This window comes from Helianthus annuus, chromosome 10 (genome assembly GCF_002127325.2).
Source record: "Helianthus annuus cultivar XRQ/B chromosome 10, HanXRQr2.0-SUNRISE, whole genome shotgun sequence".
NCBI lineage: Eukaryota > Viridiplantae > Streptophyta > Magnoliopsida > Asterales > Asteraceae > Helianthus > Helianthus annuus.
In genome coordinates this window covers 113,090,606-113,213,567 of record NC_035442.2, presented here as the reverse complement: position 1 = coordinate 113,213,567, position 122,962 = coordinate 113,090,606, and the positions used below count along the sequence as shown (strand labels likewise).

The 122,962-nt window shown below is 36.7% G+C and overlaps 1 protein-coding gene and 3 long non-coding RNA genes across 5 annotated transcripts; 2 read left to right on the top strand and 2 right to left on the bottom strand.

Annotated features, from left to right (window-relative positions):
• The first annotated feature begins 37,747 nt into the window (after positions 1-37,747).
• Positions 37,748-38,127, top strand: LOC118482861. Its single transcript, XR_004869037.1, has 2 exons — positions 37,748-37,810; positions 37,893-38,127. It is a non-coding gene; the product is annotated as an uncharacterized LOC118482861 (long non-coding RNA).
• Positions 38,128-44,219: 6,092 nt separating this feature from the next.
• LOC110884735 (G-type lectin S-receptor-like serine/threonine-protein kinase At4g03230) lies at positions 44,220-84,869 on the bottom strand. Its single transcript, XM_022132447.2, has 7 exons — positions 84,414-84,869; positions 45,922-47,031; positions 45,598-45,800; positions 45,311-45,521; positions 44,998-45,235; positions 44,722-44,872; positions 44,220-44,642 (listed from the first exon to the last, which is right to left on the bottom strand). The coding sequence occupies exons 1-7, from the start codon at positions 84,769-84,771 to the stop codon at positions 44,364-44,366; spliced, it is 2,550 nt and encodes an 849-aa protein (XP_021988139.1). The 5' UTR covers positions 84,772-84,869; the 3' UTR covers positions 44,220-44,363.
• Positions 84,870-86,357: 1,488 nt separating this feature from the next.
• LOC110881470 lies at positions 86,358-90,632 on the bottom strand. 2 transcript variants are annotated; one of them, XR_002559747.2, is made up of 3 exons: positions 90,428-90,632; positions 89,158-89,246; positions 86,358-86,570 (listed from the first exon to the last, which is right to left on the bottom strand). It is a non-coding gene; the product is annotated as an uncharacterized LOC110881470 (long non-coding RNA). The 2 variants fall into 2 exon arrangements; XR_002559748.2 differs by having other exon boundaries at positions 89,158-89,241; positions 90,428-90,631.
• LOC110881471 lies at positions 86,675-87,865 on the top strand. Its single transcript, XR_002559749.2, has 2 exons — positions 86,675-87,451; positions 87,647-87,865. It is a non-coding gene; the product is annotated as an uncharacterized LOC110881471 (long non-coding RNA).
• Positions 90,633-122,962: the final 32,330 nt, after the last annotated feature.

Sequence of the window (122,962 nt, the reverse complement as noted above, 5' to 3'; positions counted from 1 at the left end):
TGAGGATCATCACTGTTCTAGTAGCTTATAATAGTTTAAAACTACATTAGATGAACATTAAAACAATTTTCCCTAACAAATGGCTGACATATTTACATGTTCATAAAACAACCTGAAAGTTCCAAACTGAAGGTTAAAGAACACTTTGTTTCTAAGCCAATAAAATCTATGTATGGGTTAATGCAAACATCATAATGTGATGAAATCTTAACGTAATTATTTTCATCAACAACCAAGTGGATTAATGTACCTATCTCAAAATGAGTGGGAGTAACTAAATTAAACTTGTCTATATAGATTATATTCTTTTGACAAGTATTTGTTACATAAGTCAAAGCATTGTTAACACAAACTTTGATATAATAGATCTCAGTGATATCTCTTATGTAACAGATATCATAACATACCGAGATAGACCTAATGGGACAATAGTATCGTTCCATAAGTTTAACATTAAATGGGTCCTTACATATGTAACAAAAATACGCTCTCCTTTAGAGGATGATAGGATAAATGAGATTATTTCCTTACGCTTCATTAATTGGAAGCCTTATGTAAGTTCAAGTCTATACTCGTTTAGATATTACTCACATTGCAACACACTAGATATGTCTAGATTGAAGCATCTAATGGAGTATTACAATATCTTTAAAAGAAATGAGAGACTACAATTTCAAGAAGAAGTGAGAATTAAAACTGGTTGATTACTTTAACTTTGTGATATTCAAGGATGACAAAAATGTAATTTCGGGTATATCCTTATGTCAGCAGACAAAACCTGTCTCATGGAGGAGTCATAATGGATTGATATCAACAAGCTAAGTTATAAAGACATAATATACTCACTAAATGTTGTTGGAAATTTATCAGTGGACTCATAAGTTTATTAACTCCATATAATTAATGTTTTGAAGACTTAGTGTGATAAAGTCAACTACCATGACTCCTTGAACAGTAACAGTTCAAGAGGTGCTGCATTAAATTTCGATACACAATTAATTATTCGTTTATGAACGAATTGAGGAAACTAAGTTTTGTATTGAATACATTCATCATATGCTTAAGGATCCTATAACTGAAGGGCTATTACCCATAAGTCTTACTAAGAGAGTTCATAGACGGGTATTAATTAATGGACGTGCGCAATTGCATATCGTACTATGAATGACTAACTATTAGTTAATTGTCCTCATCAGTTTGATTTTGTATGTCTCTAAGAATATGTCAAGCCGGCATAATGGCATACAGACATATAAAGTTACAAATCAAACAAAGGGCTTATGCGTATTTTGATCATAACGATTAGGTTTTAAATTAAGGCTATAGTATGACTAATTGGGGTCCTGAGTCGCATAATGATTCAACAGATGTATTTCTCTGCTATAGTTCTTGTTTAAGGCTAAACTGAGTGTTAACTCCTGATTAGGCTTATCCAATACTCATAGTAAATGATTACTCGGCTAAGTGGGAGAATGTAAGATTAAATACATTTTTATATTATATTTAATCTAGTAGCCATTATAATCATTTACATTATATGGATCAAAATATATAACAACCTACTAAATAATTAGTTGGTAATTGTTGATGGGCCTAATTACCTTTATTAACTAATTAGGGTTTCCTCTTGGGTGCATATATAAGGAGACTTATGTAGAGGTTTTAGGGTTAGACACATAACCTAATTACTCTCATAACATCAATCGACCTCCTCTCCTCAACCGATTACCCTTTTCGGTTTCATCATCACCATCATTAGATTGCACCGTAAGGAGGAACCAGATCAAGCTGACAATCATGTCAAACACTGTTGCTGCGTCTCCATCTGGATTCTCTGTTGGCCTGTGCTGATGCAAGCGAAGGTATGTTTTCATGTTTTCCATTATGTCTAATCAGAACTGATCCAGAAATTTGTTTACAAATCTAGGTAGGTCACTTAACCAAACAGCGACCTTCTATCCCCCCCCCCCATCTGACATAATTCACAAAAAGCTGAAGTTCTTACAAGGTTGTTGTTTGTGTACGAAATCTTCATTCAAGGTCGCTGTTTCATTACAAATATCTAAGGCTAGGTCCCTGATTTAATCAGAAATGTATCAGAGCATCATTGTTTCATGTGGAAATGTATTAAAGGTCGCTGTTTGGGATTACAATTTATAAGAAGATCGCTGTTTTAATCAGAAATGTATCAGAACATCGCTGTTTCATGCAGAAATGTATTAAAGGTCGCTGTTTGGGATTGCAATTTATAAGAAGATCGTTGTTTGGGAGTGATATTTAAAAGAAGATCGTCGTTTCAAACAAAAGTATCCATAAAACAAAAGTATCCTTCATCGTTGTTTCATCCCTAAAACACACAAGTATCCATTCCTCCATGTGATTATCAAACTTAGTAAAATTGAAAAAAAAAGTTATTAAACTTTATAATGATTAAACATGTAAAAGTAGGCTTAAAATAATATGCATCAGGTACATTTTAAAAGCATAACATTAGTGAGAAAAATAAGAACTTCCAATATAAAACCCTGCAAATATCCAAGTTCACCTCTTCAGTTGATGATGCTCCAGGCTTTTGGTCAAGATAGATGAAGATCTTAGTGATTCTTTTAGCATGCTTAAGCCCTGCAAAGTAAAACATGGTAGAAACAAATACTAACAAAAATGAAAAAAAGGTTGAAAAATAGACTCAAATAAATTTGAACGTGGTACCTCTTTCAAACTAATGCTAACTTCGCATCTCTCTATATCTTCAAGGGCGACTTCCAAAATTTTCAGAATATCAATAGATGAAGATGTTGGAAATTTGTGAAAATAGCAATATTTCACAAATATAGGAAAATGATTTTTTCCTATTTTGTACTAGAAATAAATATAATAAAATGAGCGGGTTTTATACATTTATTTATGGGTTTGTTCCATGTCGGAAGAGCTTCGCAACGAACTAAACCACGTCCAAAATGGAGCTAAGATGAATGAGATATCGATGCTCAAAGTTTGGTGTTTGAAACTTGAATGCTGAAAAAGTAGGAAAGTGGCACCTTGTCCCACATAGGAGGAGAGATTAAACTTAAAGGGGTATTTAAGTGAGAACTCTCCATCCTTATTGTTTCATGAAAGCACTCACTAAGTGTACTCGCGAAGGGGCATGCAGGCGCATGACCCTGGTGGGTCCGCGCATAGTGGCGCATGATGTGGCAGTCATGCGCGTACGTGCGCGAGTACACATGGCATGATGGCGCGCACTGGGGCAAGGAGCATGGCACTAAGGTGACGTGCGCGGCGCACCAAAGTAAGCCAAAACGGCGCGACTGTGTGGCGTGCTCGTAGAGGCTCACAGGTGAGGTGGCGCACGCGCGTAGGTGCGCATGGGATTGAGCCAAGATAGCACACGCGTGCATGGTAGTGAGCCAAAATGGCGCACGCGCGCAAGAGCGTGCAGACTTGCGCGCGCGTGCGCGCAGAAGCTTCCAGCATTTATGACAGTGTTGTTACACTGGCCAGTTACACTTCAGCATTCGAAACTGACGAAGTTAATGCGTTTGACCGTGAATTAAATAACGAATTAAAGTGCATTGAAGACGTTCAATGCAACTTAATTCGCCCATTTAATTCATATTTCAGTTTCTTCAAAACCTGCAACTATAACTAGGAGTATCCTATTGCAGAACCAATATACCGAAAATCACCAGCTCTCTACAATTTTCTCACGCAAAATTCTTTCATCTTCTTCAAGCTTCAGGTACACCTTCGGGTTGGAGTCAAGACCGGCAGTGCAACTGCTTTAGCTATTGTATCCTGGAAACAAACGTGTTCTCCTGGGAGACACGGAATTTGTTTTAAGGGACCCGTGTTCAACATGATCCTCAGCTAGGAACAATTTTTCTGTTCTATTTTTCTGTTCTCATTTTTCTATTTTTCAATTGTAATTATTTCCAGTATCTTTCTGTAATTGTTTCTGTAATTCAAGTTAATAAAGTTTTATTTATTTTTACACGAACGGATTCCTACAATCTTAAAACATATTTTTTAAAACAACGTTCGTGTAAGACACTAACAATTCTACTATGATTCTAAATTTTTTTCTCACAGTAGGTTGTGTTTTAAAAAGGGTTTTTTCCTGTTTTGGTTCAAAGTAGCGACTTTGTCAAAACAGACTCTACTTCTACTCCTTTCTTTAGCTGAGTTCTAAAAACCTACTGTTGTAGTCTTCAAAGTTGGAATTAGAAGTTGCGCAGTGGTTTCAAAAACTCTTGCTTCTGTTTAGTTTGGGACAATAATAAATTAGCACATTTATTATTTCTAAACAGAATTATTAACTTGTTTCTTTGGAACCTTTTCAGAATGTCGACTGAAAATGTGAACACCAGCAACACCAACGTGGTTGTCGGTACCCCTGCCAACACTGTGAGAGCGTCCACAGTGGCGAATCATGCTGAAAGACCTGAGAAGTTCTCGGGTCTCCACTTCAAAAGGTGGAAACAGAAGATGTTCTTCTATTTGACCACCATAAACCTTACGAGGTTCTTGACTGAAACCGCTCCCCAACCTGCGAAAGGGGAGACCAACGCTCAGGCTCTGAGCGCGGTAGAGGCTTGGAAGCACTCGGATTTCTTATGTCGAGGCTATGTACTCAACGGTCTCTCGGATGCCTTGTATAATGTGTACTACAATATCAAGACTTCAAAAGAATTATGGGAGTCTTTGGATAAGAAGTACAAAACGTAGGATGCGGGAACAAAGAAATTTGTTGTCGCCCGTTTCTTGGACTACAAAATGGTTGATAACAAGACTGTTATGAACCAAGTCCAAGAGTTGCAGATTATACTTCATGACATCCATGCTGAGGGAATGGTATTTAGCGAGGTTTTTCAAGTGGCAGCCATGATCGAAAAATTACCTCCTGCTTGGTTGTATTTTAAGAATTATCTTAAACACAAGCGAACGGAAATGACGATTGAGGAACTTGTCATCCGTCTTCGTATAGAAAAGGACAACAGGGTGGCCCAAAAAGGCACCATTTTGCAAGCTTCGGCTAAAGCAAACATGGTGGAAATTGGGGAGTCCTCAAAGGGTAATAAAGGCAAGGGTAAAAACATCAACAAGGGGAAAGCAAAGGTTAACAACCTTGGACCAAAACAGGGGGCTGTGAAAAAGAAGTCTGCGCCTTTACAAGGTACTTGTTACAACTGTAACGAGAGGGGGCACCGTGCTAACCAATGAAAGAAACCTAAGGGTGAGCGGGCGCATATGGTTGATGAGGATGGTATGCCTCTAATTGCAATGATAACCGAGGAAGCGGCTATGATTGAAGAAGTCAACGCAATGGGTGAAAACCCAAAAGGATGGTTTGTTGACACGGGTGCAACCCGCCATGTTTGTGGAGACAAGGCTCTTTTCTCTACATTCAAGGAAGCTTCGGGTGAATAAAAGCTTTATATGGGAAATAAATCTACCGCAGGCATCAAAGGGGAAGGCACATTCATCCTGAAGATGACTTCTTGCAAGGAGTTGACCTTGACCAAAGTGCTTTATGTTCCAGAGATACGAAATAATCTCGTATCGGGATGGATGCTCAACAAGTTTGGATTTCGTCTAGTGTTTGAATTAGACAATTTTGTCTTGTCTAGACGTGGTACTTTTATCGGAAAGGGCTATGCCCTTAATGGAATGTTTAAAATGAATGTTTCGATTGTAAACGAAAACAAAAATATGAATGAAACTTCTTCTTCTACTTACACGATTGAGTCTTCTAATGTCTGGCATGGTAGACTAGGACATGTAAATTTTAATTCTTTACACCGTTTAATTAAATTAAATTTGATACCAACATTCCATATCGAATCCGATCACAAATGCGAGACATGTTTCGAATCCAAACTTACAAGATCATCGTTTAAGTCGGTTGAACGAATAACCGAACCCCTTGATTTAATTCATACCGATGTTTGTGATTTAAAAGCGGTTCCCACGCGTGGAGGAAATAAGTATTTCATCACGTTTATTGATGATTGTACGAAATATTGCTACATGTATTTATTTAAGAGTAAAGACGAAGCAATAGAGAAGTTTAAATTGTACAAAACTGAAGTTGAGAATCAACTTAAAAAGAAGATAAAAGCTTTGAGAAGCGATCGAGGAGGTGAATATGTTGCACCTTTTGCGGATTTATGCTCAAAAATTGGCATTGTACATGAGTGTACACCTCCTTATTCTCCACGATCAAATGGCGTGGCGGAATGAAAGAACCGCACATTGAAAGAGATGATGAATGCCATGTTGATCAGTTCGGGAGTGAATCGAGAAATGTGGGGGGACGCCATTCTCTCAGCAAACTATCTTTTGAACAAGATACCCTTGAAAAATAGGGACGAAACTCCATATGAGTTATGGAGAAAAAGGAAGCCTTCGTACAAATACTTGAAAGTGTGAGGGTGCCTAGCTAAGGTGATTGTACCACCTCCTAAGGCTCTTAGGATAGGACCCAAAACTGTTGATTGCATTTTCATTGGATATGCACATCAAAGTAGTGTGCATCGTTTTCTGGTACATGAGTCCAAGAATCCCGATGTACACAAACACACTATCATGGAGGCTAATCCTAACATTGTCTCATATTTCGAGAATGTGTTTCCTATGTTAGGACAAACACATGCGATTTCATCAAGAGCGGTTGATGAAGCAGGTCCAAGTTCGTCTACATGGTTAGATGAAGTAGGACCAAGTTCATCTATGAGGATAGATGAAAGACATGAACGACCTGAGGTCGAGGAGGGTGAGCTTAGACGAAGTAAACGACAAAGGGTTGAAAAATCCTTTGGTCCAGACTTCATGAGCTACATGGTTGAGGGTGAGCCCAATACCTACCACGAGGCGGTTACCTCCGCAAAAGGACCTCAATGGCAAGAAGCAATTAAGAATGAAATTGATTCTATATTGCAAAATCATACTTGGGAGTTAGTAGATCTTCCACCTGGTTGTAAACCACTTGGATATCGTTGGATATTCAAAAGGAAGATGAAAGCTGACGGAAGTATTGATAAATACAAGGCAAGGTTAGTGATCAAAGGATTTAGACAAAAGGAGGGTCTAGACTACTTTGATACTTACTCGACTGTGATGCGAATAACCTCTATACGTTTGGTTGTTGCAATTGCGGCTCTAAGAAATTTGGAATTTCACCAAATGGGTGTAAAGACCGCATTTCTAAACGGCGATTTAGAAGAAGAAATTTACATGGAACAACCTGAGGGTTTTTCCACCCTAGGAAACGAGGGCAAAGTATGTAAATTGGTCAAGTCTTTGTATGGCTTGAAGCAAGCTCCAAAACAATGGCACAAAAAGTTTGATCATGTCATGATTGACAATGGTTTCAAAATAAATGAGTGCGACAAATGTGTTTATTTTAAAGACACACCAAGAGGTTATGCGATTTTATGTCTTTATGTAAATGATATGCTTATCATTGGGAGTGATGATAACATGATCAACTCAACGAAAGACATGTTGAAAGCGAGGTTTAACATGAAAGACATGGGTCTCGCGGATGTGATTCTTGGAGTGAAAATCACTAGAACCCAAAATTGTCTTGTTTTGAGTCAATCTCACTACGTGGATAAGATCCTTGGAAAATTCAATTCTAGCGACACGAGTGTAGCTCGAACTCCAGTTGATAATACCCAATGCCTAAGGAAGAATAGAGGCGAGAGTGTTTCTCAGTTAGAGTACTCAAAGATCATTGGTAGTCTCATGTATCTAATGACATCTACTAGACCCGACTTAGCATATGCTGTGAGCAGGCTAAGTAGATACACCAGTAATCCGAGCGAGGATCATTGGAAAGCTATCACGAGGGTGCTTAGATACATAAGATACACAAGAGACTATGGATTACATTATACCCGTAATCCAGCAGTGATCGAAGGATACACTGATGCGAAATGGATATCAGATATAAAAGATCATAGATCGACAAGTGGATATGTGTTTACACTTGCGGGAGCAGCTATAGCTTAGAAGTCTTCCAAGCAAACACTTATAGCTAGATCCACCATGGAATCCGAATTCGTCGCTTTAGATAAAAGCGGGGAAAAGGCGGAGTGGCTACGTCAATTTGTGGAAGATATTCCAAGATGGCCAAAGCCATTGACGACGATTTGCATACATTGTGACAATCAATCAGCGCTTGTTAGAGCACAAAGCGCGATGTACAATGGCAGATCAAGGCACATTCGACGTAGACACAACACGGTACGACAACTTATCTCAACGGGTGTTATCTCAGTTGACTATGTTAGGTCAAAGGAGAACATTGCTGACCCGTTAACAAAAGGCTTAAGCAAAGATAAGGTGTATAAGTCGTCAAGAGGAATGGGACTAAAGCCCATAGAAGAAGGGAATATGAGGGAAACCTAACCTAGTTGACTGGAGATCCCACGATCTAGGTTCTATAGGCAAACTTAATCATAAACCCAAAGGGAGTCACTGTGGGGGGTGCCCCAAAATCAATAAAGGGAGTTGTATACTTCCTAGTCCATTCCAATCAGTAACATGAAGGAAAGGTTAAGCATGTTGAGGTTAAGGATTTTGAGTAAATCCAAATTAACCACGATGCTTTTAATGATTCAGAGGAATCACCTATGTTAGAGAGAAGTGGGGTCGCTTCAAATGGATTTGTGGGGAGGCGCAAATCCTAGAGCTCTCGCAGAACCAGGAACATGTTCCATGACCATAAACGGACACAACCATGAGGACTTGACTCAACTAGGGAGAGTATTGTGTGAATGTATATTGCCGCCTACATAAATGGGGGATTGTTCAAAGACACTGAGTCTACAAGACCCTAGGAGGCTAAGTATGCTTCACAAAAGGAGGTTCAAAGGTTAAACCTACCTATCTTGCAATACTCAACTGTTGAAAGTGTATCATTGAAACTTGATAGATCGATTTCTATTCATGTGGGGGATTGTTGGAAATTTGTGAAAATAGCATTTTTCATAAATATAGGAAAATGATTTTTTCCTATTTTGGACTAGAAATAAATATAATAAAATGAGCGGATTTTATACATTTATTTGTGGGTTTGTTCTATGTCGGAAGAGCTTCGCAACGAACTAAACCACGTCCAAAACGGAGCTAAGATGAATGAGATATCGATGTTCAAAGTTTGGTGTTTGAAACTTGAATGGTGAAAAAGTGGGAAAGTGGCACCTTGTCCCACATAGGAGGAGAGATGAAACTTAAAGGGGTATTTAAGTGGGAACTCTCCATCCTTATTCTTTCATGGAAGCACTCACTAAGTGTACTCGCGAAGGGTGCGTAGCACCCTAACTCGCACTCGCAATCGTACATGCGCGCGCGCTTGGCGTGGGCGATGAGGCGCAATGTGGCGCTTTGATGGCGCAATGTGGCGGTTTGATGGCGCACTTTGCACTTCGCTCGCAACGCCGCGAGCCGCTTGAGAGCCGCCTTTGTACTTTTGACCGCGTGCGCGTGGTGGATCACAAGGGTTGCAAGGACCAGGTGGTTGGTGACGTGGCATGCAGGCGCATGACCCTGGTGAGTCCGCGCGCAGGTGCGCATGGGATTGAGCCAAAATGGCACACGCGCGCATGAGCGTGCAGACTTACGCGCGCGCGCAGAAGCTCCCAGCATTTATGAGAGTGCTGTTACACTGGGCAGTTACACTCCAGCATTCGAAACTGACGAAGTTAATGCGTTTGACTGTGAATTAAATAACGAATTAAAGTGCATTGAAGACGTTCAATGTAACTTAATTCGCCCATTTAATTCATTTTTCAGTTTCTTCAAGAACTGCAACTATAAATAGGAGTATCCTATTACAGAACCAATATACCGAAAATCAAGAGCTCTCTACAATCCTCTCACGCAGAAATCTTTCATCTTCTTCAAGCTTCAGGTGCACCTTCGGGTTGGAGTCAAGACTGGCAGTGCAACTGCCTTAGCTGTTGTATCCTGGAAACAAATGTGTTCTCCTGGGAGACACGAAATTTGTTTTAAGGGACCCGTGTTCAACACGATCCTCAGCTAGGAACAGTTTTTCTGTTCTATTTTTCTGTTCTTGTTTTTCTATTTTCAGTTGTAATTGTAATTATTTCCGGTATCTTTCTGTAATTGTTTCTGTAATTCAAGTTAATAAAGTTTATTTATTTTTATACGAACGGATTCCTACAGAAGACAAAGATGATGGAGTTACCGTCAAGTCATCTGTTACCAAAAACATCCCAGATTGTTTTAGAAATCCTTCATCTATACTTATATCATTATTTTCAACTTCACTCGAACGTAATGGAACGCCATTCAAGGGAAAAATTTGATTCTTGGAAAAATATTTCTATCCAAAATGAGGCTTAAGTAACATATCTTTGATATATTGTGATTTAAGGTGTCTTCCTACACTCATATTTGAAATACTTGTTAAAATATTATCCATACATCTACTAGTAGAAGCTCCTTTCGTCAATGTCCCGATTATCGATCCTAATGGTAACCATAAAAAACCAAAAAGGAATTCAACAAAATCTTCTTTTGCTTCGGCAAATAAAAGCTTTCCGGTAGATTTTTGCAAAGATAGTTCGAGAACCATCTTTGAACTTGCTGATGCCTGATACTTCTTTTTTAATGAAATCATAATAATCAGAAGGACTATCATACCAAGATATATATATATATATATATCTTGCTCAGGATAGATCATAGAGAAAACAAAATACGTGAATGGGCGATGAGTTGAAAGAGCCAACTTTAAAAAATAAAGCACCTGCAAATACAAAAAACTAATCAACTTACTTTGAAACGGCGATCTTCTTTTAAATATCACTCCCAAACAGCGATCTTCTTATAAATTGCAATCCCAAACAGCGACCTTTAATACATTTCTGCATGAAACAGCGATGTTCTGATACATTTCTGATTAAAACAACGACCTTGCCTTAGATATTTGTATGAAACAGCGACCATGTATGAAGATTTCTAACCCAAACAACAACCTTGTAAGAACTCCAACTTTTTCTGAATTCTGTCAGAGGGGGGTAGAAGGTCGTTATTTCGTTAAGCGATCTACCTAGATTTGAAAACAAATTTCTGGACCACCTAAAAACACTCTTTTGATGGTGAAACCACCTAATTATGCAAAAAATTCCACATGCTACACACTTCATTTTAAATTATGGTGTGAAAATGGAGAATTAACAATTATTGCTAATAACTATATGGCTTTTGTTGTTGTGTCACACACATATGGCAGTAGAATTATATTCTCTGTGGCTTTTTGTTATGTGGCGACAAAATAAAAATTGTATTTATTTTATTATTAATTATTGATTATTTATTTTATTATTAATTGTATTTATTTTATTATTAATTAGTTAGGTAAAACAATATTTACCTAACTAAATAGTTAACTACGTATTAATTATTAACTTAGGTTTATTCAAACTTTAATATTCAATTTTGAGAACAACGGGTAGATGCGAATAGGTAAATGTCAAGCGACATTCATTATCTATTATTTTGTCTCTTTGATATATATTCACAAGCTCTATATATAACCTTTTATTATATGTAATACATTTTACTTTTCTTTTCTTAGAGTATTTGCATGAACACAAAGTAATCCTTATTGTTTACCGCGTATTTTAATAAATCCTACAATTTATAAATTTATTATTATTATTGTTGTTGTTGTTGTTGTTGTTATTGTTCTTTTTTCCTTGGGTTTTGATACCATTTCGACTTAATTACTCTTTTCTATTGATGTTAATGTTTTACGTTTCGGTCTAAAATTAGCAAGGTAATTGGCCACAACATGTGTGCCTAGTTCAACGTTTTTACTTCTATTTTTAGTTCAGTCTAATGGTGTCCCATCGCAATGCGTAGATCTTAAGAACTAGTATATATTAAATATCAACTTCGGTATGTGAGGTAAAACTACTATTGAGGTTGTACAAGTTATTTAGCTTTGTGTACAAATCATTTAAAGAGTGTTTTTTATACCATCTAACACATGGAAAGCTCACCCATGCTACCTCCAAAATCATAATTTTAAAAATAAGTGTTAAACAAAAAATTTAATGTTTGGACACCCTTACCCCCTATTTTCAAAATAGTGTTGTCCTACCCCCGTTGTTTCTTGATTGCATCAATGTACCCCTCCTCCATCAACTCTTTGTTACTTTAGTCGTTAGTATGTGTGAGAAATGCCTTTTATGCCCCTATCCTTTCTTTAACCCTATTTATTTCCCCAATCCCTACTAAAATGATTTAGTTTCTGCTACAATGAAAAGGAAGGCATATTCGTTACCCATGATTCTTTATTCCCTAGTTGAGTTGGGTTCTTGACTCTTCATCTTACAAACACCACAAAAGTCTCCACCTTCGGCTTGAACCATCACAAAGCTTACCGAAATCCTCACGAATGATCCAACTAACAAATCTCATTAAATCAAGGTTTGTTTTTGAACCGATCTAACGAAAATCATAACATGCAGAACATATGTCAAGTCACTACATCGGATTCGGAACCAAAAATTTATTAAACGGGTTTTCCAGCGGCGGCAACGGTGAGTCGCCGGAGGATTTTTTTTGTTAGGCATGGTACAGGGTAGCAATTCTCCAAGGAAGACCAAAGTTTTTATGTTAGGCATGGTACACAACACCTATGAAAACTGAGCTTGAATTGTAGTTGTTGTTGGCAAAGGCTACGATTTGGTGCCTTTACTATGTTGCTGATGAATTCTAGGTCTATAAATCAAAGTTTTTGATTATCAGAGGTTGGATGATATTGGAATATGGACAATAAATCAAGGTTGGATGGTAATTTTGCAGAACTTTTTTGATCATTACTATTAGGTGTATGTGATTGATTTTAACTTGAGAAAATGTTGATTACATTTTAGTGATTTAAAATGTTAATTTTCTGATTTAAAGTATGATGAAGTTTTATTTGATTATGATTATTTGATCAAGAAGTTGAATTTCATAATTTCAGTTGGTTTCCCTTCATAAATTGCAATCGTTGTCTCGAATCAATCTTTGTGACAGAATGTATCTGGAATTTGATTACCTTTAAAGAAGAAGTTTGATTGAAGTTATATCAGGTAAGATTACGAAAATACCCATGCCTCTAACAGTCAAGCAAGCGTTGACTTGACGAAAGGAGGTACATTGATGCAACCAGGAAACGTCGAGCGGGGGGGGGGGTAGGGCAGCAAAAAAATTGAAAATAGGGATAAGGGTGTCTGCACCCCAAACTCAAGGGGGTAAAATTCCAGTTTACTCAATATTTTTACTATTAATCATAACATTTATCTCTATTTTACTTCTATTTTTTCTGTTTAACAAACTTTCAGATTATTAAAATTCCGTTTTCTATAGTTCTATATTTTGCGACTTGCCACGATTCAACGTGTGAGTGTTGTTCAATGCGTTTACGTCTGTTTTTTGTTTGGCATAACAATTCTGCCGCAATGTGCGGGTGGTATTAACTCGTTATAATTAACTTTAAACATATTTTTTCTTTTAACTTTTATTATATGTTTTTTTTTTTTTTTGTAAACTTTTGAGTATAGGCTTAAGTGTGCTTAATTTTATCTAACTCTCGGTATTATAGAAATGAGTACATGTATTCGTTTTTAGGATGTTTGATTGATGTAAAACATGTGTCGATATTCTTTTGGGCATTTCACAACTTAGTTTTTTGGGTTTTATCTTTTGATTGCTATATTGTGTCGAAAGGCTCCATAAAATCAATGATTATTTCTGTGGCATAAATATCGCCAAAATATAAATTTAAAATGCTTAATATTAGTTTATATTAGTACAATATGATTACTGTGAGATCTTAGAGGTTCATTCATTAATCTTTCATACTGACCATGCATGAAAGCAATCTATGATACACACTAAGATACTAGCAATCACCATATGGTGCTTTTATTATATAAATTTCAACATAAATATCGTAAAAATCCTTTGGAATCATTAAAATCAATTTAAGCTCCGGATGACCAGGTGGAGGGTATTTCTGGTTTTTAGTGATCAGAAAAAAGGGGAAAACAAGGTAACTTGAATGATAGCCTCCAGGCATATGTCATGAGTTATTATTAGAATATTACTGGCATACTCTGCCGGGTTTATATAATATAATTTAATATACCCGGATAGGTTTGGATAGTTAGATATCGAGTCTTCAAAGCTCATGATCATAGGGCTCTTAGTAAGAGTCGGGCTAAATGGTTCCTTCTTCTTCTTATCCTCCAGGATGGGTAGGAGAATGTTGCATCAAGGAACGAAATCTCACGCCAGAGCGCACCGACATCCTTGCGGTAATGCGGCTTTTTGTGCTGCTCAATCATAATCATCTAGTGGGGTTTCATCGGAGCGTCTGTTAGATGCGGGAGACTTTAGATTGGTGGTCTGGAGAACTTGGAAAGACAAACTGGCTAATAATATTGGTTCTACTAGTTGGGTATGTGGCTATGTCAAGGGGAAACAATAAAAATGAGTAGTATACGGTGTCGGAGTTTAGCATCCTCGGGACAGAGTCATCGCCAGAGCAACGTAGTTCGCCATATGGAACTCCGAGCTACTCAAGAGAAGAGGTTATTGTGGTCTGCGGCCAGTCATGGATCCTTTGTCTCGTCCGCAACATCACGGCGTTATTTTGTAAAATATTTATACAATTAAAATCGATAACTATATAGAGAAGAGTAGTCATAGGTTAAGTCTAGACTCGGAGTTTCCTAAGGAATATGCGATTGTTATATTTGAGTTTAGACACAAAAGGCTAGTGTCTAAATCCCTTAAATTTTAGCTCTGATACCAATCTGTCATACCCCGATTTCCGGTGGGCCCAAACTTAGGTTCACCTGACGGTAAGATAACAACTATCACAATTTGCAGTGGAAGTATAGAGATATCCAAAAGGCGGGATCCAATAAAATTATTTTGCACAACTATCACAACCTGTCACTACTACAAAACAGAGCATTAGCGGGGTGATATCGGTTTTTAGACCCACGTATTAAAATCGAGTCCTATTAGACTGTATTCAATTCAATTTGAGCACCGTCTTAAACTTGATGAACACCATCTTTTAATATAAAAACATTTTCAAATATTTATTAAAACAAATATTTTTTTACACCGTCTTATAAACATTTGCTGAAAAAAAAATATTTACAAAACAGGTTTTCTAGAAATACACATCAAGCTTATAACATTTTCTGATTTTTTACATTAAAGGTTTTCTAAACATTATCCAACCTCCATAACTAAAAGCATATAAGTTGGTGGTTTTCGTATCATCATTTACAAAAATAAACTTCTTTATTGATCCGAGACGTGCCATCCGAGTTTCACTAGGAAGAGGCCTTATCTAATAAGATTACACAATATAAGTGTTAGTATGATCATGTAACACTTAATAGTCTAAACCAAAGTTAAAACATATAGTAAAATGGAAGATGAAACAACCCGACATAGCTTACACCTGGTTCGTCATAGCCTATGGCGATGGCGTAAATACCAGCGTAACAAAAAATAGCATGGCGTAGTACTCCACATCGACATAAGCATAAGCCATGCTGACGATGGTGTAGCTTAAGTGGACACCAACACATTTTTTGACATCTCATTTAGCTATCTTTCGACCCATTACCTCATATCATCTAATCATTGGCTTATAATAACCCACTCTAAGCCTACACGGGAGTGTAGAACATACCGAACCATTAAATCTCCACTTCCTCTCTATCTTGATGTAGAATTTTGCATCTAAATCACATCTTCTCAATGTGCACAAACCTTCCGGTAACAAGTACTATTCTTAGAAATACCAACCTACAAAATACTATTTCTGCAGACACATGCATAATATACTGATAAGTAGATACTTACAAAATGCCAAACCAAACCAAACCTGTTAGAACAAATACATCAGGTTAGACATTCCTTAAAAACATATACTCCTTAATGACTCACACTATTTGTGAAACTCTTAGAATGACTTTTTCCATTATTTCCATCGGTATTCAAAGCAGCATAATATCATGTATAACATATCATACCTGTACAAGAGATCAAATAACATTCTTAACCGTAAAAGTTGAGAGAAGGGAATACTTACATTTGTTTCATGACGAATCAACTTGTAAATCTTCTACCTTATAACTTGATTCTACAAGTTTACTCTTGTGGTTAATTTTCAATTACATTATACAACACAAGCTCAATATTATCAACTTGATTTTTTGTGTCAAGTCTCATTTTTTCCCATGGTTGCTGGTAAAACCGAAATAATCCATAAGAAGATTCATTATATGTAAACAATATGGTTTCAACTTAGCTATCACATTTTGACCCATTTAGAAAACATCTAATATTCCAAAAGCATCTGTTTCATGAATTTAAATCCATTTTTACTCATCTCAATGTAGAACATAATTTTATTTCTTAGAGTTGTAATAACTGAACTAGTTATAGCGTTGAAAACAAGAAAATTCGTTGTATGTTCATAACCCCCAATTTCATCCAGAACCCTAAAATGTTGATCCATTCAAGATTTAAATAAACACTTAAATTAGTGGTATCTAATCACATGCAAACATACTACTAAGGATCTCCATGAGAAATAAGTCAATAACATCATATTTCACTCAAGGTTATCAAAACCCATTTAAATGATTGTAGGTTTATGAATGAAGATTTAAATGGAGAAAATAATACTTACAACTAAAACACATGGATGAGATAACAAGATTTGAAGCTATTTATTGAAGGTTAACTCATTTTTTTTTTGGTTTGAAGCATTTATTGACGATTTTGAAGCATATCAATGAGGTAACAAGATTTTGAAGCTATTTATTAAAGGTTAACTCATTTTTTTCTTGGTTTCCTTGTTCTCCCCTTCCTCTTTCTCCTCTCGTCGCACACACAAACCGAAAGTTTTTCTTCTTCATTTGACAAATTTAGTCAAATAAATGAGCCATTTTCTCATTACCCCCTCCATTTTGACTTAATTTACTTAATGACCCTCCAACTTGATTTGTTTCCTTTTTTTTTTTTACAAATATAGGCAACCCATCCCATTATATATAAAATACTATTTTTTATGAAATTTATTATAATGGCAAAAATAGGGATGTTACAATTGTCTATATGGAAAGACGATGTGCTACAATTAGCAAGTGATTCCCCATGCTTTGACCAACAAGTATATCTAGACATAAAACCATATCTAAACAAATGAAAGTTTATTTCTTTTATATCATATTTTTGAAAATTTGTACACGATGCACAGGAACAAAATATCTACCGATCACCCATATTCACCTGATGAGCTTCGACGTCCTTAAGAAAAATTTGAATACCCATTATATATATTGCATCCGTACGATTCTGGTAGTACATCCAATCGTGATCCATCTGAAAATTCAAATAAACAAAAAATGATACGAGTGTATACGTATGATGTAAACCGGTGCACTAAAGCGGTGAATCCTAACCCACTTTTTGAATATTCTATCTCAGAAATACACATTTTAATGAGACGACATTTAAGAAAAAAAATTGGCAACATTTCCCCTTAACTCCCCAAGTATGCGAAAAAACCCGCAAAATCGTGAGAGTAGAGGAAATACCAACGGATCTTTTCTTAAATGTCATTTCGTTAAAATGTATACATATCCTAAATGAGATAGAATATTCAAAAAGCAGTCCCGAACGGGACAATCCAAAATTTATCTTTATTAGATAAATTTTGGAAGGGCAATTTTAAAGGGTTACCTAAATGTATATTTATATTCCTATATGTGAATGTAAATACATAACATCTATATGTAAATTAAAATATAAAATTTTTATATTTCACTAAAAATAAATTATAACAAGGGTAAACGTACTTTATTACTATATATAAAACTAAGTTTTATATACAATAAACTAATGCCTTAGAAAAACAAAAGGCAATTTGAATTTCTAACAAAAAACATATAATTAAACACATTTAAAGTTATATAAGTACTATTTATAAAACTAATAAACACTTTTTTTTTAAAATTAACTTTCATTAAACACAACAAACACGGCCCTCAAAGCAAGGACTGGCCGCAACAACCAAAATTACAACATATACAATGGGGAACGACACCAATCCTTCCAAACTAAACTAACAACATTGCTTATATTCTTAAACCATAAGAAGGACATAGACTTAACTCTCGCTAAGATGTCCGAAATATTAGCTTTGTTGCCATTGAAAACCAAGTCGTTCCGTGCGTTCCAAAGCATCCACTATACCGTGCACAATCCTCTTCCTTATCTTGCTACCTTGAATCTTCTTGTAAACTTCCAACAAGTCTTGGATATCGAAAGCAAAGATAGGAGCAATGCCGATCCATCTACTTATAGCGTCCCACACATTGGTAGCTATGATACAATCTGCAAACGCATGTAAGACTGTTTCCTCTTCCGAGTCGCACCACGGACAAAACGCATCCGATAAAGCCACATGCCTCTTAATCAATTCCTTCTTAGTCGGAAGCCTATTCAAAGCCGCTCTCCAAACCATAATATGACACTTTATCGGCACCCATGGCGTCCACTTTAACACGAAGTTCACCTCCACGTCGCTCCGTTTTTGAATAAATTCTCTAACCGATTTAGTAGAGAAGCTCCCATCTTTACTACCACCCCAAAGCCAGTCATCACTAGACTCGGAAAAAGTCAACCTGTCAATACAAGAAACAAGCTGGATCCACTGTATGAAAGCGTCGACTGAGAAAATCTGTCTGCTCCAATCTGCCACGAAGACCCATCTGGAGCCCCTCTTCTTTACACGGTCCGTAATGGTGCCGTTTTTATCCATTTCAAGATTAAATAGAATCGGCCATCGCTGCTTTAAGCCCTCACCCCCCTGCCAAGCATCTAACCAGAATCTAATCGAGTCTCCCTTTCCAAGCGAAGGTTTGATCAAAGTATGCAGGAAAACATTCCCTACTTTAAACTCTCCCACAGCTTTAACAATGCTCTTCCAATTCCCAGCCGCGTGATTATTGACCGGCAAAGAGACCCATTCTTTTTTTATTTTTGTGACAAACATCAATTATCCTTCTCCATAAAAGACCCGGGTACCGTCGATATCTCCAAGCCCATTTAAACAAGAGCGCCTTATTAACCTCTTTCAACTTTTTAATTCCCAAACCTCCTTGATTTATCGGTGTAGTAACCTTGTCCCAACTAACCCAATGAATTTTATTTATGTCACTAGAACCGGACCATAAAACCTTTTCATGATTTTCTCAAGGTTGTCAATTACCTTCCCTGGAGCTTTGTATAATGAGAAGTAATAAATAGGAAGGCTCGCAAGGACCGATTTAATAAGCGTGACCCGCCCCCCAATTGAAAGAAGTTTTGCCTTCCACAACGCAAGTCTAGCTTCAAAAACCTCTATCACTTTCTTCCAATTTCCACTCTTGTTCATATTTGCTCCCACTCGAATACCCAAATAATCAAGCGGGAAATCACCCCGTTTACACCCCAAAAAAGCCGCCATCTCATCTACCGCCTCTTGACCAATCCCAATCCCAGTAAGATTTGACTTATTGATATTAATTTTCAGCCCCGAGACAACAAAGAAACATCTCAATATACGAGCCATGTTGAGAAAATTACCCTTCGACCATTCACCAAGGATTAGAGCATCATCAGCGTACAAAAGATGGGATAAACTAACCTCTTCTTTTTTTAATTGGACCCCTTTAAATTCACCAATCCGAATCGCTTTGTAAATAACACAAGAGAGCGCTTCCATAACTACCAAAAAAAAGAAAGGGGACAACGGGTCTCCTTGTCTAAGCCCTTTATGGCACGAGAAATCAAACGTAGGAGACCCATTAACTAGGATCGATGACCTAGCCGATTTCAAAATTCCAAAAACCCACATACACCATCTCCCCGGGAAGTGCATTTGCTCCATAATTGAGATCAAAAACTTCCAAGTAATGTTATCGTAAGCCTTCTCGAAGTCTATCTTTAGAACAAAAGCCTTTCTTTTCCTTCTTTTCAACCACTCAATCACCTCATTTAGAACTAGAGGCCCGTCCAAAATGTATCTATCTTTTAAGAAAGCGGATTGTGACTCGGAAATGACTTCCCCCATAACCTCCTTTATCCTGTTAGCCAAAATCTTCGAGATCACTTTACTAACCATACCTATTAAATTAATAGGACGATAATCTTTCATATTGATCGGATTCTTGCATTTCGGGACCAAAGTAATAAACGACGAACTACATTCCGGGCTAATGACCCCCGAATTATAGAACTCGTTCATGATATTAAAGAAGTCTTCTTCCAACTCCCCCCAGAATTTTTGAACAAAATTAAAATTAAAGCCATCTGGGCCCGGGGCTTTATCTTTCCCGCACTCAAAAACCGCACACTTGATTTCTTCTTTGGAAAAAACCCGAACCAAACCATCTTGCTTATTTTGTGGAACCGTCTTCAAACCATCACAAATCAAGAAGGGGCGATCATCGTACATCTCTTTAAAGTGGTCCCGAAAGAATATTAGGACTTCTCGTTTAACAATCGTAGGTTCCGTCTTCCAATCTCCACCCACTTCAATACCCGGGATAGCATTCGAAGCCCTCCTGCCGTTTATAATTCTATGGAAAAAACCAGAGTTATCGTCACCTTCCGTTGCCCAATTCACACGAGCTCGCTGATGAAGGTCTTTAATTCTAGCTTGCGCCACCTCTGCTAGTTTCAGTCTACATTCTTCCAAGGTCCACAACTCTTCTTCCAAGGTCCACAACTCTTCTTCAGTCAAATCTCTTTGTTCCATGTAGACTTCCAAGGCTTCCATTTCTTTTTTACAAAGTTCCTCCTCTGTTTGTTTTTTGCGGTAGTTGTCTTTCCAAATGCGCAACCTACCACGAAGAGTTTTCAGTTTATTCCATAATTTTAAATCTGCTTTAGCACCTTCGAAGTTCCCAGCGAGCACCTCGTGAACCAACGAAACACAATCCTCATTACAACCCCAAGTATTGAACCACCGGAAGGGCTTCGGACCAAAATTTTTACTCGTCATAGACAAAAGTAATGGACTATGATCCGAAAGACCTTTCGATAGAGCTCGTAAACAAGCATCCGGCCATTTATTTAACACACTCGAACATACCAACACACGATCAATTTTACTTTGTTTATTACCGCCACCTTTACCCGCTAGAAACGTGTACTTCCTACCCTTCATATCATATTCAAATAAACCCACGTCTTCGATAAAGTCGTTAAAATCTTTAGCACTAGTCGCATTGAATCTAGTGTTCTTTCTTTCATCCGCACCCTAACCGTATTGAAATCACCGATAAGAATCCACATGCCATCCTTATGTTCCATCAAATTTCTCAACCGATGCCATAAGTCCCTCTTTTGAACGTCATTTTGCGGACCATAAATATTGACCATATTAATCTTAACTTGAAAATCTTTCAACAATCCACTCACTAGAAGATAATTCCTATCCTTAATAACCGTCTCCTTATCAAAGAAACTAGGATTCCACATACTAGCCAAACCACCCGATAACCCTGTAGGATCCACCAACTCGAAATCAAAGTTGCCATGGCCCCAAAACCGACCCAGCATATCCTTAGTAACACCTTGGGCCTTAGTCTCTTGCAAAGCCATAAACATAACCTCATTACACTTTTTCAAATCCCTAACCCATTCGTCTTTCCCAACAACCCCCATTCCTCTAACATTGAGACTTAAACAATTCATTGAAAACCATCTTGTACGCCTTCCACACTAATAGTTTCGTTTAACAGGTCTTGAAAGTTATGTAATTCTACTCCTAATTTGCGTCCCAAGTTAACAGTGTGAGCTACCTCCTCAATAACTCCACCCGCCTTCCCAAAAGAACCCACAACGTCCCCTGTTCGAATCCCATTAGTAATTGGTTCATTACCCTCTAAACCCAAGCCCACATCATTGCTTCCTGAGTCCAATTCCGTCTCACGCCCAACCACTTCAGTAGGCCCAGAATGTGTAGGATTACCCGAACCAGGACCCGAACCCTCCTCATTAGAAGAAGAGTCCACAATACCAGTTAACTTATTAAGCCCAAACAGATCATCAAATTTCCTTCTTGGTTTCTTGCCTTTGGGCCTATCCAGACTGCTACCCGATTTATCCACACCTGGCCCATTAATAACAATTTTCTTCCCTTTTTTTCTTTTGTTCTTTTTTGAAACTGAAAAATAATACCTTTTCTCTTTTGACTTGTTTCCAGAAATACCTCCAGCAGAGTCATTAACCACCTCCGCTTATTTAGCTTCCAAATTAATGGGAACTTCATTCGAGATTTGAATACCTTCCATAACTGCCACCTCGTCATTATTCTCCATATTATCGTCCTCCTGATTTTCAGCCGAGACATTATTACTTTCCAAAACATTTCCACCGGCCAACTCCTCCGAATCACCAGTCTCCGGCGACTCCATTGCCGTCTTCCCCGAAGCATGTTCCTGGCTCACTTTTTTAGTAGTTGAAATAAAATCTGGTAGCCAGTCTCCAACTTCCTCCGCCACCCAAACCCGATATTTCCGGCCTTTCCACATGACTACCACCTCTTCTTGAATACGTCTACCATCCGATAATAACACCCCAACATAGTCAAACGACAAATCAACATCAAACTGATCATGTTGCGCTTCGTGCACCACCTTCCCAAACCGCTCACCAATCCTGTTAAGGATGTCATTGTCTAGGAGATGCAAAGGCACCCCTTGAATACGCAGCCATGCCAGTCTTTCAAACAGTAAGGTTTGGCCAGACCATAAATCTGCCGAGAAGCAAACATCCTTGTTGATCTTAATTTGAACTAAAAACTGCTATGCCTCCTTCTTATCAGGAAAAGAAATCATAAAGGATAAACCACCAAGAAACTGTACAAAGCCTCTCCCTTCTGTCATATCTTTTACTAACTGAGAAATAATCTTCAATGCCTTAAAATCGACCACCCTTAAAATAACAGCCTGTCCAAGGGCATAAGACTTTGCCACTTGATCATCTTGTACCATAATCACTTTCTCTTCAATCTGCTTTCCCAGAAAAGCATCCCTGAACGACGTGGATCCTGTGTAAATACTAGACGGGCCTTCCTTATGAGTTGGTTCTCTATTCACTGGAACGTAAGTCTGCTTCGATCTAGATTCCTCCTTCTTCCTGTTGTCAACCTCCCATCTTCTAAAGTGAACCTTGCAACGTTAAAGCTTAGCTTGTAATGCCCCATTCGAATCCCAGATAACGTTTTCTCCATTTCCCCAACGTTCTTGACGTCTAGGAGAGACACAAAGCCGAACCGATTCCCCAATCTGTCTTTCTTTCTGGCAATATAGAGATCGTAAATCTCAGCGTGCACACGAACAAACCCGGCCAATTCATTCCCACTGCAACGCTCCAGGATATGTAAAGAAAAAAGAAACTAACCTTGAAACTTTATGTTGGTGCACTTGTGTCTGTACTTTGTCTGTATTCGGTCACGATGTAAACGATGTCCTTGTTATTGTTGTAAGTTGACCAAGTCAACCATCCTCCGGTTTGACTTGGACAACAGTTTGTAAAATGTTGTAAGACGTTCTGTGTCGAAGGATAGCTAATCGAAGGATATTGTAGATCCTTCGATGACATCGAAAGATAGGCTACGAATGATACTGTTAGACTTCGAAGGATATGCAATCCTTCGAAGTATTTGTGGATCATTCGACAGCTTTGTCATCGATAGATGATCCTTCGATCATCTATCGGATCCTTCGGACCAGACATCAGATGCTGGGTATATATACCCATGCAGTGTGTTGAGAACAGACAGATGCACACAGACAGATAGAGAGAGTTCTTGAGAGCATTCTATCCGAAAACACACACACACACTAGAGAGTTTGCAAAGCACATTTGTGAACATTGAGCTTGTAACTGAAACCTTTCATACGTATTAATACAAGTGGTGTTAATCGGTGAACCTTGTGTGTTTGTGTTTATACTTGTCTCATCCCGGTTTGCTTGCTAGCTTGGATTCCGCACTCGCTAGTGGGTTAGTATAACAAGGTTTAGGTTCGTCATCCTCCGAGAAGGGACCTACAAGTGGTATCAGAGCCGTGGCTCTTTACCTTGTTTAAAACCGGGTTTTATACAAGTTCTTGGTGTGTTTGGACATTTGGTTTTGCACCCGTTTTTGGAGTTTTTATTGCACTTTTAAACTGAAAAACGAGTTCTAAACCTTCGGGAGTGTTCTAGGTTGGGTTGGGTAACTTGAAAACTTGTTTTTAAGTGACTTGGTAATTTCCGGCCATATCTCCGGTAAGTATTCCGGTGACTGGTTCTGGATAAGGGGTGTCTATTTTGGGTAACATTTTCAAAGTTGGTGGGAAAGTACAACCTGCACATCCCTTTTGCCGAAAGTTGACTTACCAACCCATCACCTTTTCACCAACCAGTCACATCAGTGTCAGTGTGTCAGTGGATCTCGAAAGATATCTTTCGACATCGAAAGACCATCTTTCGATCAAGGAAGGCTCGATAGATCATCATCTTTCGACCCATCCTTCGAAGTCCGAAACATATCTTTCGATCAGGGAATCTATTCGAAAGACAGTTATTCGAAAGATAAGGATAAATACTCGAAAGATAGGGATCTTTCAAATAGTGAATCCTTCGAGTTTGTGAATCTTTCGAAATCATTGTTCGAAATTCAACAGTGATCTTTCGAGCACTGTTGATCCTTCGAACAAGATTTGATCTTTCGATTGTGGTCTTTCTATTATTAACAAGTTTCTGTGATTTCAGATCTTTCAAACAGGATCCTTCGACTGTGTGATCTTTCGGAATATTAACTTAGCATTTATTTTGCTTATCAATCATGAATCCGAATTGGTGGAATCCTGCCCCAGACAGTGGAAAATATACCAGTTCTGGTGTCACTCCCTCATGGTGGGGTACACCGGCGCCAGACAGTGGAAAATACACGTCTACAAGTCTATCGCCTTCATGGGCCGAGTCTCCGGTATCGACATCTTCTCAGGGAAATCAATGGGCATTGGTATCGAATTAAACTCCGAGTATCCAAAGTATCTTACTGAGCGAAAGCGAAACAGGAAGTTTGAATCGACCTCCAAAGCTGATGCATTTAAACGAGTATCCGGGTTGGGCAGATAGATTCCGTACATATGTTCTGGGTCAAAATACAGAGCTGTGGATACGTTTCACCACAGATTTTGATCAAGTTATCGAGGTTGCTGCTTCATCAACTGCTAGTTTTGCCGATCTTCCAGAGGATCAGAAGAAAATATATGATCTGGAGAAGAAAGCCTACGCCATTCTCACTCAGGCGTTAAGCAAAGACATCTATCATCAGTTTGTCAGCTTCAAGACTACGAAGAAGTTGTGGGACGGTTTGAAAACCAGAGGAGTAGGGAATGAAGCAACACGTCAACTGCGTCATGATCTGCTCAAGAAAGAATTCGACTGTTTCACATGCATGGATAAGGAGTCCTTGGGAGACATGACAAGTCGGTTCTATCATTTGCTTACAGAGTTGGGAAATTTTGGAGTAGCGACAACTCAAGCAGAAGTGGTGAAGAAGTTTGCTGATGCTTTGCCTCCCCAATGGAGCAGTTTCTTGGAAATTCTGAAGTATAACGGAGAGTTGAAAACTACAAACATCAACGACTTTGTGCAGCTTTTGGAAAACAAGGATCAGGAGGAAACATTGAAGGCAAAGAGAGTTCCATTGCCACAAAATCCAGAAATGTATTATGGAACGTCCAGTACTTCGTCTGCAAGAACCGGTCCACATGCTCCACTACAGACGGCTTTTGTCACAAGCACGGATATGTATGGCAATCCGGTGCAAGTTCCTGTTAAGCCACCTCCCACCACAGACATGTATGGAAATCCAATACAACCACCTCCTCCTCCTCCTGCTCAACAACAACGTGCATGTTATGGAGGAACATCATCTGCTGGTCAACAATCAAAGCCAAGTACAGTACAGCTAGACACTTCCAGCTTCTCTAAAGTCAGTGTAGAAGTAGCTAAGGAACACATGGAGCTGCTTAACACTGTAGTGAGCGCGTATTGTGGGTTGATAGAAGGTCAGATTGGCAATATTAATCTGACACAAGAAGACTACCGGCAGATTGATAAAGAAGAGATGGACTTGATGGATATCAAGTGGGCCTTTGCGAGTGCTGTGAGAAGAGCAAAGGATTGGATGGAAAGTACTAGCAGAACCAGCTTGGAAAGTAAGAGAGACACCAAGTATGGGTTCGATAAACAGGCAGTGAAGTGCTTTAACTGTGGTGAACGGGGTCACTTTAAGAGGGAATGTACAAAGCCAGCTCAGCACGGGAACCAAAACCCCTTCAGAAATCAAGGCAACCAGCAGAACAGAAACAATGAGCGTACATTGGTGCCTGTCAACAACCAAACCAACTGGGCACTTGCAGTTCAGGTGGATGAAGGTTGTGACTGGTCAATCCAGTTGGGTGGTGATGCTCCCGATGGAACAGCATGTTTTGCTCAGGTTGTGAAGGAGTTAGTTCACACCAGTGGTGGAGAATCTTCTGCCAGTGGTGGTGAATCGTCTGAAGATGAGGACTCGTCTGGGTACAGCAGGAGTGTTGATGAAGAATCATCCAATTCTGGTGATGATCATGTGGGAGAGACATCAAATGCAACAATCGATGCAGATATTGATGAACTTTTGGAGGAAGCTGCAGCAGAAGCTCAAAGAAGATCTATTCTGGTGGATCAAGCTGCTTATACTTCGTCTTCTCTCCATTCAGCCTTTATGGCTAATGTCGACGGTTCATCAAGTCAGGTATGTGTCGATGAACCCACTGCTATTAACTGTGATGAATGTGATAGATTGCATGCTAGATGTGCTGACTTAGAAGGAAACATGTCTGAGTTGCAAGTCAAACATGATGCTTTACAAGCTAGTTTGTTTGACTTGCAAGACAAACATAGTTCCTTGAGTGCTGAGTGGTGTGACTTGCAAAGCAAGCATGAGGCTTTGCAAGAGAAATATGATGTGACATTCATTCACAATCAGAAATTGACTGTGGATCTCTCAAAATGCACAGAAGCCAACATGTTTTATGAAAACCATGAAAAAGAATTTAAGTCAGTAATTGAGACCTTAAAGAAAGATAAAACTGAACTGACAAAAATGGTTTCAAGAAAACAAACTGATATTAATCTGTATATATCTCGCCTGGAGATTATGCAAAAAGAGATGGCTTGTGTGAAAACAGAAAGCGATGCAATCCAGCTTAAGCTAGACAGTTATTTGAGCTCTAGCTATGTGTTGGATCACATCATTGATGTTCAGAAGGAAAAGAAGGATGTCACATGCATTGGCTACAAGAAATGTCCACCACCAGTTAGACACAATTATGATGCCATGCCTGATGAAGAGGACATGGTGTTCTTTGAACCATCTGTGCCTCTAGATGTGAAAGAGTTTGCTGCAGGACTCGGATACCAAAAGGAAGTATCCTCATATTCAGATGTGTCAGCAGATACATTTGTAAGTGCTGAACAGAATCAAGATTCTCCAGTTGTGATTGAGGATGCTGATTCTTCTGATGATGAATCTGATGATACTGTCCCAGCAAAGTCTGATGCGGTAGCCAAAAATGAGGACATACCTCTCGAGAATCACATTCTATGTGATCCCCCTGCAGAACCCGCTAAGATTGTTGCACTCGAGTCCTCGTCTGAAAATGAGTCGGAGAGTGTGAATTTGCTGTACACTCTAGTTGGTGATGATAAAATTTACTCAGACAAAGATTTTCCCATTAAGAATGTTAATCAATCCTTAATCTGTAAAGTCTTTGAAAATTCGACAAGTAAGTTTTTGGGGAAGACAGGACCACGTGTTACAGTTACACAGTGTCCTCCTATTCCAAAGGCTGAAATTCGAAAACAATTTGGCAACAAGAAATTACCAACAGTGCCAAAACAGCAAAATCACATCAAGCCCAAAGCAAAATCACCGGCTCAAACTCAAAAGAAGCCGAATCAGAAGAAAAACAAGAATGTAAACTTTGTGAAATCGACGGGAACAGACAAAATTGAAACGTTTGAAAATAAATCTAACTTAGATTTTGTCAAGGAAGCTACTGTTTTGAGAAGAAATGAACAAAACAGTTCAAAGCCTAGTACCTCGGGTTCACAAAGTTCAACATCATCGGCTAAGCGATCACATGATACTTCGGGGTTTGTAGAACGAAGATCATGTTTTGAGTGTGGAACCATTGGACATATAATTAGAAATTGTCCATATCTTCAAAAGCAAAAAGAAAAGGTTGATGTTCCCCGTGACCACAATGACCGTAAGCGATCTGTTTCTGTAAAACAAGATCCCCGCCTTGCAAAAGAAAGGGAAAAGAAACAGAAACGCCAACAGGTCAAGAAGATTGAAAAAGCAATTAAAACTGATGTGGTTCAAAAACAATCTGTTGCTGTAAAACCAGACAATTCTACAACTTCAAACAATTCAGAAGTTAAAATTTTAAAGAAAGACACTGGTAAAACAAAACAGACCTGGAAACCTAAATCGGTTACTGAATCAGGGGGACCATCACAATTCACCAACCATCAAAGACAAGAAGTTATTGTCATTGATGAAAATGGAAGACCCAAGACCACAATGGCTTGGGTCCCCATCTCCAACTAATTCATTTGAGTTCATGTGCAGGGTGTTCCAGGAGGAACTGTCAGTAGTCATTGGATTGTTGATAGTGGGGCATCCAGGCACATGACAGGCGACATGAAGCTTCTCTACGACGTTAAATCTATTAGAGGAGGTTATGTTGCTTTTGCTGGAGATAAAGGTGGATATATAACGGGTGAAGGAATGATATCCAACGGGATTGTCAGCTTTGACAAGATCAACTTTGTGCAACAACTTGATCACAATCTTCTTAGTGTTTCTCAAATCTGTGACAAGCAATTTTCAGTACACTTTGATGCTAATGGATGTTATGTGCTGAAACCCGGCTTCAAAATTCCAAAAGAATGGATTCTCTTGTCGGCTCCAAGGATAAATGATTTGTACGTCCTTGATATGAGCCAAGCTATTACTACGTCTGCACAAGCAACTTGTTTCGTTTCCAAAGCCACAGAAAAAGACACTATCTCTTGGCACAGACGAATGGGTCACATTCACTTACGCAAAATGAATCATTTGGTTTCAAATGAATTGGTGAATGGTGTTCCCCTCAAAAATTTCCATCTTCAAGATGTCTGTGTTTCGTGCCAGAAAGGAAAGCAAACAAAGAAGAAGCACCCTACAAAGAAGATCAACACGGTGGCAGTTCCTCTTGAACGCTTGCACATGGATCTGTTCGGTCCTGTCAAGCACAAGAGTATTCGGGGTGATCAATACTGTCTCGTGATAACTGATGATTATTCAAGATTTTCTTGGGTAGCGTTCATGGCACACAAGAGTGAAACCTTTGGTATTATCAAAAACTTGATCATTCAGATTGAGAATTTGTATAAGTTGAAGGTTAGGCGGATACGTAGCGACAATGGTACTGAATTTAAAAATCATTCCATGGCGGAGTTCTGCACTTCAAAGGGTATTCTTCATGAGTTTAGTGCAGCTTATACTCCTCAACAGAATGGTGTCGCTGAACGTAAGAACCGCACATTGATCGAGACTGCTAGGACAATGTTGGTAGAGTCACAGTTGCCCATTCCATTCTGGACTGAAGCTGTGGCCTCTGCATGTTATACATTGAACAGAGTCCTTACAGTCAAAAGGCACAACAAGACCTGCTTTGAGCTTCTTCAAAAACGGAAACCAGATTTGTCTTATCTAGAACCATTTGGAGCTCCATGCACAATCATCGATCCTAATGGAAAGTTTGGGGCAAAAGCAATTGATGGATACTTTCTTGGGTATGCCACCCCTAACTTACGAGTCTGGAATCTAGAGACTAAAAGGGTCGAGGAATGGTCTGAGGTCAGAGTACAAAGGCACACTTTGCCAGTCAAAAATCCGGGTCAACCTTGGATGTTTGAGTACGATGACTTCTTCAATTCGATCAATGTTGAAGCCGTTGAAGAAAATGCTGCGGCTAGGATGTTTTTCGAGAGTGACAATGCAACAGTTTCACCGGTGGTTCGTCCAATTCTTGTTAATCAAGAACCATCTTCTTCGGTGAACAATAATACTCTCAACAATGAGGATTTTCATGATGCAAACGAATTGAACGAATCTTCAGAGGATGATGAATTTCTAGATGCAGATCAAGAAGCCCCTACAACAGCAGTTCATGGTACTTCAGAGGGTACACCTCCAGTGGATGCCCATAGAACAGCTGAGGCTACTGCATCATCCTCTTCGTCAATTCCGGGCCTTGATTTGGTTGTTGATCTTAATCTCAACAACCTGGGTATAAATGTTCTAGTTCCAGATAATCCAGAAACAAGGATTCATAATACCCATCCTCAACAAAACATCATTGGAAATGTGCAAAGTGGCGTTCAAACAAGAAACATGTTGCGAAATAACAACAATGCAGGCTTGTATGCAGCTATTCGAGAATCCGGGCAACAAAACGATTGGTCCTTCGCGTGTTATGTCTCACAGGAAGAACCAAGAACGTGGAAAGAAGCCTTGAAAGACAACGCTTGGGTTGAAGCAATGCAGGAAGAACTGCAACAATTCCAGAAGCTGGGTGTCTGGAAACTCGTAGAGAAACCTGCTGGATACAAAAAGATTGGTACCCGTTGGGTGTTTAAATGCAAAAAGGATGACCGCGGAGTTGTTATCCGAAACAAAGCACGTTTAGTCGTTCAAGGTTTTCGTCAGATTGAAGGGATCGACTACAACGAAGTGTATGCACCAGTGGCACGTCTCGAAGCAATTCGAATCTTTCTAGCCTATGCGTCCTTCAAAGGATTCAAGGTTTATCAGATGGACGTGAAAAGTGCATTCTTACATGGTGTGGTTGAAGAAGAGGTGTACGTCGAACAACCTCCAGGCTTTGAAGATCCTATCCATCCCGATCGGGTTTGGTTGCTCAACAAAGCTCTCTATGGTCTTCATCAAGCACCGCGAGCTTGGTATGCAACCTTATCTCACTATCTGTTGGAGAACGGTTTTCGCAGAGGTCTTATCGACTGTACTCTTTTCATCAAAGAACAAGATGGAGATCTTCTTCTGGTACAGGTATACGTTGATGATATTATTTTTGGTTCTACTAATGATGTCTTGTGTAGGAATTTCGAGCGGATAATGCAGGATAAATTCGAGATGAGTGCTATGGGGGAAATGACCTTCTTCTTGGGCCTACAAGTACAACAAACAGAGTCTGGGATATTCATCCATCAGACTAAATATGTTGGTGACATCTTGAGCCGGTTCCAGATGTCTAATGCAACGCCCATTGGTACCCCATTGCCAACAAATCACGGAATTACTCCTGACTTGAAGGGAGAAGCTGTTAGCCCCTCAAACTACCGCGCGATGATCGGATCTCTTATGTACCTCACAGCATCAAGGCCAGACATAATGTACCCAACGTGTCTGCTTGCCAGATATCAAGTTAACCCGAAGGCCTCACATCTTGCAGCTGTCAAAAGGATTTTTCGTTATTTGAAGGCGTACCCTAACACCGGTCTGTGGTACCCTAGGGATAATAACTTTGAATTGGTAGCTTTCAGTGATTCTGATTTTGGCGGATGCAAAATCGACGGTAAATCCACAACGGCTGGATGTCAGTTTTTAGGAAATCGCCTAGTCACATGGCAGTGCAAGAAGCAGACGTGTGTCGCTACATCAACATGCGAAGCTGAATACATTGCTGCCTCAAGTTGTTGCTCCCAAGTTCTTTGGATCCAACAACAAATGCGGGACTACGGTTTTGAATTCCTAACTACTCCTATTTACGTTGATAATTCTGCTTCTTTAGATATCACTAGAAATCCTGTGCAGCACTCAAAGACCAAGCACATCGAAATCAAATATCACTTCATACGTGATTGCTTTGAGAAAAGGCTAATCGATGTTGTTAAGGTCCACACCGATGACCAACGTGCCGACTTATTTACCAAAGCTTTTGATAAATCAAGATTTGACTTTTTATTATTGGTAAACGGCATCAAGGTCAAGCAAGAGTAAAACCTACATCGGAAAATCATTTTTGTAAATATCTTTGTGTTTTAAATTTCTCTTAGTTTATTGATTTTAGGGGGAGTAAATCCAAAATCTGAAAATCCAAAAACATCGAAAAATTTCAAAAACACAAAAACAATAGAAAAACAAAAATGAGTTTCCTGGCGAGCAAAAGAGAAAATGATAGTACATCAGTGGTCTATCCAAACCTCTTTAAACCTTAAATGAAAAACGATAAGCAGCTCTATATAAGATGTATCGGTAGGCTCACAATCATTTTAAAGTGTGCAGGGTGATATAAACCTTAATCGACTGAAGACCAGGTGGGAACCATTCATTGGCATATGGTCTTAGTACCGAAATTTCGTTTGAGAGATTGCCGAGGTTCTGAGATATTCGGTCTTTATGCTGCTTATCATCTGGGTATCATGGTTATATCTTTTACCGAAATATAACGGGGACGCAAGTCTAGATCTTCCATGATACTATACATACGTGTACATATTACATACTGCATTCGACCTCAATAAGTGATAAACAATCACATGTCCAAAACAAATAAGTGATAAAATATCACATTTTTCCGGGTGTCAAGTTCGTCTCTCTGCTGTACGGAAGTACTGACCTGTTCACGGACTTGCACCTGTGCCCTCATGCATATGAAAATCAAGTTCCTCATTAATAAGTGATTATATCACATAGGGCTTGTTTTCAAATCAAAATAAGTGAGTATCTCACAGCTTATACGTCAAACAGATGATAATCGGTATACTCACCGGTAAGATGAACTCTCGTGCATACCTTGATACGGGAATGTGTCGTGATGTGGATGAACACCGGTCGGTAAGTATAAATCATACCTTAACGTATCCCCTCGCCATGATTACATCTGATAAGTTGAGCTTAAGTGGACAACAATACCGATAATTGTTATAGGATGCTTATCTTAATGTTAACTAACTGAACAACAGGAGCGTTTGGCATGACCGTACACTGATATGATTCTCTTACCCTCGAAACTCACAAAAAGAATGTCTGTATATATTTATTTACTGCTTTCAGTCTTTACATTTGAAAAATTCAAAAAAATACCAGAAAGATTTTATTTCTATTTTATTTTCGATCATACGATGTTGGAACTCTAGTCTTCGTTACCTGAAACCTGACTGAAAACCGAACTGACTAAATCTTCATAAACGGTCGAAATTTGCAAGTTTTGAAAGTTAAACTAAAATTGACAAATTTATTAAACTTTCAAATGTCGGACGGTGTTTGATTGTGACATGGTCATACGTGTGTCATTTGTTTATGTTTACTATATTCCAAGCAGTTGTTCTCATTACGCGTTTAGATTTCTTGCATGTGCAGATTCTAAAGGCAAGGAGAACATAGTCGATGACAAGCTTCGGAATGAAGACACGACGTGAAGGCACTCAAAGGATGAAGATGATCGAGTTGCCGCTGACCATCATCAACACCACAAGGATCTCACTTCATAAAGATCAAGTTTTTCACGAGCATAACTCAAGGGGGAGCTTATGTTAAAGGGGAGTTTGTCAACACACTTCCTACATGATACGGGTAGTTTGTTGATACAATTTCTGCTTTCAAGACGTGAAGACTTTGAAGATCCTCCGACAATGAAGACTTGAAAGGACATCAGAATTTTTAGAACTCGAAGACCAAAGACCATCGAAGTTCGAGACAAAGCTACAGCCAAGGGGGAGTTTGTTGGTGCACTTGTGTCTGTACTTTGTCTGTATTCGGTCACGATGTAAACGATGTCCTTGTTATTGTTGTAAGTTGACCAAGTCAACCATCCTCCGGTTTGACTTGGACAACAGTTTGTAAAATGTTGTAAGATGTTCTGTGTCGAAGGATAGCTAATCGAAGGATATTGTAGATCCTTCGATGACATCGAAAGATAGGCTACGAATGATACTGTTAGACTTCGAAGGATATGCAATCCTTCGAAGTATTTGTGGATCATTCGACAGCTTTGTCATCGATAGATGATCCTTCGATCATCTATCGGATCCTTCGGACCAGACATCAGATGCTGGGTATATATACCCATGCAGTGTGTTGAGAACAGACAGATGCACACAGACAGATAGAGAGAGTTCTTGAGAGCATTCTGTCCGAAAACACACACACACACTAGAGAGTTTGCAAAGCACATTTGTGAACATTGAGCTTGTAACTGAAACCTTTCATACGTATTAATACAAGTGGTGTTAATCGGTGAACCTTGTGTGTTTGTGTTTATACTTGTCTCATCCCGGTTTGCTTGCTAGCTTGGATTCCGCACTCGCTAGTGGGTTAGTATAACAAGGTTTAGGTTCGTCATCCTCCGAGAAGGGACCTACACTTTAAAAGCTTGTTAACGGTGAAACTGAATGAAGAAGGTGATAGAATTGAATGAAGAAGGTAAGAAAATTGAATGAAGAAGATGAGAGATTTGGTAGGTTGTTGAATCCCCTGTGATTTTGAATTGGAGTATATAAGACGGTGTTCAAAGGGAACACTGTCTAAAGGGCGGTGTTCAAGGGAACACTATCTAAAGGGTGCATATATAAGCATAAGACGGGGTTATATAGAATTTTGTTGAATATTTTAATTGGATTGGCACAATGGCTAGGTAGGAATTGATTTTAAGACAGGGTTATTATTTTAACACCGTCTAAAACAAGGTAGGAATTGATTTTAAGACGGGGTTATTATTTTAACACCGTCTAAAACAAATATTGAACACCGTCTAATGCTTCATATTGTAGTAGTGTGTCACATAGTTTTCCAACTATACTCATATGTACTATTACCCTATATATATTAATGACCAAATGACCTTTATTTTGCACATGTTTCAAGCGATAAGGTTTGATGATGCTTACAAGATTTGTTTGCTACTCACATAGGATTATTGAGGACTTACATGATTTAATACGGATTGTTTTGTTTATATTTAAGTTATTTGTTCCTTGATTGTAATAGATAATCTTAAAGTTGATTAATAAATATTTGGAATTTAGTTCCATGTGATTTCGAACAATCTACCAAAGTGGCGCCCCAATGTTTCCGTCTTCGGTCGGGGTGTTACGGTATTATTTGGTCATTCTAATATATATAAGATGTATGGAAGATCATGAAGAATAAGGATAATTTCCATGTCTAGTTTAGCTTTTTCTCCAACTAGTTGGATTATTATTAGATGTAGGAGTCATTGTATATTGTGTGAGTTTTGCATAATAAAACAAAAAAGGGTCAAGGTTGTCGACCCAAATACTAGTGCGTTATTGTTTCTGGTTCTAATTATTCCAAAAACTAGTATCAGAGCCATATAAGATACAATATGTGGAAGAGGAAGAAAAGTATGCTGACCCAAGACCCATAGGGAAGAAAGAATAGAAAAGGAGACCCGAGAAGCTGATCGCAAGGACCACGATTAATCCGCTGCAAGAATGTAATACCCAAAATTGTGAAAATCCTAAAATAACTAAATCAGTCCTAAACTAATTACTATATGTTAAACCGATTTAATGATTATCGTTACATACCGAGCAATTTATTTGGTAAATATTAGTAGTAAACAACATTTACATATATCTATATATATTCTAAAGTTTAGTTATATGTTCTATTTTAAAACCAAAATTTATGGTTGTTTTAAATGCATCATCCTATAAAAATCCTATTAATTGCATTTAATTTATATTAAATAAATAAGAGATAAGATAAAAAATAAAATAAAATAATTATATATCAATAATCATTAAAATTAATATCATCAATAACACATTATACTAAATAATATATTATAGATAAAGGTAGATTAGTTTAAAGTTAACTTTGATCTTAATTTGTTTTAATAATTGGTTTAAAGATAATTATTCCAAACTTATGATTATTCTATAAAATGATCTGTGACAAGGTAACCATAAATTTAAATTTCGAAGTAACTAATATATTAAAAGTAGCTCAAATATAATTCGTAATAAAAACACAACAATATATTTTCAAAGAAAACATATAATAAAAAAAATAGGTAAAGGGATCCAAATGATATCAAATATTAAGAACTTATCCATGATATTAGTATCAGAATTTAATAGATTAAGATAAAATTTAAACCGAAAGATCATAAAAATATCATTAAATTAAAGTTAAAAAGTAAAGAAAAGAATTATTATTATAAATAAAATAATAAAAATATATAAAAAACTATATATATTATTAAAATATTAAAATTACTATTTGTACCGATACCAAACAAGACCGTACCGGTATTTTCGATACCAGTACCGGTTGACACCAAGCTTATCCCACCCCGTGATACTAAAAAATCATTAAATTAAAGTTAAACAGTAAAAAAAAGGAATTATTATTATAATATTAAAATAATAAAAGTATTAAAATAACTACATATATATATATTCTAATATATTATTAACAAGATTTTGGCTAAATTAATTAGATTATTATAAATAATGATAATAATTTACAAATAAAACAACACAATTTGCAACAAAGCAATGTATGAAACACCATATTAACATATAGTACAGTACATTAATGCTAGAACCTAATGTATACTATATTATAAAGCATTTCATAAGGATACCAACCAAATTTAAGTAATTACAATCTTTTATACTTATGGTACAACAACTTAATGATGTTAGTAAGGGGTGAAATGGTCTTTCTACATTAATATTAAAAAATAAAAAAAATAATTATCTATATCTATATCTATCTATCTATACTATATTATAAAGCATTTCATAAGGATACCAACCAAATTTAAGTAATTATAATCTTTTATACTTATGGTACAACAACTTAATGATGTTAGTAAGGGGTGAAATGGTCTTTCTACATTAATATTAAAAAATAAAAAAATAATTAAATGAGAATATAATCACAATTAATTATAATAATACAATAATAAGTTCGGTTCTTAAATGCAATTAATAAACGAAACCTATTGGGATAAACCGCAAAAGCACTCCAAAGGTCCAATTTCAATCAATATGTAATAAATTTGACCGATTAAGGACACTCCTATCATTGCTATAAACTCACCATTTCACTCAACATCAACTCCTTTGTCTACTATTGTGCGAGTTGGAGTCGAAAAGAAAGAGATAAGAAAGAGATAAGTTGATATGAAATTTATTTATCTTGGTGGAAAGGTGTGTTCTTTTATACCCATTTCAACATTTATTCGAAAAAACTTTGGTTTGTTTCTTAAAATATTCAAATGGGATAACAGTTTTCTTTTACATAATCTATGAGTTTATATTAATGTTTTATTATGTTTTTGGTGATTTAGTGGTTTTTTTTCAAATTATGATTTTATATTACATATAAAGTATACACACAGGTTATTGGATACAAAAAGACAGACACTTCATACTTCATCAAGGTACCCTTGCATGACTATAGTATCTGGAACCATTTACCAATGTATTGTTTAATTGTTCATAAATTTATAGTCTTTTTCCTTTTTGCAGCTTCATGTATATGGAGGTGTAAAAGGGTGGGTACGAGAAAAGTTATTCATTTGGAGATAGACATTTATTTGGCCTATTGGTATTTCCTTTTTTAATTTCTACTTTACTATTTTTTTTAAAGATATCATGCTTTTGTGTGATTTAATTGATACTATATATAGGCAATATAGATGCAGAGGAAATATTTGAGGAGGTATTGTTTGACAGGATTGGGCAGCAAACTTTAAGGGCTCGGATGTTTTCAACCCGCGCAAAAGATTTAAATTGATTGCGTTTATCTATACTATCGTACAAAGCATTTCACAAGGGTTCCAACCAAATTTAAATAATTGCAACATATTATGCTTATAGTACAACAACTCAATGAAGTTAGTAAAGGGAATTAGTCTTTCTACATGAGTATAAATTAATAAATACAATTAAATTGATAACTTTATAAATTAAGTATTGTTAAATACTTGATAAAGAATTAAATCATTTGACTTAGTTGAACATCATCACCTTCCTCATATTTACATTGCTTTTCCATTTCAAGTTCTCCGTAACCGATTACTTGATTGAATTTTATAATTAAGTCATTATTATTTGGTTTAGTAATTGCTAAACATCATACAAATAAGGTTACAACCTTTTTTGCAATTTTATCAGATAGTTGATAGTTGATGAACATCATATGAAATAAAAATAAAAATAAATAATAATATTAATAATAATAATAATAATAATAATAATAATTAAATATAAAAAACTTAATCAACGTTATTATGAATTTAATTATAACTATAAATGGCTTTAAAACTTAAAAGATGCTAACCAATTAGAAACGAAAATTACTAAAAGGTAATTTCATGGGGTATTATTATCTATAATACCTAATAATTGCAACAATAATGATTAAATAATGAACTTAATTACAGATGGTTTAAAACTCAAAAGAATGCTCTTTGCATCTTACCTCAAGTCTCATGGAATAAGGTTCAAATGATAACCATTGCATAATTAGGAACCACTTTTTAGCCCTTGGATCGTATTTTGATGGTTGAGACCTTTAAGTGCAATATCTATATCTCTAAGATGAAGATAATGTATGGTAATGAAGATTTGGAGCAGCAAGAGGTAAAAACAGCCCGAATTTTTCCTTTTATAAATTCGATTCGATTCGTGAGTGTTAGTGTGTGTGTTTATATTGATTAGGGTTTCATCAAATGCAATGTGAGGGTTTCCAATCGGTGTTTATACAAATAATATAGAACCCAATTTTTATGTATGTGTATGTAGTGTGTAGTATGGGGTCTTGCTTACCTCATTCAAGAAATAACAATGAAAGACAGGGGTCATTGATTTTGATTTCGAAAAACTCCGCCCCTTTGTTCGCCTTCTTCCTGATTTTAAGTTACGGTGAGTCAATTTCCTTTTTTCTGATTCTAATCGATTAAGAACTATACGTGATTAACCAACGAATTGTGGTAGATTTTATGTTTCTATTGCAGTATTTGGATTGAATTGACTGTTGCAATTTAATAATCGTCAGTTATAGTTCGTTTTTTGAATATAGAGAAACACTGACTTATTTAAGGTGCTTGATTTGGGTGAATAGTAGCAATATAAACTGCTATTGTAATTTGGTGTGATATTCAATTCAATATCAGCAACCTAATCAAATTGTTCCCTAAACATAGAGTAAATGTGTTCACCAGCAAGGTAATAATATGTACTAATTTTCAATTATAAGAGACTTCTAATAAGGAAATATAGCTATTAGGTTATGTCAAGGTAAGCATAGTTTATAAAGAATATGTTGCAGAATAAAGTTAATACAACATTTTAGTAATAAATAATAAACTGCTTTCTTATCTATAAAAGGGAACAAAACCTGCAATTTGACTTTTAGATGTCAAAACTGAATTTATATGTATATGTGTATGTAGTATAATATATATATTTAACATCTATTTTACACCATCTAAAACAATGAAAAAGAAAAAATAAAAATAAAAAAATTTGAAAACTGTGACGTCTTTTGAAGAGGGTTGAGAAACCACACGTCCATAGAATTGAAGTTTTGTGAGACCACATGTGGTGGGGCGCAAACCTCTCTCAAAGCGTCTTAAAAACGCGGGGGAACACTGTACCCTCGGGCGTTTTGGGCCTTTTTTTTGACTGGTAGTGCTACCACAAAGCGCCGAACGAGGAGTGGACTTTGGTCAAAATAACCATGGTCAAACGGCTAACTTTAAAAAAAACCGGTTTTTGTTTTAAAAATCTATACTATATTCGCACTTTCGTACCGTGTCACGCACTATCTATATCAGTCGTCGTTCCAGGAAAAAACAATAACTATTATGCATGCCGTGCATCGCACGGGTGTTCCCCCTAGTTTATATAATATCAATTTGTAATATAGTTAGGCTTTAAATGGTTGTTACTTTTACATTAATGGTGTTTCATGCTTAGTTTTGTTGTATCTTTATGTGTTGGGGTTGTACACTTTGTTAAATTATATATTATAAGTTTGTAATAATTCTTGGCATTGTTGGTTGTAACTAGGGGTGCAAACGAGTCGAGCTACTCGAGCTAGGCTCGAAAAAAAAAGCTCGAACGAGCCGAGCTTAAACGAGCTCAAGCTCGAGCCCGAGTCTAAAAAAAAAAGAGCTCGTTTACATTGAATTAATTCCACTTAGGATGACACAGCAAATACGTAAGTAATTGACAGTTACGCATTGCTATATTTATTATTATCATCTCTGTCATCCGTTTCTATACCGTTAATTCGGGCAGATAGTCACATATAACCAACTAAATATAAGTATTACATATGCATCAACAACTATATATTAGTTATGATTATTCTCCGTTAGTTATATATAACGTATATTAAATTACCTGATTACTAGAAAACTAGTTTATTTTATATTGGAACATTTTTCTTGTTATTAAATGTATTATTAGGATTGTTTAGGGTCTTATAAAAATTCATATTAAACTAAAAGATTTGTTTGTAAATTCTCTAATACTCTTGGGAATGATTTGAAAAATGGAATTAAATAAATTTCTTTACCTTCCTCTTTGCTCGTACCCTAATTTTATAATAGCAGCCATTACGTTTTCACCTTCGGCACCGCCTTCACACCTTGTAACCTCTAGGACTGCGGCCATCATCACCTACGTACCGAATTCAGTTTGCGATCACCACTGGAAATTGCAACAGCTTCACCGTTCGCCGTCGCCAATAAGTGGTCATTGTTGTGCCCTCCTTAAGCTAATCGTCTACGCGAAATAGATCGGTTTGTTCGGTCCATCAGTGGAGGTAAAGATGTGACTCTTCTTACTTTTGTTCGATTTAGGCTAAGGACCGATTTGTTTCCGGCGACTAAGAACCGCATTTTGTAAACTGGTTTGAAACTTTGCTTATATAAATATGAACTGGGTTGTTCGACTAGAACCACACAAATCAGTTGTAGGAACTGAATAAACAAGTAACATATATGCTAGCATCTACATGATCAGTTTATATTTGGTTGTTAGCAAAAGAAGAAAAGTGGAAGATGACTATGTATCACAGAAGAAAAAAAAAAAAACCTTCTTATACACAATAAAATATTCTTTATTTATTCAATTTTTTTTTTTTGAATATTAAGTTACCAATGGTCAAATCAAATTAAAGGTTGAAAAAAAATTACCACAAGAAGAGTTGTCTAATGAACTTGAATGTTTGTTTTTGCTTTCTTGATTTATTATACAATAATTATATAGAGAATTTGATTTATTATACAACCATGAATTATATGGAGCATAAAAGAAGGCTTATGTTTGTTGATATATTTTCTTTCTTAAATTGCGATTTGTATTAGTTTTTCTTTTTAATTTTGGTTAGGTTGTAAATAAACTATTATTATACTCTTAATTTGAAACAAGATAGACAGACATCAACTTGGATATACTATTACAGGTAAATGTAGTTCGCGGTCGCCGGGAAACTCAACACAAGGCGTTTTTTTTAAACAAAATCATAACAAAACTAACCTCAGAGATACGGGTTTAGGTTTGCATAATTTTTTTTGAGGACGACTCGGTTTGTGGATTTTTTTTCTTGCAAATAAGATACGGATTCTGTTTTCTTTTCATCGTAGTATACTTTTAGTTTTCGTTACTCGTAGGTATGGTTCCTTTGGTCTTCACATCATAGTATTATTTGCTATTCGTTACATCCTATTACATATTCTGTCTTCTTTCCATCGTAGTACAAATTCTAGCTCTTTATATAAGTACGAATTTTTGGGTCTTGATATCGTAGCATAATCTTATCTTCATTACTCTTTAGTACGGATCCTTGTCCTTGTTTTAAGGTCTGATTGTCATGGTTTGATACCTTTATCTGTTGATATGTGATGCGTTATCTGAGTCAGTATTGTCTTTGTTTGCTTGTTTATTAGTGTGTCGTAGCATGCCATACCTCAGACTTATACTCATGGTCGCATGTTCCTGTCGATAATTAATTTTAGTTATCTGTAAATTATATATATGGCCTTAGCATGTCTACTCTGTCACCCAAGCATGTCTGGCTTGTCGTTTGGGCGTCAACGGCATGGCACTTATCGTGACAGTGCGTAATAAAAATTCACGGCGTCTCTAGCTCGTGCTTGTGTAGCACCTTGGCCACTAGAGGCGTATAGATCGATCTTAGCTCTGAGTTTGAGTTTGTTTGTCTGGAGATGGAATAATGGGTGAACGCCACACTCACCATCTCATAGGTGCATGGACTAGCTAGTTGTGTACCAGTATGTTCTGTTTATGGCTTTGGGTGCTTCTGTGTTACACGACTTAGTTTGTTGATATATCTATCGTGTAAGTTAGTATACGTTTCTGTATATGAATATGTTTAGTATCTGTTCTGATATGTTTGATATGTTTTGTACGCATCTGATTATGCTTCTGATCGTGTATTAGGTTATGATTTCGATTGTGTTCAGTATCTGTTCTAATATGTGTACGCATATGGTATGTTTCCGATCAATATTGGGTTAAGTATACTTCGGACTATGTTCAGTGTCCAATTCTGTTATGTATTAGTTATGTCTGTTTCGACTCAGTATCTGTACCGGTTTGTATCAGTTTCGTCTCATTATCAGTCTTGATTTAGATTTAGATTCAGTGTTATACATTTAGTTTATATCCATCAGTACATGTATTCAGTATTTGATTCAATGTCTTTTCTATTCTTGCCATTGGATCTGTCTTTATTTCGTGTCGATTCTCTTTATCGGTTTAAGGAATTTCGTTAGGATTTCATTATTCTACATATAAACTTAGATTATCTAAAGTATTTTGTCTACTATGTAATAATCTCTAAAGTTATAAAAATAGTTTTGACTAAATAATAACTTATAAATATTGATTAATTAAAATATATGAATCTGAATATAAACGTGTGTTTAAAGATAGTAGTTCGACAATTCTTTTCTTTTAAAGATCATGAGATTTTAAATGGTATTTTAAATGTTTTGGCTTAGCTATTTGTTTTGTTTCTATTTCCCATGTCGTTTTTTTTTTTTTGGAATGTCGAAAGTGTTTCATTCGGAAATCCAGATTATTTAAATTATTCTACTTTTAGAATATAACTTTTCAAAGTTAGAAAATTAGTTCTTTTTGCCAACGATGATTTGGTATGAAATATGATGATCTATTTTATGTTGATGAAGCTAAAAAGTTCAATACAAGAAAATAGCTTTGCCAAGTATCTTGTTTTAAAAATAATAGCGCAGTATTAAACGTTGTTCAAACTATCCGATAGTCATTAGTTTTTTTTTATTTGCTCAAATGTTTCATTTACAAACGACAGGTTAAAAATTTTACTTGTTATACGAATACTATATTATTTAAATGGTGTTTTAAAATAAGTCCGTTTATACAAGATAAAATATGTTTTGGTCATCATGATCAACGACGTATCAGTCTCTACATCGGTTTTGTGTTTGGTCGGTATTAGTTATGTATATGACTGACTTTGGTTCATTTTCGTGTCACTCTTGTGTCTGCATCTGTTTTAGTACTCGTGTCAGTGACCGTTTTAGTTCAGTCTCAGTTCTGTTACGTTATGTTTGGTTTTCCGCTGATATGACTTTACTTGTACTGTTGATTTCTCCGTTACTGAGCAATTTTTGGCTCAGCCATATTTTTCTTTTCGTGTTTGTCTTATTTGTTTTACATGTAATCTGGGATAATATGGGATTTCAGTGAGGAGCGTAGGAAGTTGCTGACCAAGATTCCTTATTTCAGTAACGTAATAAAATGTAATTAGGATCTTTTATTTAATGTTATGGATTGGTTTTTAGTTTTGATATATGTAAGAGTGACATGTCAACCCTATTCGGGTCGGGGTGTTACAAAGAAAGTAGTGATCAAAGAAGATAAACCAAGACCAATTTTTGGGAAGCTGAAGACCGATTGAAGATCATGCAAGATCATGGAAGCATTAGACTCATGGCAGATGAGTTCAACTATGTTTTTTTTGGTGTATGCTTACATTTACTTTGTACAATCATTAACTCTTTTAAGCCATACACATATGTGGATAGTACATGTTGTCAATAAAAAGAATTATCAGAGAAACCATAGATGAAATAAATGCCTCGTTAGCGCCCGGCTACATCTGTAATCGTCAATGTGTTTTTAGAGGAAACATCATGGTCTCTTCTGGGAATGACTGCTGGTTCTTTTGGATTTGGGAGCATGGCCATATCACCTCCAAGCATCATAACTGCATTTGTCATGGTGGGACGATCATCTGGGTCTCCTTGTACACACAAGAGTCCGACATTTATGCACTTCAATACCTCAGTTGAATCGCATGAATTCACTAGTATTTGATCCAGCAACTCAAATGGTCTGTCTTCTATCCATAAGCTCCATGCCTGAGATATATATTGCAGACATATAACAAAATTTAAACTAACGTAGTAGCAACTATAAATTAGTTTTTAGATAACTTACATGCTCCAAAAGACTTGTACTTTTTTGGGATTGATAGAATCCAGTGTTTCTTTTCCCACTTAGGATCTCAAGCAATACCACCCCGAAGCTAAAAACATCAGATTTGATAGAGAATTTACCTTTACGTGCGTACTCCGGAGACATATAACCACTGAGAAACACACAAAATGTTGTTAGAGAACACATGATTTCCCAATTGTTAACATACTCAATTGTTGGGGGCTGTGTCCATAGTCAGTTTTGGCTCTTCTTTAAGAAAAGTGAGTACTGACTTACAAGGTTCCTACAACTTTGTTTGTGACAGCTTCCATATCTTTTCCTTTAACTATCTTGGCCAAACCAAAATCCGAAATTTTTGGATTCATCTCCTCGTCTAGCAAAATGTTGCTTGTCTTCAAATCCCTATGAATAATCCTCAACCGGGAATCATGGTGAAGATAGTTAAGTCCTCTAGCAATTCCCATAATGATACTGAATCTCATTTTCCAGTCCAGTGATGCCCTAAGTATTGGATCTTGCAAAAGATAATCATATGAGTTTTGTGCATTGTGCACTAACAAGTGTCTGTATTCCAGAGATATATACTAACCAAAAATGAATTTATCTAAGCTTCTATTTGGCAAGTACTCATACAGTAGCATTTTTTCTTCTCCCGTGATGCAATATCCCAGTATTCTAACTAGATTTATGTGTTGAAGTTTTGCAATTAGAGTAATCTCATTTTTGAACTCTTGCAAGCCTTGTCTAGAGAGGCTTGACAACCTCTTCACTGCAATTTCTTGGCCTCCAGGAAGCTTACCCTGATCAGTTAATCATAGTACTTTAGTTACTACCATTTTTGTATAAAAAGATAACTTAGAAAAACGTCTTTGTTACCTTGTATACAGGCCCAAAACCACCTTGCCCAAGCAGATTTTCCTCTGAGAAATCGTTAGTAGCAGCTACTATGCTTTCCAGCTCAAAATGTTGTACATCGAGGCCTTCTCTGTCATCTTCTTTAGAGTGATCAAGATGAAGTAACTCATTGATATGTCTCCTCGTATTACAAGATTTGAATTCTATGTTATTTTGGTTTTTTTCTGCGCAACAAAAGAGGATGGTTAAGATAAAAATTCACGTTACAGAGAGAATTTTAAATTGTATGCTCTAGTTAATGAATGAATGGAAAGGCTGATAGCTTCAGTATTCATAAAGACTTACTTCTTCTGTTCACCAATCGCTTACACATTATATAGCTAATGCCGCCAAATAGTGAAAGTACCAGAGCTGAACCAACAACAGAAATTGCAAGGACTCGTTTCAGGGATGATGATCTTCCTTCAGTATTCCGTTTCTTTAGAGTGCCAGAAATATTAGCTTTTGAAGATGTTGAAACACGGAAGGAAATAGTATGTTCACCCTTCCCTCTAAGGTTATATGGTTCTGTGTCCCAGAACCAGCAACCGAGATTCTCACGACTTGGGTCCTGTATCCCTCCCTCTTTTTGAGAACTATAAGAATAGGCCAGGCAATTGCAGTCTTTGAGGCAGTCTTCTATGCATTCTGATTCATTTTTTGAATGATAGATGGGCAGAGTTGTATCATCCATACTAATCATAGTTATGTTTATGAATGTGTCTTTGGTACTTTCGTCACAGATTTTAGAAGTTCTCATGCATCCTTGCGTGTGATCATCAGGTGAAATAGGTACAAATCCATGCAGACAACTACACAATGGAGAGCCATTTTTTTCCTTGCACATCCCAAACGGCCCGCACACCTTATACAAGCTACAAGCATCTTTTGGTTCCTCCCATTCCAATCCCCATTGGTTTTTTTCTTCTGACCAAATAAAATATTGTAACTTCCCTAAGTGACCCATTACCAACCTTGAATTAGGATCAACCACCACATAAGTTTCGTAAGATACTGTACGATTAGGATTAGGATTAGGATTAGGATTAGGTAATATAATTTTTCGTTTTAGTGTGGTGGTATTTGACAAGAAGTTGAATGCGTTGGAGAACATTTGATTATCATCAAAGCTATCATCTTTTGATATCTTCCCACTTTTCCAAAGAAACGTTGTTGACCCGTTCACAATAGAATACCGAGCTGTACCTGGATCCGTCTGAAATTTGAAGCTTCCAGATCCTGGGTCGGTTACAGTTCTCCATGATGTCAACTTTAAGTTTTTTCCCATTTTCATCCCAGGAAGAAATGTATCAGTTGGAGTTTCAAAGCTTTGCCACAATATGCATCTCAATTCCACGTCTATTAATACAGCATTTCCAGTGTCCAATAACTTCAGTGTTGTTAGAGGAGCTCCTTCTGGCAATACCATAATGTAGAAAAATTAATTAGGTAGGTTTTCCATAAAAAGTGATGGCGGAATATCATAAACTTTGTATCATAGTGTGATGACGCCAACTTATTGGAGGTATAAGCTAGACACTTAGGCGGTTATATGGAAGTTAATATTATCCGTTACATGTGAAAGATTGCAACCCTTCTATTTGATACTATAACCTTCTCTATATACCCCAATAAAGTGGTATTAGAGCCAATGACTTCAAAGACCAACGTAGGATTACAAACACAACCACCACTTCCAAAACTTAATGGCCGAAATGACCACCATATGACTATTCAAATGAAAGTCTTATATGAAGCATAAGATCTCTTAACAATTGTTAAGGGACTTCCAGAACCAACAAGCACAACACCAAAACAATCAAAGGATTCTCAAGAAAGAAAATAGACTGAAAAGCTTTATTCCTTCTATATCAAGCCATAGATGACAACTTTTCGAAGCATCTTAGAGGTCTATAACATTCAATGATGCAAGGGGCTCATTACAGAAAATGTATCGCATGATTCTATTGGTCAACTAAAGGAGGATTAATGGGGAAAATATCAAGGATAAAAGAATCATAGGAAAGATTCTTCCTAGCCTAACAAGGAAATTTGAACACATAGTGGTGGCTATGGAAGAATTGAAGGATCTTTTAAGAATATTCCTGGAAGGTTTATTGGGAACATTAGAAACACATGAACTAAAATTAAAAAGAAAAAATGATTCTTTGCCTACTGCGCATGCATTCTGGTTGCAATATGAAAATCAAGATAATTCTATTGGGTTATTTCGGGGTTTTATTACTTGGATTGGAAGTGTTAGATTTATTAAACTTAGTTGTGTTTAGCATGTATTTATTCGAATTTATAAGTAGACTAATTATGTATAATGTGTACTCGGATTATTAGATGATAAGGACATACATTGGCTTGATAAGCGGGTGAATGGGTTCAAATAACTGCCGGAGGCAGTTACCCGCCAAAAACAACCGCCAAAACCAATGTATATATATTGTATTACCGGCAAACATTTCCGGCTATCAAGACATTCTCACTTCTGTTTGAATTGTCCATTATTCATTGTATTTCACATATATCGTTCATCTCTTCACACAAAATGCCTATTCAATTCGGTTCACTCACACGTGATCACATAAACCCAATCTTTGATTCCGCTGCACAAGTGTCTTCTGATTCCCAACATAGTGGTATCAGAGCGGAAACGGGGAAGAAGAAGGCTGAAGTCAGATCATCATCCACTTTGTTGCCTTGTCAACACTGCACGGATGAAATGAATAGCAAGAACAAGCGAATTCAACGAGAGAAAACATGTTTTTACTGTCACCAACCAGGGCATCAAATTTATTCGTGTAACAAGAAAGGAACAGATGAGGCAACCCAATTGATCCGGCAAGCGGTGAACATGGGGATACAGAATCAAGGAAGAGAAATTAGAAATCATCAGGAGATGATTGTCATGGGTACCGAAGGAGGGCTATGGAGCGATATTTGGTACGTTAGTTCTGTATTTAAACACCATATGGCTGGAAATTTAAATGTGTTTAAACGTATTAAGCATATTATCGGGGTTGATACACAATCTGGGGGAAACAATTTTTTGTTTACGCGTGGGGTTGGATCGGTTGAAATCAAAACTTGCAACGAAACTATGAGAATTCAGAGCGTTTTCTATTCTCCGGAGTTAGACCGAAACGTCTTGAGCATAGATCAATTAACCATGCAAGGATTCACTGTCAACAAGAACGGTGATACTTGTAAAATTTTTCCTATGTTCTCTATTCCGGTCAATAACTCTGTGAATGATGCAAGTGGGTTGACAAGGGAGGAAGAAATTGGGTTAAAAGAAAAACAGGGCATTATTGATGAAAGCATATATGACGATGAATTCAAAGAAAGATACTTAAACTCCTATTTTGAAGAACTGAATCTGTCTTCACAAGAACCAGACTGGAGTTTGATGATTGTTAAGGAAATGGAATTCCACGAATTCGAATTCGTCGACTGTAAGGCATTTCTGGATTTAATCGATGATCGAGATTTTGTGTTTAAATATAAACACATGTTAGAGATAAAGTTTGAGGAGATGGTCAAATGGTTCCTGTACGATTATATGGGATTAACCACAAGACCAATCCCACCATTTGCTCCAAACAAGAAGAGAATAAACTTATTAAGTTTATATATACCGGTGGCAATCGACGGAGGTTACCGGGAAGTCACTACAGAAAACTTATGGCCTGCAATTGCAAAAGATCTAGGATTTGATTATGAAGATGGAGATTACATGAGGGTCACTTATGCCATGTATCTTGACATCCTAGAATACTATTATAAATTCAAGACTATACAAGGGAATGTGCAGGACAAGGAGGTGATGCTTGAAGAAGGAGGGTCCTCTACCGGCTGTTACAAAAGGGAGAAAAGTGCAGATGAAGTTCATCTGAAATCTGCTGGACCGGCACCAGTTGCACTCTTCGCTGGAGTCGATGATGATGATTGGAACCAAGTGAAAAAAAGAAAGCGGTTTAACTTCAATCATGCCAGATGGGCCGTCGAAGAAGCAAACCAGAGTGTGATGGAGCAAGCCCGTAAACATAACCAAGTTTAAGGGGGGGTTATGTTAGATTTATTAAACTTAGTTATGTTTAGCATGTATTTATTCGAATTTATAAGTAGACTAATTATGTATAATGTGTACTCGGATTATTAGATGATAAGGACATACATTGGCTTGATAAGCGGGTGAATGGGTTCAAATAACTGCCGGAGGCAGTTACCCGCCAAAAACAACCGCCAAAACCAATGTATATATATTGTATTACCGGCAAACATTTCCGGCTATCAAGACATTCTCACTTCTGTTTGAATTGTCCATTATTCATTGTATTTCACATATATCGTTCATCTCTTCACACAAAATGCCTATTCAATTCGGTTCACTCACACGTGATCACATAAACCCAATCTTTGATTCCGCTGCACAAGTGTCTTCTGATTCCCAACAGGAAGAAATGGAACAAAGTGGGAAGCAGTCACCGACCTACTATGAGATCATGGGAAGTAGTTTACGGTTTTATTTTTCAGCGGTATTATGTTTTCAGTTTAAATTTATCATTGTAGCAGGTTTCGTTCTAGTCTTTTCCTTCCTTCTAAGCATATTCATCTTTGAAGTAATAAACCTAAGAAAATGGATCCAATACCGCGTGTATCAGAGTCCTGTTTATGCCAATATATCCCGGGTAAATATGTCAATTGTTATGTCACAAGCAAAGGAGAGCAGAAGGGCCCAGTTTTAGTGTTGGATGCTCACAACAAAGAATTACACAACCTGGTGCATCAAGGTAGAAGCTATTCTGGATGCCTACATATGGGAATCTACGGAACCACCAACTGGAACAATGGTGGATGAGATGGAGAAGTCTCGCCCAGCATTCACATTTAAAGTGGTACCAAAAAGTATTCTTTTGTAGGTTGCTAAAAAGAGATATGGTATTGATTGAAGACAGGTATCTCTGTGCTGATCGAGTACAAAAGGCAAGGCTACATACACTTATATATTTAGAGGCTTTTTGTATGAAGGATGGGGAGTCCTCAGATGAGTTTGTCGAAAAGTTAAGCGGCTTGATCTTGAAACACAACAGTCTTGGAGCGACTCTTGAAGATAGTGTTCTTGTAAGTTGATTTTATCCTTGATAATTACCTCCAATTGATAGCTTCGATCAAACAGAATACAGATGTGGATACTATGCCATTTTGAGGCGATTGGAAAACAAAAAGCCTATGAAGACCGTCTAAGACTTTCCAGCAGAATGCCAACAAAGAAAACATTCTTTTGTTCACAAAAACAAAAGGATCATCTCACTAGAATACTTCGGGATAAGTTTCTCAATAACGAGGTCGTTGTTGGTTTAGGTCTTACTCTTTTCTCACTCAACAAACTCACACTTCCATTCAATATAAATAAACCATATATATAGATAAAGACTCACGTAGACCTCCTAAAAAATGAGAATAAATCAAATAAAACACATGCAAAATAAACCCCACTACTTCCTTATTTTTAGCAAAACTCCAACGTTCAATTCTTCTGCATGTTCAACTACTAAAAACTCGGTCAAACTTGGACAGGTTCTCACCCATAACCCATTAGCTAATGGATGACCCATTTACCTGCTGGCCCGTAGCCTGTTAAACCAACCGATTAACCCAACAATCACCCCCTTAATCTGTTGTCGTTCTTGCTACTTCCATGTTTCTTGCTCGAACTCGTTCTTGCTTTCTTGCTAAACTTGCTAACTTGGTTTGATTCGAACTCGTTCTCTCTTGCTACGAGCCACACATGACATACTTGCTACACGAACCACACGAGTCCGATTACATGCTTCAACGTCTTCCTGTTGATCATAAAATGCTCAACCTTTGCTACTTGCTTTCACTTTCTTTCTTTTGCTTTCTTGATCGACTCTTTCTGTCTTTCTAGTCGATCCGGTCTTTTCTTTCTTTCAACACTGCCGGCCATGGTTGTCTCCTTCTATCTCGGTCTAATGTGAACCCTTTCGGTCTCGGTCTCTGGTTCACAGTTTCGGTCTATTGCTCGGTCTTTCGGTCTAAGCTTTCTTCAAGATTAGCTTTATTCGGACTACCGTCTTGGCAAGGAGAACTGATTCAGTCTCGGTCACACCGTTCGGTCTATCACGGCTTTAGTTCTCTTCTTGCCGGCGACGATCTTGCAATCGCCGATGGCGAGGCGACGGTCTTCCTCGGTCTTACTTTCTTTCGGTCTGGCTGGCAACCGCCACCGTCTTATTTCTCTTTCTCGCGGCGCGGCTACGACCTGTAGGTCCGGGTTTCGGGATCCAATCCGTGATTTTCATGATTATGTTCAAAGATGGAAGAGATAAGAGAGGATAAACAAACAAACTTTGTATTAATCCGGTAGTAAACATTACAAGTCGGCCCGATTACATGGAAACCGAACTAATACCAAAGAAGTATACATCCGGGGAGAAACCAAGTGGTGATTTCTCCCGGTGAGGTCTCAAACCTCCTATCACTCTCTTGCACACACTTGTGCTCTCACTCTTATGTTGCAAATGACAAGGTGTTGGTATTTATACCAAACACAGGTTGCACGGTCGAAGGATTAAACTGACTGGTCGATAGATCATCTGTCGACCATCCAGCTTTCGAAAGATACACACATACCTCGAAGGATGCCATATCCTTCGAGGTCCATCTTCAACCTTCGATGGATATCTTTCGAGCTCATCGAAGGATACACAATCCTTCGATGCCTTATCCTTCGACACCAACATATACAACCATAATTTGTCTAGCAAACACACACGGTCAACCGAATAACCCTCTCGTTTGACCACTTCAAACGAGCGGGTCTATACACGTTCGATAGACCGTTTCACTAACTATTACAAATTCAGCGTAAAATAATAACTAATCTATTCGACAAGCATCGGACACAAAATCTGCATCAACAAATTCCCCCTTGTCCGTTGCTGTCGAATGCTGAAAATGCAACTGCAATCATCGATCTTCAGTCAAGTAATCATCTTCTCTGTGTAAACAAATTCCCCCTTGACCGATGATCCAGGTAAGTAGTATCTTGATGCTCATTGTATAATATTTCCCCCTCAGAGTACGCGCATCCGTGTTGAGTGTTGTGCAATTTCCTCAAAGGACTCAATTGACCGATCTTCCGCTGATCTTCCAATACTCCAACCGGCATTTGATAAGGGTTCCATTCTTTAACAACTGCATCAAGTCTTGATCTTCAAGCGTCTGTACAAAACATTCCACGCAGAACCGTTTGTAACACCAGAAAATCACAAACTCTACCACCTGTGATTGCGTTTAGAAATTTACCGAAGAAATTCAACATTTGAAAATTTTTATCCCCCCATTTCTTTGGTAAAATCTCTAAACCTTAACAGATTCTTTCCACTTCAAAGAAACTGTCGTCAAATGTTCACCAATTCCCTCCACTGAGCAGAACTGTCATCAATCTTTATTGAATGTTCTCGGTTCCGAAAATTCACGAACATGACTTTCTTCTTTGCATAATCTAGTTGAATAAGAACGTCCCCTGGTACCCCGTAGGATCTGACTTGTATCCCCCCAAAGACCAAAGACTTTGTGAACTCGTTAGGACCGGTATAGACGTTCCAGGTTCATACGTTCGTCTTCAAATGCGAGAATATGACAATAAACAAAATCCTTTCGAACATTTCCGAATAACCGGTAACAATCATAAATACTGATGCGCGGAAGCGAACATATCGTGTTGTTTTTGGCCCATAATAGTCGCGTTACCATTTTTGCCATTGCATCGGTAACCGTGACTACCCCACAATTTTTCAAACATCAAGTTTTCATCATCTCTTGTTTTCATCATGCTGCATCACCCCGCGCGCTCCCAAATTCATACTAATTTTGACGTTGACATTTAGAAGCGCGGTTCAGATCATCTTCGCGAACACCCGACCCCACTCTGCATCAAAAACCTTTGTTCCAATGGATCCCCTTTTTTTTTTTTTTAATATTTGCCCAAAATTTCACACCAAATGGGCCCAATAGAAAAATCTAGCAAAATATAACTTTAGGCGCTAGACTTTCACTTTGATACACCTTGTGTGGACGCGACTCGGCTCGGTTCGACTCGGTTTTGACACGGTTAGGTCCGGCTCAAGTCCGACGTCACGACATTCCTCCGTCGTGCGCCCCAGAGTTCGACACGCGAAGCACGGAGTGCCACAAACCCATTCCCGTTTACACCTCACCATGACATCATCATTGTGATGTCATGGTGATATCACAAGCATTTGTCTTATGTTGAAATTGGTAAAAGTCTTATAATCAGAAATGATCTGGGCCGTGAATCCTTATTTGGGCCGTGAATACCAACAACAAACAACAAGTTCATTGGTTACTTTTGAGGTGCACAGCAATTATCCAAGCATCTTTCGAATACATATGATTTGTGAAAGTGGGCGGTGCAAATGGGTGTTGCCTTGGGCAGTGTACACAAGCAATAAACAATCAAACATTATTTGTTACTTGGGCGGTGCTTTGTCCGACATGTGGGCAACAAAGTACGAAAGGTCGGCGGTTTGGTAACAATTGGGCGGTGCACTATGTCCCTTTATTTTCTTGGGTGGTGCACAATTTTGAGAAGTGAGCGCACAGATTGACCAATAACTGATTGACCAATTATCCTTCGAAAACTGAATCAATCGAAAGAAGAAAGAGTGACCCTTCGAATTGTTGATCTTTCGATTCTGTTTGGTGACCCTTCGAACAACAAGATGAAGTTGACCTTTCGAAGACATTTGGGGTGAACAAAGCTGATCTTTCTAGAAGATAATTGATCCTTCGTAACAAAAACTTGACCTTTCGAAAAATCAAGCTGTCAACATGACCTTTCGAAACCAAACATGACCTTTCGAAATAAAGTTTTGATCCTTCAAGGTACTGTTAACATCTTTCGAAATATGAAGATATCAAGAACTTCAAGAACACAGCTACTGTGTAAAATTTGCAGATTTGATGAAAACGCTCGTACACGATTTTTATGAAGAAAACTTGAAGATTTAGGAGAAAAACATAAAACCCAACACTCGTTTTAGCACAGATCTGGATATTCGGGTCCAGATCTGAGTTTTTCTCATTTTCACCATTTTTACATCTTGAACAAAAACACAAAAAAATCACAGATCTAGAGCACATGTGACTTAGTAAACGGTTAGTTTTACTAAATCGGGCACCATGGCTCTGATACCAATTGTAGGTCCGGGTTTCGGGATCCAATCCGTGATTTTCATGATTATGTTCAAAGATGGAAGAGATAAGAGAGGATAAACAAACAAACTTTGTATTAATCCGGTAGTAAACATTACAAGTCGGCCCGATTACATGGAAACCGAACTAATACCAAAGAAGTATACATCCGGGGAGAAACCAAGTGGTGATTTCTCCCGGTGAGGTCTCAAACCTCCTATCACTCTCTTGCACACACTTGTGCTCTCACTCTTATGTTGCAAATGACAAGGTGTTGGTATTTATACCAAACACAGGTTGCACGGTCGAAGGATTAAACTGACTGGTCGATAGATCATCTGTCGACCATCCAGCTTTCGAAAGATACACACATACCTCGAAGGATGCCATATCCTTCGAGGTCCATCTTCAACCTTCGATGGATATCTTTCGAGCTCATCGAAGGATACACAATCCTTCGATGCCTTATCCTTCGACACCAACATATACAACCATAATTTGTCTAGCAAACACACACGGTCAACCGAATAACCCTCTCGTTTGACCACTTCAAACGAGCGGGTCTATACACGTTCGATAGACCGTTTCACTAACTATTACAAATTCAGCGTAAAATAATAACTAATCTATTCGACAAGCATCGGACACAAAATCTGCATCAACACGACCTTCTTTCTTCTTTCAGATTCACGAAGAATCATCACGGTGAGTCACACATACTCATGATCACCTTTTTTTTTCCCTCTCGTTCACAGAGAATTTAATTCACGCAAAATTCTCTTCAATCAGACTCAACACAGAACCTGCTGCGATCACACAGATCGTATTCTTCATCCTCTACTCCCGGCTCACTAAGAACATGTTTAGTTCACACAGAACCCACTTCTCTTCTTTCTTTCTCGGTGACCTCTCTTTTCTTTCTTCTTTGATCACCGATAACTATCGCTGTTGTCGTAAAACTAACAGCCTTCTGCGAATTCATTCTCTCTTCTTATTCTTGCAATTTGAAGGGCTGCTACCCTCTTCTCGCGTAACGACTCTCAAAACGGCGAACACCGTCCTCACCAGCTCTCATTTCTCGACCCTCGCTCTGATACCAAATGTTGGTTCAGGCCTTACTCTTTTCTCACTCAACAAACTCACACTTCCATTCAATAAAAATAAGCCATATATATAGATACAGACTCACGTAGACCTCCTAAAAAATGAGAATAAATCAAATAAAACACATGCAAAATAAACCCCACTACTTCCTTATTTTTAGCAAAACTCCAACATTCAATTCTTCTGCATGTTCAACTACTAAAAACTCGGTCAAACTTGGACAGGTTCTCACCCATAACCCATTAGCTGATGGATGACCCATTTACCCGATGGCCCGTGACCTGTTAAACCAACCGATTAACCCAACAGTCGTGGTTCACACTACCATGATAGAGGAGGCTCGAATAACACATATGGCAGAGGTAATAGTCGAGGTAAAGGAGTATGTGGGGGATATATAGAGTTAAAGTGTAATTTACATTCCTATGGTTTGTCTAATTTGGTCATTTTAGATCCAATTTTAAAAGTATACAAGTTTCCACCCAGACATTCTTTTAAACTTTTCATACTTATTATGAATATTGAATTTTATCATAATTTATTTATTTATTTATTTTTATTCTTCATTATTATACAAGTTTCCACCCAGACATTCTTTTAAACTTTTCATACTTATTATGAATATTGAATTTTATCATAATTTATTTATTTATTTATTTTTATTCTTCATTATTATTAGGAATATTGAATTTTAATAATCGCAACTATTCGTCGTTGGCTGCCAACAGTCCAACTTCAAATAAAAACTAGCAGTCCCAATTATCAACATTTTTGCCTCCAATGCACGCTGACTAACAGAACCCTAACGTCGTTAGTCTCAAGTCACCGAAAAACTTTTTTGGACAGAAAACTTCTTTTTGGCAAGAAAACAAAATCTATTTGATCCAAAACTCTTTGTAACCCTATTATAGACCTTTAGGAGCCTTTTTCTAGTAAAATCCTTTGTTATTGTGGTCACCGGAAAATTCATTTTTCGCTCAAAAACTTCTTTTGGCAGGGAAACTTAGCTTTTGGCTGGAAAACTCAACATTTTCGTCCCAAACCTCTTTGTAACTTTAAATCGGACCTTTAAGAACCTTTTCTGACCAAAATCGTTTTTTTTTTCTGGCGACAAGAGAATAATGGCGTTAGAGTTCTGTTAGTCAGTGTCTATTGGACGCCAATACGTTAATAGTTGGGACTTGCAGTGGTTATTTTTTAAGTTGGACTGTTGGTGGCTAACTAATGACGAATAGTATGGATTATTAAAATCCAATATTCCTTATTATTATTATTATTACCATCAGACAACCAACACCCAACACCTGTTAAATATATTTTCAAACATCAAAACATTAGGGCCGACCATGTGTATTCACCATGTAAAACCCTTAATAGTCGTCTAAACAAAAACCACCGCCACAGAAACAGATGAATCCATGCTCAGATACCAATAGTCGTAATGATTTATGTTTTTCCAATAACCTTAGAGCCTGTAACAGATTTGATAACAGTTTTCAAGCGGCAGGTGGTGGTGTTTGGTGTTGGTGTTAGACCCTGAAGAGGACAGCGTCACAGGGGTTTGAATGGTGAGTGGAGGAGGCGACGACGTAGATATTTCGTGGTTATGCAGGTCTTTGGCGGTGGGTATTGTGATGTTGGGAGTGGCAGGCGATTGTGGGGTGCTTATCAGATGTATATGTTGCGGTGATGATAAAGTGTTAGGGAGAAAGGGAGAGAGGCGAAGAAAACTTGACATAGAGAGACGAAGAAAGCTAGACGCAAAGAGAGAGGGGGAGAGGAAAAATGGAGGTGGTGGAAGTGGCAAGTGGTGGCGGCGGTGGTTGTGGTGTTGCCATCGGCGTCGTGGGTGTAGGAGCAGCCGCAGTAGAAGAAGAACTGCAAAAAAATAAAAAAGAAATAAAAATCGAGAGTAAAATACCATTTTTGTCCTTTAGCTAACTGAGTTTTTTAACTGTGTTATTTTTTTTTTTTTTGAATAAAATGGCATATTTTGATAATGTCAAGGAGGAAAATGTTGTAATTTTGAAATTTGGCCTGAAAAGACAAAAATGGACAAGTCAAAGGGATGCAAATGGCACTTAATTCATATATATAGTGTATAAAGATTTTGTTTATACGGAACACAAGAGAGAATAACACATAAAGTGGTTCAAGTGTGACCACTAGAGTCATTATGTATCTAAATGCAAGAGTTTAAAGGAGAAAGAAGATGAAGCAAATTTGACTCAACCGCATGAGAATAATCCTGTATCGTTGTTAAGTGTTTGTAGGGAAATGACGCAATATGGTCTTTTTTAATCAAGAAAAAAGTCTTCCGGAATCAAGTTGAAGAAAATAATGAAACATGCAAGAACACTTGGTGCCTGGAAAACGGGGGCAGCAATCACGTAGACATGCATTAAGCATTTCTTTTGCGGAACTAAATGACAAAGTAAAGGGTCATGTATGTTTTGGTGATGGTTCAACGGTACAAATTAGGGGTAAAGATTTAACTATATTGGAGTACAAGAATACATATCGTGAAAGATGTGTACTACATACTTGCCTTTGAAGACTAACATCGTAAGTCTTAGGCAAATGACTAAGGATGGTTACAATGTTGTCATGCTGCATGAATACCTAAGGATATTTGATGAAAATGAAAGGCTGGTCATGAAAGTGAAACAATCACAAAACAAAATTCTACAAGATAGTCCTAAAATTACACAATCGATATGTTTAGCTACACGTTTAGACGATGAATTATGGTTGTGGCAAGCACGCTTCGTCACATGAAATTCCCCATGACAAATTTAATGGTACTTAAGGGTATTATACGTGGAGTTCCATGCATTCAACATCTAACATAAGTTTATGAATGATGTTCAATCGTGAAGTAGACCCGCCACCCATTCCCAAAGGAAGCCACCCATTAGAGTTGCTTCATGAAGACCTGTGTAGCCGGATCACACCATAAAACATGGGGGAGAGGGGTAACAGATAGGGGTGTAAACCAGGCAGAGCGGTTCAAGAGCTACTCGTGATCGGATTGGTAAAAGCTCAAACGAGGCCGAGCCCAAGCCTCAAATACTATTTAACATTGGCGAGCCAAGCTGTGGCTCATTTAAGCTATCAAAGCAAGCTTGAGCCAAGCTTTTAGTGTTTTTAAAATTGCTCTCAAATTTTCCTCGAGTTGAGCTAAGTGTTGATACATTTTGTGTAGACGCGGCACGTTCGGTTCGACACTATTACAGAATGAAGACCAAGTCGGATATCCTCCTATCCTACTTGGGTCCGACAAGTTTGTCTCAGTTGTTATGTAATGTATAAATGAACAATGCATGTTGCATACTTGGTTTATGTCTGTTTGTGTGTTTATATCGGTCTGCAGCAAACTGTTAACAGTTTGCAGCATATCCTGTTTGGCAGCCCTCGACGAAACTCCAAGTTTCGTCGAGCTCTTGTATGACGAAACTCCCAAGTTTCATCTAAGTTTCATCATGAAGAAACTTCCCTGTGATGAAACTCTAAGTTTCATCATGAAGAAACTTCCCTTGTGATGAAACTCTAAGTTTCACCATGCTAAGTGACGAAACTCTAGGAGTTTCATCAACCTTTGAAGTTTCGTCGACCTCATTTCAAGTTTCGTCATATCTTGTGTCATGCTCCCTATATAAACACCTCATAGTTTCACTTTGAAACGATGAGAGCATACCTTGAGAACAAGAAACAAAACAACGACGTCAAAACGTCAAAGCAGTTGAAAAGGCTTTAAAATCTGAAGTCAAATCTGTTTAAAGGGAACCAAGTTCATAACAATCTTTAAAACCAGAAGTTTCAAAATCTCTTCATAAGATTCAAGCTGGTAAACAAAAACAAACTTGGAAACCTAAACCGGGTGATAGTTCAGGGGGAGGTACCTTATTTGAAAATCATCAAGAAATCAAGATCACATTTTGTGATGCTCAGGGACGACCAAAGACCACTAAGGCTTAGGTCCCCCTCTCCAACTAATCTCTGAGTGAGGGTGCAAGATGTTCCAGGAGGAACTATCGATAGTCATAGGATTGTTGATAGTGGAATGTCCATGCACAAGATAGGCGACTCAAAGCTCCAATATATTGTTACTTCTAGGAGTGGTTGCCTTAGATGGAGAGAATAAAAAGGAAAGAAAAACAGAGTTGTCTGTTGAAAGAAATTGAAAGCTTCGACAAAATGGAAATCATTACAGAGTTCGATTGTTTAAGGCTTTAATCGGGTCCCCAGGATAGATTCAATCAAAACGTACGCACCTGCAGCACGTCTGAAGTTCAAAATCAACAAGATGAACGTGCAGTGTACATTTCCTCGCGGTGTGATTGAAGAAAATGTGTTTGTTGAACAAACCAACCGGGTGTGCGGATGCCTTGGCATGGATTGAACAATCGCACACTACTTACTTCTGAAGGAGAAAGACAAAGACCTTTGCTGTTGCAATGTGGAAGACCAAGTCGGACCTGGAGGTTTATGATCTTGTTGCTGTGAAAGGATTTCTCGGTTTATTGAAGTAGCTGCATAATCGTCCTTGAAGTCCACACCGGGTGGATATCCAGTTTAGGAGAGCGCTCATATTCCTGGCAATGCACGAAGCAGTTGCAGGATACAGTTTTGAATTTCTAATCTCTCCTATCCTTGTCGATATTTAAGCTCCTTTTTGAATTATTATCTCGTACAGCACTCTTTGGCCAGACACGTTGACCTCAAATATCACCTCACACGTGATTGTTTCACTACGAAACTCGTCAATGTTGTCATGGTCCGCACCGCTTACCGATGTGCCAACTGATTTTTCCAAAATTCGATAAATCAATTCTGATTAAAATTAATTTTGGTAAACGGCATTGAGGTAAAACATGAGTTAACCGACATCGGAAAATCATTTTTGTAAATATTTGTTTGTGTTTTCTTAATTTATCATAGTTTGTTGATTTTAGGGGGAGTAAATCCAAAAATTTGAAAATTCAAAAACATCGAAAAAATTTCAAAAACACAAAAACAATAGAAAAACAAAAATGAGTTTCCTGGCGAGCAAAAGAGAAAATGATAGTACATTAGTGGTCTGTCCAAACCTCTTTAAACCTTAAATGAAAAACGATAAGCAGCTCTATATAAGATGTATCGGTAGGCTCACAATCATGTTAAAGTGTGCAGGGTGATATAAACTTTAATCGACTGAAGATTGTGTGGGGACCACTCATTGGCATATGGTATTGGTACCGAAATTTCGTTTGATTGATTGCCGAGGTTCTGAGATATTCGGTCTTTATGTTGTCTTATCATCTGGGTATCATGGTTGTATCTTTTACCGAAAAATAACGGAGACAAAGTCTAGATCTTCCATGATACTATACATACGTGTACATATTGCATTCGACCTCAATAAGTGATCAACAATCACATGTCCCAATCAATAAGTGATAAAATATCACATTTATCCGGGAGTCAAGTTTGTCTCTTTGCTGTACGTTGTACTGACCTGTTCACGGACTTGCTCATGTGCCCTCATGCATATGAAAATCAAGTTCCTCATCAATAAGTGATTCTATCACATAGGGCTTGTTTTCAATCAAAAATAAGTGAGTATCTCACATTCCTTTATACGGTCAAACAGATGATAAACGGTATACTCACCGGTAAGATGAACTGTCGTGCATACCTTGATACGGGAATGTGTCGTGTGTGGATGAACACCGGCCGGTAAGTATAAATCATACCTTAACGTATCCCCTCACCATGATTACATATGATAAGTTGAGTTTATGTGGACAACAATACGGATAATCGTTATAGGATGCTTATCTAAATGTTAACTAATTGAACAACAACAGCGTTTTGGCGTGACCATACACTGATATGATTCTCTTACCCTCGAAACTCGCAAAAAGAACATCTGTAAATATTTAATTTACATTTCTTCGTTTCTGTATCGTTGTATATATTTATTTATTGCTTTCCGTCTTTACATTTGAAAAATGAAAAATACCAAAAAGATTTTAGGTGTGTTTTAATATAAACTTTATAAAATCCAGAAAGATTTTATTTCTAGTTTATTTTTTATTGACCGATGTTGGAACTCGAGTCTATCCTATCCAAAATCCTTATTTTTAGCCGAAAAACAATTGCATCTTCATAAACAATCGAAGTTAACAAGTTTTGAAAGTTAAAGGATTAAAATTGATCATTTTTTAAACTTTCAAACTGTTGTCGGTCGGTGTTTGATTGAGATTTGATCTCATATGTGTTGTTTGTTTAATTATTCTATATTCCAAGCGGTTGTTCTCATTACGTGTTTAGCTTTCTTGTATGTGCAGATATGACATCAGAATCAGCTAAAGACGAAGAGAACGTGTCAGATGACAAGCCGTAAAGTGAAGACACGACGATGATGCAATCAGAAGATCAAGATGATCGGATTGCAGCTGACCCCTCGTCAACACCACAAGGATCTGAAGAATTGACGATCAAAAGATTCACGAGCATAACTCAATGGAGAGTTTATTTTAAGGGGGAGTTTATTAACACACTTCCTAAATAAAATGGGGAGTTTGTTGATACACTTTCTGCTTACGACGCGTGAAGACTTTGAAGATCCTCCGACATGAAAGACATGGAAGACGAACCATCACAGCAGCGTCCAAGGGGGAGTTTGCTGATACATTTTGTGTGGACGCGGCACTTTCGGTTCGACACTATTACGGAATGAAGACCAAGTCGGATATCCTCCTATCCTACTTGGGTCCGATAAGTTTGTCTCAGTTGTTATGTAATGTATAAATGAACAATGCATGTTGCATACTTGGTTTATGTCTGTTTGTGTGTCTATATCGGTCTGTAGCAAACTGTTAACAGTTTGCAGCATATCCTGTTTGGCAGCCCTCGATGAAACTCCAAGTTTCGTTGAGCTCTTGTATGACGAAACTCCCAAGTTTCATCATGAAGAAACTTCCCTGTGATGAAACTCTAAGTTTCCCCATGCTAAGTGACGAAACTCTAGGAGTTTCATCAACCTTTGAAGTTTCGTCGACCTCATTTCAAGTTTCGTCATAATATCTTGTGTCATGCTGCCTATATAAACACCTCATAGTTTCACTTTGAAACGATGAGAGCATACCGTGAGAGTCTACTGTCAAACTGTGTGTGTATCTGTTTTATCTTTGTTCTCATCCTTTTAATCAATTGACTGTGTTTCATTGATTACATTGTGTCGTTACTATCTATATTTAATTTGGCATAGTCACGGGGATTCCGCACTCGTGACCGTGTTTGTGTTTGTGATAAACAAGAGATTTGGTTTCGTTATCGATCCTCCGAGAATCGGGACCTACACTAAGCCTAACTCTAGCTCTTGGGTTTTACTTTCGAGCTTAAGCTTCATATAAACATGACAAGCGAAGCTAGAACTTAGTCGTGCTCAAGCTCGGCTCATTTACAACCTTAGTAACTGGTACTTTTTCCAGACAAAGTGATCAGGTTATGGATGGACCATGGGGGTGAGTTCACCACTAATCAGTTCGACGGACTTTGTAACAAAGAAGGAATAGAGGAAATTGATTGTTGCCTACACACCACAACAAAACGGGGTTGTATAATGCTACAAACCTATTCTAAAGATTACAAGATTGTTACTAAAGACGGTGAACGTGACATGAATCTACGCATGTAATAACAGCAATTAGTTAATTCATAAAGTCGAGCGATGGAAGCACGACTATGGTATACTTAGGTGTTGAACTAAAAAGAGAGGCTCACCGGTTATAAACACTGAATTGGAATTAGGTTGGGTCTCACTTACAAGTTAACAAATCTTTAAGGGGTGAGATGCAAGATCAAAGTTTGATCGATGAAGAATTGGGATCCCATATATAGAGTTCTTCTTCTCAAGACATTCAAAACATAGGATCATTGGTCTGTGATCACAGACCCATCCAAGGTTTTTGATCACTAAAGACATTTATGGTGAGATTGAACCAATGTAGCGTGAATCAGAAGATAGATACATGCGTGTTGAACCAACAACCACCCATGAAACGACAACACACATAAACTTGTGAGAAATTATGATGCAGAACTCAATTAAATAGAGAAGAATCATACATGGTGGCTGACATAATTACTTACTGGTTATAAAGCCATTAGTAATATGGATCAAACTGAAAAAACATACGAGATTGATAACCCACTAAGAGTGCGGAATCCTCTTAGTAGATAAGAGGTACACAAAAACAAGTATTACGATGAAGAACACACAATTCCAAACTAATTGATCTTCTATGATTATCGAACATGAATGTTTACAATCACTCAAGATCGCACGAACACACAAATTCACAACCAATTGTCCGTGTTCTCTCTCTCAAAAACTCTTTGTAACTCTCTCACAATGTCTAACAAACATCTAACGTAAACCCTAATGCATTAAATTGTTTATATAACACAACCATGCATATTTGGCCAAGCGCAACAATACAATATAACATAAACGCAGAACTAGTATAACACGGACAAGCATAAACTTGGAACACATTCAATAATTCAGACCATACTTCAATAGCTCGGAAAATTTCACAAACTCGAAGCTTCGTGTATGCTTGAATTATTCGTACCATTTACAAACTCAGACCTTCAGTCCTGTATAACTCGGAACTATGCAATTCTTCGGAATTATCAAGATCATCCAATTCATCAGAACATCCAATTCTTATAACAAGATATCCAAAGTCCACACACAATGTTGTTGTCACATAACATGCACCAACAAAAAGGATGCATATGGAAACATAACAAAACACATAGCTTAATAGTTCATGAAGGGATATGTGCAACGAAAGTTGGTGAGTTTTATGAAGTTTTCGCACATGTGGAACGTTTGAAAACCAGTAGAATGTTATGAGCTTTAGTCGTGAAGTATGGTTGGAAGATTCATCACCTTGATGTGAAATATGCCTTCTTGAGTGGGGATTTGCAAGAAGAGGTATATATTTCGCAACTTGATAATTTTTTAATTATAGGACCACTTTGTGTACATGTTACGCAAGGCGTCTATGGTCTGAAAGCACCCCCTACCTGGAACACACATTCGGATAAAACACTCAAGAATTTAGGATTTGTAAGGTTCTACAAGAACAATCTGTGTACGAGCTCCATAAATGGAAAACCACATTGATTGCGAGTGTCTATGTGGGGTTTTCATGACACCTCTAGAAGAGGTCTCAGGTTTATTGTTTTCCACCAATGGCAATGACACATGCCCTTTATCATGAATATCATCATCGCCATCATCTATCTCAAAGTAATCATCAAGTGCACTCGTCTGAAAAGCATGTTTCTTTTGAGGTTGTTCAGTAACCTTTGAATGTAAATTAGTATGGTGGTGGTGGGCCGGTGGCCAGGCATAGGTGGTGGTGGCCAGGCATAGGTGGTGGTGAAATGAATTAATTTAAATAAGGGTTTCTTTATGGTTGAAGATAAAGGGTTAAAAGGAGAGTGTTTAATAAATGAAATATAATAAAAAAATATATAAAATATGAAATTTCCCCTAACAGAGGTCAATAGATGTTGTTAAGTCAGTTGGACTAAAATGGAAATGTTAAAAACTTTTTGGACCCACAGGTGCGATAAATAAATGAAACCTTCGAACTAAATTGGCTCAGTGACCTAAACCCATGGACTAGAATGGCATTTTACTCGTAGAGTTAAGGAAAGACTGGTCAAGCTGAATATGCAAAGAAATATCTTGAAAACAACTGGAGTGTGGAAATATAATGCTTCAAGGAGGAAGAGAGTGAACCGGTAAATGCCACAAAGTATCATAGTCATGTGAGGAGCCTTTGGTATCGAATCTACAGAATCCGACCTGGTCTACTTCGTAGGAATAGTCTATAGGTACATGGAATCACCTAAATTCAAACATCTTAAATTCAAGGACATCGTTATTTTCCTTGTTGATGTTTGACATAGGAGGTGATGGAGAAGTGATTAGTTATAGGTGACCTTTGTGATGGAATAGACCGTAGCCCTGTCTTTGGAAGTCTGGTCAAGCATTATGGGTGCGAAGTCTACTTGCTGAGCTTACTGGTTGGAAGGTCCAAAGTGTCAAGTTACCAGGTGTAAGGTCCAAAGGGTCAAGTTACCTATTAATATTGTATCAACAATTTCTCTAATGAAGAATTAATCTGGTATTCCATTGTCAGGGTAAACACATAGAGATATAATTTTATTTCATATACGAACAAATTGAAAGAGGACAATTAATGTTGAGCATGTAAGTGGGTAGTTGTAGAAGGCTGACATCTTAATTAAGGTATTGAACGAATCAAATTCATTTAAATGAGAAGTTTATACTGTATGAAAGATCTTGGAGACATGACCCAAAACTAAGGGGTGAATGCTGAATAGGGAACAAAACTGGAAGATATTAGAGATTACTCCTGGGTTTACTTGGACGGGAAGAAGTGAAACAAGGCGGGTTCTTAGAAAGCAACACGTATGTAGCGCCGGAGAACAACAAGTGGTGACATGATAATAGTGATTCCGACAATGAAGAGCCCACTTTGAAAAAGATGATCGAAGATAAATTCGGTAAGAAGGGTGACGGTGATGATGATGACAGTGATGATGAAGGTAGTGACCGTGATAACCATGGTGGTGATGGTGGAGTTATTGGTGCTAGTGGCACAAGTTGGCAGTGATCAAAGCAAGCAACCGGGTGAGGATGACAAGTCGGATTCTGATGATAATCCACTTGAACCCGGATATGAGCGGTATGTTGATACAGAAGGTGTTAGACAAATCAGACGGATTCGAACAGAACAAGATGGAGATTATGTTCCATCCGATACCGAGTCTGAGAAGGCAAGAAAGAAGCAAGCTGCTATTCGACGCAAGAAGAAAAGTCAGAAATCGATTAGTGCGTCACAAACTCAACCTGCTTCCACACAGCCATCAGAACCCGTTCATGAAGCCAATGTTAGTACTGATTTTGTCTTAACTGCTGAAGAAACCGAGGCAATGATGTCATCTCCCAAAACAGCTTCAGAGCCACCGCCTACTACCACATCTGTTGAGACACCCCCAGTTCAACCACCTACAGCTCAACCACAGCATGCAACATCATCATCTCAATCAGCTCGGGAAAAGGTTCAACAACAGAGTGCAGAACGACATGGTACGATGTTCGAGCGTATGTCCGAGAGTGAAAAAGTGAACTTTTTATTCTCACAACTCCAAGCAGCAGCAGTTCAGATAAAGATAAAACGACATACAGAATTCATGTCATCAAACCGCAAAATGAACATTGCTCAACAATTAGAGATTAATTCATTGAAAGAAATTGTGGGGAAACAGCATGGAGAGATTGAGCACTTGCGAGCTGAGAATGCTCAGTTGAGGGCTGCAGATGCTGAACGGGAGACATAATTGCAACAAATGCAAGCAGCTGACAATGCTCGTGGAATTGACATGAATTGACTGAAGGAATGAAGCACTGTTGTTTTACGAACTGCAGAGAAGCTGTCTGGAAAGTATGATGAGATAACGGAATGGTAAAATTCCAGGAACAAAACTATAGGAACAAAACTATAGCTGACATCGTCAAGCAAATGACTAGCAACTATGAAGTGACCAGAAAGCGCGTAACCTTCTTTGGGCTGACAGATGCAAGGCACAGGAAGTGTTACAGAAACGAGATCATGATAGTGAAGATCCCGGCAATCATGATGTTCCTACATCATCTGCACAACCAGAGGGGTCTACTTCAACTCAAGTTGTCATTAGTTCTAGTTCTGAGCAGATCGTGACCGATCCTGTTGCCTCAGGTGGTACTCAAGAGGAACGGGAAAGGTTAGAAGGAATGCAGAAGACATGGGTCTTTAGTTAGCGTTGGTTGAAAGCGTGAGTGGTTTTGTTGGTGAAAGCTCAACGGGAGGTGGTAATGTGGTTTTAAGATCAGAAGATATAGCGTTACAGGTGTGTCACCCTGTAACTGGTGAAGAATTGGAAGAAGGAGAGATTATTTCTAAACTCTCAAGTGAACAGATTTTAGCGTTGAAAGAGATGGAGGCAGTAGATGATGCTACTATCGACGAGATACCTAGTGAGCCCGAGGTAGTGAACTTGAAAGGTTTAGAAGAAATCGTGTTTGAAGGAGATGCAAAGAAGTCAATTGTATGTTCGTGAAGACGGTACAGAATTTATTTCGTTTATTGGTGACTGGCTTCGTGAGAATGTAGATGAGATCGACGAAAAATTGAAGAGTCGTGACACATCTGCAATTCCCACTGATACATTTGAAGAATGGATAAAACAGTTCTTGGCGAAGTTTCAAAAGCCAGCTCCTCCTCCTGTACAAGTCGACTACTTAAAGTATCAGAAGGATAGACCGCAAGGAAAAATCCTTTGTTGAATGTCCGTTAAAGATATTCACTGCATGGCAGTGAAACGTGAAAACCGAATCCAATACTTTAACTCACTCCTTAGCATCTTAACTTTGCCTTTCTATGATGTTCCAGCATTAGCGAAGTTAAATCTGATCAACAGATCCAACTATGAAGGTGTAACGCTTTTTGCAAGGAAGCTATGGATTGAACGTCGCAAGGGTTGGAAGGATGAACTGTACAAGCCTCAGTTCCCAATGCATGAGCAGATAAAGTATACGTTGGATCCGGACACCAACACTGCTCGTTACAAGCTTGTATACAAGCCAGTGAAGGTTATGGACAAGATACTTCTCATGCCGATGAAACAAGATTTTTTGGGTAACATGAAGCTGTGGTGCTATGATTCAGGCACTAATGAAGTGGTCATCATGTTCAAGAACGATGAAGACAATTTTCGAATGCTTGATCCAATGTGGATCGTGAATATGTCAGTTGGTGACATCAAGACACTTATTCAACACGATATCTTTTATGAAGACAAGGACGCGCATCAAGCGTTGCTATTTCAACGCGTCGCTTGTTTTTGCTACTACCGAGGTATTCATGCGGGAAGCTCGTGGTCTGAGACAGGCCACTAAGGGATGAAGACCGAAGACCAAGCAACTGCCAAGGGGGAGTTTGTTGGTGCAATTTTGTGTTTGTCGCTTGTTCTTATTACGTTGTAATTTGTACGGTCTTTATTTACGGTCTGTATAGTTTTGGTCGAGTCGGCCAAGTCAAGATATCCTCCTATCTTGACTTAGCACGACATTTATTTTGTTAGCGTTGTAAAACAGTTTGCATGTGTGCAACTGATAGTTGTTTATGTGTTTTGATCTTATTGTTTGCTGCAAGTTTATGTCTATGTATAGGGTCCCCATGAAGAACCCCTATTCTTCGTGGGATTACATATATCACGAAGAATGGTCTTTATCAGGGTTGTTCACCATGAAGAACCATTCTTCATGGTGATGGATGAGTTGTTGGAATGGTCCATGAAGAACTCCTATTCTTCGTGGGACTGAAGATTATTCGTGAGCCCAGTAACCTTCTTCGTAGGGTTAATGGGTGTTGGGCCTATATAAACAGACACTTGCTCCTCATTTCAGTAAGAGAGTCCCTGAGAGTTGTAAGCACTGTGTGTATGTGTTGTACTGATTCTCTTCAGTTAATCTAAGATTGTGAATCTTTGGTTACTTGTGTTTTGCATTACTTTGCTTCGGTTTGCATAACTACTTGGATTCCGCACTCGTATTTGTGTTAACAAACAAGGAAGTAGGTTATCTTGATCCTCCAAGTGGACCTACATTTAGCGAAATCTAACTGTTGGACCTACAAAAGACAAATGATATTCAAAGCCAAAACACAATCATCTGATCAAGAAATAAACAGAAGTTTGAACCAGATTCTCTGCAAAGATAGTGGTCTTGAACACTTAAATAAAAGCATTAGTTGAAGACAAGCAAACATCTTATCAAAGCCTTGGAACCGCTGTTCAAGAAGAAACAACCTCTGTTGAAGGCAAAAGTCTGTTGAAGAGGAAAGATCTGATGTAGAAGACCAAACATCTGTTTGGCCAAACAGATGTTAGGATCAAAGCAACAGAGGACAGTCCAAACAGTTTTTTCCTAATGTAACAATACATGTTTTGTATCATTGTTTAGCATAGTTTGATCAGATGTTAGATTTTCACAGATGTTGTGTGGAATCTTTTCTGTTAGGAATGTTAGATGTCACTATCTGTGTGATGTTAGCCAATCACAAACAGAGCTTTCTTACTTAGTATAAATAGATCTCACCTTTTAGAGGTTTATTTTATCATTACACATCACCTTTTCTTTTATATGAACAGAATAAGCTGAGGGGAGTCTGTAGAGTCAATCTTTTGTAAAACATTTGTAATCTTTTGGATTATTAATGAAAAACAATTGTTGATGATGACTTCTCCTTTGTGATTATTTATCATTTGTTATACAACACAATATTGTTTTGATCCTAACTGTTTTTTAATCACAAACCTTGTAAACTCAGACCTAACAATTGGTATCAGAGAGCCTGGTCATGTTAAACTTGATTTCACAATCAATTTAACATACAAAGATCAGCTCAACGAAGATCCAATAATGTTCGTAGCTCATAGTTGAAAAGTGAAGAACTAAAAAGTGTCTATCACATACTTTGTTTTTTCTAATAAAAAAAGAAACAAAATGGCACAAAATGATCCCCACAATACTGGTTTCAGTAATAAACCAACTATACTTGTCAGATCAGAATCTAACATCTGGCAACGTAGGATGGGTCATATGCCCGCTCAGCAAAATATAGGGTGTTGGAAGTCCATTTTTTTCAAACCACATATTCCAATGGTACCAAGTGCCGTGAACCCAAATGTCTTTGTGCCAAAGAAGTCGGAAAATTACTCTGAGCAGGATTATCAAAATTTCGAGTTAGATGCCGAAGCCTTCAGTATTATGGAAATGGCTCTGCCCAATGATATTTATGCTGGCATGTTGCATTGTAATGTGCCAATGAGTTGCAGGATGCACTGAAGGAACAATTTGTTGGAACAGAGGATGTTATTGAGAACACTCAAGAAATCTCTAACCAACATTATGAAACCTTCACTCATGTCAAGGGGGGACACCCTCACTCAGCAGTTTGAACGATTTTCATGTCTAATCAGTGAACTAAAGTTGCTCAATAAAGAATTTACTAAAACAACTTTAAGTAACCGATTTCTAAGATCTTTGGCTGAGAAATGAGATACTATTGCTATAGTGATAAGTACATCCCTAGATTTCAAGGATGTGAGCCTAACTCTTCTTCATGGAAAGCTCCTAACATTTGAGAGGGAGCTTTTCCAGAAGAAGAAGCTCCAGGAAACTGGAAAGGTGTCTGAAAGTTATTTTTTCGGTAACACAACACTCTTGTGTCATGAGGGATCATCTCCTGGAATGGGAAATGATTAGAGTTTTGATCATTTTATTGATATATCAACAGGAATCAACTATGATCAACATTCCACAAGCTATGCTTTTGCTACAAATGATGATACTCATATCCCAGATAATTTGTCGTTTGTACTTGATGATCTTAAGCATATAGACCCAACTAACCTAGAGGAGATGGACATATTGCACCATGTGGCACTACTAAGTCTAAGAGCTAAAATTTTTACAAGAGGTCTAGTAGGACTTATCTGCGATTGAGTGGGAGGTAAAAAGTGGTGTTGGATAAATCTAAAATCAATACGTTTTAAGTGCAATAGATTAGGTCACTTTACAAGAGAGTGCAAGAGTCAATCAAACAACTCTGCACCATTGACCACATTTCCTAATTCAAGACCATAATCTAATGAACAATAACAGTTTTATCCCCAAAATACCCCTGGACAAAATTTGCAAAACACATCCCACTTTGCACAAAACAAGAATCCTGTGCCAGTGCACTATGTTTAAGCACCATAGGTGCCTTAGGTTCAGTATATTCAGATGCCAATTGCCCATGTTCAAGCCCTACAAGCTGCTCCTACTCCTACTCCTGCTCCTACATCTACAGAGCCTAGTCAATAGTGCTTCTTCACACAAGATTACGTTGACTAGAGCAGCTTGCTAGAAAACTTAACAGATGAAAATTTTACTTTAATAGAAACTTTATGTGATGAGATGTAAATTTCTGTTTTATGGCTCTTGAACATGTAGAAAGGATGGATGAGAACAATCCCAAAAGTTCCACACATTGCATCAGTGCGAATCAAGTTGAAATGGTTGCCTACAAGGCATCACCCTAAATTCTCAAAGAGTTGTGTTCTGATAAATGCATCAAAGCTTTTGCTAATATCAAAGAGGTGAATGAAAACCTGAGAGAAAAGGTACAAATCAGTGAAATAATTCTTTAAAAATTGAAAAGGGATTTTAAGAAAGAATTGCTGAAAAAGACCTTGAGATAAGCAGTCTAAAACATGAAGCATCCATAACTAGGGATCAATTCCAAACAAAAATTGGAAAAATATCAAAATTGTAAAAGGGAGTTGGAAACCACACAGATAACCTGTGAAAGATGGGTTTGATCCTGTAATGGTTATGAGATGCTCTTCGAAAAACAAAGAAAGAGCAATGTGAAGTTTGGTGTTGGTTTTATAAAATATGACCAAGAATAACAAACTAACACTTCCATTGACTCAGAAATGGTTGAGATCATACCAACCACATCAACTGGTGAAGAAGTCAAGATCACTGAACCTATTGGCAAGAAAATCATTCTTGAAAAGCCACACAGTTCTTTTCAATCTGAAAAACAAAAGTATGAATTTAAACCAACTTGGTCAGATGAATGTGATGTTCTAGAAAACTTCAAACCAGCTGATATCACCAACCCAGATGGTCTCAAGCCACCCAAGATAAAAATTGTTCTTGTTACCAACTCTCAAAAAAATGTTAAAACATCTGCTACTGATAAAAGTGATAAGGGTACCAAGAAAATTAAAACTCCAGATATAATGTGTGATTTTTGTGGAAAGAAAAATCATTTGACAAAAGATTATTTCAAGTTAAAAACCTATTATATAAATAGAGGAAACAGCACCTGTGAGTCCACACATGGGTGCACCATCTGTGGAAAACTCAATCATTTGACCCAACAATGCTCTTTTCTTAAGCCCTATGACATCACTAATAGGTCAAGAAAAAATGAGTTCAAAACGGATGGTGGCCCTGTCAACATGGATCCATAGTCATTTCCCAAAAGAGTTGAGTCCAGTCAACTGTCTGTCACACAAAACTTGAACCCATATCCTGCACAAAGGGATGGTCAAGTATCAGTTGCACCACACACACTTCCAAGAGGCTATGGGCAACCGCCATGCACTAGGGTACCTTATAGATATGAAGAACCTGTGCAAACTGTGACAACTCGAGTTTCCGAGATTCCACTTTCGTATTTATTGCACGTTCACTGTTTGTTTAGTTGTTTACTTGCACAATTGTTTTGCTTTGTAACTGTATATGTTTTGGATTCGATAAAGTGTATTGTAATTGTGCATGGTTATGTGTTACTTGTGAAAGATTTGACAAATACTTGAATGTGGTGATGAAACTGTAAATTGTATATCTTGTGCATGTAACATGTAATAGATAATACTTAAGGGTGTTTAGTGCTAATAGTGAAACTTTAACAACTCATAACCCTAATCCCCTTCACTAATCACCACACAATCATCAGACGTACCTAAGATTTCCTCTCCAATTCTCTCTACAACCATCCTCTTCATCATTGGCACAAGTCTTCTGCATCAACCTTGATCTTTCAATCCATTTAGAATCAATCCAAGGTAATTGTTTAATGATTGTTTGTGTTAATCATTGATAGTTGATTCATGCAAAAACCCTAGTTCTTCATATGATGGTTCTGTGTTTTTGATCAATTCTGATTTATTGTGAAATGGTTATGATTGGTTGTTTAATCAATTTTCTGATGCTAATATGCCTGGTATGATGAAGATGTTACTTGTTGATTTGATTTCTGCTATGCAAAATGTATGAATTAGGGTTTTCTGGATCATATGAAAACGTAACTGTTCCATTGTTTCGCATGACTAACTGTTGGTTTGATTTTGATTGCTTGTTGTCCGAATTTTTGTGAAAGTAATAAAAAGGTCCGAACTTTAAAGAGGAGTAGGTTAGTCCGAACTTTTATGGAGAACATATGTCCGACTTTTGTTTGAATGTATATGTCCGAATTTCTTGATTATCATTGGTCCGAACTTTATGTGAAGGAGTGCCTAGGTCCGAACTTTGTATCATGTATGCTATGGTCCGACTTTTATAAAGGACACATGGTGTCCGACTTTTGTGTAACCCAAGAGGGGTGTCCGACTTTTTATAAGGCCACAAGGGGAGTCCGACTTTTGTGTTAAATATGGGGTCCGACCTTTAATGATGTAAGGGGGTCCGAGCTTTACAAGGCATGCCCTTGTCCGAATTTTTAAGGGGGGAAACCCCTGTCCGACTTTGTAAGGGGAGAGCCCTTGGGTCCGAGTTTTGCCATACATGCACATGATCCGAGTTTGTTTAATATGCTAGTTCAACTCTTATGCTTGTTAACCTAGTCCGAGTTATGTGATGTTGTGTAGTCTGAATTTCACATGTATATAAATGTCTGAGTTTTAATAATTGCTTGATCTGAGTTTACGTGTAATGCTAAATTCAAAACCCGGAATGAAGAGCAAATTGCATGCAACTATATATGCTATAGTATATCCTATCTGATGTCATTCTGCACACAACCATCACACGAATCACAACTGTTTAGACATCAATGACTTGTAAACCCTAATTGAATGCAAACACTTACATCAAATTATGTGCAATGTACCTAGGTCGTGTGTAACGAACTTAATCATTAATTAACACTAGAAGCAATAACATGCCGAGCAAATCAAGGTGAGTTCACACAGCCAAGGCATGGGGTTCCCAGGGTGGGAATGGGTTTGGATTATTTACTTGTACTTACCTAGCTTATGGAACTTAGTTATATGGTCCTCGGGTGAGGAAGGGTTATTGATAAGATACGACTAGACTAGTGATACTTACAGAACTGATCTTCGCACACACGCCGGGGTTGGCCGCCATAATATGACTAATCTTCGCACACATGCCTAGGAAGGCCGCGAACTATACACTAAACTTCGCACACATGCCGGGTGGCCGCGATACAAATATACCTAGTCTAGAATACTTGGGTACTTTCCCTAATCTTCGCATACATGCCTAGAGGGCCGCGATACGAGCTAATACGACACATGACTTAATGAACGAACACAAGGCTTATTATACTATTACAATTACTGAACTATTAACTGTGAACTCGCTCAACTAGTTGTTGACTCTCTGCTGCATGCCTTGCAGGACCTTAGGTACATATGGAGCTTACACAAGGAGGAGCAGGTCGTTGTGGGACATGGATCGAGAATGCCATGTTAAACGTTTAAACATTTGAACTTATGATTTACATTGGGATTACATACTTATGCTTCCGCTACTTAAATTATGTTTTTATTGAACACCAGTTATATTGTGATGGGTTGTAATGATTACTTTTAATATTTAAATGTTATGTTCAATATGATTGGTGGCTTGATCCTGGTCATGTCACGCCTCCAAGCGGTGGTACTCCGCGGGTGGATTTTGGGGGTGTGACACAAACGGCCCAAAAGCCAAGAATCAACAGACACCCTCATGGATACAATTATCTCATTGGGAATGGTCAACCAATAGTTGACCCAAGTGTGAAAGCACTTGTAGAAGGTCAGAAACAAATGTTAGAATTAGTACAAAACTTCTTATGACAAATGACCAATCCCTAGGAGCTGATGAAGTGGTTGAGACCTCCAAATATCTGCAAAATTGACCCATTTCACCACTGTCTGCAAGGAACATCTGTTGGCAACTCAAAAGTGCAAATAGATGATACCATAGCACATATCTCGATCCTAATAAAAGAAAGAAAATGTTTCAAAAATGCACCAAAAAGGTTCTTGCAACATTAATATATTGTTTTTGAAACAAAAAAAAACCAAAAAAATGCAATTTTTAAATCAAGAAAAGATTGATAGAATCAACAAAAACAAAACTCTTTTCAAAAGAGTAAAACATGTGTTTCAGTGATTCAAAACACTGTTTAACCATGGTTAACTACTGTTTAAGACAAAAAGAACCACTGATTCTCTGACCACTGTTTGACTACAAAAGTCAAACAAATCCACTTTTTCATTAAACAAACATTGTTTTTACTCAAAACTCTGTTTAACCCAACAGAGGTTTAAACTTGGCTTTCCATCCATCTGTTGACCAAAAGTCAAACAAAAGCTCAAACCACTGATTTGGTCACACAGTTATCTGTTGAGCACAACAGAGGTTTCAAATAGTTATTTTGAAAACAAAACTTATCTTTCTTTTTCAAGGGATTTACTCAATAGGACCCCCATTCTGAATAGTGGTTTGCCACGACGAATAACAATTAACCACGTAGACCAAAAAGTTAATGTTAGCCACGTTGGCATTCTAGATTCTCGAACCCTATAAAAACCCTTGATAAACAGAGTTTACATACATCTTCGACACTTATAAAAATCAAAGCATTTCAAAAGAGAAAAACCTTTGAATTTGACCAAATCTCACCATGGCTCTCGAATTGAAGCCCTCTCACAATTACTTGTCGTATCTTGTAAAACACAGCAAGAATACGGTATTCAACAACATCATTGACACCATCACTTCATCAAAATACCATCATATACTCACTTCAAAGACCCCATTCATCTAACCACACTCAGGGATTTTTGGGAAAATGCAAAAATTTCTCTCCAAAACAAAAGGCTCCACAGCATCACCTATACCATCAATAAGGAACTTGGTGAGATAACTTCAGAATTCATTTCCAATAGGTTTAGACTACAAGATTTGGCAGGTATGGAAACTTTCCCCAAAAATGATCTCCATAATGAGTTCATAGAAGGGGTTATGAAACTCAGATGGTGGCAGCAACACTTTTTGAACCAAAGTTCCAACCATAAATGAATTTTTTTCCATACCCTCTTAGTTGGCTTGTCTGCAAAGACCACTGCTTCTAATGAAATACCCTTAAAAACTCAGTATCTGGGAATGCTATCTTGAGAAATTCAAATTACAAGCTAGCCAAGACACTGTTTATGGATTTGGTAGCAAACATAAAAGCAATCAAAAGAGGAACTGGAAATCCTTTTCTACTTTATCCAAGATTGTTAAGCTTTTACCTTAAATATGCTTTAAGACAAGAAAGTTTTAAACAAGGTGAAGCTCTTGAAAGTGATAGTCTTTCAAATGAAACTTTTACCCGCATGATAACTAAAAGCCAAGAAAATGTGGGAGAAGAAAATAATTTGCAAAACCAAGAAACATATGTTACAACATCTGTTGCACAACCCAGAACTGTGGAATACACACCAGACATTTCCACAAAAAAACAATTTCCATTCCCATCCCGTCTGCACTTTCCAAATGCAAATGCAACAAATATCTCCACCTATCCAAAAAAGGTATCCTCGGGGGTTGAGATGCTAAAGGTACCTATTGTAACACAAATGCAACAAATATCTCCACCTATCCAAACTCCTCCCTCATCCTCACAAAAGGAGAGTGTTGTAAACATAGGAGAACCAAATCAAGAGGGGGATATCTCACTTGAATCTTTGATCAAGTCTCTCTCCCATGGCTGCTTTTCTTTCCACACCTCCACCCACTAAAACAATTTCATCATCATTCCAAAAATTGTTTGATGCAATTGATACAACTGACTTGCACATATCTAGTTCCTCTCAACAACAAATTACAGACAATATACTTCAACAACTAACTAAGGCAAGCTCAGAAATCAGTGCAACCCAAAAGCATAGGAGGCTACACCACCAGTGTCCCAAGAGGCACTTGTAGCAATTTCAAGTGGGGCAGCTACTACAACTGTAGAGACAACAGTCTCACAGTTGGACAATGGTTACATCATTAAGACCCCCTTAAAGGTAACAACTGTTGAGACAATAGTCTCTTCATCAGTTGAAGAAATAAAAGAGATGTTCGATGAAGATTTTAGTACAAAAATTTAAAACTCCACTATCAAATGTAGACATTGCAGCAGAAATGTGGGCACAACTTCAACCATACCTACCCCTTCAAAAGCAAGTTGTAGAAGAAAAACATAACATGCAAGTTTAGTTAATAAGACATATGGTGGAAGTCAAGTACAAAGATACTCAGGCAGAAGTTAAAGCCATCAAAGACTTTATCCTTGAAAAACTAGTAGAAAAAGGTCTGATAATGTTGAACTTAAAAAGGCAAGAAAAGAAGAAATTGTTAAAGCAGTAGAGAAAGAAAAGAGGAAAAACTAGTAGAAAAAGGTCTGATATGCAGATAACAGTGCAGGAAATCATTGAAAGAAAGAAAATTCAAGATAACCAAGGTTATTAAATAGAGGTTCCAGAAAGCACTGTTGCAACTATCCCAACCACTATCACAACACCCACCACTCAAACCACTGCTTCCATTGTCCAAACATTTGTTGTCACTACAAAAGTGTCAACAAAGATTAAAACTACACTACCACCACCATCAACACACAAGTCCCCTAAAGGACTTCTCATCCACAAAAGAAAACCAACAACACCACTCCCACAACCACCATAAAAAACACAAACATCTCAAACTAGAACTAGGAAAACTAAATTCATTGTCCAAGATGATGATGAAGAAACTCTTGATGCATCTCCTATAAAACCCACAACACTCATCATCACAACTCCACCTACAAAACTACATTCTACCACACTTGACCCATTGAAGTTAGAAAATGTATCAAAAAAGATACAATCTTTCTACTCCACAACTGACATCAACCAAATCACCTAACCATCCCTCAAAAGATATCAAAATCCTAAAAATGTACAACAGTAACTGGAACGGAAAGTCAAACAGACTGAAAAGATATCTACTTCCAAAAGCAAAGGGAAAAGTGATAAGGAAGCTCCGCAAATCATGTCTGCCAAATTCACAAAGATAAGCAACCCTGACCTTAAAAAGGAATTAAAGGAATACTATCTAGAGTTTATCATGAAAAATAAGCTTTATAGAGCCTCAAGAAGTCAATTCTCTGGTTAGACTACAGACGTCCTTCTATAAGAGATCACAAGGATAGAGATGTTAAAGCTCAATCCAGACATCAAGCCCACTCCTCCCAACTGGGTTGCAGATAGAAAATCTGTTAGTAAAAAACTAGTTGAACTAAGAAGAATGAAGGAGGAGACGGTTGCTGCAAAATTTGGTTCAATGCAATCCATGGCCAGGTGGGATGAGCCAACAATCAAATAGAACTACAAAAAACTTGACGCATTAAGAGCTATAGATCCCTAGGTCCCCAAAAGCCCTAACTATGAAGATTTACCTATAAGCTCAATGGTTAATCCTTCTGAACTTCCACCTACAAGACATGCCTCCTCAATGGTTAGAAGCCATCTAAAAAGACAAAAGGATATGTCATCTGAAAAAGTATAAATATGATATAAGGAAGGAAGGGATCAAAAATGAACCTATGTACGGGCATCCAGATGCCAAACTAGAGGAGCTGCTTGGGCAAATCTTGGGAAAACATATTCCCGCACCTCTTCAAATAAAATCAGTCCCAATAACTTCATCTGCCTCTAAACTTCTAAAATGGTCAATAGAAAGAGTAAGCCATGAATTAACAATAGTCAGGGAAAATGGAGAAGTGAAAAAGTCTTCAATGAATAGTGTGATGAGCCTAGAAATTGAAGATCTGCAAGATCTACTAGGTCTTCTACTCGAAAGAGATGCTGATGACTTACTCTCAGATAGTTTTGAAAAGCAGTTTAAAGCATAAGTCAGAGAAAAGTAGAAGAGGAATACAAATTGATCAAATGAACATCTGTTTTGGCATCATTTGTTTAGGGGAAGACTGTTTCACCTACAAAAGAACAGAGGATATTCAGAGCCAAAACATGATCATCTGAACAAGAAATAGACATAAGTTTGAACCGGATTCTCCTCAAAGATATTGAATCTTGAACACCTAAATCAGAGCATCGGTTGAAGACAAGCAAAAATCTGATCAAAGCCTTAGAACCGCTGTTCAAAAAGAAACAACCTTTGTTCAAGGCTAAAGTCTGTTGAAGAGCATAGGTCTGATGTAGAAAACCAAACATATATTTGGCCAAACAGATGTTTGGATCAAAGCAATAGAGGATAGTCTAAACAGTTGTTTCCTAATGTAACAATTCTTGTTTTGTATAAGTGTTTAACATAGTTAGATCAGATGTTAAAGTTGCATAGATGTTTGCAACATCTATGGAATCTTTTTCGGTTAGAAATGTTAGATGCCACTATCAGCGTGATGTCAGCAAATCATAATAAGAGCTTTCGTACTTGGTATAGATAGATCTCACCTGTTAGAGATCTATTTGTAATATTTTGGATTATTAATGAAAAACAATTGTTGATGATGACTTCTGGTTTGTGCTTATTTATCATTTGTTATACAATTTGATATTGTTTTAATCTTAACTGTTTTATATTCACAAACCTTTTAAACTTAGACCTAACAGTAACAAGTGACAAAATGTATGTTATAGCAACATGTAACGCCTAAAAAAGTAGGTTGTAGTGAAAAGTTGATATGATAACGTGATCCTTGAGTAGATTGATAGGGGGTTCCTAAGTCAGTCAAGTTTAGTCAGATAGTTAATTGTAGAGCAATCGTTGATGTGTCTGAAAGACAACATATTTTCATAGTGTTAAAACCAGCATTTTTTCATGGTTGTTTGTTATAAATCTTCTGTGGAATGGATAAATATTTGTTTATGAGAGATTTACATGTTCCTAAGTGAAATGAATGATTTCTGGGCAAGTTTAGGAGATTACTAAAGATACAAAGAAGGCTAGCCCAGCTGATACCCTTACGGGTCATAGACCAGTAAGTGAGCGACGAGTTGTGGGCCTTCTGTAAGTGCACCACCTTAAAAAAATGAAACTCTAATGTGATAATGCAACATGTGGAAAACTTACAAGCTATAACCCAAATTCTTGTTATGGGTCATATCCCACACGGATACCCTAAGAGTTGCGAAATAAGGAACAAGAATAGCGAGGAAGGGGTTGTTGAAAGAAGACGAAAATCGGATCAACGGAAGAAGATTCAAGGAAGAATAGTGTACAGGAGGTCGAGACATGATCCTTACTGAGTTAGACCCTTCGTATTATCACTTTCCTTTAGATTCAATCATATATTCGATGAATCCTCTAGTTTTGTTTGTTACTATGAGTAGCTAGCCACGCAGTATCTAGTAAGGTTAGGATGATTCTTGATACTTTGTAATGATATGGTGGATTTTGTTATCAAAGTGTGTTTTTAGAAAGGTTTTCTCATGAACTTGTGATTGTGTATGTAATTTATATGATAAGTATTGATATTTCAATGAGTTTGTGTGGATGATTCAGATCTTTCTATGAGGTTATGCATGCTAGATCTGTTTTGTTTATCTTTAGGCTATATATCGATCGTTAGTCTAGGGTTGGATACTTAGTAGGTAAAGGACGAACTTGTTTGAGGGTTAGTAAATCATATGGGTCACTTACGGAGAATCTGAATAAAAGGGTTTGAAAACTAGTTATGTGCTTGTTTTAAATTGAGTAACATAGATAGTAATTCGCTCGGTTCGTTAATATATTGTTACTAGAACAATATAAGAAACAATTTAATCACAAAGGATGTGTAAATGACTTAGTTACTTAGAACCGAAGAAGTAGGTGTGTCTCTAGCCTGTTATTTGGGGACATGGGTTAACCTGAGAAGGCTCTAACTTTTTAACACTACATCCTCATTATATTACTAGTGTCAACTGTGATGAGCTTGTCATAAAAACCATAACTATCTACTTTGCAGAAGTATTAGAATGATTCGGAACTTAACTGGTTATCTTTCTTATAAGTGTTTTCACAAACTTATTCACTAGGTTGCTTAGTGTTTTCTTGGTCCTTAAAGGTTACTTAGGTTAGATATCACGAAAGAGATAGGTTAATAGATTTCGTGTCCACGGATTGATACTTAGGTACTTACCTTAGTTATACTATATATTGGTAGGTACGCTTGCCTAGAACGTGTATAGATAGTATATTTGTGTTTTTACCTTAAAACCGGTTTGTGTTTGTGTGTAATTTATTAGTTACTTTCTAAGCACGTCAATTGTCCACGTGAGTTTCTAGACATCTTTTTAGACATGTTTTTGAGGATTTGCATATTCGGTAAAGTAACACAATGAATAGTACGTAAGTTAAAGGATGAAAGCCAGTATAAAAGATAGTATCACAAAATGAAACAATTTTGGGGTACTAGCCCTTATAATATAGAAAACCTTTTTAATTAATTAATGTAATATTTAGAAATGGTCTTCTAGTTAAATTTAACCCGATTATGATATATGAAAGTGAGGTAAATGAAAGATAAAGTTAAAGTAATGATGCATAGTATTAGGGAAACAAGGCTACAAGTCATGTTACATGATCCATGATCGTGAGCCTGACACGTAAGGAGCACAGTATAGGCAGTTACCTACGGGGCAACGAGTAGAGGCAGTTTACCTGTAAGGCTAGAGTATAGGTAGTTACCAATGGGGTTGCGAGTATAGGCAGTTACCTACAGGGTCACAAGTATAGAAAGTTACCTACGGGGCTACAATTATAGTGTAGTGACCTACGGGGCCACCAGTGGTTGTATAATCTACCTTAATGATAAAGATAAAGGTTAATGTTGTATGTATGTGATGTAATAGTGTATTTGCTAAACATTACACTAAATTTATTTAATGCCTTCTTTAAATTAGAACTTTTAGTATACATATTAGCTTAATTGGATAGGTTAATTGCTAGCTGGCTCGCGGCAAAGGCTCCCGCTGGACAACTACCATCCCACTTACAGTTACTGTCTCCTAGTTAAAGACAAATGTTTGCTTTTGTAATTGAGTGATGGTTTATGTTAAAGTTTCCGCTACTAATTTAGTGAAATTCTACGGTTTAAGGACTATTTTCTGAAGAATAAATCCAACCGATGAGACCCCAGGCTTTGGCGTTTTAAAAAAGTTTTGCTTTTTTAGAGTCTTTACCTTCCCTCTAATTATATTCAGCTTCGAGATAAAATTGTCCGAAAACAATGTATCTTCCGATTAGCTTTGATTTTGAAGTACAGATAATGTCATATAGAGATGATTATGGTAATAGTAGGACATGGCTCTGCAGTGTACAAGGACAACAAACAATAATAAACTCAACTTTTGAGTAATAGTAGGACATCGCTCTACAGTGTACAAGGACAACAAACAATAGTAAACTCAACTTTTGAGTACAATACATTATGAGCGCAAATTAAATTTAGGACTTTCAGTTTAGAGTTTCACAGGATCTGATATAACTCAGACTCCACACTTATATTAGACATCCTGATGTTGAAATGTCCTATAATTTGATCTAAATATCTACAGACTTTAAGTAATTAATGACGACACATGGATAAACGTATAAGGGGGTGTTTGGCCTAGCTTTTTTAACAAAGGTTATAGCTTTTTAGCTTTTTTTTACAAAATAAGCTTAACTTGGTGTTTGGTTTAGCTTTTTAAGTTTATGCTTATTAGCTTATATAAGCTAAATTGGAGAACCTTATTTGAAGATGTTTTTTTATCTTATTTGAAGAAGCTTATTTATGTAAGGGTGTAAGTTACTCAAAATGATAGAAAATAAGCTATACGCTAATCCAAACACTTAAAAAGAGTTTATCAAATGATAGAAAATAAGTTACTTTAAAATATAAGCATAAACCAAAACATAAAAGCTAGCCAAACACCCCCCCTAAATACTAGTTATTGATATAGGCAAAAGATCAAATACAAATAATCTTAACATACTAAACATACAAATTGAAGGAAAACTCAAAAAGACAAGGTGACATTTTTGTAATTACCACCAACTATCAAAGTTACTATACAAATGTGAACTCAACCAAAAATACCTAAAAACACAATTTCTTTTTAATATTTTTATAAAAAAAATCACTAAATTTTGTTAGCAAAAAAAAAAAATTTTTTTTGCTGCTACTAAAAGTAGCGATTTTTTATTAAAAATGTTAAAAATATAAAATAAAATGATTTGTGTGTTTTTTTTTTTATTTTTTTAGATTTTTTAAAGTTTTTTGGGAGTTTAGTTTTTAGTATTTTAGCTTGGGGGGAGGGGGGTTAGGTTTCTTTTTAGTTTTTTTTTTTTAGGTTTTTTAGGTATATTTGTAGAGTAACTTTGATAGTTATTGATAATTACAAAAATGTCACCTTGTCTTTTTGAGTTTTTCTTCAATTTGTATGTTTAGTATGTTAAGATTATTTGTACAAAAACTTTCTCCTATTGATATAATAATGAGCTATGTTACCTGTGGTTGTTGAGAAGTAAACACTTGCATCTTTATTTAGCACCTTAAAGTTACCATCTTCGGCAACAGTAATAACTCCAGTGTAATCCAGCACTGGTTTATCCCGGTTTCCAACCCACACAATGGTCTTTGGATCCATTGTGTACCAGATCCCTACGTATCGTCTTAGTTCCGTTGTGTTCCCATGTGGAAAGAAGCCCATTCGAAACTTCTTCCCTGGTGACTCTAAATAATTGTCACCATCATTGATGAATTCCCCCCTTGTGATAGTGTCTTTAGCTGAACAAGAGTAGCAATAACAACAAACCAGAAAGGTACACAAAGAGATGATATGGCTGTTGCTGGTTGATGAAACCATGGTAGTTTCTACTATTTAGCTTGGGTATGTGGTGATGAGGCGTGCACATGAAAGTTATCTCATTAATTATTAGTTTCTAAAGCTGCTATCCTAATTTTGTCGTTATTTGCTACTGTAGCTATTCAATTAATTATAAATGGATATCTTAGAAGAAAACAAAAACGGTCGGTCTTGTCACTTTTGTGTACCAAATCCTCTAAATCTTTTTATTATAATAATAGGAATTTACGAAAATCACCAATAATAAAGTTTACTTACCAAAATAGCCGGTTTATGCGTCATTGGAACGTGGCATCACCTCTCTTATGTGTTCTTAATTCTTTAAATGGATGCGTGTATAGATGAAGCAGCAAGTACGACAATGAGATGCATGGGATGAGTCACGGACGAATGGGATGAGTCACGGACGCATGGGATGAGTTGGCGCATGAGATGATGGGACGGACGCATGGGAAGAGTCACGGACGCATGGGGATGAGTCGGCAATGCATGGGATGATGGGATGACTCAAATCTCCTAAAAGTAAATTTTATGAGTCACGGACGCATGGGATAAGTCATGGACGCATGGGACGCATGATGTCATTGAGAAACGTGTGACTTCTATATTGGCGGACGCATGAATGAGCCCTGCAGACGCATAAGCTCTCTCGTAATCAGTGAAGCCCTGCTCCACCGACGTATGAGATGACTATTGTGGTAAGTCAAACTTATTCTTGGCTATTTTCGTAAATTTCTCTTATAATAAAGAAACAAAAAATAAGAGGCAAGTGGCGACACTAAAACATTATTGTTTGAGAATATAGCCCAACTCAGGAACTATATATGTACAGGAATCAGGAACATTTGAGTTTATGTAGAACTAGTTGTTTTACCCGTTGCGCGTTGCAGCGGCGTCATGTCCAACGTGATAAATTATAGACTACAATCAACCTAACTCATTTTCGAACTAAATTTACGCTGAAACGTAGAGTAATTTGAATTCATACCGTTAAATGAAAATTTATTATATTTGACCTTACTTATTTCTAAACAAAATATACGTTGAAACGTAGACCAACTCAAAAGGACATAAAATAAACACGTGTAGCGGCATCATACACAACGTGATAAAGTATAGACTATAATCGATTAGACTCGTTTCCGTACTAAATTTACATGGAAATGTATAGTAACTCAAATTTAAACTGTCGAATGAAAACGTATTATACCTGACCTCATTTATTTCCAAACAATTTTTACGTCAAAACATACATAAAATAAAACATTTTATAATTAACCCGACTTGTTTTCAAACAAAAATTACGTTAAAACGCAGATGTTGTACGAATTAAAATACATAATTTGTGTGTAAAAAAATAAAAGAACCATTCAAATACTTAGTTTTGGTGTAAAAAAATTAATTAAACATTAGTTAAATAATATGATAATATTAGTATGTTAAATTATAATAAATAGTGAAAATTATAGGAGAATATGAAAAGAGTGAATAGACTTATCATGGCATATGAGGTAAAAAGAGGAAAACCAATCATGTGTGAGAGGAGATGTAAGACCCTAATCATGATTTGACCCAAAACGACGCAGTGGAAAATGAATCGTAAAATTTCTTTCTTTTAACTACTCTAACATACTTGAATACTGTTTAGGTCAACCCTTTTTAACATAAATACATCATTCATCATTTATTTAATGTAACTATGTTAACAAATAATTACAAACAACGTGACCACTTTCCCGTACAATCCATGATCTTCAACTCGACCCTCGTCACTTGTCCATCATGAATATCTGACTAACCTGCGATCACCATATATAACCAACACGTTAGCACATGGTGACATCAAATATAATTTAATACATATACTTCAAAGGCTACATCACATTCTAACTATGTAAGGTATTCCATTGAAACATCCTCTCAATTTTACTTACTCGAGTCCGACATCAATTCCTCGAGAGTCCGGCGTTCCCATACCTGCACTCCATTTCATTCTCAATAGTAACATGGTTAGGGATACGTAATCTCAAACATATTGAAAACCCACATCTTCACATATACATATACCAGTGATCCACAATTATTAGATTACAACACGTGTATACACTTTCATATATCTAAGTACATTCATACGTATCCCATTCATATGTGCGTACATACAAGTTCACAGTACTTACACACGCTACAGTTCCATATCTACATACATACATACAACTATACAAGTCATATTCACTTATTCGTAAATGGAGCCTTACCTACAAACATATCAACACAAATCAATGCAATAGCAAATAAACATAACCGACTAACTTCCAACAAACATGATGAACATTCCATTAACATGATTAACATTTCAGTAAGATGATGAGTGACGGGTGGTCCATAGGACAACCCTTAAAAGGTTTAATAATACACACATTCCATGCTTATTACGATTAATTGTTAGAACTTGTGATCTACATGATAATGGGTTTTGTAGGTGCTAAAGAGCATAAGGATTGGCTTTTGTGAAGTTTGGATGGAAGTTGCAAGATGGAAGAAAAAAAGTGGAGAAATCAACATTCAACAAAGAAAATAAAAGAAGCAACTTCAGGCAACACCGTAGCCTACGGCTCTGGCCGTAGGTTACGGCACTCAAACATGTGCCAATATCTTCGCCGTAGTCCAGTCTATCGATGTCGTAAGGAAACATTAGGTGCCATAGCCTACGGCTAGCACCGTAGGTTACGGCGCCATTTTGACCTCCGTTGACCCAGTGACCGCCGTAAGCTACGGCGCTCAGCGTAGCTTACGGCGCCGTATGAAGAACTTTTGTAACTTATGCATTAATTGGTCATTTTGATGGGTTTTTATGTCTCTAATCATGCTATTTCAGTTACACACACTTTGGAGACGAAATTTGGCTGTTCTTGGAGCTTGAAGACAATAGTAATCTTTAGTTTGATGTTTTTAACTTGTTTGAAGATCAAGACTTTGTTTATGATGTTTGTTCGAGCCATGAGTGGCTAAACTTGTTATGACTATCTTTAGTTGAAGGTTTGTAAGACTTTATGCTTTGATTTCCTTATTTCTAGAATAGCAAACTTTATCTTTATGTTTTGTTTGTTATGGTGTGTGATTGGTTGTTAGTAAATTGTTGATTCTTATGTTAATCTAGTTTGAAACCATATGTTCTTGGTGTCGTTGGCAATCGAGATATCATGGGTGGAATTAGGCTTAGGTAAGGGTTAATTGATCATCGGGTAACAACCTCAGTTTCTAGGAATCTGAGTACTTAGTTCCCTTTCATCACTACAAGTAATCACACATGAACTATGTCTATGTAGTTCTTTCTAGTGGAATGATAGCATAAACGTCAAAACAAACCGGAAACTAAAGATGGTCATTTGTCTCTAAATTGTTTACAAACCAAAACTTTCATTTTGCAATTAGAAAAGTAATCTTAGTTTTAAAACTCAAATCAATCAAACCAAATCTTGAACTTTACTTTCATCGCAATTAGTTTAATTTTAGTTAACTTAGTTAAACCTTTAAATAACACATATTCCACAAACTTCCTGTGTTCGATACCCACTTGCCACTAACTATTTAGTAGTAATTGGATTAAATTTGATTGAGACTTCGACCTCACGTCAATGAGCATTCCATTAACATGATGAACATTCCAGTAATATGATGAACATTACATTAACATGATGAACATTTCAGTAACATGATGAACATTCCATTAACATGATGAACATTTCAGTAAAATGATGAACATTTTAGTAACATGATGAACATTCCATTAACATGATGAACATTTCAGTAACATGATGAACATTCCATTAACATGATGAATATTTCAGTAACATGATGAACATTTCAGTAACATGATGAACATTCCAGTAACATGATGAACATTACATTAACATGATGAACATTTCAGTAACATGATGAACATTCCATTAACATGATGAACACTTCAGTAACATGATGAACATTCCATTAACATGATGAACATTCCAGTAACATGATGAACATTACATTAACATGATGAACATTTCAGTAACATGATGAACATTCCATTAACATGATGAACACTGCAGTAACATGATGAACATTACATTAACATGATGAACATTCCAGTAACATGATGAACATTCCACTAACATGATGAACACTTCAGTAACATGATGAACATTCCATTAATATAATGAACACTTCAGTAACATGATGAACATTCCATTAACATGATGAGACTATCAACCTAATTTACATTAAGGATAGACGAAGTTCATATGAACTTACCTTGGTACTTACCCTTACCCGTAACTTCTTACATGGTTCTCTATATACAGCATACCAAACTTCATTTATAAATAAGTGATTCCATAAATCACTTACCTTAAGTGTCCATATTCGCATCCGTTTCCTCGCCTCCTTTTGACCCGTTAGCCTTCCATGCTTCCATCCATCTTGACATGATCCCTATACTTTCATGTCATCGCATTCACATTCTTGTTAGCATACATGATTGTACATATTAACGATCATATCAAATTCATGTTTCACATTTGACTTTCATTAGTCAATTCTAACAAGCATAAGGCATATTTCCACAAGTCAATCTTTTTAAACTCATGTAATTCATTACGTCATCACATATAACACATATGGATATAACATGCATCATATGACTTTCTATAACATTACAATTGTGACAAAAAGTCTAACATTGCTACTTATGCACAGTTGACTTTCAGAAAGTCAACGATTTATCATATGAACTTTCGACTTAACCTCATACATCCATGTCATTATAGTAGACTATACTAATGACACTATATACATTTCATACTCACGATGCAATAAGCATACAACCACATGATCATCTAGTTATATGCACACACCAAACATATTCAATTTTGTTCATTCTAGTAACATAATTCTACAACTAACACCATGACCTATGCTTAACAACCCAACATCATTCTAACTTCATCCTGTTCTAATGATCGCATATGCTTCACATTTAGAGTACTTTTACTTATCAATTTTGATTAAGCAATTATTCAAACATGTAGTAAACATCATACCACTCCAACATGGAGTACAATATTCTAATGCATACTTTTACCAAATAACATGGCCAACCAAATCCTACATGAATTCCATCTAAAAATAGATTTCTCATGTTTATTTATCATCAAATACATCATATCCCCATATTATACGACTTCATCCATTACTTGCATACCATTTCATCTATTAATCTCACCTAGGCATTTCATCAAACACTTGGTGTGCATACCACAATTTATGCATAATGTACAAGTGTTTCATGCTTTACTTCCTACTTCATGCTTTCATTCATCAATTAACACAAAAACATCAACAAATTCATATCACATTCAATCTACCTAACAAGAATGCATTACATACAACAAAGCACAACAAGATTTGAACAAGGATTGGACATGGGTGACACACCCATGTCGCCATCTTCACCACTAGAAGTGGGTTTCACCTCCAAACATCAACTTACTCCAAATCATTCATAACCCAAGACCTATATGGTGATTCTAACACCTCCTCATACTTAATTCCATACTACTTCATGGTTTGATCATAACCCACTTCTTTAAACATCACCAAATCAAAATTTATAACTTACCACATGTTCATTAGCATGAGATGGTAAGGATTCTTCATTCATACATTGATTTAGCTTCAAATCCTTCTTAAATTTCTGGATTTTAGAGTGTTTGGGAGAACCTTCTTCTTTGTTCTCCTTGGGTGTCGACACACACACATAAACACACGCTAACCACTGAAGTTTTCTATTTAATAGAATCTTTAACCTATTTTCCCACTTTTAGTCCTTGTTTACTATTTGGTCACTATTGACATTAAGTTTTATTCCTTACTTGTTTGATTAACTATTTAACTAAGTTAAATAGCTTAGTTATTTTATTTCATACTAATACATAAGGAAACATACTAGTGGATTAAAAAATTCAAATTTTGGGGCGTTACAGCAGAGTGTAAAAAGACAATTGAGGAAACTTGAAGGGTGTATGCTGGAAAATCAAAACACCACCGACCTTTCTTTTTAAGAATATATAAATATATATGTACAAAAGAACATGAAATTAGCACTTGGTAATGGAGTTAAAGTACCAGAAAACATACTTTCTAAATAGTTACAAACACGCAAGAAAACTTTACATGTACCCTCTCCTCTAAGATTATGTGGTTCGGTATCCCAGAACCAGCAACCTGTTTTCTCCCGGCTTGGGTCACGTATCCCTTTCTCGCTTCGAGAACTATACGAATAAGCCAAGCAACTGCATTTTTCCTGTACACATCCCAAATGGCCCGCACACCTTATAAACGCTACAGTCATCTTTTGGTTCCTCCTATTCCAGAACCCATTAGCTTATTACTTCTGACCAACTAAAGTATTGTAACTTCCCTGAATATTCCATTACCAACTTTGTCTTAGGGTCAACCACTGTAAAAGTTTGGGGAGATATTGTACGATTTGGTAATATGACATTTCGTATTTGTGTGGTGACGTTTGACAGCAAGTTGAATGCCTTGAGGGAAATTTGGTTCTCATCAAAGCTATTCGTTGACATCTTCCCACTTTTCCAAAGACACGTTGTTGACCCATTCAAAATAGAATATTGGGTTGTCCTTGGATCTGTCTGAAACTCATAGCTTCTAGATCCTGGGTTGGTTACACTTTTCCATGATGTCGACTTTATGTTTGTGCTCATTTTCATAAATGGAAGAAATGTATCGGTTGGAGTTTCAAAGCTTTGCCACAATATCCTTCGTGTTGCAACATCAATTAATACAGCATTTCCAGTATCCAATAACTTCAGGGCGGTTAGTACTTAGTGGAGCTCCTCCTGGCAAAACAATAAGGGTGTAGGGAGTGGTTATACACTTGAAAGTGGTAAACTTCAAAATTAACTAATGAGAGTGTGCTATGTCATTCAATGAAAAGTGTTTAAACTATGCTCAAAAGTGTTGGCATTGGTAAGACACTTCATGAATTGGTAAACTATTTAAAAAAAGGAAAAGGTGTGATTGGTTGAGATGGCATGGACCCCACCACACACACCTTCCCTCCCTTCACCGTTCAGCAACCTGTCACCGATCGAGAACTTCACCGCGCGAAAAGGGGGGTAGGCGGCGGTGTTCCCGCACGGAAAACTGCCTTTGCCAATCCCCTTTGTCGCCCACTCCGTATCCCCTAATGAAGAAAAAATCATCACTTTTATGAACTGTCATTTGTACTTGAGGATTGAGGCTAGTTTTGGTTAGCATGATTTAAACTAAACTTCAATACTTTTATTATTATCACTAGCTTATAAACCTATGTGTTACACAGGTTAAATATCACAAAAAATGTAAATCATACATTTGTATATAATCCTTAAAAGTGAAATGACTTATTACAGAAACTAGTAGTGATACCCGTGTGCAAACACGTGTGGTTTTTAGAAATTCATGCATACCACATTTTAATAGAAACTATAGATAGGTGTATAGATATTATAATGAGTTAATTACTGTTTTCGTCCCTGTGGTTTGTCAAAAATCACTATTTCAGTCCATTAGTTTAAAAATTGTGAGGTTTCACTTTCGTAACCATTTCAATCCACCTCCGTTAACCCCATCCATTTATTCTGTTAAGTACACGTGAATTGACCATAATGCCCTTATTAATAAAAAACAAAAAGATATCTAAATGAGTTCATTACTGTTTCCGTCCTTGTGGTTTGTCAAAAATCACTATTTCAGTCCCTGTGGTTTCACTTTCGTAACCATTTTAGTCCGGTCTCCTAACACCGTCTATTTTACCGTTAAGTTTTTAATGAAATACCTAAATTACCCTTGTGTTAATTAAATAAAAAACTATGGAAATTTAAAAGATCATATTCTAGGACCCACTTGTTAAAACACAACCCCACGCTACCCCACCCCACTCCATCCCTGCTATCATTTCCGGCAAAAGTTTCCAGTCATCTTCTCCGGCATCACAACCCCACCCTCTTAATTTCCGGCGACCCATTACCCCACCCCAATTAATATCTTCCTAGCAGTATCAATTAACATAATAACTTTAAAAAATAATGCTTATCTGGACATTTTCTCATTCTAAAATCCAAAATTAAAATTTTGGAACCATATATGTAAAAATAGTGCCAGACTTCTACTGCTATTGAAGCCATGGTGGGTCGAACCTTACATCCAATTTAATTAACACAAGGGTAATTTAGGTATTTCATTAAAAACTTAACGGTAATATAGACGGTATTAGAAGACTGAGCTGAAATGGTTACGAAAGTAAAACCACAGGGACTGAAATAGTGATTTTTGACAAAACACAGGGATGAAAACAGTAATTAACTCATTTAGACATCGATCCTTTTTGTTTTTTATTAATAAGGGCATTATGGTCAATTCACGTGTACTTCACAGAATAAATGGATGGGGTTAACGGAGGTGGACTAAAATGGTTACGAAAGTGAAACCACAAGGACTGAAATCGCAATTTTTAAACTAATGGACTGAAATAGTAATTTTTGACAAACCACATGGATAAAAAAAGTAATTAACTCTTTTGTAAACTAGCAAAAACCGGTTTTTGGCCAACTCAACGTGTCAAATCTAGATCTCTTCTTCCAATCTATACTATATAATAAAAGAAACCAATGAATGGACACTTGTCATTATTCTAGACTATCTTAATTATAAATAATTATTAATTAATTTAATTTTAAATTCAGGAAAATGACGGTTCCTTATAAAAGTCATAATCTATATCCAAATTTAAATTCCAAATGGATAACTATGATCTCAAAGCATTAAAATTCTAAACAACTTCAAAATCATACAAACTATGTTGTTTTATAGATTGGATTCGATCATTGGAGTTTGGTACCTTATTTTTTTGTTGGTTAATTACTTTAAGATGGTTAAGACATTTATAGTTTTTGATTTACTGAATTTGTTATTATATGTTTATGTTTGTATTTGACTATTAAATATAGAACCAATAATTATAAAAAAATACAGAAACTCTTAACTAATTAAAGTCAATTAATAAGTTAGTTAAAAACATCTATATATAAAAGAAACGTATTTGGGGACACATGACACTTCCACGGGCCCTCTCTAATTATGTTTTCCCACTTAAATCAATCTACTAATATGGCTGTCTTTGTTTTACAGGAAATATTTATTATATAGTTTAAATTGTTCAACCCGTGTAACACACGGGGAACTAACCTAGTTTAATTTTATATACAAACAAATCTCTTCTCCTAGAGAAAACTCTAGGACACCCTATGTAATAACAAACTTAATTTTATAACATACATGTTATAAAGCGTTTCGAGCAAAAAAAATTCCAGATTTTTGTAACATATATAATTGGCGCTGTGTTTTGTGTAACATGCCCTAAAATTAAAAAAAAAAAATTGTTACATATAGTTTTCTAGTGTTTTCACTCTAAAAGTGGATTTATAGTTTATCTTTGTTTTGTGGTACATGCTCTAAAATTTAAAAAAAAAAAATGTTACATAAGGTTTTCTAGTGTTTTCTCTCTAAAAGTGGGTTTATAGTTTATCTTTACACTATCGCAAGCAAATTTTTATGCAATGCGTAGCGTGTTTTCGCCACAATTTTTTAGTTTTCTCTTTGATAAAGAGTTTTCTCATGATCTTCTTCCTGTTAACCATTAAATATTTAGTTTAATTTCAATAATTTTAAGTAACTTTTAATCATGCTCAACAAAGACGTTATATAATATTATAAAATTTCAATTTGAATATATAAATGTTGACTACTAGTTAAAGATACTTTATTTTTTGTACAATTTTTTTTAAATATGTAATACTTTTCTATACTAGAATGATATTTATATCTCCTCTCATTTTTCTTATTTCGTAAAATAGTATTTATATCAAAGTATTTATTATGTTATTAATATACACAGTAGAATTTAATTACAGTTAATTGAAAAACACTGACAGTCATATTATCATTATTTTTATTTTTATTTTTCTAGCGTTACTGTTTAACAATCGTATATAGTGACATGAATTACAATGACTCAATAGAGAAATGAAAACTTAGAAAGTTATATCGAAAAACAACCTGTGTTTGCAAATACTTTCAACCAAATATCACTATTTAAATAGTAGTTCTTGTTGTTTTATTTATGATGAAAAGTAGTGACTACTTTTGATTATTTGTTTAGACTGATTATTTCTTTAGTTGTAAATCAAAGTTCAAATGCATTAACATGCAAGATTTGTGAGAATAACTCATGACTAATTTAATAATAATCAAATGAAAAACTAAACTAAAAATTATAATAGAGTTAATTACTGTTTTCGTCCATGTGGTTTGTCAAAAATTACTATTTCAGTCCATTAGTTTAAATATTGCGATTTCAGTCCCTGTGGTTTCACTTTCGAAACCATTTTAGTCCACCTCCGTTAACCCCATCCATTTATTCTGAGAAGTACACGTGAACTGACCATAATGCCCTTATTAATAAAAAACAAAAAGATGTCTAAATGAGTTAATTACTGTTTTCGTCCCTGTGTTTTGTCAAAAATCACTATTTCAGTCCTTGTGGTTTTACTTTCGTAACCATTTCAATCCAGTCTCCTAATACCGTCTATATTACCGTTAATTTTTTAATGAAATACCTAAATTACCCTTGTGTTAATTAAATTGGATGTAGGGTTCGACCCACCATGGCTTCAGTAGAAGTAGAAGTCTGGCACTATTTTTACATATATGGTTCCAAAATTTTAATTTTGGATTTTAGAATGAGAAAATGTCTAGATAAGCATTATTTTTTAAAGTTATTATGTTAATTGATACTGCTAGGAAGATATTAATTGGGGTGGGGTAATGGGTCGCCGGACATTAAGAGGGTGGGGTTGTGATGCCGGAGAAGATGACTGGAAACTTTTGCCGGAAATGATAGCAGGGATGGAGTGGGGTGGGGTAGCGTGGGGTTGTGTTTTAACAAGTGGGTCCTAGAATACGATCTTTTAAATTTCCATAGTTTTTTATTTAATTAACACAAGGGTAATTTAGGTATTTCATTAAAAACTTTACGGTAAAATAGACGGTGTTAGGAGACTGGACTAAAATGGTTACGAAAGTGAAACCAAAGGGACTGAAATAGTGATTTTTGACAAACCACAAGGACGGAAACAGTAATGAACTCATTTAGATATCTTTTTGTTTTTTATTAATAAGGGCATTATGGTCAATTAATGTGTACTTAACAGAATAAATGGATGGGGTTAATGGAGGTGGACTGAAATGGTTACGAAAGTGAAACCACAGGGACTGAAATCACAATTTTTAAACTAATGGACTGAATTAGTGATTTTTGACAAATCACAGGGACGAAAACAGTAATTAACTCTTTACAAAACCAGTTTGGGTGTCGGTTTCAACCAGTTTCAATCGGTTCGGGGTCGGTTTGTGCCTAGCGAATGAAACTAGTGTAAAACACCGGTTTTAAACAGTTCAAAACCAGTTTTGGGAGACACCTGTTTAGCTGTCTGTTCAAGTGCCAACTCTCTTGACACGTGAGATTCTTTGTAGTCATTTATTATAATAAAAATTGCAGGAATTAAAAATTAATATTTTAATCAAATTTAGCGTAAAAGATAAATGTGGGAGGATGATTCTGAAAATGACACGTGTCATTCTTTGGAATCATTTATAATAATAATAATAATAATAATAATAATAATAATAATAATAATAATAATAATAATAATAATGATGATGATGATGATGATGGGTGGGGTTCGGCTATAAAGTCCATTTTTTCCTACAAAGTCATAAAATACCACAATTTTAGCCATAAAACACACACATAACCCACAAATACCAAAGTGAAGATCACTAAAACACAATATCCAAACCTTAATAGTCCTTAAAAACTTCAAACACACCATCGTAGAACTATGAATATAAAACACAACATGATAATCAACATAAAACACTCTAATGTTAGGCATTCGATAATCAAATCCTTATCATCCAAAACACAACACAAAAACTACAAATATAGTGTTTTAGTAATCTTCACTATGTTATTTGTGGGTTTTGAGTGTGTTTTATGGTTGACATTATTCTATTTTATAACTTTTTACACTTTGTAGGAAAAATTGAGTTTTTAGCCAACTCCTAATAATAATAATAATAATAATAATAATAATAATAATAATAATAATAATAATAATAATAATAATAATAATAATAATTGTTACTATTATTATTATTATTAACGAGGGAACTTTATTTTATAAAATTTATAGTTTTTTATATTTTATTATTTAATATTTTTATAGTTTTTAATTATTTTATTTTACTGTTTTTAAAATCATAATCCGTTTCTCATTTATTTTTTACTTTCATTAGTTCTTTTTTCTTTTTTTCTATCATATTTCCTATATCAGTTAATTTGATATTTAATTAATAACTTATGTTCGTTAATTTATTTCCAAAAACTTAAGTACTTAGTTGTGTTTAATCTTATTTACTCGACATTCCGATATAAATTTTGTTGAAATGAAGTTAGAGTTAATTACATAGTTAGTCTCTGTTGTTTGCACAAAATAACATACTTATTTACTAATAGTTTAAAATCACATTCTAGTGTATTAATTTTTCATTTTGTAATATTTGGAGGTATTAACTTATAGGGTATTAACATAGTTAGTCCCTGTGGTTTGCACAAAATAACATACTTAGGTAATAATAGTTTAACAAACAATTAGCGTTAATAGCTCCAAACGTTACAAATTGAAAAGTTAATACCCTAGAAGGTGATTTTAAACTATTGGTACCTAAGTATGTTACTTTGTGCAAACCACGGGGACTAACCATGTAATTAACTCATAAAGTTATGTTAAAAATAGAGTATTTATTTGTATATATTAATTTAGACTGAGGATAAATAGGAACTAAATATTTATTTATTATTATAACTTTTTTTCTTTTAAGTTTTATTCTATGATACAGTATATTTTTATTTTTTTTATTTTCTATTATAACTTTTGTTTTATTATATAAGTAAATTTTAAACATATACGAATTTAAACATATTTATTTTTATTCACATGGACAAAAAAATATTCAAAATGAGTTGTGAGTATTAACGTACAAGTAATCAAAGTACAAACGTAACTGTCATCAAAACCACCTTACTTTTAGTTTCCTTTTTTTGTAAATCAACGTCATTTTACCTTTTTGTTATTCTAATAATGTAGTGTTGTGTTTTCTAAAATTACGAATATATTGTTGCGACGTTTTTAGTTTTAACTACGCTTCAATAAAAGTTTTGTTCAAATCAGATAGGTCAAATATAACTGATTTTTTTGGTTATTTGTTGTGACGAACCGAACCAATACCGTAATATTACAGAGAAATTTTTATATACTTTAAGCTATAGAGAGTGCTAGTATGTGACAAACCAAATTGATATCATCTAGCAACATTGATGGCACGTCGGTTCCTAACAACATCGGTACCGGTACAATTAGAACCGTTATTGATATTCCTTTTTATGGTTTTTCAACCGATGTAAAACACGTGTCGTTATCTATTTGGTCATAGCATAACTTTATTTTTTGGGTTTTATATTTCGGTGATATATCGTACTAATACCATAATGAATCAAACCGATACCAACCTAATACCCGCCGCAACGCGCGGAAAAATATTACTATTACTATTACTATTATATAAATATACAAAAATTTGTTGAAGAAAGACGATGAATAGTAACTTTATTTTTATAATAATATATATTTTTTTGTTTTTCTTATATTTGATATATTATAATAGTTTATTATTATATTTACTTTCAATAACATATTTTTAATTTTTTCCCTTTTTTAAAACCATATATTTCCTATACCACTTCTTTAATAATTTCTTTTTCTTTTTTTAGAACATATATTAATTTATCGATTAAATATGATACTTCTCTAATAATTTATGTTTATAACTTTTTCTAAAAACTTAAGTACGTAGTTGTGTTTGATTCTTCCCCGACATTCTGTTCTATGTTTTGTCAAAAATGAAGTTGTACTCTAAATAAAGTATTTTTTTGGTATCTGTTGATGAAAGACGATGAATAGTAGCCTTCTTTTTATAACAATATATAGTTTTTTCTTTTTCTTTTATTTAATATATTATAATAGTTTATTATTATATTTACTTTTAAAACATATTTTTTATTTTTTTCCTTTTTTAAAAGCATATATTTCCTATACCATTTTTCTAATAAATCTTTTTTTCTTTTTTAGAACATATCGACAAATTTGAAACTTTTTTTAATAATTTACGTTTAGAACTTTTTACAAACTTAAGTGCGTAGTTGTGCTTGATTTTTTCCCCAGCATTCTGTTATAAGTTTTGTTAAAAACGAAGTTGTACTCTAAATAAAGTTTTTATTTGGTATCATAAAACGATACAATGATAAACTAAACTGTTCTAATGGTTTGTCTTTCTAAACAACATGCTTTATTTTCAAATCACATTTGTTTTGCATTATCATTTGATCGGTTTCGCCTCAACGCGCGACCTAAAAAAAACTATTATATATATATTGATTTCGAGGGACGATGAATAGTAACTTTATTTTTATAATAATATATATTTTTTATTATTTTATTATTTAATATATTATAATAGTTTATTATTTTTTTTTACTTTTAATAACATATTTTTCTTTTTTAATCATCTATTCCCTTTACCTTTTTTCTAATAATTGTTTTTTTCCTTTTTTTAACATATATTAATTTATCGATTAATTTGATGCTTCTTTAATGAGTTACGTTTATAATTTTTTTCTAAAAACTTAAGTACGTAGTTGTGCTTGATTTCTTTCACTGACATTCCGTTATAAGTTTTGTTAAAACGAGGTTATACTCAAAATAAAGTATTTATTTGGTATCATAAAATAGTACGATGATAAACTAAATCGTTCTAATGGTTTGACTTTCTAAACCACATGCTTTATTTTCAAATCACGTTTGTTTTACATTATCATTTGCTCGGTTTCGCCGCAAAGCGCGATATAAAAAAACTAGTACATATTATATACAAGTGTTGATGAATAGTGTTCAAAGATTTTTATAATATTGTTTTTTTCAATTATTTTATTACTTAATAGATTTTTTAATATTGTTTTTTAGTTTTAATAATTACTTTATTACTTAATTATATTACACTATACATATCATAATTTAAATAATTTTTAGTATGTTATTTCGATGTGTCTGATTTTATTTATGTTTTTATATAAAGTTTTTTTTTTCTAAAACCGAGTTATTTTGTGAGTGGTAATGTATAAGTAATCATTAGCACAATCGTACATATTATATATATATATATATATATATATATATATATATATATATATAGGGGAAGGTTCTATGCAGAACACTAAATATTGCGAGAACACGCAGAACAAAATGAATCACTCATTTTTTCAATCCTAAAAACCTAGAAAGTAAATGAAAATGTTATAAATGTAAGATTTATTGTTTCTCACACTAAATTTTTTAACAAAATATGAAAAATCTTCAGTTTTTAAATAACCTACACACATGTAGGTTATGTGTAGGCTAAATTACCTACATGTATGTAGACTATGTGTAGAGAAAAATATATGATTTTTTTATGTATATATAATACACATATGAATGTAAGAAACATAAAATTTAAGAAATATGAACCTTAAATCCCAAAATTTAGCGATTTAGAGTTGTTCTTTTTGTTCTCGCAATAATTAGTGTTCTGTAATGATCCTTATCCTATATATATATATATATATATATATATATATATATATATATATTGATGTTGTTACCCTTTTCGTCATTCCAGTAATATAGTGTAATCGCATTCAGAATTAACGGGACGTGCTTATTTTATCTTCGTTTCACGAAACATTTGGTTCAAAATCGAACGAATCAAATATAATTGATTATTTTTTTGTTCTTTAGTGTGATCAACCAAACTGGTACCCTCACGAAAACTTATAACTTTTTTTCCTTACAATGAAATGAACTGAGTCAATATTGTGCGAACAACTTCGGTAGCAATATATAGTATCTATTTTATATCGTAAATTATAGTGGTTATTAGTATCATACCAATACCGTGACGACCCAAACGTATATTATAACAACCCTAGAAAAACGCCTTAATTGTAACATTCCCAAAATTTTTATTTATATAAAATATACAAAAACTTATGTTATTAAAAGGATGCATCATGGGTAAGTTGACCAATGAAAATATGAGATATTTTGGGCAAGCGTAAGAACCACTTAATAATTAAATTATAAAAATATATTATATTTGAACCTACTCCGTTTTTAATGAAACTTGGTTCAAAATGTAGATAAAATTATTCTCGTTCTAATGGTATATTTATTATTTTACAAAACGTCATATTTTAGAAGTTATAAGCGCCAAAAGAGTGAAGCAGTTAAATTAATTATAAGAGTAAACTGTCATTTTGGTCCCCGTGGTTTGGTCACTTTTGCCACTTTAGTCCAAAACTCAAACTTTTTGCATCTGGGTCCCTGTGGTTTCAGTTTTATTGCCATTTTGGTCCAAAAATGAAATCAGGTTATATTTATCTTATAAAATCCTGCTATTTTGTCCTTTTTCGCAGGGGCAAAATGATCATTTCTTTTTTATAAATAAATAAATACCATATTTTATAAGACAAATATGACCTGATTTGCCCCTGAGGAAAAGGACAAAATTGCAGCATTTTATAAGACAAATATGACCTGATTTCATTTTTGGACCAAAATGGCAATAAAACTGAAACCACAGGACCCAGATGCAAAAAGTTTGAGTTTTGGATTAAAATGGCAAAAGTGACCAAACCTTAGGGACCAAAATGGCAGTTTACTCTAATTATAATATATATATAAAATAATAATAATAATAATAATAATAATAATAATAATAAATATAAAACTTAAACATTTGAAATGATAGGTGCACGTGTGCATGTGTTGGTACAAGATAAAGATTCACATTTAAAATAGAATTACTAATATATACGTATGTTATAAAAAGATAAGAAGGAATCTCATTTACTTGCTTGAAAAGCTTCAACATCACACTATAAATAAGAATGGATTGGAGTACTCATATTTGTCTCGCAGTCCTCTCTCTCCTTTTGTATACTTACAATTTACTTTAGTAGTTCACCCCTAAATACTCCAAAGCCCTACCCCATTTTAAGTGTTTTAACCCTTGATCACTGATATCCTGTCCGACTGACGTAGGGCCCCGTAACGTATGTCAAGGCTCTGTCTAAATTCGTTGGGGTTCTGTCTCGTGACGTAGGGATAAAGTAGAATTGGGTCACTATACTTAATGTGAGTGCACTATATAATCCAGGAGTTGTACCCAAAATATAACAATCCTCCCAAATATTTTTCTGACACCCCTACACTTCCTAAAATACACCACGTATGTAAAAAACCGAGCCCGAAATACAATATAGCATTAAAAATAAATGAAAAACAAGAAATAGTAAGTTGAGGCGGGCCGCATAGACCCACCCCAAACCTTTACGCGGGCGGTATAAGGGCTAGAACATGAATTCGTTGATTTTTAAGTTTAGGCGGGCCGCGTAAGACCCCCCTGATAGTTAACGCGGGCCGCGACAGCAAGGAGGCCAAACCGCACCAGAGCACGCCACGTGTCGATGACTCAGCAACCCTTCACCGCCCTAGCTGCTCTCGCGGGCCGCGTAGCCTCTGGCTACACTTTACGCGGGCCGCGTAAAACTCGAAATCAGCTCCTATAAATAGGAGGCATCGGCTGTCCATTTCAATTCGTTCAGAATTCATTTCTTTCTCTCAATTCTAAAGTGTAGACATTATGCACGGGTATAATACCCCCCCTAATTAGCGAAGCTCTGCCTCGTTGTAAGTATCATAACCCATGGATACGTATTAGATACTCTGCCCGATTGATATAGGGTTCGGTAACGGCTGTCGGGGTTTTGCCCGACGTAGTCGTTGGAATGTCGTCTCGGGGAGGGTATTACTAATGTTAAAATGGGTTATAATACTAACGCGTGTGCATTGTTTATTTAATTAGATTATAACCAGGGAATCACAAAGGAAAGCCCTATAATAGCAATGTGAGTTGATCCACTTTTTGTAAACCTTTTTGTTAATTGTTTTTACAAAACCTTAAATACCTTTCTATGCGAATAACAGTTATTGAGTATTTGTAAGAATACAATTATCGTGGGTATGTTGGGGTTTTGTATATAAAATTTGTTACCACCTGGTCAAGGAGTAACATTTCCACAAGTCAGGTTTGACAGTACCGACGGGTGATAATTGATATAACTTGGAAACAAATGTAATTGCGGGATCGCCCTCAATACTGTTCACTGTGACTTTTTATTTAAACTTGATTAAACTGGGATTCACTTACCAGTATTTCCTGCTGATAAAATGTTTTTAAAACACGTGTTTCAGGTAACTTAGTGTGAAGCCAATAGAAGCCAGCTGGAAAGCACTGAAGGCTTGGAAAAGTGGCAATAAAGTTACCTAAAATAAAATAGATGTTTTTATTAAATAAAATAGGATTTATTCCTATGAAAATGTATGTACTGCAAAACTTGGATTTTATCCCATGTGTTTAATATTATGAAAATATGGTGGTTTTACTCTAATAAAATATTTCCTAACTACGGTGCTGATGAAAAATTCCGCTGCCAAATTAGACAATACCCGATACCACCGAAACTGGCTCACGGCTCCCGCTCCTAGGGTGGGGTCGGGGGTTGTGACATTAATTATACCCCGTGTACGTGAAACCGGACCCGATTAACCCTAATTTCATTAAAAAAATCAAATAAAATAATGTTTTTAAGGCGCTTGCGAGCCGTGACCATCTTGGCCGTGCGTGTCGCAGGGCGCGACAGCCAGTAGCTTACCGGTCACCTGTGACGCCACGTGTCACCACACCTGTCGAAGCTAGGGACCACCGAGACACCCTAGCCGTAACTAGGGAGGCCCTCGCGGGGCGCGAAAGGTTGGGGGCATGGGGTCGCGGGGCGCGAGAGAGGCACGAGTTCACCTATAAATAAAGCTCTTCAGCAGCATTCACAAATCGTTCAATCTTCTTTCTCTCTCAGTCTATATTATAGCCAATAATAGCTCGATATTATACCCCTAAAACACGAAGCTCTGCCTCGTTGTAAGTATTTTAACCCCGATCACTAATTCGTTACCCTACCCGATTGATCTAGGGCCCCGTAACGCATGTCGAGGCTCTGCCTGACTAAGTTCGTTGGTGTTCTGTCTCGTGTTGTATGGCTAATGTGATTTGGGTTATCTTACTAACACGTGTGCGTTGTATGTTTTTTATTGAAATGAATCAGAAAAATCAACAGGAAGCTTTTGAAATACCTAAGTCTACAATGTGAGTCATTCTCTTTTTCTACCAAACTGTGTTACAAAATCTCAAATATTTTCAAGTATACTTACAGTGATTGAGTTTTTGTACTCTACAATTGCTGCCGGTATGTGGGGTTTTGTATACACTACTAGTCAAGCGTTACTATTGGACGAAGAGTTAGGCAATAGTAATATGACCACAGTTATGGAACTGCCAACATGAAAAATACTGAATGAGTAATTGGGTAACATTGTAATCGCTCTTAATACTCTAAAGTTATAAAAACTTATTTTGATTAAACTGGGATGCACTCGCCAATATTTCTTGCTGATAAAATGTTTTTAAAACATGTTTCAGGTAACTTGATGTGAAAGCTATTAGAAGCCAGCTATGAAGCACTAAAGATTTAAAGAAAGTGGTTATAAAAGTTACCTAAATAAAAGTTTATGTTTTCAGCAACTATGGTTTATCCCTATAAATGTATTATGGATGAAACATGGGTTTTATCCCATTTATTTATTATAAAAAATTGGTGTTTTGAAACTCTGAAATTTATTTACTAACTACGATCCTGATGTCTCATTTTCGCTACCAAATTAATAAACACCGATACCACTTGACTGGTTCGCGGCTCCCGCTCCTGGGGTAGGGGTCGAGGTCGGGGTTGCGACATATATCGTCCCAACAATATTGGTGTTGCATCAATTTTAGGCGAACAACATTGGTAACGGTACCAACATAATCATTATTGGAATCCGTTTAAAATCATTACTAATATTTGTTTTTATGGTTTTCATCAATAAATAATATGTATGGTTGTCGTTTTGTGCCTATCATGACTTTATTTTTGAGTTTTGTCATTCGGTTGCTATATCGAGTGTCGATACCATAACGATACCGTAATAAATTGTACCTGATTTACGCCACAATACGCGAAGAAATTCTACTAGTTATTATCACCACCAGCACCACCACCACAAACACCCCCCCCCCTCGAGATAATTAAACCTTGGATTAGTGTCTAAGATGGCAGTTCATGTATGTATATAGGTATTCCCATAAAATTAAAGTGTATCAAGATTTTTTCAATTTGCTTCGATTAATCCCTATCGATCTCATTTTGCAATTTATTATTATTATCGAGAATCATGCTCCTATCCTTGTTTGATTTCTACACACTTTATTATAACTAGTTATTTTCATCTCGCGCGTTGCGGCAGGACTCAATGACTACAAAAGGCGTGTCAGCAACGGCAAAAAGATACCGAATATCAAAACATAAATAAAATGACGTGGTAAGGATAGTCACTCCGTCATAAAAAAACGATTTTAAATAACCTAATATATAATAATAGGACCCACACGTCCTACACGTTGGAAATTCAGTTGTTTTCAGTTCAGTTATTACGGTGCTAACACCTTAAAATATGGATGAGCTCGGTACCGGTAACGGCAGCGAAAGTACCGATCCGGAAAATCATCGAAATTAGGTACCGGCACCGAAAATGCTCGGTACAATGCGGTATGGTATTTGAAGGTAAAAATCAATAAATACAGGTATGGTGCTAGACCGGTGTCGAACCGAAAGTAACGATTCTGAAAACGCCAAAATGTGGGTACCAAATTGGTGCCGAAAATGATTTGGTATAGTAAATTTGGTACCGATACGATACCGGTTCGTTTACAGGATTTGATACGATTTGCTCATCAATATTCTAAATATCCAAGTTAATTTTACATGCTACAATTCATTCATTACAGAAAAAGACAAAAAAGAAAGAAAAATAAGTTGTTGTGTATATAAAACCTCATTAAAACGAAATACAGTTTACTTACTGTGTGTATGAAAAGTAATCTAAACGGTGCAATTACTTGCATTGTTGCATTGCTACAGGATTTGATGAGCTCGTTACCAACCGGTACCGAAAATACCGTTACCGAAATCCCCAAAAGTGGGTACCGGTACCGAATATACCTAGTATGGTACGGTTCGGTACCGGCCGGTACTGGTACTGCACCGGTATTTGAGGGTAAAAACCGGTGAATACCTGTGCAGAACCGGTACCGAAAATACACCGGTTTGGTAAATTTGAGACCGGTACCTATACCCAATACCTTTTGCTAATCTCTTAATGATGTTACTATTCATTTCATTCTAATTTTAAATAATTTTAATCTAATTCTAATTTTAATTTAAATACTAAATCCCTGTTCATTCAGTTTATTTTTTATCATATATAGATTTTCGTTGCCAATAATGGTATAAAGTCACTTGGGCTCTTATCAATCAACTAAAAATAGGGCCGGCTCAATCATTTTGGTGGCCTAAGGTGAAGTAAAATCTTGTGGCATTTAAAAAAAAAAAAAAAAAAAAAAAAAAAAAACCAAACAAACAAACAATTTGAGAAAAACCCTCCTCCTTTACCCGAACTTGAGACCGGCAAAATAAACTATGTAAGATTTAAGGTTGACTGCTACTAAAGCTTTGTACAAGAACCAAATTTATAAGTGAAATTCAATAATGCGATTAAGGCAGGGCTTAAGATTCCGATCAGAAGTGCGAACGTACAACCTTGTAATCGACGACCTTAGACTATGGGGTATGGTGGGGCTTGGGTTGGGCATTTGTTGACACGTGGAATGGGAGCCCCCCCCCCCCCCACCGGCTAGTGACGTGTCTGCGGGGTATGGCGGGGCATGGGTTGGGCTTGTGTTGGGTGCACCGCGTGGCAGATTATTAAAAAAAATTACAAAAAAATTATAAAATTCACACAACATTTATAAAAAAAAAAACCTACAACTTCATTAAAGTTTTAAAAATTACATAATCCTAAAAATTACAAAATACCAAACCTAGAGCGTTAGATAAATTTCAAAAAGGGCGATCTTGTCGAACGCCCTTCGCTCCTTGCCTCGAAACTCTATGTTTGCCACCGCCACCCGGTCCTCGTGGCTTAACTCGCCGCTCGGAACGGCTTCGTAGTAAGCCTTGAAACGATCGAGCTTGGGCCGTAGCTCGCGCCATTTAGGGCTGTGCAACGGTTAAGAACCGGACCGAACCGAACCGGAACCGTTAATTGCTAAATTTAAGAACCGGAACCGAACCGTATTATAACGGTTCCGGTTCGGTTCCGAACCGGTTAAACGATTCTCGTGTAAACGGTTCTCGCGCGAACCGGTTGACAATTAAATCGTAAAATTAACAATTCAATAAAAATAAATCAAACCATTTAAAACATTAACTAAGAGTTGCAACATTCAAAGTTCAAACAAACCAAAATAAAAGTAGCAAAGCAACAATAAAAAAATTGAAGCCATAAAACAAACTCTAAATAAAACTATTACTACTATCATGTTAACAATTAAAACAAACATCTTCAAACTTCATTTGATCTTCATCCTCTCAATCTTCTCATAAACATCTAAATGAAACCAAGTGTTAGCAATTAAAAATAATAAATGAATAATGCATCTACTGTATTTAGTTCACGTGAATAGATTAATCAGTAATGCATCTATTGTATTTACCAAGCGATACACTATTTATATACACATTTACAATTTGATCACATTATTTGATTATTTTTGTTCAATTTTTATTTTCACATACAGAAAACTATATGTATCAGAAAGCAAACATCTAGAAAGAAAATATATGCAATCATAAAAAAGGTCATGTAGAATAGCGTACATGTATTTACAGGGTGTTGATGGAGATGAACTTGTATGTATGATAGCAATTAGGGTTAGGGTTGAGAGATGGAGAAGAATTAGAAGATGAAATATGAGATTGTGGAATGAATATAAGAGGAGGGAATAAGAATTAGGATGGTCGTATGATATTGAAAAGCTCATTAATAAAATAGAGTTTTAAATATTTATAATCCCAACTGGTACTAGCGGTTCTTTAACCAGAACCGTGGTTTTAACCGGAACTGAACCGGGAACCGTTTTTACCCAAATTTAAGAACCCGAACCGGACCCTATATACAAAAATACGGTTTGGATCTAGCGGTTCCGGTTCGGTTCCCCGGTTCTGACGGTTCTGAACCGTATACTGCTCAGCCCTAGCGCCATTTGTGTTGGCACGCGTTGAGGTTGTGGCGGTCGTTACCGACGTTATGTCAGTAGGTTGCGAATGCTTCCAGCCAATATTTTGTTTGGCCCGGTGGCCGCCCCTTCATAGCGTCAACGACGCTTGTGACGAGAGCCAATTCTTCTTCGTGAGTCCAAGATGCCATGTGGGTTAGCGGGTTCGAGAGAAGTGGTAGCCGGTGGGGTAACGGGTTCGTGGGATGGGGGGACCAGTGGGTCGGGGGTTACATTTTATAGGAGCTGTTGGGACCCCCGGGTGGCGGTTTGGTTTTTCCCCAAACGGTTTGAATTTAAAATTCAAACTTTTGAAATGGCCGCTATGACATGGCGGGGTGAGCGAATAGAAGGAAGTCAGCTAGGTGTGTCAAGACCGCCCCACGCCCGGTTTGAAAGCCAAGCCTCAAGGGCCATGCCCCAACCCAAGCCCACCCGAAGTGGTGGCTTGGGCGTTTTCTCCCAACCCAAGCCCCATACCCCATGGCCTTATTTATGATTTGCTACCAAATATAAAAAAAAAAATGAATTTAAGGCATGGCTTAAGATTCCGATCAGATATGTATAACAAAGTTTTGTTTTGAATTTGATCATACATTACATATGGTCACCATTACTGTTTATAAAAATCTAGAATTTTGCCACTAACTTACTGTTTATCTACATTACATATGTATAACAAAAAAAGGTTCACTAGGAACTATATTGTATGAACACATATTAGTTGGTTCATGCATTGGTTGTTAACTTAAAACCAGCAAAGGTGAAGAACGAATCTTCTTTTGAAATATTAATGGGATGTACAGCCTACTAGGGTTGTTAAATGGGAAAGATGGCACACAGAAAAACGTCAGAATTCTTGGTTTATCGTCAGAGAAGACAACGACTTTGGAGAGTGGTTTGGTGTGAATGGTTAGGGTGTAAAATGGAATTGGGTTAACAAACAGATGGTTGGTAATTGACTTGATTAAGCAAAGACGTAGGAAATTACATATGTAGCACAGGGTACGGGACTGAGCAGGGCCGGCTCAAGCCCAAGTCAAATAAGGCTTGGGCCTTGGGCCACCAAAACTATAGGGTCTCTAGATTTACAAAAAAATTATATATTATATATGGGTATGGGCTTGTTAGGGCGGAAGAGAACTAGAGAAGGCCAAAGGCCGCTACGGCGTTGCATATTTGCAGCCGAAAACATGGTAAGTTAGGGCGGATTGGCGGAAGAGAAACAGTTGTTGGCAATACGGGGAAGAGAAACAGTCGGCCAGTCAGCCTACATCAATCATCATCTTTAGGTAAAGTTTTCAGTTTAGGGTTTGTGTAATTTTGATGTTTTCTTGGATTCTTGATTTTTGTATGATGATTTTGTGAATATACTGTTGTGGGTTCTGATTATTATATGTTGAATGTGGTTTATTATAGTTGTTTACGGGGGTTTGAATTTTATGTTTGATCTTGGATATAAGTTGAACGTGATCAATTGACATTGTGTTTAGATGTTTCGGATTTCGATCTTGTTATATTCAATTAGGTTTGTTCATTCTTGTGATTGCTAGTTAAGTTTGCTGTCAATTTTATGGTATTTGTTAAGTTTGAAGTCAAACGTGAAGACCTTGAATGTATATGATTATTATAGATTGTTGTTGGAAGGCCACAAGGTTTTATTTCGCTTTAAGCCACCAATATGGTTGAGTCAGCCCTGGGACTGAGGTACGGGGACGATATGGGTATGGGGAATGGCAAAACTAAAAAATCCAAGATACGGGTACGACAAAGATATGGCAAAAAAAGATATAAAAGAAAGAAAAATATATTAAACAATAGAGAATTATACGTTTTTAATACTTGATCAAACAAAATAACAAATAATAAATAACAAAAACCAAAACTTATTTAAAGTGTTTCAAGTATTTTGTCATGTCCAAATAACCTTTAATGAATAATAGTTCTAAATTGGCCCACATAAATTTAAAAAAAAAGCCCAGAAGCAATAAAATAAAGGTCGTAAATTGTTTTCTCACTTCATCTTCCTCATTTAAACCTAATACAAGAACACCTGCTGAACTACCGCCACAACATTCATGTTACATTCTTTCTTCTAGTGAGTGAAACATCCGCGGAACGTTTTGGAGCCGTCCCCAATAACTCGGAAACATTTTGGATTCATCCCCATAAACCGGAAACGTTTAGGAAATGTCCCCATGGCGTTTCCGTCCCCAAAACATCCTCGGGACGGGTACTCCATGCTCCCGAGCGTCCCCGTGCTTCATGGGAAATTACCATAATACGCCCATCATAACCTTTGACCGTTACCAAGATATGATTGACTTTAACGGCGTTAGAGGGCAACATCCAAGATCAATGCAATTGGGAATAGACAAGGGGTAAGGCAATAAAATTTTGAAAATAGGGGGTAAGAATGTGTTAATGCACTTTTGGTGATAAGTGCATGTCTCCCAATTTATTAGGGTCTTTATTGTACATATGCTCAAAATTAGTCCCAAGATGTTCCTAGGGACAACTTGTCCAAGTTTTAGGAGGATTTCCTTAGTCAGAGTTTTGTGTTTAGGACTAAGGTCAGAGTTTTGTATGTGTAACTTTTTGTCTGAGTTTTTTGGTTAGGACTTTTGTCTGAGTTTTGTATAGGGACAAAACTCAGAGTTTCTTTGTGTAATTGTTTTGTCCGAGCTTTCTAGTTAGTCTTGAAAGTCCGGGCTTTGCCTTGTATATATACTTTAATGTGGAATAGACAAGGCGGCGATTCTGTGTGAAATTCTGTGCACCTAACCCTAATCATTGTGTTTTGTCTGGCGGCTGCTTTGTGTGAGTGACGTCATTCATCTTCATCAAGAATACTCAGTGTATTCTTGATTTTTCTCTCAAATCCTTGCATTCTAGTGTTTCATCTACAGTGGTTGATCATCAGGTGGATTCCGCACACCTGTTTGTTGCTTCAGCTGAGTGAGATCTTGGATTAGGAGGCCTTACAAGTGGTATCAGAGCAGTGTGCTCATACTACTGTAGGTGTTTCTTAGTTTGAAGGTTTTAGTGAGAAAAGTTCATATTTTGATTGGGTTTAGTGAGAGTTTAGTGAGTTTTTGTGTTTTATTCATGATTCTTCATTCATATCTAGTGATTTGATGATGGATTTTGAGTAGTTTGGTGATTTTTAGTGTTTTCTTCATCTGGGTTTTACAGGGGTTTATGTTTCTTGTTCATACAGAGGTTTGAAGGTGAAAAAGATTCTGAGTTTGATCTTTGGAAGCTTGGTCCGTGGTTTACACTTTGTGTTTGTGTCTTCGGGGTATTGTTGAACCAGTGTGTAGTCACATTGGGGAGATAGTCCGAAGATTGGTTTCCTCTGAGTTTTGAGACTTGTCTGAGTTTCAAATCATTCAGTCTGAGCTTTGTCCTAGTCCGAATTTTCCTTTTAGAGTTATCCAGTGTCTGAGTTTCTTAGTAGTAGTCCGTAGTTCAAACTTTATTTTCTATTTCTAGTTGTAGTTGTCCGATTTTCAATAGACTTTGTCCGAATTCTTAGTCTTGTCCGAGTTTATTAAAGTGTCTTAGGTCCGAGTTTTTATTAAAAGTGATAGTCCGAGTTTATTAAAGTGATAGTCCGAGTTTTTATAATATCCATTAGTCCGAGTTTATTAAAGTGTCTTAGTGTCCGAGTTTTTTTTTATATAGTATAAGAGTCCAAACATTTTCATCTAGTCCGACCTTTATGGTTGTTAGTTGAGTCCGAGTTATAATAGTTTTTAGTGTCCGATTTTTATCTCTAGTTTAGTCCGAGTTTCCTTGAGTCCTTGAGTCCGAATATTAAGTTAATTTCTCTTTTATATATAGTCCGAGTTTCTTATAGAGTATATTATAGTCCGAGTCTCTTTTAGTGCATATTATAGTCCCACTTTTCTTTTAGAATATATTGAGTCTGAGTTTCTTTTTTTTATTACAGATATATAGAGAGTCTGAATTTATTAAGTCTTAGGTGTCTGAGTTTAAATTTCTAACAGTGTAGTCCGAGTTTCTCTGTTGTTTGTGTTTTATCTCAGGTTTGTGTGATCCGGGTTTCGCAACTCTGTTTAAAGCTCAGACATTTCACTCCATTTCACTCCATGTTTTCTCTCCGAGCTTGGATTTAGAAAATCTTTTCAGTAACACAGTTCTTGCGTGGAAGCCTACTGTTGTTTTCTGAAATGGCAAACAACAATCTGACTGCTATGGTGCAAAACCTCAAGCACAATGCTGAGGTAGGGAGTAACGACAAACCTCCTTTGTTGATAAACGAGCTTGATTTTCCTGAGTGAAAGGAGCGTTTTGAAAGATATGTACGAGCAAAAGACATCAAAATCTGGTTGTGTATCGTTAAAGGATGTGGAGCTACTCCAGTACGTACATTGACGATTGATACGTATTTGGCACTCACTGACGACCAGAAGAAATTTTATGATTGTGAAGAGAAAGCTATGTCAATGATAACGATGGCAATGACACAATCTATACTTCATACGTTCCGTAAGAGAAATAGCTCAAAGGAATTGTGGGATAGTATGATCCAGCGATATGAAGGAAACGAAATGTACAAGAAGCGACGTCTCGAACGTTTGAAGACTCAATTCGTTGTGTTCAAGGCTTTGAAAAATGAATCATTTGATGACACAGTGAACCGATTCTATCATCTGCTTAGCGAACTTGATAGAAGTCAAGAGGGTATCTACACTGAATTTGAGAAGGTTGAGAAGTTTCTGAATTGTCTTTCCAGAGAATGGAATATGTACACCGCATTGATAAGAGAGGGTGTTCTTTATGAGGAGCTTTCATTGGAAGAAGCTGTTCAAAAACTGAGGGGTTATGCTTGGAATATGGAAGATCAAACATCTGATTTCGAGAAGATCCAAGATCCTCAGTTGTATAAGGCTTCGAAACCAACGGATAAGGGTAGTAATGGTGGAGTGGGTGTTGCCTTGTATTCGGAGAATGAAGGTCCTGCAAGTGAACACGCCTTTATAAGCAACAATGACAGTTCAGGTGGAACAACCAATTCCAATCAAGGGATGTACTCTTCGAGTGGAGCGCAGAAATCTCAAGGAACAAGCTTGAATATTCCTAAGATAGATGCAAGTTGTTTAAAGATGATTGAAGAAAACATGAGTCTGTTGGCGTCCTTCATGACTGCCTACGAGAACTTCTGTCTTGGAAAGCTCGTTGAACCGTCAAGTCTCGATGAGGACTTTGATCAGATAGATCAAGACGAAATGGAAGAACTTGATCTACAACTCAATATGGCACTGTTAGTCCGAAGAGCGAAGAAGTTTCTGTTGAAGACGGGTAGGAAGTTCATAGGAGGTCAGACAAAGACTCGAATGGGGGTCGACATGTCCAAAGTAAAATGTTACAACTGTGGTATCTACGGGCATTTTGCACGTGACTGTCGGAAGCCGAAAATGGAAAGATCTGATAGAGACAACAACTCCCGAGGAAATAATTCAAGACCTCACAACAATTCATCAGCTGCTACCTCTAACTCAAGTGCTCGTTCAAGTGGGTCTGAAAATCTTACACCTTCGACAAACAATGCTATGGTGGCTCAACCTCTACAGAGTGTGACTGAGCCTTATGATTGGGGTTGTGCCTTGGAAGACATTTCGGGAGCTATTGTGTCACAAGCATTTATAGCTGAAATTGTGAACGAAGAAGTGTGTGAAGAGGTTGTCGAAGAGACTACCATTGAGGAGCTTGCAGTTGTAGCTGAGGTTATTGGGGAAGAATTGGATTCGGGGAATGTTGCTGAGAATGAAAATCCATCGATTGAAGAGTCTGTTGAGAAGTCTAGCAAGACAGAAGATGGAGAAAAGGGAGAACGCTTTGAATTCAACATCTCCACAGCCGAAATGCAGCAATTTGCGGATGCAGAAGCTAAAAGGTTGGAAGAAAACTCCATAGAAAACGAGGCTTGTGCATTCATGGCTGGCATTGAGGTAAAATCATCTTCTGTAGATAAGCGATGTGCTAGATGTGTTGAGTTTGTGACTAAGATTGATAGATATGCACTTCATAACACAAACTTAATTGCAGATTTAGAAAAATCCAGAGAACTCATTGCTGTTTTGTCTAATTCGGATAAAGAACACCGAATTAAAATAAAAGCACTGAAAAATGATATCTCTGAATTTGAGAGACTTGTGGCTGTGGGTAATCTTAGAAATCAGGAATTAAAATCTGAACTTGAAATGAATCAAAATTATGTTTTGGAAAAGAACAAAATCATTTTGGAAAAAGATAATCTGATTTTAGATTTGCAACGAAAGATTGAAAAATTCAGGGATTCATCCGAAGTGATGAATTTCTGTATTAACAGCCAACGTCTCAAGGAATCTGAGGAAGAAATGTTCGGCATTGGTTATAACAAGGTGCCTCCGCCGGTAAACCATAATTATACATCAATGCCAAGCATTGATCCTGAATTGGCAAACTTTGTGCCGACGACCCCTCTGACAGTTGAACCACAAAGTGAGTCAGAATCTGAGCCAGATGAAGTTACTGACTCAGATCAGTCGAAGAAGAGTGGAATTTCAAAGAAAAATGAGGTGAACCTTGAAAACATTGAAAAATTGATAAGCAACAAGATTTTGGAAATTTTCAATCAAGTTCAAAATGAGAAATCAAAACCAAAGTCACGTGGGAAAAATAAAAAGGGTTTGAAAAATGTCCCTAAAACTGAGTTTGTTAAAGGGGAGGATTTTATCAAAGAAGAAGTAAAAATTGAAACAGGTTCCAACTCTCAGTTTGTGAACCAAATTTTGAAAAGTTCCACCAATGCCTCATCATCTTCGACCGATCATGAGGAACGTCCAAAGAATGCTGCGAGAATTCGCAAATGCTACAAGTGTCGTGGGAAAGGACACTTAGCAGCAGACTGTCCAGATGACAGGGGTAAATCACTTGTTGATCCTGATCAAAAGAAACCTTTTGTTGAAAAGCCACAAAATGAAGCAGTTAATGTTGAAAAGAAAAATGGTAAAAATCAGAAGGTTGAGAAAAACAAAGTGATTAAACAAGAAGTAAAACCAGTTGTTAAACCAAATGTTAAATCACAACAAAATCAGGATCAAGAAGAGAAACCCGTGGTTATTAACCGTGGGGACAGATCAGAAAATGTACCTCAAAGACTGGATACTCGTGAGAAAACCCCTCACAGACGACAAAATCATGTCACTTTTCAAGGAGTTGAGAATGACAAACGTTCTGGAGGTTCGAACAACAACTATGCTAGACCTCATGCACAGAACAGATTCGTGAATGATCGAAATGCGTCAACCCCCGATTTCCAAATCAAAGACTGCATTAGGATAATCATCCACGATCATTCTCAAGACACGAAGATGCTTCTAGATTTGGTAGGAATTTTGAGCCACCCAGGAATCAAAATTACAGTTACCAAAACTATGGAAGCCGAGGTTATGGAAACTCTGGTTATACCAACAGATCGTCAACTCCGTATAATCCACGATTTGCGGGGACTCATTCCAACAATTTCCGAAATGGAAATGGTGGACACAGAGGCGATGATGGTTATTTCAAAGAGTTTTCTTATGTTGACGAATCAGGACGACCCAAGACCATTATGGCTTGGGTCCCACACTCTAACTAAATTTTTGTTGGGGAGTGTAGGAGCAGCTGAAGAGGGCTATCTATATTTGGTATATCGATAGTGGCTGTTCCAGACACATGACAGGAAATAAAGAATTATTGAACAATTTTAAACAATTTCGTGGTGGTTATGTAAATTTTGCCGGTGAGAAGGGTGGTTACATCACCGGTGAAGGCTCTGTGTCAAATGGAAAAATCACGCTGCATAAAGTGAACTACGTTGAAGAACTGAAGCATAACTTGATGTCGGTTTCTCAAATCTGTGATAACAAGTACACGATGTTGTTCACTGATAAAGCTTGCTTCGTCTTGCGTCCGGGATTTGCTGTTCCTGAAGATTGGATCGTTATGAGGGCTCCAAGGGTGAATAACACATATGTCATGGACATGCGCCCGTTGGTTAACTCGTCTGCTCCAGCGACATGTCAACTTTCGAAGGCGACTGAAGATCAATCGTATCTCTGGCTTAGGAGAATGGGCCACGTGCATCTACAAAAAATGAACCACTTAGTGAAAAACAACTTGGTGTTGGGGGTTCCTTTACGTAGTTTCAATATGCACAACAAATGTGAATCATGTGAAAAAGGAAAAATCAAACGAAAGCCTCATAAACCGAAAATAGTTAACTCAATCCAAAAACCACTTGAGTTGCTTCACATGGATCTTTTCGGCCCGATCCATGTTGCTAGCATTGGTGGGATGTCTTATTGCTTGGTTGTCACTGACGATTTCTCTCGTTACTCATGGGTATTTTTCTTAAAAACAAAGGATCAAACCGCTGGTATTTTAAGAGACTTATTCAAACAACTTGAGAAAAATTATTCACTTCCTATTAAGAAAATCCGAAGTGACAACGACACTGAGTTTAAGAATCAGTATATGGATGAGTTATGTCGGGAAATGGGAATAATTCATCAGTTCAGCGCTCCATATGTTCCTCAACAGAACGGAGTTGCAGAACGGAAGAATCGTACCCTGATTGAGGCGGCCCGCACTATGCTTTCTGAATCAAAATTGCCAATTTTCTTCTGGGCCGAGGCGGTAAACACTGCATGTTATGTGTTAAATCATGTGCTTACTGTCAAAAGAGAAGATAAAACGTGTTATGAATTGCTTGAAAACAGGAAACCGAACTTATCTGGTTTTCAACCTTTTGGGATTAAGTGTGTTATCAAACGCACCAAAGATACTCCGAAAATGGGGGAAGTTGGTGAAATTGGGTTCTTTTTGGGTTATGCCAATGGAACTCCAAACAAACGCGTTTATAACATCAAGAAGCGAATAGTGGAGATCGTGTTTGACATAACTCCTTTGAGTTTCGATCCTCCACCGTCCGAATTCGGTCCCAAAAGCGGTTATGATTATGATAAATTATTTGATTCATTTGATCTTCCTGATGTTTCAGAAGAAGATTCGGAGGTTGTATACACACATCTTGTGAACAAAGATGAAGTGGATGCGAGCTGGAGAGCAAGTATTCCTACTAATGTGTCTTCGAATGTTCCAGTCGCTGATTCTTCGACCGTAAATGATGTTGTTGCTGAGCAGATCCCCAATGCAGCTGCTCAAACTACAAGTGGAGATCTATACGTTGACTTTTCAGCATATCCAAATGTTAATGCGTCTTCTGGTAATGATCAAGCTTCTAGCAGTAATGCAAATGCTGAGGGGGAGATTCAATCGAATTTGAGAAACAATCTTCAAGCTCCGGCAATCCCAGTTCCAAGAACAAATATTCATCATCCTGTTGATAATATTATTGGGAATCCAAATGCGGGAGTGCAAACGCGAAGGAGTATTTCAAAGATGCAATGTCTATTCTCTGCTATCAAGAAAGAGGAAATCTACAATCTTAGCCTGCATGAATGTTTTATCTCTCAGATAGAGCCGAAGAACTATCAGATGGATCTGAAGGATAATTCTTGGTGTGAGGCGATGCAAGAAGAGTTAGCTCAGTTCGACAAGTTAAAGGTGTGGAATTTGGTCGATCTTCCAAAGGTCCAGCATGCAATCAACACGAAATGGGTTTTCAAGTGCAAGAAAGACGATAAGGGTGTCGTTGTCAGAAACAAAGCACGGTTGGTTGTTCAAGGCTTCAATCAGGAGGAAGGGATTGATTATACCGAAGTTTATGCACCGGTGGCAAGACTGGAAGCTATTCGTTTGTTTCTAGCCTTTGCTGCACATATGCGTATCAAGGTCTATCAGTTGGATGTGAAAAGCGCCTTCCTTTACGGGAAATTGCATGAAACTGTGTATGTGTCCCAACCATCGGGTTTCGAAGCTCCAGGGTTAGACAACAAAGTCTATTTGTTGGACAAGGCTCTCTACGGTCTCCATCAGGCCCCTCGAGCATGGTACGAGACGTTGTCAAAGCATCTATTGGAGCATGGGTTCTCGCGTGGAGCGATTGACTCCACACTGTTCATTTTGAAGAAAGGGGGAGATTTTCTGATTGTGCAAATTTACGTTGATGACATAATTTTTGGTTCTTCAAATGAAGAATTGTGTCGTGAGTTTGAAGCGGTGATGAAGTCAAAATTTGAAATGAGCGCGATGGGCGAGTTATCATTCTTTTTAGGTCTTCAAGTGAGTCAAGAAAAAACCGGGACGTACGTGCATCAGACGAAGTATGTCCACGAGATTCTCAAAAGATTTGGACTGGAAGATAGCTTACCCTATGACACGCCTCTCCCGACAAATCTCAAGCTTTCATCCGATGATGTGAAAGATCCTGAAGTGGATCCGACGCTATATCGAGCAATGATAGGTTCACTGATGTATCTTACTGCTTCACGACCAGATATTATGTTCTCTGTTTGTTTGTGTGCTAGGTACCAATCAACTCCGAAGGAGTCTCATTTGAAAGCAGTCAAGCGTATTTTCAGATATCTGAAAGGGACGCCTAAGCTTGGATTGTGGTATCCAGCTGAAGGTGGTCTGGATTTGATCGCATATGCTGACGCAGATTTCGGAGGGTGCCGGCTGAACAGAAAATCAACCTCTGGCGGCGCACAACTTCTTGGAAATCGTCTTGTCTCGTGGCAATGCAAAAAGCAAGTTGCCGTTTCTCTATCCACGTGCGAGGCCGAATACATTGCTGCTTCTAGCTGTTGTGCTCAGGTCTTGTGGATTCAGCAGCAAATGAGGGATTACGGTTTGAATTTTACCCGAACTCCTATCCTTGTCGATAACAACTCTGCCATTTCCATAACAAACAATCCAGTTAATCACTCACGCACTAAGCACATAGATGTTAGGCATCATTTTATTCGCGACTGTGCTGAGAAGGGGTTAATAGAAGTGGTTAGGGTAGACACCTTGGATAATCTTGCCGACCTGTTTACGAAAACATTCGATAGGGCTAGATTTGAAAATCTGGTCCGAATGATTGTCATGATCAACCCAGAGTAAAATGCTTTCAAAACTCGCATAGAAACTTTATTTTATCTTTTCTGTATAGTTCTTTCCGCTTTCGAAAAATTGAAAAACTCCAAAAATATTTTACTTAGTTGTAGGATAAATTTCAGAAAAATACAAAAACATTTGAAAAATTTAAAATGAAGTCGTGTTGAGATATAAGGGAAATGATAGTACATCGGTTAGTCGTATCTGGTACAGGACTATGGATATATGCATAAAATTAACCGTTAACTGTGACAGCTTCATTATACGTTGCTTCGGTAGGTTTTACGCGTAAATAAGAACCTGTCTTTGGTATATAAACATAATGAACTGCGTAACTCGTGTGGCGCATCTCTCGGATATATGGTCTTGGTACCATAATTTCGTTTGATAGATTGCCGAGGTTCTGAGATACGTGGTCTTTATGCTGTTTATCATCTGGGTATCATGGTTGTTTCTTTTACCGGAAAACAACGGGGACGCAAGTCTAGATCTTCCATGATACCATACATACGTGTAAATATCCTTAAATTCTTGATGCATCCGACCCAAATAAGTGATAAACAATCACATGTCCCACAAAATCATGCGGGAGTCAAGTTTATCCTCAATAAGTGATTCTATCACAAATGACTTGCTTCTGTGCCCTATGCATCTGAAATCCAAATAAGTGAGTATCTCACATTAGCTTATACGTTAAAAACAGATGATAAATGGTATACTCACCAGTAAGATGATCTCTCGTGCATACCTTGATACGGGAGTATATTCTGAGGTGGGTAAACATAGTTACTGTCAGCTTAATACACTTAATTCTATATCTCGAAAACAGTGTTCGAAAGCGTGCTAAAACTTAAGTGGACCACAATACCGTTGAACGTCTTGAACTGTCAACATCATACTAAAAGATTAAAATTTAAAATGCTATAGTTCTTGTGTTGGGTATTGACAGTAAAACCGATATGATTCCTTTGCTCCGATTTCACAAAAAGATAGTTAGTGTAAATACGTTCTAGGTTTTATTCTCCATTTCAGTAAAAAAAAAATTGAAAAACAAGAAAAAGATTTTGCTTTCTTGTTTCTATGTGCGAGTTATCTCATTAAAAATACTCTAGGGTTGTGAAAATTATTTAATAAGGTGTTAAACATCAATTTCGGTAGCTTAAAAATAAGTTTTCTCATGAAAAATCGGTCGTGTAAGATTTACCTAAGTGTTTGTGAGAAAATTCATCAGGTAAGGAAGTCGAAAAATTTCTTGTACCAAGCAGTGATATTTTCCTATCTCAGGTAAAAGATGTGTTTTTTAAAAAACCTCAAATTCATTAAATTGAGAGAAGTTTAGGGGTGTAAGTGAAGAATTAAACTTAACTTGGTCCGAATTTTGGTTGGTCAGACTTTTAAAACCCAAAGCTACCATCAAATTAAAAAAAAAAAAATAGGGGGGTCCGACTTTTGACACTTAGGTCCGATCCGAGTTTTAATCTCCCAGCCGTGACCCACCTTTTTATCACATATATGGTCCGATTTTTTTTAGTCTCCTTCACTCCTTCTCTTTCAAACCTCTGAGGATTCCTCTTCTTTCAAACCTTCTTACTCTCCATCTCTTCTCTTCATCTCTTCTACATCTTGCAAGTTCTTACCTTTGTTGAGATTAAAACTAAGTGTTTCTTCTTCAAGGTATGTCACTCTTAACCCTTACATCTTCATGGTTTCTTTTGGTAAGAAATTTACATTCTAGGGCTTGGATTGAACTTTGTGTTCTTGTTTCTTGATGAATTTAGGCTTAATTCTTTGTGATTTCTTACCAATTGTTGCTTTTAGTTGATGATTTTGAAGCTTCTTGAAGTTAGGGTTTGTAAGAAAATTTGGGGCTTTTGTGTTTGGGTTGAAGAACTTGGTGTTCTTGAAGTTTAGGCTCATGAATCTTGAAGAAAATTGATTGTTTGGGTTGATTTTGAGCTTTGTTTTGGTTGAAAGTTTGTATGTATGTGTGCTTCAAGTTGTTTGGTTATGCAAAAATTGTTTCTTGCTTGAACATGTTCTTGGCGCGAAATTGGGTTGTGTAGGAAGAAGATGATAAAAATTTGAATTTTTACTTTTTGATTCACTATGAAAGATGTGTTCCTGTTTATTTGTGTTAAAATCTTTGAGGGTCAGTCTTTCTTCTCTTCCGTAAGTTCGGGGAGATCAAGACATGATTCGGTGAGAAGTTTTTAACAATGGTGAAGGACCGAGTTTTATGATAAAAGTTCTGTTCTGTAAAGAGGTTCCGAGTTCTGCACACTAACATATAATTCCGAGTTTTATATGGATCCTCAATTCCGAGCTTTATGAAACTGTTTTATGAAACTCATTGTCTCCGAGTTTCATACAAGATATATGGTCATTCCGAGTTCTTCTTTTAAAATGGAGGTTATGTAAAATCATTTTTTTCGAGGATCTATAGGACCGAGTTTTGTCTTGAAAATCCAGTTCCGAGGTTTTACTTTATCCCGAGTTTTGACTTGAAACAAGCTTTCTCCTAGCTTTACACTTGGATTTAAAATGTGTTTTATCCCGAGCTTTCTCCGAACACTGTTGACTTGAAAATCAACTTTGTCTCCGAGTTTGTTTTTCAAATGTATATTCCAAGTCTTATCCAAAAGTTTTACAGCACCGAGTTCTTTTCACCTTATCAAAATCTCTGTTGTCCGATGTTTAACAGTATACGAGTTTAATGAAACTGTTTTTGTAGTGTCCTAGTTATACTGGTCTGAGTCAAACATATACAGTCAAACATATACAGTATCCAAGTTTTGAATAAGTTCATACAATTTTTCTTTAATTTGTTTGAACCTATTCCAATATTTGTTTAATTGTGTGTTTTGTTTAACTGTTGAAGGTTAGTCTTACATATTTTCCAAGGTTTTGGTAGTATGATTGAACCTGTTCCCGATTATTTAACTGTGTGGTTTGAACTTTCTAGGCTTGCTTTCATGTACTTTAACTATGTGTTTTTGTCTATGTGACAGTAATTTTTGCCCAACATTATATGTTGAAGTTCACTATGTGTAAGCGGCATGTTTTATTTCTAAACTGTTATGCACTTATAACTGATGCATGTGTTTCGTTTGTGTTTTGTTTTCAACAGAAATGGCAGAACAACCGCGTCCGGTTCGTGAGTTTCATCGAAATCATAATCAAATTGCATTGCATTGCTAGACGTGAACGTTCGTGGTGGAGCCGAATATGCTGATATTATTCGTTTTCTTCGAAATTCAAGAATTGGTTTCGCGATTTCAGAAAATATTCATCAAGTGCAAGCGTATATTAATGATTTTTGGCGTACGGATCGGACTGTTGATGATACTATCGAAGCTACTGTTTCTGGAAGTTCTATTGTTATCACGGAGGCAGTTATTCGTGCGGCTCTCCGTTTTGGTGACTTAGATCATGGTAAAACGTGCTATGTGCGTCAAATACGAGAACGTGGAGTTAGATCTTTCGGCTATGCTGGTTCTTTTGCTAAGAAGGAGATCTACAAGGCTATGTTTCTTGGGCAGTGGAGATA

Coding starts and splice junctions, on each gene's coding strand:
- LOC110884735 (XM_022132447.2), bottom strand. CDS start 84,771: ATGGTTTCATCAACCAGCAACAGCCATATCATCTCTTTGTGTACCTTT. Junction 47,032..84,413: donor TTACTTCTCAACAACCACAG/GTAACATAGCTC, acceptor TGGTATTGCCAG/AAGGAGCTCCTCTAACAACA. Junction 44,873..44,997: donor AACAAAGTTGTAGGAACCTT/GTAAGTCAGTAC, acceptor TGTGTTTCTCAG/TGGTTATATGTCTCCGGAGT.